The sequence below is a fragment of the Mustelus asterias genome, chromosome 17 (genome assembly GCF_964213995.1).
Source record: "Mustelus asterias chromosome 17, sMusAst1.hap1.1, whole genome shotgun sequence".
NCBI lineage: Eukaryota > Metazoa > Chordata > Chondrichthyes > Carcharhiniformes > Triakidae > Mustelus > Mustelus asterias.
The window spans coordinates 52,642,400-52,786,578 of record NC_135817.1 but is presented as its reverse complement, the minus strand read 5'-3'; the positions used below and the strand labels follow the sequence as shown (position 1 = coordinate 52,786,578).

Below are 144,179 nucleotides of genomic sequence, written 5' to 3'. Positions count from 1 at the left end.
TTGAAAAAGATTTCCAAGTTCTCTTCACTATACATACAAATTGTTTCTAGGTTCACTCACCAGACCGCCTTTCGGCAAATCCCTTAACTGGAATGAAATTTTCACAAGTGATTTGACTGCAAGTATGAATATTTTTATGAGTGATTCACAAAGATAGTGGCGAATGTTTTCATCTGTGGCTTTTTATCATGGAAACAATTAAGTAAATAAAGGTGCTGCTCACTCTGTACAGAATGGTAAGGCAGCTAGCCTTTATTTAGTTTTATTCATTTACGGGATATGGGTGTCGCTAGCTAGACCAGCATTTATTGCCTATTCCTACTTGCCCATCAGAAGGTGCCCACCTCTTGAACCGCTGCAGTTCCTGTGGTGTAGGTTCACCCACAGTACTTCTAGGGAGGGAATTCCAGGATTTTGACCCAGTGACAGGGAAGGAACAGTGATATATTTCCAGGTCAGGAAGCTGAATGACTTGGAGGGGAACCTACAGATGGTGGTGTTTCCACGTATCTGCTGCTCTTGTCCTTCTAGATGGTAACGGTTGTTTGTTTGGAATGTGCCACCTAAGGAACCTTGGTGAGTTCCTTAAGTGCAACTTATAGATGGTACACACAGCTGCCACGGTTTGATGGTGATAGAGTGATTGAATATTTGTGGAAGGGGTAACAATTAAGTGGGTTGCTTTGTTCTGGATGGTATTGAACTCCTTGAGTGTTGTTGGAGCTGCACTCATCCAGGCAAGAGGAGAGTCTCCATCACACATATTTGTAGATAGTGCACAAGCTTACTCGCAGCAGGATTCCAAAGATCTGACCTGTTCTGGTAGCCACAGTATTTATGTGGCTACTCCTGTTGAGTTTCTGGTCAATGGTAACTTCCAGGATATCGATAGTGGAGGATTCAGAGATGGTAATGCCATTGAGTGTCAAAGGTTAGATTCTCTCTTGGTGGAGATGGTCATTGCCTGGCACTTGTGTGGCATGAATGTTATTTGCCACTTGTCATCCCAAGTCTGGATATTGTCCAGATCTTGCTGTATTTGAATGTGAACTGCTTCATTATCACAGGAGTCATAAATGGTGCTGAACATTGTGCAGTCATGGGTGAACATCCCCACTTCTGACCTTGAGATGGAAGGAAGGTCATTGATGGAGCAGCTGAAGATGGTTGGGTCTAGGACACTATTCTAAAGAACTCCTGCAGAGATGTCCTAGATCTGGAATGATTGACCGGGTAGATGCCAATGTTGTCACTGTACTGGAACAACTTGACTCGGGGTGCGGCAAGTTCTGGAGCACAAATCTTCAGGACTGTTGCTGGAATATTGTCGGGGTCCATAGTCTTTGCAGTATCCAGTGCATTCATAATCGGTTAGGCACTATGGTGGAGAGTTTTAACATTCAATCATGTAAATCAGAAATTGTGGATGCATTGTCTAATTTTGTAGCTATTAAAGCTGATGGATAGAAAATCTTGTTCGTTGCATGCAAATTCCCAACATGCAGAGCCAGCATGTCAAGTTGCTATGGCAGCGTGCATTTGAAAAACCAACTGAATAAATGTAGAGGCATAAACTTTATCTCATATGTGTAAGAGGTACACATTGTCAATGAGTATTTTTTAAAATCTAAGTAATTTTAGTTGGTTTTCACATTTCTTCATTGAGATCGTGAAATTGGACAAATCTGACCAGCAAGTATCTTCTGCAGTGAGAACGATATATATAGAAACAATTTGTGATAATAAGGAGAAAATTGAAAGACTAAAGTCCAGGGAAAGTAATGAGACCTGGACTGTGCTGTCAGACAGTGTATGTATTGAATCCTGGACTGTGTTTTTGGACAGGGTAAATATTGAATCCTGGACTGTGTTGTCAGATGATTAAATATGGGAGCAGAATATTGATAGGTAGCATAAGCTAGCTGAGAGCACTTGAACCCTGTGCCGGATTCTTATGTTGGGTCCACTGTTATTTTCTTTTCTTCTGGTCTTCAGTAAGCTATAATTATGGACACGTAGCTGCTAAGAGTAATGTTAGAAGGCAGTTTGAATCATCCACGCTGCTGAGCTTTTGATGCAAGCCAGATTGCTGCAGGAATGTGGCAGGCTGTAGTTACGGGAAAACCCCCACAGGATGGAGGCAGGACTGCCCGCAGGTCATTGCCTTGGCCTTCTAATGCTGGTTCGGAGCATCATTAACAAAAGGCCTGTGCAAAATCATCAATCCGAACCAACACGCAGAGTAAACAGGGACATGCACTCTTTCAAAATCACGGTTGATCTCGTTACATATATATATTTTGGCAGATTACATTGTGGTGTGACAACTGATTCATTTGAGAATACCAGTTGTATAAACAATATTAAAAACAGGTGGCATTGTAATGTGGTATGCTGGAGTGCCAGATACAATGCTTTAACAGGTTACCCCCATACTGCTGAGCTCTAAGTCTCAGACAGTGAGCCGGCTGCATCGAGCAGAGACAGTCTCATGGCACTGAGAGAAACCAGGGATTTAGATGAAGAATCATTGCCGAGCTGTGCTGCACTCAGACACCTCCAAGCAGCTGGCTGAGAACGGGATTATTGTATGTCTGTGAGTCCTTTGGCACATTCTTTCAAAGAGCAACATTTCCCAGGGAAGAGAAGCAAATATGAAAGGATTAGCTGTACTCCTCACTTAAACTCCTCAATCTCAAATGAAGTGATTGCAGCATTACATTTTTGTAAGGGACTTGATATTAAAAAAAAAAAGAAAACACATGCAAATTATATCCTATCAAGACCCTGTGCAGCGATCACTGCTCTCACGGGTGCCACTGAAGTTAAAGGAATAGAGGAATAGCAGGAAACTCACAGCTTTGTGGTAATGAAACATAGGCCGGATTTTACCGCCTCGTCCGCACAGGAATCGGAGCGGCGAGGGGCGGACAATGGGAAAGTCCATTGACCTCGAGCAGGATTTTACAGTTTCGGGACGATCAAGGCCGTACAATCCCACCCATAAATTCTAATCAGTTGAACTGTTGGGATCTCCCAGGGCAAGATAGACTTCTTAATGGGCATCCAATCCACCCTTAACCATTCACTCCCTCCACCACCAGAGCACCGTAATGTCTTGTGCACCAACTAGAAGATGCTCTGCAGCAGTTTGTCAAGGCTCCTTCAACAACATCTTTCAAACTTGTGACTTCTATAACATGGAAGACCAAGCTGGTGCATAGAAATACCACCACCCGGAAAGCTCTGCGCCAAGTCATGGGGCGGCACGGTAGCACAGTGGTTAGCACTGCTGCTTCACAGCTCCAGGGTCCAGGGTTCGATTCCCGGCTCGGGTCACTGTCTGTGTGGAGTTTGCACATTCTCCTCGTGTCTGCGTGGGTTTCCTCCGGGTGCTCCGGTTTCCTCCCACAGTCCAAAGATGTGCGGGTTAGGTTGATTGGCTAGGTTAAAAAAATTGCCCCTTAGAGTCCTGGGATGTGTAGGTTAGAGGGATTAGCGGGTAAAATATGTGGGGGTAGGGCCTGGGTGGGATTGTGGTCGGTGCAGACTCGATGGGCCGAATGGCCTCCTTCTGCACTGTAGGGTTTCTATGATTCTATGATTCTATGATCACCCTGATATGGACATATATCATCACTAAGGATGGCACGGTGGCACAGTGATTAGCACTGCTGTCGCACAGCACCAGGGACCCAGGTTCAATTCCAGCCTTGTGTGGAGTTTGTGCATTCTCCCCGTGTCTGCATGGGTTTCCTCCGGGTGCTCCGGTTTCCTCCCACAGTCTAAAGATGCGTAGGTTAGGTGGATTAGCCATGCTAAATTGCCGCTTAGTGTCCTAAGATCTGTAGGTTAGGGGGATTAGCGGGGTGAATGTGTGGGCTTACAGGAATAGGGTGTGGGGGGGAGAGGCGGGTGGGCCTAGGTAAGATGCTCGATCAGAGACTTGGTGCAGACCCAATGGACCAAATGGTCTCCTCCTGCACTGTAGGGATTCTATGAGTCTTTCACGGTCACTCAGTAAAAATCGTGGAACGCACTTCCTAACTACACATTATCACAGAATTGTTACAGTGCAGAAGGAGGTCTGTTGTGCCTGTGTGAGCACCTGAACCACATGGGCTGCAGTGGTTCAACAAGGTCACTCACCGCCATCTTCAAGGGCAATTTGGATGGGCAATAAATACTGACCTTGCCAGAGATGCCCAGATCCCATTAATAAAAAATTCCTCTTGCAGTATGCTGTCCAATGGACGCTGAAGGGGGAAGTTCATGAAGGTACATGGTCTCCTTTATATGTGGTAAGATGTGGGGGGAGAGAGAAATGACATGATTGAGGAGCAATGATGGTGCTAATTCATCACTGAGTGCACTTTCATTGTATTACTTAGCCCTGCAATCCCGGGAGCACTGATCCAGTAAATAGTGCAGTTCTGGGGGGTCACTGCTGGTTAAGATCAGAACTCAAGATCAACCATTGTTCACTTGAATGTAAATAGAGCTGCTGTAATTAAAATACCTTCCCCAAACCAACTGCAGCGCTCTCGTTGGTATTTTCCTCAGATTTATCTGTATTTGGCACCCTCGCTGTATTTGCCGACTGTACTTGTGAGACATCAACCCAGTGAACATGTTTTTCCTTTCAAGGTCACCTCATAAAAAGCTGAAGAGTTTATGCTTTACATAAACAAATTGTGACGATTTCTAAAAAGGAGCCAGAATTCTCCAGCCGCTCGTGCCAGGAAAGGCAGAGAATTTGGCGCTCAGCTAAATCTCTGTCCACTGCAGAGTGACCGGATACTGCCAACTGCAGGCGAGGTCGGAGAATCCTGCCCAAGGTTTCTCATGCATTCCAAACTTTGTTAATATGTTCATGGATTCAATTGAGTAAATGCTTGAGATGGTGGGTTGGTGGGTGCAAAAATGATGAAGACACAGTATTTGAATGATTGAGTGTACTGAAGGTTAACAAGTCGCCACGACTGGGTGGGATGCATCAAGGATACCGAGAGTGGATATTGCAGAGGCACTGGCTATAATTTTGCAGTCTTCCTTAGACTAGATGGTGCCAGAGGACTGGAGAATTGCAAATGTAAAGATAAACCCAGCAATTACAATTTCAGAGGTAAGAAAACACCTAGAACCACTGAACAGAATCTTCCTGCAGCAGTGAGGGTGTTGCTGGGATTGGGGGGGAGGGGGGCAGGGGGGGGAGGGGGCGGGGGGGAGGGGGGGGCGGGGGGGAGGGGGGGGCGGGGGTGAACAGGAAGTGAGTGACGCTTTCACTGGGGGTGGGGGGGGGGATGGTTGTCCACATGCAGCCCACGAATGAGCTATGCATGGGCAAAGAGGACAGCGAATCATGTGAGTGGGCAGGAAGTCGGCACCTCCCCACGGGGCAGGATATTTAAAGGGTACCCGGGCAGGCATTCATTCCCGGCAAACCAGGAGCATCGTTCTTGCTCGCTGAGGAGCTTTTGGGAACTGTAATGCTACTACACGCTTTCCACCAGGCACCAAGCACCCTGCAAGCTGTAGTCGCAGCTCTCGTGCTTGTGGATCGTGACCACCTGCCATGTCGGAGTACAGGCAACAAGTGGCTCCACACTTCAGTTCAGGTTCTCCTCCTGGCCATCTGGGAAAAGCGGAAGGTCCTGTTTCCCAGGGAAGGCAGCAAGAGGCCCACCCATCAGACCAAAATGGTCTGGAAAGAAATTGCAATGCAGATCAGTGCCAGTGGGACCCACAGTAGATCCTGGGACCGGTGCAAGAAGAGGATGAACAATCTGCTGCACTCCACAAGGATATGTGGCACCAGGTAGCCACTGCAAACTGACACTCATAGGGACATTACAATCATTGAATCATAGGATTCCTACAGTGCAGAAAAGGCCATTCAGCCCATCGACTCCTTGACAGAGTATCTTACCTAGGCCCCGCCCTATCACATTTACCATGGCTAATTCATTTAACGTACATATTTTAGGACACTAAAGGGCAATTTAGCACAGCCAATCCACCTAACCTCCACATTTTGGACTGTGGGAGGAAACCAGAGCACCCGGAGGAAACCCGCGCAGACACAGGGAGAATGTGCAAACTCCACACAGACAGTGACCTGAGGCCAGAATTGAATACAGGTCCCTGGTGTTGTGAGGGAGTGTAAGTGTGCGAATGCAGTGGGATGTCAAACAGGAGATTGGGTTGCAGGGCTCAGCCACAGACAGAACACATGGGCTGAATGTGTGGGAACAACTTCATGCTGTGAATGTTGTGCCAGTTGCAGCACAGTGTGGGAGGCAAACACTTACTGAGGAGGGCTCAGGAGCTGTCATGGGCATGCATGCTCATGAAGTGGTTATGCAGCCATTGAGCCAACACTGAATCATTTTGTCTACCTTCAGGAAGAAACTGCTACAATCACTGGGAGCGCAATGTGACTGGGCGAGAATCATCCAACATAAGAATCCTGACCCCTTTTTGCAGAGGAGGCCAGGGGATTTGCTGGGGAGTACGGGGACTGTATGTGTGCTGATGGAGAGACTAGGGCCTCACAGTAATCTAGCAAGGATGTCTCAGTCTGTAGTTGAAAAATGGAGATACAGGACTGACACCTGAAGCATTGTTGAGAAAAGGGATTGTTTATAACCATCAGCTAATTATATGTATTCCCCGTTGCACGTTCTTACATCAGGTTGAAGATGAAGAAAAGGTAACAGCCTTTCCCCACCTCAGCCTGCAGTTTCACCTCAGGCACCAGTGATGAGGCTGATGACCCAGCACCTTCAGACAATGCACAGCATTCCCCTGCACTCTCCATCAGTGCAGAAACATACACCTCGGCGGGCGCACATTCTAGATTAGGCTCGGGGTCACAATCTGGCGAGCACATTATTGATACATGCCCACAGCTAACAAAGGGTCTGACACCCAAATTCTCTGACATGGAGAACTGCTGGAGACCTGGCCCATGCTGAACCCCATGCAGATGACGAGCTTCTGGACTTGGCCACACATAATGGAGATGCAGAGATAGGTTGGGGAACATCGGGTAGAGATACCAGAGGCTCTGTGCTGAGTGAGAGGAGCCTGTCCAAGTTCTGACTGCTGTCATCATCCTGGCATGTGTGTGCTTGGCTGCCTCAGTGGAAAGGGTGGTGACTGCCTGGGAGAGCCAGTTCCAGCAGAACATGCAGTGACTACAGGATATGTGATTGGACCTTCACTCGATTGCGCTGGCCGTGAGTGCAGGACAACAATGGCTGGGTGAGGGGTGGGGTGGTTGGTGGTGAGTGGGCGAGGCAAAGACATCCGATGTACTGTTCCTCAGTGAGGTTAAAGAACCTGAGTGGATAAGGCATCCTGCTGGGAGTTCTTCTCCTTCTACCTCTCCTCCTTCTGTGGGGAGCTTGTCCTCCTGTGAGCCGTTTCTGCTCATTCTCCCTGCTACAGGCCCAAGGGAATGGCGACTGCAGCACCCATGACAGGGAACGAGTGGCCTGACCAGAGCCCAGGTCACAACAAAAACCTTCACCATATGCAGGAACATTCCCTGTCGATTAGAAGATGGAAGATTTGTAGCAGCTTGACAAATTCAGATAGAGCTTGTCAAATCTGCTACTAACCCACAAGTTGTTGATGGTCCCTGTAAATAGCCCTGGTGCAATATCCTTCCACTGCCCAATGCATGTTCAGTTTGAGCAATGAGCTTGAAAATGACAGTGTTTTGTGACGAATCAGTGTCACACATTGGCTGATGTCCCAATCTGTTGACTGTGTACATTTCCAGTGCATGCTGCTAACTCATACTAACGCCCTCACTAAAATATCATCCAGCACAGTCATGCCAATGGTACATACACTACAGGTACAATTTTCACATTGGGAAATGGGAAACAAGAGTCAAGACTGTTTCTGGAAGAACAGTCACTGTCCTGGGATTTTCGCCAGATGCTTCCTTCATTGGCATGGAGACAGGTTGCCTGTCCAATTAAGGGTGGCAAGTGGGTTTTCAAAGGGCCAAGGAGGCCCTCTAACTTCAGAGGAGCCGTTGGCTACAGCAGAGGGTAAGGAACTGAAAGAGTGCTTCAACAAGAATGGTCCTATCTTTCACCAACTTTTTAATAAATTCAAGTAAAGAATAGAAGGAGCAGACAGGTCACCACGGTTGGGAAAATCACTTCACAGGACAGCCTTTGGCTGTATCCATTCCCATGCAGACAGGACGGGTCTATAGACACTGACACCCCAGCCTGCTGCTGGGAATAAACCCCCAAGCAGTTAAACTGGCCCCTGTTGCACTGAGAAACAGGTGGACGACTGAAAAATCACAGTTGGACTCCTGTAATTGCCTTTACCAAGGCTCTTAATGAGTCTCATGTCCTCACGGCAGACCTGCTGGGACCCAAACCTGCTTCTCCTAAAATGGCCGGCACAGGGATTGGGATTTGGAAACAAACATGCCGGCTAATGATGGGATTTTCTGGCCTGCTCATCCCTCTACCTGGCTTCAGCAAGGTGGGATAATTCAGCCCCACTCTGCAACCAAAATGGTACATGTAGCTCTGAAAATACAGGTATGGGAAAGAGCCAATGCTTGATTAGTAAAACCACGTATGCAGTATATTCCTTTTTTAAAAAGTCTTCATAACTTCTCCCAGCTCATTCAAAGATTTGTGTACATATATCCTTGAAATCTCCCTTGTTCCTGCACCCCATTTAAAATTGTACTATTTAGTTGATACTGCCTTTCAATCTTCCTACGAAAATATATCACTTCGCACTTCTCTGTGTTCTATTTCTTCAGCCACATGTCTGAATGTTTTAGCAGCTCTATTTGTTCAAAGAATGCATGATTTTCCCTTGTTCAGTATAGGAATGATTAGACATCTTAGGAAAAGAATGATCAGGAATTCGGAATGTTTTGTTGGGGTGAATGATGGGTCTTATGAAAAGGAGACATCCAAAGGTTAGGAAGTTGTGAAATGAGGGGAGGCAATGGCTTGGTGGTATTATCGCTAGACTATTAATCCAGAAACTCAGCTAATGTTGTAGAGATCTGGGTTCGAATCCCGTCACAGCAGATGGTGAAAATTGACTTCAATAAAAAAAATCTGCAATTAAGAATCTACTGATGACCATGAAACCATTGTCGGAAAAACCCATCTGGTTCACTAATGTTCTTTAGGGAAGGAAATCTGTCATCCTTACCTGGTCTGGCCTACATGTGGCTCCAGAGCCACAGCAATGTGGTTGACTCTAAACTAGGGATGGGCAATAAATGCTGGCCAGCCAGCGATGCTCATGTCCCACAAATGAGTAAAAAAAATGAGACTCTGGAGCAGATCAGTGGGAGATAATACAAGAGCAATGAAGATATTCTCAAGATGGTGGAGGAGCAAGGATGGTTGGCGAATATCATCAAGAAAAGGCAACAAGGTTTGACTGGTCATTTTCCAAAGGCATGGGAAGCTGCCAAAGCAGGTGATTGAAGGAAGATTACAGGGATGTAAACCAAGACGGAGAAAGAGATTGACAAAGTTTCAAATTGAAAATGGGAGATACCGAAAGCAATTGAAGAGGAACGTACAAGACCGTGCAGTATGGAGATAACCTGTCCTTAGGCAAACCATGACTACTACCATCATCAACCCTCTTCTTACCTCATCAAAGGATTCAATCAAGTTGGCAAACCACAATTTTTTTTTAACAAATCCGTACTGACTTTTAGCTGTTAACTCAAACTTGGTCGGCGTCAGTTCATTTTGTCCCAGATTAATACCATTCAGCTGACTGGCCTAATGTTACTGGGTTTATCCCTCTTCGCTTTTTGAACATGGGTGTGACATTGGCAGTCCTCCAGTCCTCTGGCTCCACCCAGATTCCAGGACTGGAGGATTGTGACCAGAGCCTCTGCAATTACCACCTTTGCTTCACTTACAAATTGAGGATGTATCCTGTTCAGACTGAGTGACTTCTCTACTGCCAGCCTTTTAAGTACATCCTGTAACAGGGTAGGGGGTGGGTGCTAAAATTGGTAGCCTGCACGCCATATTTAAGTCAATAATCAAGGATTAATTAGGCTTGTTACAAAGCCAGTTGACCCTAATAGTACACTGCCCATGCAATAAAATGTTTGGCATGGGCAGTCAGGTGGGAGTGGGGCGGCCTGATTTTTAAAAAACATTTCTTCAAAGGGCAGGAAGGTGGGGTTCTATCTTTGGGGGTTGCCCTTTGTCGATTGAGGGGGGCCAGTCACCCTAAGAAGGAATCCCCCTCCTTTGTTCCTACTGGCCCACAGCCTTAAACCCATCTGTCAGGCCCGAGGATCCATGAGCCACCTTCTTCCTACTCTTCGAGTTCTGACAGTGCCCACTAACATGCTTTTGGGCTGTCAGGGCTTATGGAGCTACCGACTAATTGAACCTCAATGAGGGGTGGAAGTCCCACTTAGCCCTTGTTTAGCCCCGCTGTGAATCCTTTACGTTATAAAACCCTCATTTCAACTTTAAATCATCCAAGAAACCATAGGCCTGTCACATGGAAGACTGGAAATCTTTAATCAGAGACTGAATTAATACAATCTTTAAAAGTGTACCATCTTTGGGCTGAATATTTGAATATTATGGGTGGGGCTGGACAACTGCTCCCACCCTCCCTCTAACATCCCAGAAACAAAGTGGCAGCCCACCCTGTAGCCATCTAGGAGGTTTGTTTACGGTTGAAACCAGTTTCAATCACATGACTAGTAGGTTAGCACTGCCGAGGTCCACCCAGTCTAGTTTGGATTGGGGAGACCATCATGATGCAATGGTAGGTTGATAGTGGCCACTGAGTTTCAATCTTCCCTTTATCCAGTATGAAACATGGAGACAGGTAGTCTGGAAAGTCCATAGTGCAGGCTTTTTCAAAGTTGGGGTCACGAGATGTTGAAAATGTGTTGCCAGGTAAATTCTCGCTGTCCTATAAACTGATCCTGTTCAAAACAATACAGGATGTTCTGTGATCCTGTTAAAAAAAACATGCAGGATGCTCGGTGATCCTGTTACAAAAACGCGGGATGTTCTGTTGATAGCGTACATATTGTAGAAGGCGGTATGACAATGAGGAGCTCTCAGACGATAACATAGCCACTATAAGGAACTGATGTGGAGGAAAAGCTTAGTGTTGCCTGATACAATTCAAGTTACGTGCACTTTATGAAAGGTAAGAATTGGGAGAGAGGTATATTTCTAAATGCACAGTAATTAGATTGCGACTTGTAGCAGCAGTACTGCAACTTTCCTGGGCGGTGGAAACAGCCTGAGTTTTGCATTTCTCACCATGAAGGTAGGCTAGAACTTCAGAGTTTGACAAGTATCTCACAATCCTACTCATTATTTTCCCCCTGTGTGCATAAAAATGTTTTGTTGTTGAATCAAATTCAAAATGAGATGACTTCTGAGAAACAGGAAAACCACTGAGGTGTTTTATTATTTTAAAAACATTACTGCTGTCTGTGCGAAAGGATAATAGACGCATTAACTGCAGACTTCAATGGATGCAGCAAAATTATTGATGTGACATATCCCACCTACCAGGGAGGTTTATTGATGGGATGGTAACAGATAGAGAAAATTGACGACTGCCCTATTACATTTCCACATAAAAGCAGCACATTAATCTGGTGAGCTCTGCATTCCAAAGGTGCACCTTAAATGAGAAATCTGTCACAAATAAATGGCAGTCAATTTTCTGTGGATGGCTGATGCACATAAATGAGTGCATTGTCTTGATTTCGGGCATTTATTCTGAATGTATATGTTGACGAGAGGAATTTGCAAAATACTGACATCGATTTCTTTTCAGAATATGGCCCAAATAAATTGGAAAATGGATCTGAAACGGACCCTCTGATGTTTAATATACTGTGCAATGTTAGTATAAAGTGGAAAGATCATATTTCATTACAGATCCCCATGTGACGCGAGTTCCTTCCAGATTTCCTTCCAGAATATGGCCCAAATAAATTGGAAAATGGATCTGAAACGGACCCTCTGATGTTTAATATACTGTGCAATGTTAGTATAAAGTGGAAAGATCATATTTCATTACAGATCCCCATGTGACGCGAATCGTGAGGGATGGTCATTTGGTGAAAGTGGGTTGCTGGAAAAAAGTTTGAAAAACACTGCCAGAGTCTTTTGGTATTGGCCCATCCTTAAACAATGAGATGTATGAGATGTATCCTCACTCATGTCCGTACTTAATTAAATATTCATTGGAGACTTGATGCTGTCTGAAGTCCAAATGTCAGAAGTCACATGATTTGCAGCATCCACCTTAACAGCTTGTTTAAGTAGTGACTGAAAGTTCATACATGACACACCTGCACTGGACATGACACCAAGTTCCAATAAATTATAATCCTTTAGAAATCAGTTTTATCTGCTATTCCTGAACTACTTTTTTGCGCCAATAATGTTCTTTCTCCCCCCACCAGCTGCTTTCCAGCACCACAACATTCTAAATCTTTAAAATCTAGTTCCAGGATTTAGGCCCATCTCCTATACATCATTCCCACAGTTCAGGAGTCACACAGCAAATAACCAAATTACAATGCATAAATCCCACATCTTTATGCTATGGCATTGCATAGATATAAATTAGCCCTCCTCTCCCAAAAATCAGTATGCAGTAGGTTTTCATGGGCTACAAGATTCCTCCAGTCCTTTTTTTCATTATATGGTATATTCTTCTTATAAAACAATATATCTTCTAACATATTCTCTAACAAGAGTTCTATGTATTGTAATTAAAATGGTATGAATGTCCCATTAATTTTTGCCCTTCAGTCCTGGGTTACACTTTTGACATTATAGTGAGAACTTGGCTATTGTTGTTCTTCCCATTTCATCAATGCTAGGATCAATTTCCGAGCCTCCTAGTGAAGATTAGTCTCTTGGGGTGACATTTTGCTAACTCATCACTAACCTTTGATTGCATTGTGGATTCTTCTGTTCTTCCAGCTCAGTACCATACCTCCTGGGGCATATTCTCACTGATCCACGGCAAGAGCTCTGACGTTTCAGCCTGGATTTTAACATAGCTTAGCTGGCATGAATAGAGCTAATGGGGCATTAATTCTCCTTCAAACACACCACTGGCAAATGCTCATACTTTACATTCAAAAGCACAGCTCAATAATGTCATCAGCTTTGCAATGCAATTTTAGCTCAGAAAATCTCGAGCCTCAGAAGGGGAGAAATCTAACAGCCAGACCTGGTGGGAGTCGATCAGCCGAGTTACCAAAAGATGCCCTGCAAGGAGAACTTGGGCCTTTCCAAACCCTTAGCCTTGCCTGATCCTCCCAGCAAAGCACCTCGCTAGCCAAGTTCTCACTGTTACGTCAAAAGTGTAAACCACAGAACTGAATGGCAAAAATTAATGGGACATTCATACCATTTTAATGACAATACATAGAACTCTTGTTCGAGAATACGTTAGAAGGTCTTGTTTTATTAGACCATATAATGAAAAAAAGGACTGCAGGAATCTTGTAGTCCATGAAAGCCTACTGCATACTGATTTTGAGAGAGGAGTCTTAGGAAAGAAGAGATTAAAATGGCGCACTAATCTTATGCGAGGAGCTCTTTGAAGGCATCCTCCGTAATCTGCCCTTCAAAATTTAGTTGTTGTGGACGGCCATGTTTTTCACAGTGCGCGGTTCATTTAAATGTTTTTATGCAGCTTCTCTGTGGCTGTGTACATACGGTGTTTACTCCAGAAGAAAGCAGTGTACTGTACCCCCATGGCCTCGCACTCACCCAACTTACTCCAACTGTTGATCCTCAGCAGAATCAGGCTCCTGCCCACTGGCCCTCAGATCATTCCTGTCGGATTTTCTGATGAGGCCCAGGAACTTCAATTGGCCTCGGCCTCGCATTCAGTTATCAGTGGGAGCTTGCCAGCCATCAGTTAAAATTAGGGCTGGATTCATTTTCCCTGCTATTCTATTTTATTTAAAAAAATAAAATTCCCCATTTATAGCAGACATCAGAAACCTCAGCACGTACAATATTTAAATAGTGAATGGATAGGACTAAAGGAAACAAATCACTAATTCATCCACTGGGGTAGATCAGCACTAAAATGCTATTTTATATTCTGGGCTTGCCCAACCCTAACAGGCGAACCTTGTTCAGAGGCCAGAAGATACCAAGGAGCATTGAAAAATATAACTTTTCCGTGGAATCCTTCTCTATCGGAGGTGGGAATACTTTTCCAGAAGGAGTCCTTTGGCCGACCCAATCCTGCCTGCTCCATACAGCAATGGCTGTCAATTCCCCTTTTCCATCTGCAGCCCCTCCCTTGATCAGGTAGGGACCCGATTCCTGATTCCCCCCTGCCAGTCATGAGGTGTGTTATACTCCTGTCATTTTGGAGAGGAGATGGTCATGCTTCACTCAGATAAGGCCTCGAGGTTTCCCTCCTGCCCTAGACCCTCTGGTTCTTGCAGACATACACCCGGTTAAAAGCTACTCCAATGTTTCAGTACTGAGTCACATCACAGAAAAAGCTCATAATATTTCCATGTTTTTCTTTGTTGATTTTTATATGAGGGCCTTACTGTCTCTACGTTTGATTTTAAAATAGCCATCAGGCATCACCGTCAAAATTGTGTACACCCATAATAATCTTCAATGAACTGAAAGTTCTGCTGAGAGGCTAATCGGTTACATTCAATGAATGTATCATTGTAAAATCAAAGAATTTAATCCTTGCCAAACTATATATGTACTTCAAAAAAATTAGTCAAAAGGAATGAGTGTTTTCATACATATCTTCCATGGCTTTTTATAGCATTGACCCTTTCTGCTTCAGAAACACAGAAGGCTTTGCTGTAGAGAATAATCTGAATTCCAGTTAAATTAGTTCCAGTGAGTTCCTCCTCCCTTTATAGAACATTTTTATGATGCACACAGTCCAAACAGACAAGAACTTCTGTGCCATAGTGGTGGTGATCCTCCAACATCTAAGGTCTTTGAAGGGTTTGATCTTTGAAATATTAACAGCAGAGTATAGATAGTTAGTGACATCAGCTATAAGGGAAGACCTTCAGATTACTGAATGAGTTTAGTAATTTACTAATGTTGGAATCACCAATGCTTTCATTGAATACAAAGCAGGTAGCCATTCTGATTTTGATCGGCACATTTAAATGTGTGTCTGTGTCTTTTAATAACTTGCTGGGAAAGAAAATTAAGTTGATCTTTTTCTACACCTGGCTGCAACAACACATTCTGCATCCGCTCCTTTCCTTCTCTATGAACGGTAAGCTTTGTCTCTATAAGCGCACAAGAAACAATACTTTTCACTGTGTGTTAATACATGTGACGATAATAAATAAAATAAAATAAAAAATAAACAATCCTAAAGCAGTTGATTCTAAAAGGAAGAGCACTTAGCACATTTCTGTATGAACATACGATGCATGATGGATAGGTCAGAGTTCCCCCCCCACCCCCAGAATTGGCTAAATGGTGCATTAAGCAGACTAAATTTAGCATGTCCGCTACAACTCTCATCAACTCTCACCAACTTCTACAGATATACCATTGAAGGCATTCTTTCTGGTTGTTTCCGAGCTTGGTATGGCTCCTGCTCTGCCCAAGACCACAGGAAACTACAAAGGGTCATGAATGAAGCCCAGTCCATCACTCAAACCAGCCTCCCACCCATTGACATTGTCTACACTTCCCATGGTCTTGGAAAAGCAGCCAGCATAATCAAGGGCCCCACACGCCCTGGACATACTCTCTTCCACCTTCTTCCGTCAGGAAACAGATACAAAAGTCTGAGATCACATACCAACTGACTCAAAAACAGCTTCTTCCCTGCTGCCATCAGACTTCTAAATGGACCGACCTCGCATTAAGTTGATCTTTCTTTACATCCTAGCTATGACTGTAACACTACATTCTGCATTCTCTCCTTTCCTTCCCTATGTACAGTATGCTTTGTCTGTATAGCGCGCATGAAACAATATTTTTCACTGTATACCAATACGTATGACAATAATAAATCAAATCAAATCAAGTAGGACCCCTAGCAAAGTAATAAAGAATTTTTAAAATGCAACTGCCGTTGATATTTATAAGTAAGATTTAGAAACTACTTCAGGTAGCAATAAATGGACATCTATTCTTTGCTAAAACCTGTCTGAGCTTGTTACTTCTATGGTTTGCATATACTGAAATTCAGCATTACCTGATGCACTAATTTGCATACTTAACACATTTCAACATTTCTTCAGAAACAACGTAATCCAGTTGTCAGGTCAATGCAGAGCCCAATTTTATAATCACCATTTGGTATCATCTAAAGCATGATAGCATCAACAGTAATTAATTGTACTGAATGGTGAAAGTTTCCACAATCATTCATGACGATCCTCCACGATCATCTTCAACATCGGTGCCCCACAAGGTTGTGCTCTCAGCCTTTTACTACACTCCTTATACACCTATGACTGTGCGGCCAAATTCCCCTCCAATTTGACTTTCAAGTTTGTTGATGACACCACTGTAGTGGGTCAGATCTCAAACAATGACGAGGCAGAGTACAGGATTGAGATATGACTCATATGGCAACAATAATCTCTCCCTCAATGTCAACAAAACGAAGGAGATTGTCATTGACTTCAGGAAACGTAAAGAAGAACATGCCCCTGTCGACATCAATGGGGATGAAGTAGAAAGGGTCGAGAGCTTCAAGTTTTTAGGTGTCCAGATCATCAACAACCTGTCCTGGTCCCCCCATGCCGGCACTGTAGTTAAGAAAGCTCACCAACGCTTCTACTTTCTCAGAAGACTAAGGAAATTTGGCATGTCAGCTATGACTCTCACCAACTTTAACAGATGCACCATAGAAAGCATTCTTTCTGGTTGTATCACAGCTTGGTATGGCTCCTGCTCTGCCCAAGACCGCAAGGATCTACAAAAGGTTGTGAATGTAGCCCAATCCATCACGCAAACCAGCCTCCCATCCATTGACTCTGTCTACACTTCCCGCTGCCTCGGCAAAGCAGCCAGCATAACTAAGGAGCCCACGCACCCCGGACATTCTCTCTTCCACCTTCTTCCTTCAGGAAAAAGATACAAAAGCCTGAGGTCACGTACCAACCGACTCAAGAACAGCTTCTTCCAACCAACTCAAGAACAGCTTCTTCCCTGCTGCTATCAGATTTTTGAATGGATTTATCTTGCATTAAGTTGATCTTTCTCTACACCCTAGCTATGACTGTAACACTACATTCTGCACTCTCTTGTTTCCTTCCCTACGTACAGTATGCTTTGTCTGTACAGCACGCAAAAAACAATACTTTTCACTGTATGATAATACATGTGACAATAATAAATCAAATCAAAATCAAGAAGGTTTAGGATACGTGTCACTGTCTATTGTGCAAAACAGCAATGAGCATTTGGTGAATGAAAGGAAACTATGACTATTCCTCCCTGTGTTACATATTTTAGGAAATTTAACACAGATGTTCTTTAAAGCTTATTGTCCAACTGAGGTTGGAGTTTCTTTTTACCTGGCTTTCTTCAAAAGAAATTGATTCGTCATTATCAAATGTGTTGTTTTCACAACAGCATCAAATGTGTGGTGTTTAAGTTTAAAGTTTATTTATTAGAGTCACAAGTAGGCTTACATTAACACTGCAATGAAGTTGCTGTGAAAATCCCCTAGTCGCCACACTCTGGCGCCTGTTCAGGTACACTGAGGGAGAATATAGCATGGCTAATGCAACTAACCAGCTCGAGTGTGGAAGGAAACCGGAGCACCAGAGAAAACCCACACAGACACTGGGAGAACATGCAGACTCCACACAGACAGTGACCCAAGCCAGGAATCGAACCTGGGTCCCTGGCGCTGTGAGGCAGCAGTGCTAACCACTGAGCCATCACGCCACTTTTGTGTGATCAGAGTTTCTGTTTTAGATTGCTTTAAAAGCACCCATACTTCACCCTAACTGAAATGTCTCCTCCTCTCTATTTAAGGGCCCTATTTTACCATTTTGATTCTAAGTGCTGGACAGACTTGAAACAGGGAGTGTTTCAGATCCGACTTTTAGACTTGTTCTGAGGCACCCCCACATGCACTATGCCTGCAAAAATACCAGTGATTCTGAATTGGGCTGCACAAGCCTGTGGGTGGGGCTTAATGTGCTAGAAATCCTGTAGCTCTGATCGGCGCGTCCAACTGCACATGCACAGAAAAAAAAAGATAGAATGTGGCTTCCCTGCCACATCCCTCCCGGGCCGGATAATGCCTCCCCCCGGCCCCCACAGACATTGCCCCACCCTCACAATATTACTGACCCCGTTATCCTCCCACCATCCAGACCGATCAGGGGCCCCTCCCCCCTTTCTCCCTCACTGATCTCAGGCAGAGTGGCAGTGGACCCCCCCTTCCCCCGACTGATCTCAGGCAGAGTGGCAGCGGACCCCCTCTCCTCCCCACCGAACCCAGGCAGAGTGGCAGCGGACCCCCTTCCCCTCCACTGATCCCAGGCAGAGTGGCAGCAGACCCCCCCTTCCCCTCCACTGATATCAGGCAGAGTAGCAGCGGATCCCCCTTTCCCTCCGTTGATCTCAGGCAGAGTGGAAGCGGACCCACCATCCCCCCACCGATCTCAAACCGAGAGCCATGGGATGCTAAGCACCTACCTCCTCACTAACTGGAGCGCCCGAATCGGACATCAATGGAGCATGTCTGTTTCGCGCTGATTCTGGATTGGCGAATGCCAAGTGGTAAAGTGGAAGTGCCAGTAAACTTGGGCGTGCAGCCCATTAAGTCAATTTAAATGCATGCAAATGCATTTAAATGGCCGTTGCGCCCATTTCAGGCACAGTCCCGATCGCGGCCATTTTCAGGCCTTGATAAAGGGGGAACCGGCGCAGAGATGGGCACAGATCGTGCTACTCGCCTCACGTCCGACTTTACCAAGCTTTCATGCCCAAAAACGGGCGCAATGCGAATGTAAAATCGGGCCCAAATGTTCAGGTCTCTATAACCAGCAACAAGACAAAATATCTGTGATTTTACATGTCACAATGGAACATTATTTATGTCTTGTATCATGCTGTAAAATCAGAAGATATAAAATCAGGTTGCATTACCATATCCGGGAATGAACATGTTAAAATATTATTGAGGTTTCTTTTCTCCTTAAAAACTCAAAAGGCATGCTAGATAATTTCAATTTGAATTAAAATATTTTATAATCACTTAAGCTGTGTTTCAACTGTGCTCTGACATGTCTGCTGACTGTGACAAAAGTTACTGTTGTTTAAATCTTACCATTGTGAAAAAATTAGTTTTAATGTGAAAGTTTTATTAAATGTGACCTTGAAAACCTATCTCACACTACAGACCTTAAGATTCACATTTAAGTAGATGCCAATGCTTAATACCCCAATTTTTTGTGATTGCATCGATGTTGTAGCGTGTCAGCAATGAGCAGCACTCCAGATGCAAGTCATGAGTTACTGAGTGCTGCAAATCATGGCTGGTTAAAAAAAAAGAGGTTGTGATGTTGGCAAACAACATTTTCCTTTCAAATGAGGTGTTATAGTATTGAAGATCCTCTCTAAAATTCACGTCGTTTTGCCGAGCACAACACCACAGCACTGGACCTTTCCATACAAAATGCAAAGTTGCTGACTTGAGCTGCTGGAGTGTATTGTTTAAAATTAGTCTACAATTCCAATGCAACAGCAAAGTACTAGAAACTCTGAATGTCTCAAATAAAATGTTGAAAATTCTCACCAGGTCAGGCAGCATCTGCGGAGAGAGAAACTGAGTTAATATTTCAGACCTTTTCATCTGAATTCACACCTCATGGGACTGCAGTTGTTCAAGAAGGTAGATCACCATCACATTCTCCAGGGCAATTGGGGATGGGCAATCAATGCTGGCCTATCCAGCGATACCCATATGAATAATTAAAAATAAAGTCTTCAGTGGATAAGAATTTTGGGGCACCTGATTCACAAAACAGTCAGCTTTGTGCAGTTGTGTCTGAGATTTGTGTTTTTCATGAGGGAGAAGGGCAAGAGAAGCGCAGTTTGCATGGAGGCTCAGGACTGGGAAGGGTAGGCGGTTGGGGGAGGGGGCGGAGGGATTGCCAATTGACATCTGGGGTGTGGAGTAATGGAGGAAAGATGGGCTTCGAGTTCAGCAACATAATTTCAATTGCCTCCACCGAGAGTGATCTCGGACAATGTCCATTACAATGTGTAGAAGAGAGGGCCAGCTGAGCCTGCAAGTTCAGCCATGTCCCACAGAGTGACAAATACAACACTGAACATTAACATGAGCATTCAATAAAGAGTGAACAAAAAAAACACATCATTGTTTCTTCCACAATAAAGAAATGTCGGGTTCACTTGTAGCTATCAATGCATCCAACAATGAGATGTGCCAATACATTTAGTTCTCTGACTGAGTTCTCAACAAGCAATGATGAAACACACATTAAGAAAGTGAAACCAATGTAGTGACATATTTACAAGTGAAATTTAAATTTGACCTGTCACCTTGTGCTCTCAATAAGTCTTATGTTAATGACAATAGAGTTGAGCAGGAAAGTTGTGGCCATTTTGATTTGATTTATTGTCATGTGTTGGTATACAGTGAAAAGTATTGTTTCTTGCACAGTATGCAGACTAAGTATACTGTTCATAGAAAAGGAGAGTGCAGAATGTTGCGTTACAGTCATAGCTAGGGTCTAGAGAAAGATCAACTTAATGTGAGGTTGGTCCATTCAAAAGTCTGTTGGCAGCAGGGAAGAAGCTGTTCTTGAGTCGGTTGGTACACATTCCCAGACTTTTGTATCCTTTTCCCGACATAAGAAGTTGGAAGAGAGCATGTCCGGGGTGTGTGGGCTCCTTGATTATGTTGGCTGCTTTTCCGAGGCAACGGGAAGTGTCAATGGATGTGAGACTGGTTTGCGTGATGGACTGGGCTGTGTTCACAACCATTTTTAGTTTCTTGTTGTCTTGGTCAGAACAGGAGCCATACCAAGCTGTGACCATGAAGCTGTGCCTCTCCGGTTGACCAGAAGGTTCTTTTATAGCCTGCCCATACCCGCTGCATTGCCAGCTGACAGCAGGTCTCACCACTGAAAAGCGTCCCCTGTTGTGTGGTGGCACATGCCTCCCATGCATAGCGCTGGCACTTCAAATTTTAATTGTAATTGTGTGGGAACCAGCAAAAAGCAAGTGAGCACATATGACACTTCCTATTCTGCTGTTGGAAAATGGTTAAAATTCCACCCCATATCTTTAATTGATATGATTGATACGCAATCTTTCCCTGACCTGCTATGGCAATCTGTTCATGGGGCTACTTGAAGAAAATGGAGAATTGTTCCAAATGGCTATTAGTTCTGTTTAGGGGACGTACGAGGTAGCAATCTGAATTGGTGAATTGTTATGAAAGAGCTGGATATGTTGAATTAGCAGCAAGTTAGGTAAATTACCTGTTTTGTCTTCGGCTGTAAGGTACTTGAGCCAAGGACAAATCTGTTCTAAAAACAGCTTTAATTACGTTTTAGTACTTAGCTTGACACAGTGTACTTTCTAACTAGGGCAACAACTTACCCAACTTCACACGAGCTGCTCATTCCTTATGATCTACTGCACTTGACTCCAGCCACTGCTGCTTCCCTTGTTGTATTGTGTTTTACAACAAACATCTAAATCACATGGGGTTACATACCAGTCAACATGTAAACATGGTTTGAAAGACCTCCATCAGGTTCATTTCTGGAGGAACTGATTTGAAAAACTAAAAGATTATGTTAAATTGGTCTCCTATTACAAAAAGGATATGCAGAACACTGGAGAAGGTGCAAAAAAAGGATTTATGAGGAGGTTATAATTTTTGGGAAAGGCTGATCAGCCGTGAACTCTTTTCTTGAGACTTAAGAGGCTCAGGACTCACCTGATGGAGGTCTTTCAAACCATAAAGATACAATGGGGTAGATGTGGAGAAGGTGTTTCCACCTATGGGAAAGTCATGATGTCCAAAAGCCATGAATAAAATATAATCAGTAATAAATCCAAAAAGGAATTCAGAAGAGATTACCTTACTCAAGAAGTGGTTATGTGGAATTGTGTACAACATGGAGTAACTGAGGTGAATATCATTGATTTATTTAAGGGGAAATTACTAAGTACATGAGGTAGAAAGAAATAGAAGGAGATTTTGATTTGTTTATGATGTGGAGATGCCGGTGTTGGACTGGGGTGGGCACAGGAAGAAGTCTCACAACACCAGATTAAAGTCCAACAGGTTTATTTGGAATCACGAGCTTTCGGAGCACTGCTCCTTCATACTTGATTGATTTAGATATTGCAGGGTGGAGGAGGGGGAAGCTCATTGGGAGCCTAAATGTCAGTGTCTATCCATTGGGCTGAATGGCCTGCTCTGTGTTGTACATTCTATGTAATTGAACCAACTACAGTTTTACTGAGTGCAGCTCCAAAAGGAGGTACTGGCCTGTAATCACTTACAGGAAGAAAGGTAACATAATTAATTCATGGCCTGAGTTTTTTTTAAATGGCTGGTTATCACTTCCCTTCATCCAAAGAGTTAGCAGGGAACACATCCCTGATGACCCCTAGTGCCCCTTCACACTCGAGCGAATGTTAAGTATCCACAGGCGGGACTTGCACCTCTCACTTGAGAGGAAGCCCCCACGTTGCATGAGCGCTGTAATGGACAAAAACAAGAAATGCAGGAGATCACCTGAGATGAAGTCTGGGGAGTGGAGGCCCAGGCAATTTTACTAGGCTCCAGGATGGAGATGACAGGGAAAGCTTGGGGTTGGTGGGGGAGAGGGGAGATGCACAAAGTGGGTGATCGGGGTCTGGGAGGTCAGGAAAGAGAGATCTAGAGACCACTGGACCTTAAGAGTTAAGGCCCAACTTCAGAAGGGGCTTCAGATGGAAGTGCCCCATCCCCCTTCCCGCCCAAGATGTAATGCTCTTGATTTTCAGCCTTCTCCCACACAAGTTCAATCCTCCCTGCAGCCTAGAAATTGAGACTGGGCAATGGCCAATAATTGGAGGAGGAAGTGAATCAGATGTTTAGTATCTGCCTTGGTGATGGGTGTTTCAATACCTTCCTTGGATCAGTTAATGATCCAATGTGGGTGACATGGCGGGGTGGGGATGGGGGTAGCATGTAGTATTGAGAACCATGGAATGGCCATGCACTCAGGTGTCTACAGTTCAGTCAGGTGATAATACAACACTGCAAAATATGGTTGGATGTTGAAGACAGTGGTCAAAATGTGAGTTTATAAACTGTCGGTCAAAATAACTAATCATAGATAAATTCTACTTGTGCCTCTAACAAGGGGCAATGCTGGCAAGACAATGGGTAGCTGGTGAGCTGCAGGAGCCTTGCCTGTTCAGGGCTGGCAGGAAATCAGCTGGTTTCCACACTGAACCAGATGGCAGATCAGGTTTTGGGGATGGTTCGAAGAGCAGTGGGCCAGAGGTCTTCTGGCTGGGTACAGCAAGAAGAGTGGATGCTTTAAGGATCGCTGGGCCTCACAACAGCTGGTACGATACACAAAGCACAAGATTCAGCCCCATTTAAATCTGAATTGTTCATTTGGCTGATATATTTTGGAGCCATCAGCTGTTTCAGGTGTGCCCTGAATGACTAAAAGTTACTTTTACCAACGTCCTGTCTAACACAACCGGTACAGTTCAGCCATCTTCGATCATGATGTGAAATTTAAAGGGCTACATTGACTATATATGGGAGGGGGGGAAACGGTAGCTGTGAGTTGAATTCTCCCCTTAATGTTCCTGAAAATGATCAAGAAAGTCAGTAATGAAAATTACACAGTACAAAATGATAATTAGTTTAATCTCAACTATGAATTCTAACCTATTATAACAATGTTGACAAATTAAAAACAAAATTATATCTCACTAAACTGAACCTGAGTCTCTCCTCATCTGATAATTTTAAACTGTATTTCATTCCTGAGTTCGATCATTTACATGAAGTCTGGAAGCAGTTTTGTTTAATCTTACCAACTTACTTTGCTTGTCCTGTAGTTCTGGCTTAATCGTCAAACTTTTGTGTGGGTTTATGGCATGTACAATTCTGTGTACATTTTTAAAATTCACAAGGGGATATTTTTCTGGGATGACAGAAAGGTCACCTCTTGGTTCAACACTTGCCACTCCACATCCCTACAGAACTGGTGTCTAAACGTTGTGCAGCCTTTAATCAACTGGTAAATTTTCTCAACAATGTTTACACTGGCAACTGAACTTGTATTCAGCATTGCATTCGTAACAGCATAAAGTGTTATGTGTAAATAAGGCTGCAGAGTTGCTCAATAAAGCATTTTAAAAGCTATGTAGTAGATTTCCTGTGATATTCCTCACAGATCATCAAAGTTACGGAGCTGAGAATGGAGCAAATGAGTGGGGAGAAAGGTACCGCTGGTGAGCACAGCACAGGGAGAACAGCGAGATAGTGAATTGCAGCCTATTCCCAGGCAGAAACTCAGTCGTTGCTGCTGATGCTGCCTACTACAGGGGAGAGCAGGAAGAGGTGGCAGCAAAACAAAAGGTCTTAACAGAGGCTGAGAGCCAAGGAGCAAGCAGGAAGCTGACTGGTGTTATGTTGCTATGGCAATTTGATTAGCTTGTACTATCACACCTAACATGGAAAAGTCGGCAACATTACAAGCTCATTGATATACTGGCATGTTACCACAATGTGCAGGCATGAGGTATTTATTATCATAAAATGATACAGCTTAACAGATGCCATTCACCGTATTGCACTTGTGCCACCTCTTTGGCAGACCTTTCCAATTAATTCAACTTACCTCCTCTTTTTCCAGTGCCCTGTAGTTTGTTTCCCTTTCAAACATGTGTAGAATTCCCTTTATCTATATCTGCTTCCACCATTCTTTTGCCAATTACCTATAATTTGTGCCTTCTTACTAATCCTCCAGCAATAATTTTTCCCTATTGCTAATCTTCTCCAGCTCCACAGCCCTCCAGGATATCTGCACTCCTCTAATTCTGATCTCTCAGACATCCCTGATAGGATTACCAAACCTCCCGAAATGGCCGGGGGTCCCTCAGAATCGGCTTCATTCTCCCAAAGGCCAAACAAAGCATTCTGTCAGCCATCTACCAGCCAATCACCAGCCAATCACAGTCTGGGCTTGGGTACCACCTGATCTTCCCTAAATCAGGAACCTACTCGTCCACCAATGGAAAAGCTGCATTGACAGAGGCCACTTGATGGAAATATCCAATATGGCCTCCACACCAGGTGATCAGTGCTCCAATCAGTTGAGGCGTTGCCCACTTGGGCTGCAGAGCTGGAGGCAAGGGCACTGATTATGAGCCAAGGTTAGGCTTGGCTGAGACTGGGTAGATGCTGCTATAGTGAGCAATTAGTGTTATTAATTAGTGTTGGATTAAATTGTTGGTAATCGGGTAGATTGGGGTGCGCTACGGATTTGCATACCCCCCCAGAGTAACTGGCAGGGAGAGGAATTGTTCCAACTAAGTTGTGGAATTCAGTGCAGGCAGGTTCATTTCCCTTCACTCAGCGTCACAGGCCTTTTCTCTAGCTTCACATGCTCGTACCACACCACTGGCATTCCATGACATCACTTCTGCTGGCTTCCCAGGACTTCACTTCCACAGACATGTCCCATAAGATGACCAGCCAGAGTTGGTAATGCTAATGTCTGATTTTAAGTGCTCCATCATTGGTGGCTATGGCCTTCAGCTGCCCTAAGCTCTGGAAGGGAAGGCGATGGCCTAGTGGTATTATCACTGGACTATTAATCCGGAAACCCAGATAATGTTCCGGGGACCCGGGTTCAAATCCTGCCATGCTAGATGGTGGACTTTGAATTCAATAAAAAATATCTGGAATTAAGAATCTATTGATGACCATGAAACCATTGTCGATTGTTGTAAAAACCCATCTGGTTCACTAATGTCCTTTAGTGTAGAAAATCTGCCATCTTTACCTGGTCTGGCCTACATGTGACTCCAGAGCCACAGCAATGTGGTTGATTCTCAACAGCCCTTGGACAACTAGGGATGGGCAATAAATGCTGGCCAGCCAGCAGTGCCCATGTCCCACGAATGAAAAAGAAATCCTCCTTAAACATGTCTCTCTACTCTTTCCTCAAAATGGTTTTTAAAGCTTACGTCTTTGACCAAGCTTTTGGCTATCTGCTTTATTTGACTTGATGCCAAATTTTGCTTCATAAAGTTCCTGTGAAGTGCCATTCATTACATTAAAGATACTACATAAACACAAGTTGTTGTTGTTGTACCTTGTAGCCAGGAATATGAAGTTCCCTTTTCCCCTTCTTTTAGCCTAGGTGTTCGCCATTACCACTATGTCTGAGCCCCAGGGAGCAACTTGCAGTTGAGCCTGCAGTTCACTAAGTTTATTTACCACACACCATGCACCTGTCTACAAGCACATCCAACCCATCTTTGATGGCTCTGCATTTGCTGTCATCACAAAACTGAATGGAAAACAGCCTCAGCTCCTATCTACACTAATGCGAGCGCACTGAATAAAACTGACGCAAAACAAATTAACCATCGTAACACTGATGCATTTGTGAATTAAGTATTACTTGTCTGATCCAGTCACTAAATTACAGGCTGCAGTAATCAACATCAGCTTGCAAAGAATAGAACAAACCTATCATGGTCTAATCCATATCTCTTTCCAGGTAATCGATTGTCTCTGTCAATTAAGTTATCATGATGTGGAGATGCCGGCGTTGGACTGGGGTAAACACAGTAAGAAGTTTAACAACACCAGGTTAAAGTCCAACAGGTTTATTTGGTAGCAAAAGCCACACAAGCTTTCGGAGCCCCAAGCCTCTTCTTCAGGTGAGTGGGAGTTCTGTTCACAAACAGGGCATATAAAGACACAAACTCAATTGAGTTTGTGTCTTTATATGGGCAGAGAATTCCGGCCATGGGGTTCAGAGTCATGTCAGCAACTTCTGTTGGCCTGTAATGGCTACAATCATTCCAATATAGCCACAATATTAACACCAGATGAACTGGATGGTAGCAGCCCTTTCGAAGGCAAATGTTCATTAGGATTGCAAGCTGGATAACTTTTTCAAAAACACAAAAAGTGAAACTTTGTTGAGAGCTATTATCAGTTAATTGTGGGCTTAAAAACACATTTCCATACAGTACAAATTCAATGGTTAAAAACTGTTTAACATTCTTATTACTCTGAAGTAGTGTTTAAATAATCTCTCCTTATCTAAGTTGCAACACCTAAAAAGTTTTTTTAGTTTATTTATTAGTGTCACAAGTAGGCTTACATTAACACTGCAATGAACTTATTGTGAAAATCCCCTGGTCATCACACTCTGACGCCCGTTTAGTTACACTGAGGGATAATTTAGCATGGCCAATGCACCAAGCACGTCTTTCAGACTGTAGGAGGAAACCGGAGCACCCAAAGGAAACCCACGCAGACACGGGGAGAAGGTGCAGACACTGCACAGACAGCGGCCCAAGCCGGGAATCGAACCCGGGTCCCTGGCACTGTGAGGCAGCAGTGCCTGCCATTGAAGAATTCAATTTACCTAGATTAAAAATGATGGCTCTCTAACTATTATAGCCATGGTGATAAAGAGTGCACTCACATTGTGAACTCTGTGCAAACTGTTACATTTTCGAATGAGATTTTAATTTAGTGTTGCTGTATGGCATCTAATCTTTATTGCCAGCTATTCAAACATAATCTGCACAAGCCCAATTTAAAAAAAATTGTTTTTAATTTCATTTTTTGGAGATAAATCAAAGACAGGAGGTCATTTAAATAAGTTGCAGCATTAAATCTGAATTATTTGGTTGACCATGTTCAAATCATTTTGAACACTAATCATTCTTAGAATCTTAGAAGTCTTAGAAACCCTACAGCACAGAAAGAGGCCATTCAGCCCATCGAGTCTGCACCGACCACAATCCCACCCAGGCCCTACCCCCATATCCCTAGATATTTACCCACTAATCCCTCTAACCTACGCATCTCAGGACACTAAGGGCAATTTTTTTTTTAGCATGGCCAATCAACCTAACCCGCACATCTTTGAACTAATTGAAATTATCAAGCAGATTGTTTGCAATGGACATTAGTTGCCAGCATTTCTGAGTTTATACCTGAACCAGATGCTGCCAAATTTGTCACTAATCAACTTGTGAGTACACCAAGACACTTCATACAGAACAAATTGGGTTACTGATCTCACTTTTGCCTCCTTCACAACGCCACCGCTAATGGAAATGCTGAGTTTGGGGACAGCACCTCAACCTACCACTTGAGACTGCAGCACATAACTGGTAAATGCACAAAAAAGCTAGGTGGAAACGTAAGCTGTAAGGAGGACACAAAGAGGCTGCAGAGAGATATAGATAGGATAAGTGAGTGGGGAAAAAAAGTGGCAGGGGAGCGTAATGTGGGGAAGGGTGCAGTTATACACTTTGGATGTAAGAATGGAAAAGCAGATTTTTTTATAAAAACGGTGTGAAACTTGTAAATGACAGTCAGAGGGATTTGGGTGTACTTGTACAAAGAACACAAAGTTAGCAGGCAGATACCGCAAGTGATTTGGAAGACAAATGAAATGTTAGTTTTTGTTGCCATGGGATTGGAATACAAGAGCAAGGAAGTCTTGCTTCAGTCATACCTATCTTTATTGAGACCATACCTGGAATACTGTGCGCAGTTTTGGTGCCCATATTTAAGGAAGGATATGCTTGCATTAAAAAGGTTCATTGGATCGGTTCCTGAGATGAGAGATTGAATAAATTGTGTCTATGTTCTCCGAAGTTTAAGAAAATGAGGTGATTTCATTGAAATAAGAGAGGTTGTTTCCAAAGGCTGGGGAATCTAGTCCACAGAGGCACAGTTTGAGGATAATGAGCCAATCACTTGGGACCAAGATGAGGAGAAATGTCTTCATTCAAAGGGTTGCACATTTGTGGAATTTTCTACCGCAAAGGGTTGTGGATTTTGCATTGTTTAAAGTTTAGTTTAAAGTTTATGTATTAGTGTCACAAGTAGGCTTACATTAACACTGCAATAAAGTTACTGTGAAAATCCCCTAGTTGCCACCTGTTCAGGTACGCTGAGGGAGAATTTAGCATGGCCAATGCACCTAACCAGCACATCTTTCAGACTGTGGGAGGAAACTGAAGCACCCAGAGGAAACCCACACAGACACGGGGAGAATGTGCAGACTCCGCACAGTGACCCAAGCCAGGAATCGAACTCTGGTCCCTGGCGCTGTGAGGCAGCAGTGTTAACCACTATGCCGCTTAATACTTGCAAGGTTGAGATAGGCAGATTTTTGGTCTTTCAGTGAATTAAGGGATGGGGGAAATGGGTGGGAAAATGGGAGTTGAGGCTGGAGATCAGCCATGATCGTATTGAATGGCGGAGCAGGCTCAGGGAGGCCATGTGGTCTTCTCCTCCTCCTTTTTCTTAGGTAAAATGGAATCCCCCAACTGGAGGAAGAGGCACTCTCCCAGTAATGCAGTTTTTTTTGTTGTGTGTTGAGCAGTACACACTATTCTCAGACATGAGGAATGGACCATGCGTCAGCAACAAAGTGAATAGCAACTTTCAGACATGCAGTGTTATTTGTTTGTTGGGCTGCTGCTGTGAAATCCGGCACGCAGCATAAAAGGAATGGATTTGACTGCAGTGGCAGCCTTGGGTCATAATTCCGATGAAGCTGTTTTACAATATAAAGAGGATACTCTTCAACTATATTTGGCATACACATCTGATGTCAGCAGCGGAGTAGTTGTAAATCAACAACAGTCACTTTATCATAGTGCAACATAACTGGCTATTTTAAATGTGTTAGTGTATGTTAATGATGGTAAGAATTAGGAGGAATTGGCCATAAAGCCCCTTAAATCTCCTTTGCCATTCCACAACACCATGGCTGATCTTTTGGCCTCAACTCCACTCTCCTGTTCGATTCCAGGCTCCAAAAAATATAAATTGCCCTTAAAAGGTACTCAATGACCTAGTGCCCTCTCTGGGATCGGGCATTTTAAAGATTCACAAACTTGAGTGAAAAAAATTCTTCTTTGTCTCTGTCTTAAATGATTTTATCTTATCCCAAGACTGATACCATTTCTGCAGGTTGGAATGTCTAGAATACAGTCTCTCAGCATTTACAAAGAACAAAGAAAAGTACAGCACAGGAACAGGCCCTTCGGCCTTCCAAGCTTGTGCCGATCATGATGCCCGAACAAAACTAAAAAAAAAACTTGCCCTTTACTTGATCCATATCCCTCTATTCCCTCCCTATTCATGTACCCATCCAGATGCCTCTTAAATGTTGCTAATGTGCCTGTGTTTACCACCTCCTCTAGCACTTATTACACTAAGTCCCTTCAGAATTTCCTGTGTTTTGGGAGGCTGATGGAGGCAGGAGGTATGCAATTTCCTGGCTGGTTTGCCAATTTGCAGGCACCATCCTGCCTCGGAGTTATTTTTAGCAAGGCAGTAAGCCAGTAGAGATAAGCCCCTTTCCTGCACGGACTGGAATTTTACAGTTGGCAGGAGAGCCCCAGGCAGCAGCTGAAGCACAGCCAGGTAAACAAGGTGGCCTTCTGGCGAGAAGTATAGTGGACCATGTTTCGCCCCAACTATTTAACTTTTAGGCTCTCGGTTCATGGGAACATTTCCGTAGCAACTGATCTGCTCAACCACACCCTCACCATCTTTGATGCCGTAGACCCCTTAAAATAATTACCATGCCAAATTGAACTGGTAAGGCAGACAAATGGTATAGCCATTCATTGCCAGGTCTGGCTGAAGCACATAGAACATTATCAGGTCCCGCTCGTGACCACTAAAACTGCTCACTATTCCAGGATCAACCTGGAATGTATAGCTTTAACCCCCATCTTATGTTCCCGACTGCAAATCTACTTCTTCAACACCTCTGTCCTGCCTCGGTATTGAAATAGCTATTATCAAAGTCACAGATGATATTCAGTATGACTGTGACAAAGTTAAATCTTTTTTTATATACATTTACAAGTTGTGGCCATCACTGATTGGGCCGCATTTATTGTCCGTCCCAAATTGTGAGAGAGAGACTGGTGGTGAGCTACCGCCTTAAACCATATAGAGTAGGTACAGCCATTTTGCTGTTAGGGAGGGAATTCTGGGATTTTGAGCCAGCAATAGCAAAGAAACAGCAATATATTTCCAAGTCAGGATGGTGCGGTGCTTCCAGGTGTTCCCACATAGCAACTGCCCTTGTCCTTCTAGATCGTAGTGGTCATGGAAGGTTCTGTCTAAGGAGGCTTGGTGGGTTCCTGCAGTGCACTTTGTTAATGGTATCACTGTTTGTCAGGGTGGAGGCAATGAATGTTTGTGAAAAAGGGTGCCAATCAGGCGGGCTGCTTTGTCCTACAGTAAGAAGTTTAACAACACCAGGTTAAAGTCCAACAGGTTTATTTGGTAGCAAAAGCCACACAAGCTTGAGGCTCTGAGCCCCTTCTTCAGGTGAGTGGGAATTCTGTTCACAAACAGAACTTATAAAGACACAGACTCAATTTACATGAATAATGGTTGGAATGCGAATACTTACAACTAATCCAGTCTTTAAGAAACAAAACAATGGGAGTGGAGAGAGCATCAAGACAGGCTAAAAAGATGTGTATTGTCTCCAGACAAGACAGCCAGTGAAACTCTGCAGGTCCACGCAACTGTGGGAGTTACAAATAGTGTGACATAAACCCAATATCCCGGTTGAGGCCGTCCTTGTGTGTGCGGAACTTGGCTATCAGTTTCTGCTCAGCGACTCTGCGCTGTCGTGTGTCGCGAAGGCCGCCTTGGAGAACGCTTACCCGAATATCAGAGGCCGAATGCCCGGCCTCTGATATTCGGGTAAGCGTTCTCCAAGGCGGCCTTCGCGACACACGACAGCGCAGAGTCGCTGAGCAGAAACTGATAGCCAAGTTCCGCACACACAAGGACGGCCTCAACCGGGATATTGGGTTTATGTCACACTATTTGTAACTCCCACAGTTGCGTGGACCTGCAGAGTTTCACTGGCTGTCTTGTCTGGAGACAATACACATCTTTTTAGCCTGTCTTGATGCTCTCTCCACTCCCATTGTTTTGTTTCTTAAAGACTGGATTAGTTGTAAGTATTCGCATTCCAACCATTATTCATGTAAATTGAGTCTGTATCTTTATAAGTTCTGTCTGTGAACAGAATTCCCACTCACCTGAAGAAGGGGCTCAGAGCCTCGAAAGCTTGTGTGGCTTTTGCTACCAAATAAACCTGTTGGACTTTAACCTGGTGTTGTTAAACTTCTTACTGTGTTTACCCCAGTCCAACGCCGGCATCTCCACATCATGAATACCATTGTCCTACAGTGTCAAGCTTTTGAGTATTGGTGGAACGGCACTCACCCAGGCAAGTAGAGGATATTCCATCATACTCCTGACTTTTCATAGAGTCATACAGCACAGAAACAGGCTTTTTGGACCCACCAGATCTATGCTGACCATCAAATACCAGTCGATACTAATCTCATTTACCAGCCCTTGGTCCATAACCTACTATGCCTTGGCAATTTAAGTGCTCATCCAGCTGCTTCTTAAATGTTACCTCCACCACCCTCTCAGGCAGCATGTTCCATATTTCCATCACCCTTTCGGGGAAAAGGTTTTTCTTCAGATCCCTTTAAACCATTTACTCCTCACTTTAAACCTATGCCCTCTGGACTTAGACATCTCTGCCATGGGGGAAAAAATCTTATGATCTACCATATCAATGCCTCCTCCCTCTCCCTCAGCCTCCTCTGCTCCAGGGAAAACAAACCCAGCCTATCCAGTCTCTCCTCTTGCTGGAACTTTCCATCCCAGGCAACATCCTGGTGAATCTCCTCTGCACCTCCTTCAGTGCAATCATACCCTTCCAATAGTGTGGTGACCAGAACAGCACACAATATTCCATCTGTGGCCTAACCAATGTTTTATAAAGTTGTACCAAGACCTCCCTGCTCCTAATTCTATGCACTGGCTGATGGAGGCATTCTGTATGCCTTCTTCACCACCCTATCTACCTCTGCTGTCACCTTCAGGGTTCTGTGGCTTGCACACCAAGTTCCCTTTGATCCTCAATATTCTCTAGGGACCTACTGTTCATTGTGTATATCCTATCTGTTTTAGACCTCCAAAAATGCATTACCTCATTCTTATCAGGATTAAATTCCATCTGCTATTTCTCTGCCCAACTTACCAGCTGATCAATATCAGTCTATAGCCTAAGACTATCTTCCTCACTATCAACACCACCAGCAATTTTCATGCCATCGGCATGAAATAATTTCACCTTCTACATTCACATCCAAGTCTTTAATGTATATAACAAACCACAAGGGTCCCAGCACCACTGGTCACAGGCTTCCAATCACAAAAACAACCTTCCACCATCACCCTTTGCCTCCTACTAACAAGCCAATTTTGGCCTTGTAGATAGTGGACAAGCTTTAGGGAGTCAGGAGGCGAGTTACCCACTGCAAGATTCCTAGCCTTTGATTTGTCCTTGTGGCCACAATATTTACATGGCTAGTCCAGTTCAGATTTTGGTCAACAGTAACCCCCAGGATGTTGATAGTGGGGGATTCAGTATTTGGTAATGCCATTGAACGTCATGAGGTGATGGTTTGATACTGTCTTGTTGGAGATGATAGTTGCCTGGCACTTATGGCATGAATGTTACTTGCCACTTTTCAGCCAAACTATTGTTCCTTATCCTCTTCGATCTGTCTTCAGCCCTTGGCATGGTTGATCATACCATCCTCCTCCAATGCCTCTCCACTGTGAATGGTTAGGTGGGTCTGTACTCACCTGGCTTCCTTTATTATGTATCTAATCATAGCCTGAGACTCCTCATCCATGTCATCTCTTCCCTCTCCCACTATTTTTTCTGGTGATGTAAATGGATAACATGTTAGTTTTCACATGCGCGCTAATGACACCCATCTTTACCTCATTGATAATGTAACAGCAGTGGAGGATTTGGCAGACTGTTTAACAGAGCAGAAGGTTCCTCCACATATTGGAAAGATTGAAGTCATTATTTTCATCCCCATTCCAAACTCCATTCCCTAGCTACTGACTCCATCCCTCTCCCTGACAACTGTCTGATGCTGAACCAGACTATTTACAAACTCCGCATAATATTTGACACAAAGATATTTGACCACATATTTGCAGCGTCACTATGACTGCCTATTTGCACATCCATAACATTGGTTGACTTTGTTCCTGCCTGACTTTGTTCCTGCCTCAGTTTATCTGCTGTTGCAACTATCATTCAGGCTTCAAAACCTGTCTTGATTAATCCAACACGCTCCTGGCTGGTCTCTCACATTTCTACCTGTAAAGTTCTGTAAACTTGAAGTCATCCAAAACTCTGTTGCCCATGTCCTAACAATTACCCCCGATCTCGTTGACTTACATTGGCTCCCTGCCAAACACCTCAATTTTTAAATTCTCATTTGCGTTTTCAAATAACTCCATAGCTGTGCCCCACTCGATGGATTTTCCAGTCCCGCCAAAGACATCTGGACTTTTGGCTACACTCCAAATTTTCCAATCTCACCTGTGAGGATTCCCACTGCTGGTGGGATTGGAAAATCCCAGCCCCCCCTTCCATTACAATCTCCTCCAATCCCATAACTCTTCAAGATAGATGTGCTCATTTAATTCTGGCCTCTTTAGCACCACGATTTTAAAGTCAAAACTGGGATGTACACTGATGATTGCACAACGTTCAGCACCATTTACAACTCCTCAGATACTGAAGCAGTCCATGTCCAAATGCAGAAAGGCTTGGGCTGACAAGTGGCAAGTAAAATTTGCACCACAAAAGTGCCAGGCAATGACCATCTCCAACAAGGGAGAATCGAATCATCACCCATTGATATTTAATATTGAATTCCCAATTATCAACATCCGGGGGGGGTGGGGGGGTGTTGGTGGTGGAACCACTGACCAGACACTGAACTGGACCAGGCATTAATGCAGGTCAAAGGCTAGGAATTCTGCAGTGACCCCCTCCAAAGCCTGTTCACCATCTACAAGGCACATATCAGGAGTGGGATGGAATAGTCCCCACTTGCCTGGATGAGTGCAGCTCCAACAACATCCAGGACAAAGCAGCCCGCTTGATTGCTACCCCTTCCACAAACAAACTCACGAACAGTGGCAACAATGTGTACCATCCTCAAGATTCACTATAGGAACACACCAAGGCTCCTTGGACAGCACCTTCCAAATCCACAACCACTACCATCTAGAAGGACAAGAGAAGCAGATGCCTGGGAATATCATCATCTGGAGGTTCCGCTACAAGTCACTCACCATCCTCACTTAGAAATATATCACCTTCACAGTTGCTCAACAGCACTGTGGTTGTACCTACACCTCAGGGACTACATCTGTTTTAAAAGGCAGCTCATCACTATCTTCTGAAGGGCAACTCAGGATAGGCAATAAATGCTGGCCTAGTCAGCACTGCCCACATCCTGTAAATGAATAAAAAAGGACCATGGAGTAGTCCACCTCCAGCGTAGGAGAGCTTGGAACACAACTACATAACAGCACTAGCCGATCCAAACATGGAGCACCCACGGCCACTATTTGGACTTCCTTAGCAGCAGAGGAAGAAGCCTTGCAGTGACACTGTGCAGTGAAGCTCAGACTGCGATCAGGAAATTTCGGCCTGTTGCCATGCAAGTCTACACATGGCAGAAGCTCCAATGCTCAGAGAGGCTTGCAGACTCCCACAGCACCACTATCCTCATAGGATTGCAGAGGAGTCGCTCATTGGATTAACAGCGAAAGTGGCACCAATGAAAAATGATTGCATTTGTGTTCTGACCACTGCTATTCTGCCAGTGCCTTTGCCCACTATTCAGCCAGTCCAGACTGTTGCCCTCCCATGCCAATGTGGTGCAGTCCAAAGCTGGGCCTCAGGGCCGCGGACTGCTTGAGGCTGTCCTGCATGGCCATCTGCAGTCTCCCCCATTGATCTTATAGGAACACAAGGGCAGACAAAATCAGGCACTAAAAATAAGTAGTCGTTGTTGTTGGCATAATTTGATTTGTTGTTGGAGGCTTGTTGCTGTTGGATGGTGGTCAAGGGACAGTTGTAATGGGGCAGTTTATGGGGAGTAGTTTCACTGAAGACAGCACCAATAATCTGCTCTGACAGGTCACCTGATTACAAGGGGCCAGGATCCCTTTGCCTTTTTCACTCTCTGCATTGTCTACATCTTTCCATGGTCATGTTACAGACAGAGACACTGCTATCACAGCTCCTCTATCTGGATCAGGTACCTCTCTGACTTAAGCTTGATATTTTGACATGGTTGCTCGTCAGTCCAGCGTCCTCAACAAGATCCTAGGGATTCGGGAGAAGTAGAATAAGAGATGAGAAGTACGGAAAAGTGCTTTAGATCCAAAGGGAGTATGCCAATTTCTCCTGGCTCTACATTTCTGTATTGTGGTGGGTTGGGAGGGGCTTTTAAAGATTAAGGGCGGAATTTTACCAGCACATCCGCCCGAGGTTCATACGATCCCGCCCAATGCCAACGAAGAATGCCGTTCTCCGAGCCTCGCCCGCTCCTGGAATTGGTGCAGGCATGCCGGTAAAATTCTGACCTATAGGTTAGACCAACGCAAGAACCAAAAAAATCCTGAGCAGAGCAGACCCTGTGCTAATGTATGTAGCATTGGATAAGTATCAGAGAGGCCTTGGAAGCAAGGCAAAATAAATCATTTTTGCAAAATAAATCATTTTTGCCTCCATTTTGCAGAGACAAAACAAAGAAAAGATGGTGGAAGGGGAGGGGGAGGGAGTAGAAAAGATGAGAGTGGAAGACAGGAGAGCCAGTTACTGAGCGATAGACTCTCAGAAATATTTTTACATTTTGTCTCCCAAGTGATGCCACAAGAGATGGACTAGTAAGGAATGAACACTTTCCCAAAACATTCAGCAATCAAATGAATACAAACCATGAGCAAACTTTAATTAACAGAAAACTTTAAGTGTTTTATGTACATACATTTGAGAACAATTGCAACTCACTGTGGTAATAAATGCTTCTGTAAATTTTGCGCAGAAGTTTAAACAATTAAAAAACTTAAACGCTCCTAAGAGTTTGGATGTGTTAAGAATTTTAGTTTAACTTTTTTTTGCCCTTTTGATTTTACACTGACATATTTGGTTAACCCACATGTGCAAGGCAATTGACAGAAGAGTATGTTTAGAAAATCTTCAAGTCCAAGATAATTTTTCAGATCAGTTCCCTGAAGGGAATATGTCAGGTTCTTTTAACAGTAGAAATAATGTTTCAAGAAATTATATAGGAAAAGGAGTGGTTTTTGCAACTGAGCACCAGAATGTGGTAAGAGTGTGTCATACCCAAAATTACCTTGACAGGAAATCACACAAAGTGTGGGGGGGGGATTTTAAGATTAAAAATCCCTGATTTCTAATGAGTGGGCACAGCACGGATACATCCTTTGGAAGCGTGGCCAATCTTAAACTACAGCCAGGTACACCCTGATAATTTAGTTCTTATCTGGTAATTTAGTTCTGACAATGAGGTTTCTATTAAATCTTTTTTACCACTATTACCTATCACTAGTGTGGAATCTAAACCACCACAAGAGTAAATTTCAATTGCTAAATGGCATATGGAGTTTTTTTTTAAACAAACCAGTGAAGGTGATTCCAACTGGATTAACACAATCCTCTCTACTCACCGCCCAAAAAAATGCAATCGCCATGCATATGCTTGGATCGTTTCTAAGGCTTTGTTATGCAAATCATAGAATCCCTATAGTGCAGAAGGATGCCATTTGGTCCACCAAGCCTGTGCCGACAACAATCCCACCTAGGCCCCATCCCCGTAGCCCCACATATTTATCCTGCTAAACCCCCCCTGACATTACGAGGCAATTTAGCATGGCCAATCAACCTAACCCGCACATCTTTGGTCTGTGGGAAGAAACGGGAGCACCCGGAGGAAACCCATGCAGACACGAGGAGAATGTGCAAACTCCACACAGACAGTCACTTGCGGCCGGAATTGAACCCGGGTCCCCGGCACTGTGAGGCAACAGTGCTAACCACTGTGCCGCCCATGCAAATTGACCATCTTAAGAATTCAATATGCTGCTTCCTTGTAAAAGAAAATTGCTAGAGGAAAAAAAAAACTTCTTTGTCACATTCTGCAAGTGTCAACAGCAAAGCCACACAAAAATAGTTCAATTTCACGACTAAAGAAGTGTGGGGATGGAAATTTGAATGTTTCAAACACATGCCTTGGATCTCAGCTCCAGTGCATACAAAATTCCAGCAAAATCCATCAGGAGATTAATTCTGATATGGTGTATTTCAAAATGGCTGACTGGTTCATTGTATCATCTAAAATCATTGATTATTTGACACTAAATAAAAGACAAATGCACAATTTGGAAATCCGAAGTAACAAAGTATCAGAACACACAGATTAGTTAACTGTATTGCCAGTGTATGTCTGATATACACTTTCAAGGATCTCAAGGAAGAGATTCCCTGAAAACAAATGAACAGAATTAGGTGAACTATTGGAGATCAGATAGTGGTTGTGATTAGTCATTAACATTGCAGGTTCAAGTGCCATTGTATAAACAGCCAGTCCTTTAAACAAAATTCAAAGCAAAATTAATTTAAAAATCCTAAATTTTACTGGAGTGTATTTCAGTCATTCAATGAAATAGTTGAAAAGACTTTTTGCAGTGTTACGGCAGTAATTCTCACTAAATGACTTTGGCACTTGGCTTGTTTGTTAACTTGTATAAAACAAAACTGCATACACACCCCAAGCACAAAACAATTATTTGCTTCTTAATAATGTACCGGAGATGATAGAAAATCTGTGTTGTACTTGATTGTTTTCTCCCATTGAGGCTGTTAATTAACATGCTTCACTTATCCTGCAAGTGAGAGGCCAGCCATGTATGGCCATTGCACGGTTGTACAAATATTGAGAGGCCTAAATTTCCCTCCAGGGTAGGTTCATTGCCTGAGGAATGTATGAGGCTGGCCTTGCATTTTAATGGGTTGAGCAATGCAGGCATGGTTTCTGGCAGCAAAAGTGAGCCTGCTACTACCAGGAGGGAATGATGATACTGCAGTGCACCAGTTGACAAAGTTATAGGCCCAAGGAGAAAGAGAGGCTTCCACTACTGGGCCCCATTCCCTCCAGGAACAGTTTCAACAGGCCTGGCAATGCTGCCCCAAGTTCTCTACTATTAGCCATCTCCTAGCAGGCATCAGCATCTGTAGCAATAGAATCCAGGAAAATTGGGCGGATTTCTTGGGCTTCTTCCTCTGCCATCATTAATGCGGTGAGGTGATGAAGGGGCAGCCGGCTGCCTTCCCAGCTAGGGCAAGAGGAAAATCCATATAGTGTTGTTCGGGGCGGAATGGGCCTCTTTCACTCAGTTTCACTTTTCCATGCAGAGCACCTAATTTAGGCCAGTTATCGAGAGAGAGAAAGCCATCGATCTTATTCCCCACCTGCCCCTCAGCGTGCCAAACAGGAGGAAGAGACAATCAATGAGGCTCCTCATTCTGTGCCTCCGGTATAAGTAATAACATTGTGAGATAAACCTGGAAGCATGTCTGTTTTTATAACTGCTTAACCAGGGGTAAAACTGTCTTCCACTGGAGTGCCAATAAAGGACTGGGCAATGAAAATTGCTTAAAAAACAGCCCACCTCTGAGCGTTGAAAAAATTTTTTAAAAAATTATAGTTCAAAAAAATGTGTTGTATGTAGCAAGTGTAAGAAGATCAGGATTTATTGGGCGATGCTACATCACACGGAATTACTTGCTTCAGCAGCAGTCAACAATTTAGTCTGACCGTTTCATTTTTCTTTGAAACTGCATTAATTGCAACCTCGCCTTAATTTACATAAACTATACTGATGCCAAAGTAAATGTTTTTGTACCAAGATCAGATAGAATTGTACTGCACTGGAGTGGGCTGCGTCAAGTTCAATCTCCCTTTTGGGTAAATTTCAACCCCTGCAAGTTCAAAGACAGCAGTTATTCCCTCTCAATAGGGTCTTGGGAATGCATTGTACATGATGGAACCTCTGCCCCTCCCTCTAAACGCTCCAGAAATAATATCTTCTGTTACAAGTCTGTATAGCAGAGAAACCATTGGTCTCCCTTTCGAGCCAGCCAGTCTTTTATCCATGCTTTCCAGAATGGTGTTAACATTGTTCATTTTACTGATTTCAGCCTTTGTAAGCAAGCTGGTCGAACTCAGCACTCTGCCCGAATTGATATTTCACTGCAATTTTGAACTTGAATATCACAGAACAAAATCCCCATCCACATTACTACTCAAGAGAACAATATCCAGTTTACAGCCTGAACCCAATGATAACCTGAAACCACAGTAATGGTGACTGACCAGCAGAGACCAAGAAAACGTCGCTGGTGTTTTATCTTCTCTACGCAGAGATGGTCAGATGTTGAGAAACACTGGCAGTATCTCTAAAATATCACTTGCTGCACATAAGAAATAATTAACAAAAATCACACTGACATTCCCACAAAGTGTTTTTACCCCACTCGAATACCGGAACATGGCTTTTTTAAAAAAAAAACAAAATTACAATCATTGCACATGTTAACATTCTAAAAAAGACAGGACACCTCCTCAACATCTGCTTTTTCTTCCTCCCCAAGTTGCAGAGAGTAGGTAGTTTCCGCAGTTCATCCAATGGTCACCCTGCAATACTGCAAGAGATCGTCTCAGTCCGTGCCCATCGGGATTAACCTGTGTTGCTCGTATCTTGGCGTAATTCTCTCCCCAGAGCAGTACCGAGAGGCACACTTTCCGATTGCACAGGCGAGAATTCCAATCAATAAGGCGACACTAATCCCATATATCAAAGGCATCTTAAAGGAATCTAGCACTGATGGGGAGGAAAGGGAAAGGATGAGGCAGAAGAGAGAGAGAGAGAATGTTAGTGAAAAAAAAGTTAATACTTTTTTTTTGGTCTGCCCTCCCGACCTCCACATTATGCAAATATTCTTTCTATTTTAGCATCATTTTTATGCAGTCTATCTGAATTGTATTTTTGAGCCCTATTTGTATCATCCCTTCTCAGCTGCCTGACCACCCTGTTGGTCTTTAATATTGCCGTTATATTTCATTTCCCATTAAACACCTATGTTTTAACTATTTCTCACTGTTTTACTTGACTTGTTTATCTTTCCCTTCTTTCTCAGCCATCTGTCTATTATCTGTGATTACGCAATCCTGGTTGGAGAAGGAGGAACTTGTTAACCAATGGCTTCACAGCCGCACGAAAAGGGCACTTCAGAACTAGGAATGTCTTGTACAACAATGTCTGATAATTGAATGATCACAAAATAATGATGGCTAAAAGGTGGCCAGTTGCCTCATCCCCCTCTATATCCACTTGGTGTGCGCACATCTCGGAATCGTATATACTGTCAGACAGGCTAGTTGGATCTAGAAGTTCACTGTTTTTATCTGTGGAAAAGCATCACAACAAAAATCAGAGTAACACAAAGGGAATCTTTTGTGGCCAAATGCTGTAAATGTGAGGATTATGTACTTTATCTTGTGCGTCTGAGCTCAATAATGTCACAGTTGTAAGAAATCCCAGCCATGTAATCAAACCCGCTTTTATTACATGTTTACTTTCACAAGATGAGCAATTACCGTGTTGTCATAGGAACGTTCTCCTCACAACACTGCTTAACTAACTGTCTCGAGGATGTCACGATCTTAAAATAGACTGGGACAAAAAAAAAAGGAGCTATTCTATCACAAGTATCCTGAAGCACTAGACTGCCAGGGACAGTGAATTCCAGAATTGGAGAGGTTGGATTGTAAGACATTATTAAAAAAAAACACCCAGCCTTCCGGCATTCACATTAATCGAGCAAAGAATGTGCAGGTTCTTCACAAGCATGCAGTCCAACCTGCTGGATTTTCTAGCTTTTGTTGCACGTGGCCAATTTATCATTTATGGATTCAGAACATCTCTTTCCTAAAGTGGCAAACGGTGGCTCACAAACATTGTATTCTGCCCAGAGTCAAATCTGCAGCCAGTATATGCACCAATCATAGAATCCCTATAGTGCAGAAGAGGACATTCGGCCCTTTGAGTCTGCACCAACTCTCAGACAGAGCATTCCATCCAGGCCCTCCACAACCCCACACATTTTCCGAGGCTAATCCATCTAACCTACACATCTTGGAACACGAAGGGATAATTTAGCATGGCCAATCCACCTAACCTGCACAGCTTTGGACTGAGAGAGCAAACCAGAGCACCTGGAGGAAACCCTGGGAGACATTGGGAGAATGTCCCACACAGTCATCCAAGGCTGGAATTGATCCCTGACCCTGATCCCTGGAATTGAACCTTGATCCCGGACCCTGTGAGGCAGCATTGCTAACCACTGTGCCACTCTAGCCAAAGAAATCTGTAAACATTTTGAGCTTAACCAATAATCCCTGCTTATTTATAAAAGACACTTTTGATTTATGTTCTGAACAGCTTTTATGAAAAAACTGCTGCCTGAAGATCAAAAGGGTCAAGAGATGTGACATCACTGGTAGAAGGGCCAACTGCAGTCTGCTAAACTAGCCTTTGGAGGTTGAACTTGGCGTTCTGAAGTGAATCATGGCCTTTCCTGAATCATTTGATGTTTAAAGGTACTGCCTGGTTTAACAACAAGCTCCGGCGGTTTGAACTTTGATCTTTATCAAGTTAGTCATTCTCAGTCAGGTGCTACCATGGGCTTTAGAGTCCTCAAGCTGGGAAGGGAGAAGAGGAACAATTATAAAGGCTTATTGCTTGCTTCCCATCCATAGGGGATTTTCACAGTAACTTCATTGCAGTGTTACTGTAAGCCTACTTGTGACACTAATAAATAAACATTAAACATTGACTCAACTGGCAAAGTAAGCACGTGCGTGATCATGTGTGTGAGCATCTATGAACACTGGGTAAAGAATTGGACTGTGGATGTGATGTTATTAACAGTCAGTAGCCTGTCCCCTAGGTTCACACAAAGAAATAGACTGGTTTCAGAAAAGGATATGAAACTTACACTAGAAATAAACCCACCACAATATGATGATGGCAAGAACAGAACATTTACCACAAAAATTTATTTCCTTGACAAATTTACAACTGTAAGACTTTTTTTCCCCCAATTTGCCAAATATACAATTCCCCAAATATGAATATCATATCGTTGCTGTGCATCTATCAGTATGAACTTGGATATATAATCTTATATAGAATGATGCATCTCATTTCCAGTTCCCAATGAAAGTCAGACAAGAAATTAGACTGCTCCGCTTGTTTCGAAAATATGGCATAACTTTTCAACAAACCAATATAACTAGCAAAATGTTCACCAGGTTAAATTTAGCATTTTAACTCCTTCCCTCACCTAAAGACCATAAGACCAGTAATAGGCCATTCAGCCCCTCAAGCCCACTCTGCCATTCAACAGGATCATGGCTAATCCGACATTTCTCATGTCCACTTTCCTGCCTTTTCTCTGTAATGCTCGATTCACTTACTGCTGATCAAAAATCTATCTATCTCAGCATTAAATGTACACAAGGACTCTGCTCCCACAGCTCTCTGTGGCAAGGAGTTCCAAAGACTCTCAACGCTCAAAAGAAATTCCTCCTCATCTCAGTCTTAAATTGGTACCCCTTTATTCTGAAATTATGCCCTCTGGTCCTAGACTGACCCATGAGGGGAAACATCCTCTCAGCATTTACCCTGTCAAACACCTTAAGAATCTTGTATGTTTGAATGAGATCACCTCTCATCCTTCTAAACTCCAATGAGTAGACCCCCAACCTGTTTAACCTTTCCTCATAAGACAATCCCTCCATACCGGTGATCATCCGAGTGAATCTTCTCTGAACTGTCTCCAATTAAATATCATTCCTTAAATAAGGGGACCAAAACTGCTCACAGTACTCCAGATGTGGTCTCACCAGTACCTTGTACAGTTGCAGCAAGACATCCTACTCTTATATTCCAACCCCCTTGAAATAAGGGCCAACATTCCATTAGCCTTCCTGATTAACTGCTATACCTGTATGCTGGATTTCTGTGTTTCATGCACAAGTACCCTCAAGTTCCTTTGTGTTGCAGCTTTCTGCAGTTTTTTTCCATCTAAATAATATCCTGTTTTGTTCTCCCTTCTGAAATGAACTTTACATTTTCCCACATTATACACCATTCGCCAACTTTTTGCCCATTTACTTAACCTATCAATATCTCTCTGTGAATTGTTTGTATCCCTCTTGCAACTTGCCTTTCTGCCTGTTTTTGTGTTGTCTGCAAATTTGGCTGCAGTACATTCGCTTCCTTTCTCCAAGTCATTAATATATACTGTAAACAGTTGCAGTCCCAGCACTGATCCCTGTGGAAACCCGCTGGTTACAGGTCGCCAATCCATGTCAATATACTACCTCCAACACTTTGGATTCTCCTGGTTTCATCTGGCGTGTTTTTAAAAGAAACACCCAGGAAACCGGGAAAGTAGCCCCAACCACACTAAAGAACAAAGCACTTTATGTTTACCCAACAGCATCGTCTTAATGAGCAAAGCAAACTCACCTGAAATATCAATGCGTATAGAAAGCGAATCAGATTGCTGCGGGGCCATTTTCTGCCACATTCCAGTCTCTGATTTTACCCAAGGTGTGACTGCGCAGAAATAATCCCCGGTAGCAGTCTTCTCAGAACAGTGTAGTCGCAGACGGAATTCATGTGTACTGACTCGTTCAACACTGATGTCGTTGGCGCTACCATCCTTCAGATATGTCACCACCGACCTCTGATCTACTGACACCAGAGGACTTTGAGTGTCATTGGAGAACCGTTGGGTCACAAACCATTCTACCTCATACAAGACATCTAGGAGGAAGATCAATTGATCCAAACAAGTTATTATTGGGTCACTATAATCATTGGCATACTCAAATTCAATTCAACACTAAGATTCAATTCCTTCCCTGCAACCTGTTTCTATGCTTCCATTAAAAACAGATTTTGACTGAAATATTGCACTGTGTCAAAGAAATGAGTAGATACTGAAATTTAAAGGCTGCGAGTACTCAAAAGATAATCCTTAATGATTACAATCAAAAGAGAGAGAGAGAGACAGAGAGAAAATGATTGGATAAAAGCAAATTATTGCAGATGTTGTCAAAGCTTTGACAAAGGGTCATCTGGACTCAAAATGTCGGCTCTTTTCTCCCCTTACAGATGCTGCCAGACCTGCTGAGATTTTCCAGTATTTTCTCTTTTGGAGAGAGAAAAATTAGTCTATTATGCAGGCAGAGTAAGAGAGTCAAAGCGAGGGTAGTAGTTCCCTGCAAGGAAACCAAGAAAATCGAGCCATGCTCATAAAATCCTTTTCAGCAATACTTCCATGATAAACCAAAATAATATAGATTGAGGGACACACACACACACTTCGCTGCAGGAGTGAATCCATGTTGTGAGACCTGCCCTTGCCTGTTTAATCTCAGCAACATTTTGTATGACGGGTTGCTCTAAGTGTGAGCTGGATGTTGCAGTGAGAAAAAACAGGCATTTTGGCCCTGTGTTAATGGAGCAAGCAACTGTATCTAGTCAGGGGACACAGAGAAAGTGAAAAGTAGAGTGTGTGAATTCAATCAGGTAGAGAGAGAAAACAAAAGATTGGAGTACAAGTGCTTTTTTAGTTTAAATTTCACATCTTTAAATATCTGACAATTAAAACCTGAAGGAACGAGACTGCAGAACTTTAATAGTTAATTTTTTGGTGCCAGGAAGATTTATTGGCAAGTAAATAACACATGGTTTTTAAAACAGTTGTTCGCTAATCCAGGTTTACTTGTGTACGTGCTGAATTTAAATGGCCCCAAAACAGGCCTTTTGCTTCACTTCAGACCAATTCTAACTTTGAGGCAACTTTAGCTTGCAAGTACCATGAGGGTAGATGAACTTTAAGCTGCTCAATGTATTGCAATTGGGAGCTCGATAGAATGATCGCATTCACATGATGGTATGCTGGAATGACACACCTCAAGACAGCTACTTTGGGATTTCTGTTTTCTATTGTGCACCTGCCTTCATCTGCAGTTGTTATAATGTTTGCACATAAATATACAGTGAAGTTTAAGCCATTTCTTTAAATATTGCACTGAATGAGCTCCAGCCTGCTAATATCACCAATTTCCTTAACTATCCGGCTGCTGAACAGAAACATGGTATAGTTTTATATGTTTTGCATTAGCAGGAAGTTATTTTTAACAAGTCTATTTGAAAGTTAGAAAAGGTCAGTAAGTTTTTAAAACATCCTGACTGCAGCAACATAACTCAAGATCTCAAAAAGGTTACGTGGTGCCAGAGTGATTAAAGATTAAACTTGCACAATATCAAGCCAAAGTCACATACTTCTACAAAAATCTCAAAGTCACTGGATTTACACTACAAACAGCCTGTTCATTGGTTGCAATGAAAGTGGAATAGGATTTGAGTAGAAGGATTTGGAATGCAATGTACCTCTCCAGAAAGAAGCCCTTATGTAGACAGCGTCTATGAGGGTGCTCGAGAAATACCACAAACAGGTGCAACTGCCCCTCTCTCTGAGGAAGTATTTTAAATGACCTTTTGAAGCAAAGTTTTACCAGGGAGGGGGAGGGATTAGGTTGAACAGGCAACTACTTCACATAGAGTCCCTACAGTACAGAAGACGACCATTTAGCCCATCAAGTCTGCACTGAACATAATCCCACCCAGACACTATTCCCATAACTTTACCCTGCTAACCCCCTTGACACTAGGGTGAATTTTAGCATGGCCAATCAACCTAACCCACACACCTTTGGACTGTGGGAGGAAATCAGAGCACCCGGAGGAAACCCACACAGACATGGGGAGAAAACGCAAACTCCACACAGTGACCAAGACTGGAATCGAACCTGGGTCCCTGGCTCTGTGAGGCAGCAGTGCCAGCCACTGTGCCGCCCTGTGCATGAATAAAGTATCCAACGTTATCCTGGATAAGGGTGTGATTAACCAATAGCTGACATGTGTCTGCAGTCAAATACAAAAAAATTATACTTGCATGGTACCTTTTAACGTAATAGAAAATCCCGAGGCACTTCACTGGAATATTATAAAACATTCAGCCACATAAGGAGATTAGGTCAGATTATCAAATTCTTGGCCAGAGGTAGCTTTTTAGGGAGGAATGCGAGGCAGAAAGAAGCACAGAGGGTATTCTAGAGGTGGGGGCCTAAACAACTGAAGACACGGCCAAGATTAGTGAAGAAATTAAAATCGGGGAATCGCAGGAGGCCAGAGTTAGAGGAGTACAGATATCCTGGAGGGTTGTGGGGTTGAAGGGGATAATGGAAATAGTGAGGGGCCAGGCCAGGAAGAATTTGAAAATAAGGATGAGAATGCCAACAATGTTTATCTAAAAAAGACTGATTATGTTCACAGAAAAGGGCAGCTTCATCAATGGTGTAACATTCTCCAAGCAGCACAGACATTGAACTCAAGGGAACAACTCAGCCAGGGAGAAAATACATTTTCTGTTCCCCATCTTTAAGAATATCTCACAGGATCTTCCTGCACCTATTACCTCAACCATTACTATCACCCAATTTATATTTTTCCAAGACCCACCAATCATTTGCCAAGAGATCAAATTGGAAAACAAACCATGTCTTTGTTTTTAAAAAACTACATTTTTATTCAAGATTTAAATTTCCATTTTCCCTTCAATAGAGCGACAATTTGCTTCCATCACCTCTGCCATGGCTAGAACTTTGTCCCGACTACACTGTTTCCATCAGTTTTCTGTAAAATTTCAACAATATTTAATTTGAGATGCAAGACTGGAACAGAATAACTGAAAGAATCTGATGTACTATTAGCAGGGGCCAAGCAATAAGATGGGAGACTTCATTGGAAGAATACTATTTTTTCAGTGAGGTGTTCCTATTCAATGTAGCACATAGGTACTGTACACAGAGGACAGGAGTCAGGCTGTACGAATAACAAACCATAGCAGATTCCTAAGCAGAGGCAGCTGTTCAGTGGAAGCAGTCACCATGGCTGCCTAAAGATTTCAAATGTAATCTGCTTGAAACCTTGAGCCCTTCAGTCGAACCTATTCTTGGGAAAACAGTCTGCACCCACGATGCTAAAATTACCTGAGTTGTTAGGTATGTCAGACAGATCGACAGCGCAGTTCATTTCCACAGTCTCGCCTTGGTACACGTGAGGCCTCTCAGAGAGCAAAGTCACATTAAACCGGGGAGCTGCAGAGAGTGACAAGAACATTTATTATACTATTATCAATTTAAGTACAGCTTTAAACTTTGAAATGGCACTTATTAGAAGGGGGATAGAAACTAGAGTCAAGAATTCCTACAGTGCAGAGGGAGAGCATTCAGCCCATCGAGTCTGCACCGACTCTTCAAAAGAGTATCTTATCCAGGACCTTCACTCCATCCTATTCCCATAACCCTGTGCATTTACTATGGTTCATCTACATAACCTACACATCTTTGGAACTACTTACTGTGTGGAGTTTGCGCATTCTCCTCGTGTCTGCGTGGGTTTCCTCCGGGTGCTCCTGTTTCTTCCCACAGTCCAAAGATGTGCGGGTTAGGTTGATTGGCCATGCTAAATTGCCCCTTAGTGTCAGGGGGACTAGCAGGGTAAAAACGTGGGGTTACAGGAATAGGGGCTGGGTGGGATTGTGGTTGGTGCAGACTCAATGGGCTGAATGGCCTACTTCTGCACTATAGGGATTCTATGATACTTCATATGCATGACTCTTGCACTGAACAATTAAAAAGAGGGAAGGTTCACTCTCTGTGGCTGTGCAGCAGTGAGCCCAGGTCACAAAAAGTCAAATGCTGATTTTAAAAATCTATTTCCTCCTATCCTGCCCTGAAGGCACTGTTTAGAAGTGCAATACACCTGGCTATACTAAAAGTTGAAATTAAATTTACTTAAGAGTTTGAACATCAAAAGTCAATGGGTATCTCGTTGTGACGTGATGTGAAACCCATAACAAGCCATTTTGCATCAAATCTGCAACATTGGTGGCTTAAGAAGGATAATGATGCATTAAAGCCCGTACCTCTTCACTGAGCTTTTTAAAACCCAGGCAGGGGGATATGGATACTCCAAAATACAACATCTCCACGAGATGTGGAAATCTTTGACTCTGTAAAAAGAGAGGTAACAGCTGTCTAAATGGCAGTACTGGGATCCTTGGTCGAATTTGGATAAATGTCTAATTTCAGGCCCCCTAGTTTACGTTACCATTTGGATGGCACAACTGCCCATGGACCACACACAGCACAGGTCAGACAATCTAATTCTACCTGTGCTTCTATTTTGTACTTGTGTGTTGACTGATGTTTTGAAACCTGGAAGGAGAATCTCTCGTTATCCGACACGTTCCGGGAATGGGAGGCACTGGTGCCGACTAAATCAGATGCAAGGCATGATCCGCATTTTCATCCAATCAGAAAGCTCCAGGGGGGACCGTGCAGGTGTTAACCCCCACAAGGTTTCCAGATTCTAAACTGCCAAACCATCCATGCAGAAAAAGTATTTTATTACACAGTCAGCAACCTTTTGTCGAACCAGATCTGAAAGATACGTACATCAATATTTCATCTGCTGATGACCCTTTCAATTGTTTGATTAAATTCAAAACCTACCTGTTGTTCTAAAAGCAACAGCTACAGTGTTGGACAAATTTCCAACTACTTCAGACCACTGCCCATTTGTATCTGAAGCCCAAGCTTGGACAATACAGTAATACGATCCTTCATCAGAAAATTGGGTCCTATACAGGCGGAAACGGAACTCATCACCACCAACTTTTTCAAGAACAACATCCTCCGATCGGTCCCGGTCATCCCATCTCTCCAGTTTGACCACCGAGTCCCTGGTCAACGAGATGAGTGTTTTGCTGTCCTTTGGATCAGTAAAAGCTGGTTCATTCATCGCTATAGCTACAGAGTAATGAGGAACTTCTACATGCTCCGCAAAAACACTGCAGATCATCTCAAAGGTGTTGCCTCGCGTGGATACTGGTTTCTCTTCTGTTGCTACAATATTCAGAACTGGGTCTAAAACAGTGAAGAGAATATTATTAAATGCAATTAAAAATGCAGGTTCATTGCAATCCTAAACCAGTTACTGCTATGACCCAAAGGCAACACGATGTATTATGCACACTAATCATAGTCATGAATTATTCTACTTGTGATAGCAGAACTTAGTGCACAATGAAAAGGTTTGAGAATTATTGCCGATGTCTTGTTCTCCCAATCACAGCCACACAATTATGGAAAATAAGCAAGAGGTCAGGCAAATACCAAAGAGTTGATGGCATGGAAAAGGAGGATTGGTTAACAAAATCTGGCCCACATCAACCCCTGTTGGAAAATAATTGTCAGATAAGAATAAACAATCTCCAACAGCATGATCATGTCTGCAAAATGCCAGATTTTTAAAAATTTGAACAAGAGAAGAACTGTGGAAGCATCTTACCTTCTGTTTTCCAGAACATATCAATGGCGAGGGAAGAGTTCTCCTGTTTTTTCAGCCATACATCGCCTCGTTGTTTAGCCCAGGCAGTAATATTGCAAAAATATTCTCCTCTGTCTGCGGGAAGAGCATGTTGCATCTGAAACTTGAAAGCATGTAGCTCAGGCTTCATAAAAACAACCTCTCCCTTTTCCGCTCGTTCACTATACTTATTGTCCAATTTTAGTGTCCAATCCTGATCCATCGTTGCTATAGGCACAGTTGCTTCAGTAGCACCATTCTGTCCTTGTGGGTTGAAATACCAAGTCACAGTCAGCTTTGTATCGTCCGCGTTTTGTAAATTCAACACCCGGCACTCGAGCACAGCTGACTCTCCTGAGGAACTAGGTACCTTGATGGAAGTTAGCTGAACAGTGTACGTAGGATCTGTAGATTGGAATGGAGCAAAGATTACCTCTAAGACAGACTGCAAAATTAACAGAAGCTGATAAAGTTCGACCACTAAATCAGTGATGCCATAGATAATTATTTTTAAAAAGAGGAACATTAAAAAGTTGCAATTTGATTTTCATCAATAAACAAGTTGACTACATTCCTAAAGAACATTCCTCTTTGAATTGCCAGACTCGAGCCGTATATAATGACACTCGTGCAAAGGAATGTCATGAGAATCTCAAAGCATTTCACCAACGTGCAGAAGCATGGCTAGCTGCGTAGAACATTTCCTCTTGGTTAACTCAGAGCAACAAGGGAAAAATGGGGCGATATGTACAATTTGGCTGAACGAACTACTCCAGGTTAACAGTAAACTATTCCCCCTCCAGGACAAGTCAGAGTACATTCACACTGCAGCTGCATTCGCAGTTGCACCGAACCCACGTTAGTCCAAATGTAGCCTGAATCTGGAAATCAATGGCTCATCATGCAACAGTGTAAAAAGGAGGGCTAATGTAACACTACTTTTCAGGAAGGGAGAGAGAGGAAGAAAACAGAGGACTACAGGCCAGTCAGTATCACATCAGCTGTTAGGAATGTACTGCAATCTATTATTAATGGAGTCTTTGGGATGCACTGAGGAAATCACAGTGCAATCTGACAAAGTCAACACGCTTTAATAAAAGGCAAATCATGTTTAACAAATGTATTATTGTTTTTGAAGATTACCTAGCAGGGTAAATGAATGAGAACTTGGAGTACAGGAGTAAACTTGGATTTCCAAAGGCACTTAATAAGATGCCACATAAAAAAAAGGTTAATAGACAAGATAAGGGCTCATGGAGTTAGGGTAATCTACCAGCACAAATAGAGGATTGATTAATCGACAGGCAGCAAAGAATCAGGATACGTGGAGAATTAAGTTGGCAGGTTATGATTAGTGGAGTTCCATAAGGATCAGTGTTGAGGCCTCATTTACAATCTATATTAGACTTAGCCAAAGAGAGAGAGTGAGAATTTACTGAAAATACTAAGCTAGGTGAAAACATAAGCTGTGGGGGACACAGTGGCTGGAAAGAGATATATAGACAGGTTAAGTGAGTGAGCAACAAGGTAGTAGATAAAGTGTAACGTGGGGAAGTGAGAGGCTATTCACTTTGGTCGCAAGAACAGAAAATCAGAAATGTTTTATAAGGTGTGGAACTTGTAAAAGATCTTCAGAGGGGTAGACGATGTTCAGAGGATTTGAGGGTACTCACACAAAGAACACAACGTTAATATACAGATACAGCAAGCAATTAGGAAGGGATAGGCATGTTGGACTTTGTTCTTGCGCTCCAATAAGTCTTGCGATAACTGCACAGCAGTTTGGAGAGACTACTTGGGAAAATGGCCAGAATTTTACAGCTTCCCCCCCCTCCCCCCAGAGAGCATTCGGAGAAGCAGTAGGGGGGAAAGAGGGTAGACAGGGTGGTCAAGTGTAAAATTGCATGGATGGAACTCCTTCTAAGTTTCCGTTGCCTTGACCTGGTTGCGATTTCTTTCTGGGACAGGAAGGGTCTCCAGCAGGAAGCCTGCCCTTTTCCCCAGTTAAGGCCCTTAAGTGAAGGCCAGATAAATACAACGTTCAATCTGAGGAAGGAGGGCCCTTCTGACTAGGGGCACCCTCTGGAAATCCCTCCATATCATCCCCTCTCCCCCCACCATCCCCCGAGACTCCAATATTAACCTTACAATTCCCCTAGGCATTTCCTACCGTTCCTGCTTTCTAGGGCCTAAGACTTACCTCCATGCAGTGCCTCTTCCGGCCACTGCAGCACTGTGCCTAGAGGGACTGCAGAGCCACTGGCCAATTGTAAGATTTTGACAACTCTGAATTTGGAAGTCTCTAATATTCATAAATTTTATTCTTTAACCATAGTTTCAAATTATGTTGGTTCAGTTTCGACTTTTTTGTTTGACAATTAACCGTGGGTGGCACGGTGGCTAGCACTGCTGCCTCACAGCGCCAGGGACCCGAATTCGATCCCCCACTTGGTCACTGTCTGTGTGGAGTTTGCACATTCTCCCCGTGCCTGCGTGAGTTTCCTCCGGGTGCTCCGGTTTCCTCCCACAGTCTGAAAGACATGTGGTTAGGTGCATTGACCCGAACAGGCACCGGAGTGTGGCGACCAAGGGAATTTCACAGTAACTGCATTGCAGTGTGTAATGTAAGCCTTACTTGCGACCAATAAATAAACTTTAACTTTACTGTAACGGTCAAAGTAGCTGGCGAACAGGAAAGCAGTTGTTGATGAAGAAACAAAACATTTGGGCAGCATGGTGGCACAGTGGTTACCACTGCTGCCTCACAGCACCAGGGACCAGGGTTCAATTCTGGCCACTGTCTGTGTGGAGTTTGCACGTTCTCCCCGTGTTTGCGTGGGTTTCCTCCGGGTGCTCCAGTTTCCTCCCACACTCCAAAGATGTGTGGGTTAGGTTGATTGGCCATGCTCAATTGTCCTTTAGTATCAGGGAGGACAAGCAGGGTAAATACGTGGGGGACGGAGGATAGGGCCTGGGTGGGATTGTTGGCGGTGCAGACTCGATGGGCCAAATGCCCTCCTTCTGCACTGTAGGGAGTCTATGGTTTGTTTTAAGAGGGAGCTCCCTTGAGTCGTGAGCTAAAGCCATCTTAATGGCCACAATACAATTAGATGCTTGTTTTAATCAGCTTGAAGGCACAACTAGAAATCAGCCTGAACTTAAAATTACACCATGTTTAAACAAACCATGCATTACTTCAAGTGATCGGTATCAGAGAGGGAAACCAACAGCTTTAGTTTGGGGGGGGCTTGAGTTAAGATATGTTGACAAGAGAATGTGACTAGGAGTTTTTGTTTTAAATTACAAAAGGTTTGATACCTCAAAACTTGAAAACTTACACAATCCAATTGGCCAGCAGCTGTTCCAGGTAGGATTTCCTCCCAAGTACAGGCAGCAGTCCCGTCTTATGCTAATCAATGCTCATTAGAGAGTAATACGGCATCAGGGTCGATGGAATCAGCAGGAATATGTTCCCCTGACTGAGGGTGAGGACCAAGACCCCGTCATCCTAAAAGTTCAGGCCAAAGTGTGCTTTGGATCTCCATAGTTGGAGAAGGATATAATTACATTGGAAGCAGTATGTATAAGGGTGTTGTCCTCTGCTTAAAGGCTCGTAAAATTATGTGTGTATTCTCTGGAGTTCAGAGGAATGAGAGGTAATCTCATTGAAACATTCAAGATTACAAAGGGGCTTGACAAGAGAGAATTCTAGAACATGGGGGCAGTATCTCTGGAAAATGGGATGATCATGTCAGACTGAGATGAGGAGATTGATGAGGAGATTGAGAGCTGGGGATCTTCAGAATTTTCTCTCGAAGATTATGGATGCTAGGTCATTAAATATACTTAAGGCTGAGATATACAAATTGAGACTCAGGGTATCAACGGAAAAGAGGAGCGGGCAGAAAAGTAGAGATACAGCCATTATCATACTTAAAGACAGAAGTCTCAATGGGTCAGAAAGTCTGCATCTGTTCCTATTTTATCTTCTGGAGTGAGAAATGTCCTGGAATCTTTGAAATCAGTTCCGGCCTTTATTCCTACAATGCAAAAGGTTGTTGCCATTCGGCCCATTGAGTCTGCACCGACAATAATCCCACCCCAGCCCTATCCCTGTAGCCCCACGTGTTTACCCTGCTAGTCCCCCTGACACAGTGTCAATGCAGCACGTCCAATCAACTTAACCCACACGTTTGAACAGTGGGAGGAAACTGGAGCACCCAGTGGAAGCCCATGCAGACATGGGGAGAACGTGCAAACTCCACACAGACAGTCACCCGAGGCCGGAATTGAACCTGGGTCCCTAGCACAGAGGCAGCAGTGCTATCCACTGGGCCACCATGCAGCATTGACAGCTGATTTACATGATGAAGCCCTGATTTGGAGGTGAATGGCAAGGACCATTTTAACTCATTGGGCATATTTAAGGCCAAACTCTCACCCAAACACAGCATCAACACCGCCAGGCAGAAGTTGGGCAAGCACATAAGTGAACCCTTACTTCGGAGGAATTGAGGCCAGGATAGGCAGAAGTAAGAGATTCAGTGGCAATCAGAGACAGGAGCACAGAGCGATCAAATTCGTGGAAGACCCTGGAAGAATGGGTGGCACAGTGGCAGGGTGGTTAGCACTGCTGCCTCACATTGCCAGGGACCCAGGTTCAATTTCGGCCTTGGGTTACTGTGTGCAGTTTGCACATTCTTCCCGTGTCTGCGTAGGTTTCCTCCGGTTGCTCCGGTTTCCTCCCACAGTCCAAAGATGTGTGGGTTAGGTTGATTGGCCATGCTAAATTAGGAATTAGAAGGGCAAAAAGGGGTCACGAAATGTCCTTGGCAGACAGGATTAAGGAGAATCCCAAGGCATTTTATTCATATGTTAGGAACAAATGGGTTGTCTGGGAAAAAAAAAATCGGACCTCAGGGACAAAAGTGGAGGTTTACCAGGATGTTAGCGAAAATCTCCATTACAAGGGAGGAAATGTTAGGTTTTTTAGGGAATATAAAGACTGACAAATCCCCAGGGCCTGATGGAATCTATCCAAGGCTGCTCAGGGAGACGAGAGATGAAATCGCTGGGCCTCTGACGCAAATCTTTGTCTCGTCACTGGACACAGGTGAGGTCCCAGAGGATTGGAGGATAGCTAATGTGGTCCCGTTATTTAAGAAGGGTAGGAAGGATAACCTGGGAAATTATAGGCCGGTGAGCTTGACGTCCGTGGTAGGGAAGTTGTTGGAGAGGATTCTTAGAGATAGGATGTATGTGCATTTAGAAAGAATAAACTCATTAACGATAGTCAGCATGGTTTTGTGAGAAGGAGGTCATGCCTCACTAACCTGGTGGAGTTTTTTGAAGAAGTGACTAGAATGGTCGACAAGGGAAGGGTCGTGGATGTCGTCTATATGGACTTTAGTAAAGCGTTTGACAAAGTCCCTCATGGTAGGTTGGTGCAAAAGGTTGGATCTCATGGGATAAAAGGGGAGGTGGCTAGATGGGTGGAGAACTGGCTTGGTCACAGAAGACAGAGGGTGGTAGTGGAAGGGTCTTTTTCCGGCTGGATGCCTGTGACTAGTGGTGTTCCGCAGGGCTCTGTATTGGGACCTCTGCTGTTTGTGATTTATCTAAACGATCTGGAAGAAGGTGCAACTGGGGTGATCAGTAAGTTTGCGGACAACATGAAAATGGCTGGACTTGCAGATAGTGAGGAACATTGTCAGAGACTACAGAAGGATATAGATAGGCTGGAAATTTGGGCAAAGAAATGGCAGATGGGAGTTCAATCCAGATACGCCGCTGTTTAAAAAAGGAAGTAGACAAAAGGCGGGTAACTACAGGCCGGTTAGCTTAACGTCCGTAGTTGGGAAGATGCTAGAGTCCATTATTAAAGAGGAAATAACAGAGCACCTGAATAAGAATGGTTCGATCAAGCAGATGCAGCATGGATTCATGAAGGGAAAGTCGTGTTTGACGAATCTACTGGACTTTTATGAAGATGTCACTAGTGCGGTTGACAGAGGCGAACCGGTGGATGTGGTGTTTTTAGATTTCCAGAAGGCGTTCGATAAGGTGCCTCACAAAAGGTTGCTGCAGAAGATTGGGGTACACGGAGTTGGGGTAAGGTGTTGCCGTGGATTGGGGATTGGCTATCTAACAGGAAGCAGAGAGTTGGGATAAATGGGTGCTTTTCTGGTTGGCAGTTGGTGACCAGTGGCGTGCCGCAGGGATCGGTGCTGGGGCCTCAATTGTTTACCATTTACATAGACGATCTGGAGGAGGGGACTGAATCTAGGGTATTCAAGTTTGCTGATGACACGAAGGTGAGTGGGAAAGCGAATTGCGTGGAGGACGCGGAAAGTCTGCAGAGAGATTTGGATAGGCTGAGCGAGTGGGCGAGGATCTGGCAGATAGAATATAACGTTAGCAAATGTGAGGTTATCCACTTTGGAAGAAATAATAGTAAATTGGAATATTATTTAAATGGAGAAAAATTACATCGTGCGACTGTGCAGAGGGACCTGGGGGTCCTTGTGCACGAATCGCAAAAACTCAGTCTGCAGGTGCAGCAGGTGATCAAGAAGGCAAATGGAATGTTGGCCTTTATCGCGAGGGGGATAGAATATAAAAGCAGAGAGGTCTTGCTGCAACTGTACAAGGCACTGGTGAGGCCGCAACTGGAGTACTGTGTGCAGTTTTGGTCCCCTTATTTGCGAAAGGATATATTGGCCTTGGAGGGAGTGCAGAGAAGGTTCACCAGGTTGATACCGGAGATGAGGGGTGTAGCTTATGAGGAGAGATTAAACAGATTGGGTCTGTACTCATTGGCGTTTAGAAGGATGAGGGGTGATCTTATAGAGACATATAAGATAATGAAGGGGCTGGATAGGGTAGAGGTGGAGAGATTCTTTCCACTTAGAAGGGAAACCAGAACTAGAGGGCACAGCCTCAAAATAAGGGGGGGCCGGTTCAGAACAGAGTTGAGGGGGAACTTCTTCTCTCAGAGGGTAGTGAATCTCTGGAATTCTCTGCCCATTGAAGTGGTGGAGGCTTCCTCGTTGAATGTTTAAATCACGGGTAGATAGTTTTCTGATCGATAAGGGAATTAGGGGATATGGGGAGCAGGCGGGTAAGTGGAACTGATTCGCTTCAGATCAGCCATGATCTTGTTGAATGGCAGGGCAGGCTCGAAGGGCCAGATGGCCTACTCCTGCTCCTATTTCTTATGTTCTTATGTTCTTAAATGCGAAGTGATGCATTTTGGTAGAACTAACGTAGTGGGGAGCTATACGATAAATGGCAGAACCATAAAGGGTGTAGATACGCAGAGGGACCTGGGTGTGCAAGTCCACAGATCCTTGAAGGTGACGTCACAGGTGGAGAAGATAGTGAATAAGGCATATGGCATGCTTGCCTTTATAGGACGGGGCATAGAGTATAAAAGTTGGGGTCTGATGTTGCAGTTGTATAGAACGTTGGTTCGGCCGCATTTGGAATACTGCGTCCAGTTCTGGTCGCCACACTACCAGAAGGACGTGGAGGCTTTAGAGAGAGTGCAGAGGAAGTTTACCAGGATGTTGCCTGGTATGGAGGGGCTTAGTTATGAGGAGAGATTGGGTAAACTGGGGTTGTTCTCACTGGAAAGACGGAGGATGAGGGGTGACCTAATAGAGGTGTATAAAATTATGAAAGGCATAGATAGGGTGAACGGTGGGAAGCTTTTTCCCAGGTCGGTGGTGATGTTCACGAGGGGTCATAGGTTCAAGGTGAGGGTGGGGGAGGAAGGAGGTTTAACACGGATATCAGAAGGACGTATTTTACACAGAGGGTGGTGGGGGCCTGGAATGCGCTGCCAGGCAAGGTGGTGGAGGCGGACACACTGGGAACGTTTAAGACTGATCTAGATAGCCACATGAACGGAGCGGGAATGGAGGGATACAAAAGAATGGTCTAGTTTGGACCAGGGAGCGGCACGGGTTTGGAGGGCCGAAGGGCCTGTTCCTGTGCTGTATTGTTCTTTTTTCTAAATTGACCCTAGTATCAGAGGATTCACAGGGTATATATGTAGGGTTGTGGGAATAGGGCTTGGGTGGGATTGTGGTTGGTAACAGACTCGATGGGCCGAATGGCCTCCTTCTGCACTGTTGGGATTCTATGAACACTAACTGCCTGGCCCATAGGTTACCAAGTTTTAAAAAGTAACTCCCATACAGGTCACCATCTGGACTTGCTGTTATTTTGCACTGTGTTCCTGGCGACACTGACACCAAACATGATGGTTCAAACGATGTCAGGATCTCAATGATATTATCAGAGCCCAATGTTCTATGTTAATTAGGCTCTCACCTCTCATCTGAGCTTGTGTCCCCTAGTTTGTAGGATGCCAGTTTTTAGTAGGTGTTCAGTGGATACTTTTGTAAATGCCTTTTTCTCTGTGCCAGGTTAGATTTGTGTGAATAAAGCAAACCAACTTGCAACCACCATCCTTTTTAACAAAAATACAGTAATTTTGAGTTAGCTTTACATAAATAGGTTAATTAAACACCATTCTATTTCAATATTGTACAATACAGGTGCCTAAACAGGCAGGTGTAATGAGACAGAAAAGACATTCTTGATAAATGCTCAAACTTCATATTTACCACTGGATTTAATTAATTTCTCTAGCATTGAAGAATTGAATTACCTAAAAGAGCGACAGTGATAGCGACAGGGCTGGATGTTCTCTCCGCGACTTTGTGCCACGTCTCGCTGGCATACTGGATCCAAGCAGAAGCTGTACAGTAATAATATCCATTGTCTGTTTCCTCAATCTGTTGCACCCTCAGCTGGTAATCAGTACCACTAATCCTGCTCAACGTGACAAAACCTGTATTGCTCACCACTGCCGTATGGTTCAAGTGCACCAGGACTTTATCACTCTGAGGATGAATTGCCGCAGATGCGCTAAAATACCAGCTCACGTCAACTGCCGCGTCTTCAACCCCTATTACATTGCAGATGAGGCCAATCTCATCACCTCTGTTCAAAGTGTGGGTCCCTCCAACTGTAGAGACCTGTAGCAGCTGGGCTGTAACAAACACGTTATGTTATTTAGTATGGTTTCTCCAAGGAGCATTCCAAACATCCAACTGGCCCATTCGGACCAAAGAACATTGTAGCAGATGAGGTAGGTGACTCATTGAATCCCTACAGTACAGAAGGAAGCCATTCGGCCCATCGAGTCAGTATCGACCACAATCCCACCCCAGTCCTATTCCCATAACCCTCATTTACCCTGCTAATCCCCGAGTCGAGGGTCAATTTAGCATGGCCAACCTAACCCGCACATCTTTGGAATGTGGGAGGAGACCCACGCAGACATGGGGAGAAAGTGCAAACCAACGCAGAAAGTGACCAGAGATCGGAATTGAACCTGGGTCCCTGGCGCTGTGAGGCAGCAGTACTAACCACTCTGCCACAGTGCCGCCTAATTGTGTCCCTAAGCTCAGTCTCAAAGGAATATCAAATATTCAAGCCAGAAACTGTTAGTTTACATATAGTAAACTCCATAAGTAGTCCATAATACCTCCTCCATTCCTATAAAGATGAAATGTTAACATAGTGATAATGACAGTGGACTCGTGATCCAGAGGCCCGCGCACGTGCTCTGGGGACAGGGTTCAAATCCCACCATGGCAGCTGGTGGAACTTGCATTCACTAGGTCTGGAAATTAATGTTAGTCTCAGTATTGGTAACCATAACAACGATCATTGATTGCTGTAAAACCCATCTGGTTCACTAATGTTCTTTAGGGATAGGACTCTGCGTCCTTACTTGGTCAGGCCTACATGTGACTTCAGATCCACAGCAATGGGACAGCGTCAGAGAACTGGGCTCAATTCTGGCCTCAGGTGACTGTGTAGTTTGTACGTTCTCCCAAGGTCTGCGTGAGTTTCCTCCGGGTGCTCGGGTTTCCTCCCACAGTGCAAAGATGTGCAGGTTATGTGGATCGGCCATATTAAATTGCCCCTTAATGTCAGGGGGATTACTGGGGTTACAGGGATAGTGGGATTGTTGTCGGTGCGGGCTCGATGGGCTGAATGGCCTTCTGCACTGTAGGGATCCTATGAATGTGATTAATTCTTAATTGCCCTCTGAAATGGCCGAACAAACTACTTGTTAGAAACAGTATGTTTCTACCTATACTCTTCACTACCTTAATTTCAAAAGGGTTTGAGGATGCACTGTTTCTTCAACATCCTTCTTATGGAGTAGAACACAAAACCTTAGTAAATGTTTTATATCCACGCATTACATCTCAGCTTCCACATTCGAAAGCTCTTGCTGCACAATCCTGTATTCCCTTGGGGGACAGCACGGTGGCACAGTGGTTAGCACTGCTGCCTCAGAGTGCCAGGGATCGGGGTTTGATTCCTGGCTTGGGTCACTGTCTGTGAAGAGTCTGTACGTACTCCCACCGTAAAATCAGGAACTTGGATCACTCTCAATAACACCTTCTGTTTCACACCCCCGATACAAGTTTCAATTCTAATTTCATTGTGTAGTTCTAATTTCATGTGTATAGGATGATTTTTAATACTATAAAAGATTGTGGTGGTTGAATTTAAAATAATCCTGGTGTGAATGTCAGAGAAAGAACAATGAAATTGTTTTACTATTTGATAGAATACATGTGATAGCTATAATAGAGATAACAATGTGCACTTTGAAGCAATAATATTCCCTTTCTGTTGATTCAATTACACTCGAGTTTTCGGCAAGATATTTATGCTCATCAAACTAAATGCATTAAAAAAAAAAAATTCTAGCCACTGGTTTCTATTTTGGCAAAAAAAATGTGTCTTTACCAATGTACTGGCCAATGGAAATTGAATTTCCCCATTTATCTCATCACCTTTATTTTCTCTGAAAAGGTTCCTTCTTGATCTAAAATGCCTCAATTTCTAGTCTGTCTTTTGTGGGGTTTCCTCCGGGTGCTCTGGTTTCCTCCCACAGTCAGAAAGACATGCTGGTTAGATGCATTGGCCATGCTAAATTCTCCCTCAGTGTACCCGAACAGGCACCGGAGTGTGGCAACTAGGGGATTTTCACAATAGCTTAATTGTAGTGGTAATGCAAGCCTACTTGTGACACTAATAAGTAAACTTTAAATAAACTCCATTCATTTCATTTTTTAGCCCGATTTACGTGAGATGCTGTTTAGGTCATAAACAAAGCAAGAATGAACAAAAAACAACAAAAATAATCCCAAGTTGCATTACCCATTGTTGAACAGCCTGCTGGAATTAAATAATGGATTTAAACCCTGTTTTTAGCACCTACGCTAACAATTCCATCTAAACCACCCTCGACCCGAGAAAGAGTCATTCAGTAGTACTGGTGTGAAGATGTGTAATGGAGTTATTTGCTGAGAATAACATACCCAATGGTTGTACTTTGATTGTTGCAATGTCCGTTGTTTTCTGTTGGATTTTTCTCCAGTTGGAGCCATCTTCTTTGATCCATTCGGCTGCAATACAGGAGTAAATGCCCTCGTCCTCAGGTCGCAAGCGGGTGATAATCAACTTGAAGATGCCATTTTCTTCCAATGCCATTCTAACATCACCACTTTGGTATCTACTTCTGTACGAACCACCGGGATAAAACCAGTCACGTTCAGTGAATGACAGGACGTCCCGAATCTCAGTGCCATTTACCTTCAACTCCCATGTTATGGCCAGATGTGTGGGAACAGATGAATTCGTCACTGCGACACATTGAAGTTCCAGAGGCTTCCCTTCGGTGTAGCTTGTGCGCTTTACACTTCTGGATTTGCCCAATGGTAAAGTCAGTCCATCTGGGATCACTGTTTGATGAAGAAATGCATCAGGATATCAAACAAAACCAAAATGCAAAGGATACTTAAAGTCATAAAAAGTAAAATCAGGAACTTTTAATAACATTTTCTGTTCACACCCCCGATACAAGTTTCAATTCTAATTTCATTATGTATAGTTCTAATTTCATGTGTATAGGACGATTTTTAATACTATAAAAGATTGTGGTGGTTGAATTTAAAATAATCCCGGTGTGAGTGTCAGAGAAAGAACAATGAAATTGTTTTACTATTTGATAGAATACATGTGATAGCTATAATAGAGATAACGATGTGCACTTTGAAGCAATAATATTCCCTTTCTGTTGATTCAATTACACTCTAGTTTTCATCTAGTTTCTGGCAAGATATTTATGTTCATCAAACTAAATGCATTCCAAAAAACAATTCTAGCCACTGGTTTCTATTTCGGAAAAAAGAAATTGTCGTTACCAATGTACTGACCAATGGAAATTGAATTTCCCCATTTATCTCATCACCTGTAATTTTCTCTGAAAAGATTCCTTCTTGATCTAAAATGCCTCGGTTCCTAGTCTGTCTTTTGTAGTTAAAAGTGGTACCTGGTATCATAGTGAAACTCGCTCTACTCCCTGGGAGATTCGTGGAGTAAAGTACAGAATATTCTAACTTGAGGCTGAAGCAATGATCTCTGCAAGTTGAACTCCACCTCTATTTTTGTACATTGTACCCTGGAATGTCGAGACTGAAACAGAAAGCTTCTATGAACAGTTTACAGACTTCATTGATTACATGTTTCTGAACTCACTTACAAAGAGCCATTCTGCACGACTAAACTGATTATGGGAACTGGCAGCTTCCCAGGACCTGGACAGCATTTGCAAGGATATCAGATAGATTGTTTGGAACGCCAAAACTGACAAGTGACAACAAAGCCTAGTGTCAGTAACTGTGAGGCATTACAGGGCAGAAATACTTCACAATTCATTCAGTTATTAACATGAAACCTCCAAGAACCAATGCTCAGCCATGTACATGCTGAAGGAGGCCCTTTTTCCTACCATCCTTTAAAGGCACAATATCAATGGAAGTGATTATGGTTTTACATCGCTACCCTGTTCAGAGTACATACAATTAAAGAGCAACAGTTCATTACCCTGGAAAATGCAGACAAAGTCTCTAATGCTGTTCAATCACTAATTCTGCCATTTTGAACCATTATGCTTTTAGATTCTTTGCAATTTCACCCACTGTCATTCTCTTCAAATTACAGCACCCCAGAATCAAATCTTATTACGTAATTGATATCCTATTAAAATCAAGCCAACACGGTGCATTGCACCAAATATTTTTGTACGGAGTGGAAAAAAACCCAAACTACAGCAACTCCAAATAGTTTCAAAATTGAAAATGCAATCAGATAAAAGAAAGCAAAGATCAGTGAAGCATAACAATTATTATTATAAACATCAAGATTAAGATAAGTATTTTGTAGTTATCTCAGGATGATTATCTTTCATTCTAGAGTCCTAGAGCCAAAGGGTCAGCACTGGCTCAGTGGTCGTGCATTGATCCGAGTTAAAATGTTGTGGATTCAAACCCAATTCCAAGTCTATAATCTGCACTGACTCTTCAGTGCAATACTGAGGGAGTTGTGCATTGTCAAAGGTGCCAGCTTTCACCGTCTTAGATAGATGCAAGAGATTGAAATGGAGCTGGGGCGTTCTGCTGATGCTTAATCCCTCGAAAGCCACCGCCAGATTAAATTGCCATTCAACATTTTTCACGACTGCTGGCACCTTGCTCTGTGCAAATATGTTGCAGCATCATTTCAACAATTCCCACACCAGCCTCAGCCAAATCATCTTGGCACCTAACTGCTCCGATACTCCGCTCGGGGATAGAGGAGAAAATGAAGGAGGTGTAAAGAGCATCAGTGAGTAGAAGACACAAGGTAAAGCAACAACAGTGTCTGACCCGAGACAGAAATGACTGCCCCCTGCAGAAGAGCCACGGTGTCCGAAACTCAGATATTCATCTGAAAATGTATGCAAGGCCATAGAACTGCTGCGAGCCATACACATTTTTCTGAAGATGACAACTTGCGAAGTTTACAAGCTACATTGTCAGCAACACAATGAAAGAAATTTGTTAAGTAATGCAGATCCCCAAAAGCAAGGACGATCTGCAGCTAAGCGACAGTCGAAGGAGGACCACAGACATTGTCTCTGCAATGGAAGCTACAAATTGCGTCCATTAACTCCTGGAAAGACAGCCACAATAGCACCAGAGCTTAGGTCTTCCAAGACGACTGGGACTGTGCGATCCGTTTCTGTGACTGACAATCCCCCACAATAGTGAGATATTGGGAGTGAAGACTGAAAATGCTGTTGTCTCCAAGATTGTGACGAAGGAGCCCCTCAAGAAGAAGCTGTGTCTCAAGCAGGTAAAGATTTAGGCACAAGGGGGTAAATATAGAATTAGGAAATAGAAAATTGATGGGGTGGGTGACATGGGCAAGAGAACCTGTTCTGGCTGCCCTATCTAGGATTGTACTGCTGGCCTTCTCCAATCCTTGTGGTAATGGTGCACCCACAATGGAGGCTTGAGAAAGGATTTTGAAGGTTCTGACCCATCATGGAAGGAGGAATGACAATATATATCCAAATGAGGATTTGGGAGAATCTGGTCTCTGCACATAATTAAATAAATATTTTAAAAGATTCATTTATTTTAGAGGAATAAATTGCATGTTCAACTATCTCAGTTGGAATCTAATCTTAATTCACAGCTGGCACAGTGAGATGGATGACTTCTTCTAATGGTTTTTGGTCACAACCTTTGAACCCAGAGACAGGATGTGGCACTGGCCAAATTAATAGTCATATTTCTTAATCCTACAAACACACCAGAAAAACTAAGACAAGAGCCCAGGACATGGAAAAACTCAACAGGCCTGCCAACATCTCTAACTAACTAAAATTAGTAACCTTCCTTTTAGGAAATAAATTCTATACTATGTAATGAGCAAATACAGGCCAGGACGGCATCCAGCTCCATTTCTGTTGGGGTCAGGGATGATAGAAATAAGACCCCAGTGTTCCTCTTTCTGATTAATTGCCAGGAACAGCCACTGGAGACCTGTTTGTGTGTATGCCTGCGTACAAGACAAGTAAAGATAGGAATAAGCTCAGTCCAGTTGCTTCCACAGTTGAAGAACCCATCATTTAAGGTCAACATTTTCACATGAAAGGCCGCTACTTGGGTGAGATACGAGTAAGTTGCCAGCACATGCAGAAGCTTATCCCGGTATCAGGTAGCAACTAAAGTGGAGGAGGGAAAATATTGGAAAAGGTGAACTTATTTTGTGTTAAATTAGTAAATAGCAAGAAAGTAGATACAAATAGGATCAGTAATGTCATCATGTGACATACACATCCACTTAAAATGAACTAAAGGCAATAGAAGTTAATGTACCATTTGCAAAGCTTACCTTTCAAAGTCACACGCTCTTTATAATTTCCAGAACTATTTTCATCTGTGCTCGGTGTTTGGCATTCATATTCCCCGGCATCCTCAAATTTCACGCTCTTGAAATGTAGCTCAACAGAGCTGTCACTGAGTCTCTTCACCCAAATCTCCTTCTTCTGGATTTTATCCTTGTATTCAGCATCTGAAAATTCAGGTTCCAGTGTGCTGACAAGATTCCTCTGTCTATCATTAAGCACAATCCAATCAAAGTTTTGTTCAGATGGCCCTTCATAATTGCTGACGTTGCAGGGAATGTTGACTGGAGTTCCAACGACACGGTACAGAACACCCGCTGGGACTTTCACAACACGTCCTGAACTCAGTCCTGCGAGGAAAAGGGGAAAAAAAATACCCAAACATGAATACCTCAAAAAGCAGAATATTGAGCAAGATGGGAAATACCCGCATTCTTGCCAACATTATGTCAATCAATATGTTCAAAGAAGCATAAGCATACTTTGCAGACAGTCTTCAGACTTGCAACATATTGATTCCTGAAAACAGAACCTCAAAGTCGAAACGTCGACAAGTCAGAACCAATTATCCCATAAGAACAATGTTATAAATCACTTCAAGTTATGGTCAAGAGCTTCAGGTTTCTTGGTGTCCATATCACCAACCTCTCCTGGTCCCCCCATGCCGACACTATAGTTAAGAAAGCCCACCAGCGCCTCTACTTTCTCAGGTGGCTAAGGAAATTTGGCATGTCCTCCAAGGCACTCATCAACTTTTACAGAAAACATTTTTTCTGGTTGCATCACAGCTTGGTATGGTTCCTGCTCTGTCCAAGACAGCCAGAAACTACAATGGTTTATGAATGAAGCCCAGTCTATCATACAAACTAGCCTCCCATCCATTGACTTTCTACACTTCCCGCTGCCTCAGAAAAGCAGCCAGTATAATCAAGGACCCCATGCACCCAGGACATAATCTCATCCACCACCTTCTGTCAGGAAAAAGATAAAGTCTGAGGTCACGTACCAACCGACTCAAGAACACCTTCTTCCCTGCTGCCGTCAGACTTTTGAATGGACCTACCTCGTATTAAGTTGATCTTTCTCTACACCTTAGCTGACTGTAACACTACATTCTGCACTCTCTCCTTTCCTTCTCTACGCACGGTATGCTTTGTTTGTATGGCGTGCAAGAAACAATACTTTTCACTGTATGCTAATACATGTGACAATAATAAATCAAATAAATCGGGGATTGGTTCCTGTACCACGGCTTCATACCCTACTTTCACCAAAGTAACCGAGACTGTTTTACTTAAATCAATTATTTGGAAAGACAAAGATTCACCAATGAAAATGTCTTGGATCAGCAACCAAGTGTCTTGAGTCAGGGAAGTGGGTGGTGCAGATGTTAATGCGCACAAATGAATTTGAGCTTGTTCGCTGGCATGTGCCGCAAGTCGATACAGACATTGTAAATACGAAACAGGTCGTCAATTTACAAATGTTACAAGTCATGACTTGAATGTCGTAAAGTTGAGGGCTGCCTGTATGGGATATGGTTTCAATTGACTGAAATCCAGCTGCTTTAATCTCTGGCTCATCTGGTGAATGGCAGCGTAGCTCTTGAGAAGCGGATGAGAAGTGCATGTTAAAAGGGCACTTACTGACACTAATGATTCCAGTAATGTGATACGCTTAATTGCAAAGAATCACTTCCCATCATGGCCAATGTTTTAAATTTTGAGCTTCCATTTCTCCATACAAACACCAGGAAGGAAATGGATGCATAATGCCACTATTGTCTAATACATCAAATATCAGCCAAGTGGTTATCTGAAAATCCAGATGTGACTAGTTGTATTACGGATTAATAATGATGGAGTAATAGACACTGTTCTTGTGTTTGGACTTAATACTCGCATGGTATGTACAAAGGACATGTGTAAATCAATGCTTGTATATGAATAGTTGCATCTTTGCGATGGTACGATTCCCAGGGCCATACTTTATGAGTGCATCTTACAACGTCTGCAGTTAGTTAGACCTTCCTTTTTAATCACAATAACATGTTGCACAAGTTGATAAAAGTGCAATCTCAATGTCACTGCAAGAGAAACTGGGCACTTGGGACCTGACTGAACAGGACAATCTCCTTAAATCAGACAGAAGGGGGCGATCTTATGAAAATAATTCCAAGTCCGGAACGAGCGTGAAAGCGGGAGTTTTGAATCCATTTCCTCAGTGAGTTCAAATGTCGAATCTTATACACTTATTGCATGAATAAAATCCTGAAATCTGTTTCTCGCCTGTAGGGGGAGGGGGCAGGGCTTAAATTGCCAGAGAGCCTACTGATAGCGCAGAGGGCGCCATTGCACACGTGTAAGTCTCTGCTCTGAGAGCAACAGAGACCTATCACAGCCTCAGCTAGATATTACCGGCCTCTGTGGCCTAAAGCGCCCCCACCCCCTCCCCACGGGCCATTCGCAACCCCTCTCCCGGCCAGACCAATCGCCCCCACCCCCCCCCCCCGATCCCTGACCCTCTGCCCCTCCCAAATACCAGGACAAATTGCCACCCTCTCCCCACCGAACGCTGTTGCAGAGTGGCTGGGTTCCACCACCCCCCCACCCCCAGTCTGGCCCTACCCCCTCCCCTCAGTCCCCATCCAGTGCCCAGTGAGCAGTGCAAAAGTGCCAGGCTGGCACCGTCCAAGGGGCACTTACCCTTGCCCTCAACTTCCCCTTAGGGGGCGGGGAGAGGGGGCCTCAATGGCTTCCAGTTCTACCAGCGAGGCCATCAGGTCTGGTCCCCATTGATAGGGGACCATATATATGAACTTCGCCGGACAGAACCTGCTCCGGAAAGGCCACACAGGCAAGTGAGCCCGGACAATACCATCCCGGGCTCGCTAATTCCATTTAAATTAACATTATAACAAATTTAAATAATATTTTCAGCCTCACACCAGAAATGGGTGTGAGGCTGATCGCACTGGATATCCAGTACCAGTAAGACCATGAGGGGCCAGAAATCGGGCACAAACTTGATTTCCTGGCTCTCGCGCGATCTTACCAGCTCGCCCTGCCCATCATGAAGTTACAGCGCAAAAACTAAGAGGCTTGTAAATTAGAATGGCTGAATTTAATGTTAAATTGGACCAAAGATCATCTTTTCCCCCCTATATCTTAATCCAAAAAGAGAAAGAATAATGTAACACTACATTTTTCATATAACGATTCATTGTTTGTACATAGACGCCACAGAGAGAAAGTGATGGTCGTATTAGGGGGTCACTGTTCCAATTTCTTAAATATTAATCTTGGGGATTAAGCTTTGCCTTGCTCAAACAGAATTTGGAGCCAGTCCTAGAATCATAGAATCGCTACAGTACAGGAGGAGCCCATTCAGCCTATCAAATCTGTATCGACCACAATCCCACCTCGGCCCTATTCCCGAAACATTTACTCTGCTAATCCTCCTGACACTAAGGGTCAGTCAATTTAGCATGACCATTCAACCTAACCTGCTCATCTTTGGACTGCGGGAGGAAACCAGAGCACGCGGAGGAAACCCACGCAGACACGGGGGGTGGGGGTACAGACTCCACACAGACAGTGTCCAGAGGCTGGAATTGAACCTGGGACCCTGGCGCTGTGAGGCAGCAGTGCTAACCATAGTGCAAGTTATTTTTTATGCTGCTAACATACAGTTGCTTGGTGATTTGTCCTCAGGACTCGTCTCTCTCATGGATGGATTTAAAACATACCACAAGAGTGAGCAGACCCATTAGTTCGAAGTGTGACTAACTAAAGTGTCCGGTCAAATACAAACCAGCCAGTAGCAGCGAACAAAAGGAAAACTCAGTTAGCCTTCAAGAGATCACACATGGCACATTTCTATAATAGCTGACAAGGCCCATCGAATAGAGCAATTCAATTATCCACCATTTCCAAACTTTTCTTTAAAACTACATGGCCATAAAGCGAGAACATTATCTGCAAAGGTTAACAGCTGTGTTTCCAAGAAATGCCGATAGCCTTCCGAAAAAAAAAGATTTGCTGGTGTTCCTTAAATGAAAGCTCGTATTTTGAAACTCATGGCATTAAACCAGGAGAATCTGACTAAGCACATGCCCTATCCTTCCCATGATAAAGTGACTTCTTCGTGACCTTCAGTTTATCAAAAACAAAAGTGAGGGAACTAAAAGCTTGTAAATCAATCTGGAACTTGCAAGCATTCTGCAAAACTTCTGAGTGATTTAAGATGATTGGAACTATCCCAGGTCGTAACGCACCCTTTTGGGCGATCTTACCATCACTTCCCACTGGCCGATGGGCGGGATGAGCCAGTAAGATTGCAGGAGAGCCAAGAAATCAGGTTCGCGCCCAATTTCTCACCTCTCGCGGTGTTATCAGCACCGGATATCCGGCACGATCAGCCTCACTCCAATTCCGGCGTGAGGCTGAATAAATTATTTAAATTTATTGTAAAGCTGATTTGAATTAAATTAGCAAGCCTGGGACTAAATCGCCCGGGCTCATTTACCTGTGTGGCCTCACCACGGGAGGTTCCCTCCAGCAAAAATCGCAGCTAGTCCCCAACAAAGGGGTCCAGACATGGTGGCCTTGCCGGTAGAACCAGAGGCCATTGAAGCCCCACTGGTAGATTGGGGGCAAGGGGGTGCCCCTTGGGCAGTGCCAGCCTGGCACACTGGCAGTGTCAGCCTGACTGTCCACTGGACACCAAAGGGCAGTGCCAAGGGGGCAGGGTCTGACAAACCACTGCGCACTCTGCAGATGCAATCAGGAGGGGTGGGGGTGGGGGAGGAATCGCTGCCACTCTGCACTGCAATCAGTGGGGAGGGGGAGTGTGCCGGGTTTAGGCCATGGAGGCCAGCAGAAAACAGCAGAGGCTTTGTGATAGGTCTCTGCTGCTCTCAGAGTAGAGACCTGCACAAACACAATTGCACTCTTTTGCTGCTCTCAGATGGCCTCCTAGCGATTTAAGCCCCGCCCAATCCCTCTAAAGGCAGAAAATTCCGAGATTTGCCGAAAAAACGGATCCAAAACTCTCCCGTTTTCACACTCGTCCTGGACTTAGAATTTTTGTCATAGGATCGCCCCCTTTGTTTCTTTCTGCTTTGTACATGACCCCGTGGTGTATTAATAATAGGGCAACCATCACTTTTTCCAATGCAAGTAAATGGACAACGACAACAGCACCAAAAATGCAAACATACAAGTCATGCGCATACAAAGTCGCTGTGATGCACCAATTTATCAACATTGGAGTCACTATGGGGCCTTTAAGCCCCACCAGAAATTGGTAGATTCCTTATATAATGCAGAGGGAAAATTTGTACAAGAAAGTAAAACCAGAAATGTGCTGTAATTGGATATGAAATTTATTTCTTAACAGGCTAAATATGTTTGCAACACAACAGTCACAGCAATGTTGCATGCGCAAAGTTCAGAATTATGCAAATAGTCTAATGCGTGCATGCTTTAGGCCAGGAGAACCATAACAACACACAGAAAGACTACACCTATTGAACAGACATTAATTTTGAGGATTTTCAGCATCATGTTATCTACCAACAATTCTACATGAAGTAATGTACGATGTAGCCATTAGCTTGTAGTCAGTCAGGTCAAACCCAGCCGTCCGTACAACCCCCACCTTCCTTCTACTTGCTGGCTTCAGGAACCCGAATTCCACAGCTGAAAACCAGCAGCGCTTGAATAGTGTAAAATATTTGTCATTGCCATAGTGACCCATTTATCAAAGCAAATTTCTCCAGATCGCTCGGAGCTGAAACAGGGACAACAAAAAAAACAGCTGTTTGAAAAGAGAGAAATATCTCTCAGAAAAATTGGGGGGGAAACAAGCAGAAAAATAGAATTAGATTAAATTGGTTCTTGAGAGAAAAACTTGGTAGGCTGAATAGTCTATTTCTGTGCAGTGGCATTCAGCAATTCTATAGCACTGCACAGAACACAAGTGGGAATGGATGTATGAATGGATTCATGTATCACAAGGTTGGAGTTAGTGTGGAAAAACATTTGGTGCAATTGATCATCTGGATACCTAATTTTTCTATTGTATACCCTCCCTTAATGCAGGTGGGGCCATTCTGCTGCCTGAATCATGATAATATTCTTCAATGAGTATGTGACTATCATGCCCTGCTGTTTTCTCTGAAGATCACAGAAGGGATCATTGAACCCCTACAGTGCAGGAGGCGGCCGTTTGGCCCAGCAAGTCTGCACCGACAACAATCCACCCCAGGCCCTATCCCCATAACCCCAAGTATTTACCCCCCGACACTAAGGACCAATTTAGCAGGGCCAATCAACCTAACCCACACGCACATCTTCGGACTGTGGGGGGAAACCAGAGCACCCGGAGGAAACCCACGCAGACACAGGGAGAACATGCAAACTCCACACAGTGACCCGAGGTCGGAATTGACCCCATGTCCCTGGCGCTGTGAGGCAGCCCAGTGGACACAATGCTACTTACTTTTCCAGGTCTACTTCGAGCTCACCACAATAACTTTAAAATCTGAACTAGCGCTCTCAGAATTAAAATGAGTTTCTTTTTGACAAATAGTTGTTTTGAACCAGTTCCTTTCTTCGCGGTCAGGGTGGTATTTGGTATCCAACTCTCTCACACTCGGGTATGTTCATTATAACATTCACCTTCCAGAACGTTCCATGTAAAGGGGCAGCACGGTGGCACAGTGGATAGCACTGCTGCCTCTCAGCGCCAGGGACCCGGGTTCAATTCCCGGCTTGGATCACTGTCTGTGTGGAGTTTGCACGTTCTCCCCATGTCTGCGTAGGTTTCCTCTGGTTGCTCCGGTTTCCTCCCACAGTTCAAAGATGGTTAGGTGGATTGGCCATGCTAAATTGCCTCCTAGTGTCTTGCTAGGGTAGACTAGCTAGGGACGAGCTCGGGTAAATGCATGGGATTGTGGGGATAAGGTCTGGGTGGGGTTGTGGTTGGTGCAGACTTGATGGGCTGAATGGCCTCCTTCCGCACTGTAGGATTCTACGATCCTATGATTCTAAAGCGATTTCTTCTGAATTGGTGGTCACCTTCCAAGACGCCACAGATTCTGGAACAGTTCCTACACATTGGAGGTAGCTAATGTAACCCCATAAACAGGGAATTATAGACCAGTCAGCCCGACATTGGTAGCGGTGAAAATTCTAGAACCCATTATTAAAGATTTTATAGCAAAACACTGACAGGATTGGACAGAGTCAGCATGGATTTATGAAAGGGAAAATCATGCTTGACAAATCTACTGGAATTCTTCGAGGATGTAACTAGAAGTGTTGATGAGGGGGAGCTAGTGGATGTGGTTTATTTGGACTTTCAGAAGACTTCCGACAAGTCCTGAGATTAGCACGTAAAATTAAAGTGCCTAAGATTGGGGGTCGTGTATTGAGATGGAGAGAAAACTGGTTTGCAGACAAAAAAAAGTGTAGGAATAAATGGTCTTTTCCCAAATGGCAGGCAGTGACTAGTGGGGTACTGCAGGGATATATATATATATATATATATATATATATATATATATATATTAATGATTAGATGAGGGAGCTAAATGTAATATCTCCAAATTTGCAAATGACAAAGCTGGGTGGGAGGGTGAGGATGCAGAGACCCTTCAGTGTGATTTGGACAAGTTGAGCGAGTGGGCAAATGAATGGCAGATGCAGTATAATTTGGATATATGTGAGGTTATCCATTTAGGTAGCGAAAACAGGAAGGCAGATTACCATCTGAATGGCCATAAATTAGGAGGGGGTAATGTGCAACGAGACCTGAGTGTCCATGTACACCAATCACTGAATGTAGGCATGCAGGTGCAGCAGGCAGTAAGAAGAACAATGTAAAAAATGTATGTTGGCCTTCATAGCAAGAGGATTAGAGTACAGGAGCAGGGATGTATTGATGCAATTATACTGGGCCTTGATGAGGCCACACCTGGAATAGTGTGTGCAGTTTTGGTCTCCTTATTTGGGGAAGAATGTTCTTGCTCGAGAGGGAATGCAGAGAAGCTTTACCAGAATGATTCTAGGGATGGCAGGACTGAAGTATGAGGAGAGATTGAGTGGGTTAGATTGTATTCACTTAGAAATCATAGAAATCATAGAAACCCTACAGTGCAGAAGGAGGCCATTCGGCCCATCGAGTCTGCACCGACCACAATCCCACCCAGGCCCTACGCCCATATTTACCCACTAATCCCTCTAACCTACACATCTCAGGACACTAAGGGGCAATTTTAGCATGGCCAATCAACCTAACCCGCACATCTTTGGACTGTGGGAGGAAACCGGAGAACCCGGAGGAAACCCATGCAGACACGAGGAGAATGTGCAAACTCCACACAGACAGTGACCCAAGCCGGGAATCGAACCCAGATCCCTGGAGCTGTGAAGCAGCAGTGCTAACCACTGTGCTACCGTGCCGCCCAAAAGATGGCAGCATCAGGCTATTGAGTTGGATTATCAGCCATGATCATAATGAATGGCCTCCTCCTGCTCCTATGTTTCTATGAATTTGACAAGCAAACAAAACGTTAATGGTCCTTGTATCTTTTGCAAACTAAAAGGCAATGGTTAAGTGTTTGATTCCATGTCCTTTATATTTAAACAAAACTAGAAATTACAAAGTGTGCATCAACATTCTAGGCATCATAACAGCAGATAGTTCAGCCTGTAAAACCCCAATGTGATGTCCTAGGAGGTGAAGCTAAGGATGTAAAGTAGTTCTTTAGATCTTTAAGACCAACTTTGGTTAAAAGGCAGACTTAGCGTCTTGGGGCATTTTTCGATGTCAAGATGCCATACAAATGGAAGTGGTTATTATTGAATATTGGGCCTGTCAAAAAGAGGATTGTTCTTAAATAATCTACTTCAACATGGCCTGGAAAAGTGTTCCTGCCAAAAACTGGGTTGAATTTTGGTTAGGTTGCCATCCCTCAGCTTCAATGTCAGGTCAGGACCAGGAAGTGGACATGGCATGACCTTCCTAGAGATGGCCAATTAAGTCACTGCCTCCGGTAGCACCATCCAATTAAGAACCAGACAAGGGAAGCAGGTCGTCTAATAGGAGGGCCCACAGCAATGTCGAAGCTGGTTGCCTCAGAGGGACAGGCAGGCATGGCTGAGGTTCTGTCCAGTGCAATGAGTCAAAACATCAGGCAGAATGTTCCCGGTCCTGGGGAGGTGGTTTAGTTGGCAGAACTGGAAGCAAAACCGCGGTGAGTGAAGAAAGGCATTGATGCTCCTTTGGCCTGGTGCCAGGAACTGCCTCCAGTTAAATGCCTGGCTCAGTCTGCCCACCATCAGGAAAATCCCAGCGACACCATCACCTTTCAGGTATTTTACTCCCTTAATTGGCCAAATTGGCTGCCCTCCACTGCCAGTTTTTGCCGTGTTCATCCCACCTCTGGTAAGATCACTGAGGTTGGAACATTTCAAGTGGTTGGCCTGACGAGCTATTTTACAACTTCCTGCCTCCTAAACAGCCTCCCTGGGACTGGGAAAATTCTATCTGGTGTTTTGACTCATTAGACTGAACAGAAGTGCATAAAATATGGAGCAATGGTTTCTGTCAACCAATAGCATGTGTGGCCCAACCATTTTAATGTTATCACTGCCTGTAGTTAAGGGGTTAAATTGGCAATGGACTGGAGGGGTTTGCATTATACCCCTATTTTAATCAACTCCCAAAATTCAAAGGGGATTATAAATCAAGATGTGGTGATCAGAGTTTGACATTAAATCTTTCAGGTAATTATAGTCCATCAAACCGATATGTCAATAACCATGTTAGAAACGACACAAGTAGTGACTGGGGGTGGAGAGAAAGAGAGAGAGAGGGTTGCATGATGAATTTTCAGGCCTCCCCACCTGGGGGGATCTGGACAATGACACCTGGAATACAAAGTGGTCAATGACCTATTGTCCCATTGCTGCTGTTGCCATGACTATAACTTTTCCCACAAACCCACTAGCCAGAGCAGCTGAGTCTAGTGGTGGCCTGCTAAATTTTTTAATAAGTTATTAGTCACAAGCTTACATTAACACTGCAATGAAATTGGCACCTGTTCGGCTCCACTGAAGGAGAATTTCGCATCATCAGCACGTCTTTCAGACTGTGGGAGGAAACTGCAGCAGCCAGAGGAAGCCCGCGCAGACGCAGAGAGAACTTGCAGACCCCGCACAGACAGTGACTGAAGCTGGGAACGGAACCCTGGGACGGACACGGGTGCGCGCACACACGCACACTCCAGTATCGGGTAGTGTTCTGGCAGAAGAGGAATCTGTAGTCAGGTTCATCATGTTTGAGCCCAGATGGAGAAGTGCTTCTCCTGACTTCATAACCCCAGCCTCAGCAACTCCAATTCCCTGGCCCCATTCAGTGGGACAAAAAGGAGTCATGAACGAAAGAAGGTACGCCATGAATAAGGCCCAGTAACTCCAATGATGAAAGACATTTTAAAAGATACGACTTGTGAATTGGCGATATGCTATTACTTTCAATCCGATGAGGGCAATAAATCTATTGGATTTCTTTCAGTGATACAGATGAATTTTCAGCCATTGTATTGAAAGGATAACAGCGACACTTATTCAAACCTGTGCTGAACTCTATTAAGCCCAGAGACACTGGACTGGGTCAATGAAACTATTATACCACAGGCGGCAAGCCAATTATTATGTTTTTCTGCCACAATATCATGTCAACAAATTGAGGAAAATTTTAATTTGGAGTAGGCTTCAATTTGGAGTAGGCTTCCAGTGGAAAGCTATACCAGTGAGTAGATTTCCAGTCATGACATTCCTGTTGAGGGCTTGGGCTCCTTTTTAGGCTAACCAAAGAACGTCTCCTATCTTCAGACCAACTAAAAATGCTTCTGCCGAGGTGGAAAAGCACAATAGTCTTCTCCTCAAGCCTCAGTGTTTAGCTTAGAATCATAGAATCCCTACAGTGCAGAAAATGGCCATTTGGCCCATTGAGCCTGCACTGACAACAATCCCACCCAGGCCCTATTCCCATGACCCCTCGTACTTACTATGCTAATTCCCCTGACACTAAAGGGCAATTGTGCATGGCTAGTCAACCTAACCCGCACATCTGGATTGTGACATTCCTCATTTTCTTTTGGCGGGTGTTTCATCTGCCCGACTAATCTTGCAGGTCAATATTGACTCAGACCCTGATCGATTAAGTATTTTGCTGTTTTGAAACTCACCATTTTGATGGACAAATAGAGTCAAAATTCACTGTGGTCCCTGACCATGCATATCTTCATTACTTGAACGAAATGTAATTCTACCAAGTTGCATGACAAAACCATCTGGTGTAAATATGAAGTGGTGGAATACTTAAAAAAAAAAGTAACCCAATATGGACTTGAGTCACATTGCAAATAATACATGCTTTGTTCCCATGTTCCTAACTCCCCAGTGTTCCCATCAGATTCCCATATTCAAGAGGACGTTTTTCCACATACTGCATGTGGGGTGACTAGTAACTATTGAAGCTATTCAGCAACTGCAAAGAGTCAGTAGCTTACCAAAGGAGTTAGACTAGATTTTCTGGTGGCCAGCAACAAAGGTGGAATCTTCTCCCCATTCCTTTTGTGCTTTGTGCTTCCTGCTTTTCTACAACATTTCCTACAGAAACTGGACTGTTAAAAATGCAAATTTAAAAGGAGTAAAATTTACTTAAACTGATCCTAAAGCCGAGTGATGTGGTGTGCCACATGTAACTATTAGTCAAAAACTCATTGCTATCTGAATTTTATATTTAATGAACCAAACATTCAATGAACCAATATTCACAAAGGAGAGGGATGTGTTGACTGGGAGTGTCTCGGAGGGGAGTGTTGAACCGTTGGAGAAAATCTCCATTATAAGGGAGGAAGTGTTAGGTTTGTTAGAGAATATAAAGACTGACAAATCCCCAGGGCCTGATGGAATCTATCCAAGGCTGCTCAGGGAGGCGAGAGATTAAATCGCTGGGCCTCTGACACAAATCTTTGTCTCGTCACTGGACGCAGGTGAAGTCCCAGAGGATTGGAAGATAGCTAATGTGGTCCCGCTATTTAAGAAGGGTAGGAAGGATAACCCGGGTAATTATAGGCTGGTGAGCTTGACGTCCGTGGTGGGGAAGTTGTTGGAGAAGATTCTTAGAGATAGGATGTATGCGCATTTAGAAAGGAATAAACTCATTAACAATAGTCAGCATGGTTTTGTGAGAGGGAGGTCATGCCTCACTAACCTGGAGGAGTTTTTTGAAGAAGTGACTAGAATGGTTGATGAGGGAAGGGCCGCAGATGTCGTCTATATGGACTTTAGTAAAGCGTTTGACAAAGTCCCTCATGGTAGGCTGGTGAAAAAGGTTGGATCTCATGGAATAAAGGGGGAGGTGGCTAGATGGGTGGAGAACTGGCTTGGTCACAGAAGAGAGGGTGGTCGTGGAAGGGTCTTTTTCCGGCTGGAGGCCTGTGGTGTTCCGCAGGGCTCTGTATTGGGACCTCTGCTGTTTGTGATTTATATAAACAATCTGGAAGAAGGTGTAACTGGGGTGATCAGTAAGTTTGTGGACGACACAAAATTGGCAGGACTTGCAGATAGTGAGGAGCATTGTCAGAAGCTACAGAAGAATATAGATAGGCTGGAAATTTGGGCAAAGAAATGGCAGATGGAGTTCAATCCTGATAAATGCGAAGTGATGCATTTTGGCAGAAACAATGTAGGGAGGAGCTATACGATAAATGGCAGAACCATAAAGGGTGTAGATACGCAGAGGGACCTGGGTGTGCAAGTCCACAGATCCTTGAAGGTGACGTCACAGGTGGAGAAGGTGGTGAAGAAGGCATATGGCATGCTTGCCTTTATAGGACGGGGCATTGAGTATAAAAGTTGGGGTCTGATGTTGCAGATGTATAGAACGTTGGTTCGGCCGCATTTGGAATACTGCGTCCAGTTCTGGTCGCCACACTACCAGAAGGACGTGGAGGCTTTGGAGAGAGTACAGAGGAGGTTTACCAGGATGTTGCCTGGTATGGAGGGGCTTAGTTATGAGGAGAGATTGGGTAAACTGGGGTTGTTCTCACTGGAAAGATGGAGGATGAGGGGTGACCTAATAGAGGTGTATAAAATTATGAAAGGCATAGATAGGGTGAATGGTGGGAAGCTTTTCCCCAGGTCGGTGGTGACGTTCACGAGGGGTCATAGGTTCAAGGTGAAGGGGGGTGGGGTTTAACACAGATATCAGAAGGACATATTTTATACAGAGGGTGGTGGGGGCCTGGAATGCGCTGCCAGGCAAGGTGGTGGAGGCGGACACACTGGGGGCGTTTAAGACTTATCTAGATAGCCACATGAACGGAGTGGGAATGGAGGGATACAAAAGAATGGTCTAGTTTGGACCAGGGAGTGGCACGGGCTTGGAGGGCCGAAGAGCCTGTTCCTGTGCTGTATTGTTCTTTGTTCAAAAAGGAGGCACATTAATGACCAAATAATAACTAGGCCGCAAAAAGCATCCACAACAGGTTTTCATTTTATGCAAGTCAAGAGCTTCATAATACTTGTACCAAGTCCCCATTTCACAGCATTGAAATCATGTATTAAAAACAGGAGCTACAGAATGGTTCAACAATACTAAAAAAAAAATGCCTCTGGCAATTAACACTTAATAGTTCTTTATTCTCTCTAAATAAGTATAGTGATGTTATTGAAACTGAAATTATTTTGCCGTTTCCATATCTTGTATAGATCAGATTACATTACTCACACCACTTGCATGTCACTACATGTAAACAGATGACTCCAAACATCTGCCCAAAGAGGGTGAAAGCTATTAATCATATCTTCATTTAACTGTATTTCCTGAAGCACCAGTGTAATTTTGCACAAGCAAGCAGCTGGAACAGAAGACTCAGGAACAATTGCTGGCACTGAATCATCCAGATAAAGAATATAATCACCCCTTTCTTCCAAATCAAGAAATTCATCAAGCAGCCTCCACACAGTCCTATTTTCTCTCTAAGAGCTGTTAAATGGCTAAGTGTTTCCTCAGTTGTATTTGGTCTGGGTCTCGTTGCCCAGTTCTCCCCCCACCCACCCCAAATCTCCCTTGAAGGTGCTTTCATTTACCCACCCTAGCTGTTCAATGTGGCTCTGCTACTCCTTTTAGGGTCCTCCTGTCTGCGCAACAGGGGAGTTGAGTTTCAGTGCTATTCCCTCTTTTTATTGCCCTTCTCCAAAGTAACATTGAGGAAAGCCATTAGATATATTTTATTTCATCTCACCCAGCAAGATCCACAAATCATCCTGGTGTCGCAGTTTTTACTTCCTTTCGTCTCTGTGCATGTCTATTATTCATGCAGAATTACATGCCATAAAAGCCCCCGTTTCTAGTTTGAACCCATGGTGTTCGATTTTTGCAATTTAGTATGAAGTAACGTTCCAAGTTACGTACCCGTTAGAACCTCCTACATCTCTACGGTTACCTTTCAACCCTTCTCTCCAGACTGAAAAGCATACCCGATATTGGCAACTAAACATGAGGGCCCTTTCTGAAGTGCCTCCAGCAACTGAAAGTCTAACTCATTTGTCCGTGACCAGAACTGGGTGCAGTCCTGATTCAAGGTGCAGTCTAACATAAATCAGCCCCACCTAGCTGCATCACTCTTACTCAGTGTGATATACAACAGAAAGATGACAACGAGATGGAATTTTCTTTTACATTTCAGTTAAGAAATTTATGAGTGATGAAAATTGTGACACATTCTTGGGATTCTTACAAGACGATTTTGAGGAAGTTTGAGTAATTTGAAGGATTGCTCCATCTGCACATCATGTTCAGGCACTGGGTCCGCACGGCGTGCAAAAAAGAAAATGGCACTTGAGGCATATTTGGAGCAAATGGGGGAAATATAACCCAAATGAAGAGGCCTGGTGTCAGTATGATCAAAGGTTAGCAATATGGCTGGAAGAGAATAAAACAGGAGACAAGGACAATAGTAAATGTTTTGTTCGCCAGATGCTTTTGAGGTACATCTGAAAACTGAACACAGCCAAGAACAGAGTGTGTTTTTTTTTAAAGTTATGCAGTTCATTTGTATGTTAATAAATACATAAGAACCAGGAGTGGGACCCTCGAGCCTGCTCCGCCATTCAATAAGATCATGGCTGCTCTTTTCGTGGACTCGGCTCCACTTACCCGCCCGCTCACCATAACCCTTAATTCCTTAATTGTTCAAAAATGTATCTATCCTTGCCTAAAAAGCATTCAATGAGGTAGCCTCAACTGCTTCACTGGGCAGGGAATTCAGCAGATTCACAACCCTGTGTGTGAAGAAGTTCCTCCTCAACTCAGTCCTAAATCCGTTTCCCCTTATTTTGAGGCCATGCCCCCTAGTTCTAGTTTCACCTGCCAGTGGAAACAACTTCCTTGCTTCTATCTTATCTATTCCCTACATAATCTTATATGTTTCTATAAGTTCTCCCCTCATTCTTCTGAATTCCAATGAGGATAGCCCCAGTCTACTCAGTCTCTCCTCATAAGCCAACCCTCTCAACTCCGGAATCAACCTAGTGAATCTCCTCTGCACCCCCTCCAGTGCCAGTATATCCTTTCTCAAGTAAGGAGACCAAAAACTGTACACAGGACTCCAGGTGTGGCCTCACCAGCACGTTATACAGCTGCAACATAACCTCGCTGTTTTTAAACTCCACCCCTCTAGCAACGAAGGACAAAATTCCATTTGCCTTCTTAATTACCTGCTGCACCTGCAAACCAACTCCTCGTGATTCTTGCACAAGGACACCCAGGTCCCTCTGCACAGCAGCATGCTGCAAGTTTTTACCATTTAAATAATAGTCCATTTTGCTGTTATTCCTACCAAAATGGATGGCCTCACATTTACCAACATTGTACTCCATCTGGCAGACCCTCGCCCACTCACTTAGACTATCTACATTCAGCGTCCTCTGCACACCCATCTTAGTATCATCTGCGAATTTTGACACACTACACTTGGTCCCCAACTCCAAATCATCTATGTAAATCGTAGTCCCAACACTGATCCCTGAGGCACATCACTAGTCCTGTTCGCCAACCAGCAAAATACCCATTTATCCCCACTCTTTGCTTTCTGTTGATTAACCAATCCTCTATCCATGCTAAATACATTACCCGTAACACCGTGTACCTTTATCTTATGTAGCAGTCTTTGGTGCGGCACCTTGTCAAATGCCTTCTGAAAATCCAGATACACCACATCCACAGGTTCCCCATTGTCTACTGCGCATGTAATGTTCTCAAAGAATTCCACCAAATTAGTCAAACATGACCTGCCCTTCATGAATCAATGCTACGTCTTACCAATGGGACAATTTATATCCAGATGTCTCGCTATTTCTTTCTTGATGATAGATTCAAGCATTTTCCCTACTACAGAAGTTAAGCTAACCGGCCTATAGTTACCCGCCTTTTGTCTACCTCTTTTTAAAACAGTGGCGTCACATTTGCTGTTTTCCAATCTGCGGGAACAACCCCAGAGTCCAGCGAATTTTGGTAAATTACCACTAGTGCATTTGCTATTTCTCCCACTATCTCTTTTAGTACCCTGGGATGCATTCCATCAGGACCAGGAGACTTGCCCAACACGACCTCTTTCGTGATAATGACAGTTTCTAGGTCCTCACCTGCCATAGTCTTCCTGTCATCAATTTTTGGCATGTTATTTGTGTCTTCCATTGTGAAGACCGACACAAAATACCTGTTCAATGCCTCAGCCATTTTCTCATTTCCAGTTATTACATCCCCCTTCTCGTCCTCTAAAGGACCAATGTTTACTTTAGCCACTCTTTTTCGTTTTATATATTTGTAGACACTTTTGCTATCTGTTCTTATATTCTGTGCTAGTTTATTCTCATAATCTATCTTACTTTTCTTTATAACTGTTTACATGGCTTTCTGTTGACCTTTAAAGATTTCCCAATCCTCTAGGTTCCCACTAATCTTTGCCACTTTGTATGCATTTTCTTTCAATTTGATACCCTCCTTTATTTCCTTAGATATCCTACATGCAGTATTATATTACAGATGTAAGAAGCGTTAAAAGGTAAGAAACAGGCATGGAAAGATTCGGCAAATGGAGAAACTACCTAGTGTTTGTAGAGTATAGCTAGCCTAGGCTTAGATTGTTGTAATGCAAGTTGGCCTATTGTGTATATATTAGATCTGAAACCAAAATGTAATCAGCCCGAAGGGTTTCAGATAAAGGATACTCGGCCTGTAGTGTTTAACCGATGTTGCCTGTAAAACCCCAGTATTATAAAATACACATAAATCAATCAAATTCTGGACTCACATGGCATGACCGAGAATAAAATTGCAGTGAGATTTATGTTCAAAGTGCTAAGTCTGTGGAAAAGTGGGTGCTATCAAGATGGTATGCAGCAGAGGAAACTGTAATGCTCAGGGTTACAATGCAGCACCAAGTCACAGTCATGCACCAAGGATAACGTTGTGGTAGATCTAAAGCTAGTTCAGGGGTCCTTGAACATGCACAGGAGAGATATGGAAATAGAAACAGAAGGTGATGTTATCAAGCAGGAAGATCAAGAGTTCTACAAGAGCAAGAGAAACAGCACACGGACGATGAGAATAATAGGGCTGAAGATACAATTCCAGTGTCTCCAGTAAAAGCAAATATCGGAGATTCACAACTTACATTCACCAGTGATACAGCTGCAAGGTCTGTTATCTCAGAAGAGCATAGAAGAAATCCCTAAATTACATTCTCTTATGCAAAACTGGTATGAAGCTGATTATTATTGCAACAATAATATTGCTGTGTTATATGAGGGTGGAATTTGAAGAAGCATCCCATTACTTGCCATCTGAAGTAGGAGGAGGGAATGAAGCCTCCCTGAAATGGAAATGTTTTGACTTATGATATGGTTAAACTGGGCCAAGTTCTTTTACAGTAGGGATCAGGAAGTCTTATCACTGAGGAAGTGTTAAGAGAGCACAACATGAACTTTGAGCCGGGAGGACCAAATGATAAGCCTAGCCACCAGTATAATATTAAGCACAAGTCAGCAGATCATGCTAATGTGAATGCAGCTCAAGATTTCCTGTGACCATTGATTCACTGGTCACTTAGTTAACTGGGAATTACTTCACATACACAAATGACATGTCAGAGTAAGATGGTGATGAAACCCACAAGGATGTGCTGCTCAGTAAAGTGCTCAGGCACAATGGTTAACACTGCTGCCTCACAGTGCTAGGGACTCGGGTTCGATTCCTGGCTTGGGTCACTGTCTGTGCGGAGTCTGCGTGGGTTTCCTCCGGGTGCTCCGGTTTCCTCCCACAGTCCAAAAGACATGCTGGTTAGGTGCATTGTTCATGCTGAATTCTTCCTCAGTGTACCCGAACAGGCGCCGGAGTGTGGTGGTAGGGGATTTTCACAGTAATTTCATTGCAGTGTTAATGTAAGCCTACTTACGACACTAGTAAATAAACTTAAAATTTAAACTGAAGACCATGGTGATGAGAAATTGCAGGAGTGGTTCAGACGTAGAAATCAAACGAGTGCACATCAAGACTGTCTCCTATAAGTCATTATTCCACCAAGTTTTAGAATGAGATTGTTTGCGAGCACACAGAGGTAAACAGTAGCAAGAAGCTACTTTAGGTATTCAACAGTAGGTGAAGATATTAAGAAATTGGTGAATAGTGTGTCTTGGAATAAGAAATTATTCAACTAAGTCTCTTTTTCTTTCATGGGCAAACACAAGGAAACTGTGGGAATGAGTACATATCAATGAATTTGAAATCAAAAGGGGATTGTGCCTTGCTTTTGTTGACAGCTATAGCATGTGGGTCTATGACCAATATAAGTGCCAAAATGATTGCGGTTTTGGGAGATTGGTTTGCAACTTATGGGTTGCCAGAGGTGTTGGTGTCAGATAACAGTCCATTGTTTATGTCACACCCAGCATTGAATGATGCTGCAGAATGAATTTCACTGATCACGAAGAGGTCTTTGCTAGGTGATGAGCTAGACTGTAATTTCCCTCTCTTCAATACATGAGACTATTTTCTGTTCCCTTATGGGTTAACCTCAGTCTACAACAGGTTGCTCACCTTATGAGTAAGCATTTAAACATGCTCCAAGGACAAGTTTCAGTTTGCTTAAGTCTAACACCAGTAGCAAACCAAGGGAAAAGCAAGACAAAGTGAAGATGAGTCATGAAACCTGAAGAGTTCAGAGCTGGTTAATAGGTCATGGTGATAACGGTGGTGATTGGAGTTGTTGTAAAGAGACTAGATGCTTTTACAGATTTAGTGAAGTTTAGAGGAAGACTACATCAGGGTCATGTAGATTATTTGCTTGAAACAGGAAATCCGACTAAGGGAGAGCAGGAGAAACTTCCTCCAGTCCAAATTGCACCTACAATGCAAACTGAAGTCAGAAAGAAACTGAAAGTATTACAGAAACCACTGATGGGGCAAAGCAAGTCAGAGTCTTTAGTTGGGACAGTGGCATTGATCAGTGGAGTAGGTAGTCAAAGTTCAGGTCTGATGCAGTCAGAGAAACACAAGGAGATACTCAAGCAGAAAAGATGCCAGACTGATTATTGAAAGTATGTAGGAAGGAAGAAGAAAAAGTTATTCTTTTCATTATTTCTTCAAAATGAAGAGATTTTTGTTAAACACATACTGGTGTTAAGGAAAAACATTTTAACATGTAAATTACTATGATAGTATCCGTCAGTAGAGTTAAATTTCCTATGTCTAGTGAGTCGGCAGTGATTGATGGTGATACATCCCTGAGTTCAGGAAATTTTAATCCAGCAATTTTAACATGCATGTGTGCTCCTGATAGTGTATCAATTTATGTGTATTGTTGCTTTCCCCTAGGTGTTGAAGATAATGGTGTTTCTCTTCAGTGTTCTGCCATTGTTGCTGCACTCCCTTGGGTATTGCTGTTAATGGTGTGTGTGTGTCTCTCTCTCTTCCCCCCACCCCCCTTCTCCTATGAACGTTTACAAGGGAAGATAAACGCAGCATAGCTGCTCCCAACCAGGAGAAACTTCCTCCAGTCCAAATTGCACCTACAATGCAAACTGAAGCCAGAAAGAAACTGAAAGTATTACAGAAACCACTGATGGGGCAAAGCTTTGGTTGAGTACCGTAAAAACAAGTATACAAACAAATCCATGACATTTCAGGTATTGATATCGATTTATTCGTATTGTATTCTGTGATAATATGTGCCTGCACCATTTTACATTAGTAATGTTCAAGTTATTTTTAAGTGGGGAGCATAATATTTTCCAAGATATCAGCATTTTGTTATATTGCCTGTTGGGGAGGTGTAAATAAAAGTTGGTTCAATAATGGCTGCCTGCAGCTGAGTATGTGTTCATCTGCAATAAACAACGCCAAGTTATTTATATAAATTAAAAGCAGTACTATTCTCAACATAAAGCCCTGGGGTACTTCACTCAGAACAATTCCCTCAAACCCCCATTCTGGCAGTCATTTCCTACCCCTCAAACAAGCCATACCCAGATGTATCCTAAATTCCCATTGCTTTAAAAGTAAACACTTGCAGAACAGTTATGGGAAGCCTTTTCAAGGTTGAGAGATGCCACAACATGGGACAGGTCATAAATGGGTTGACAGTTGTTGTAAAGAAGTTAGATAGGAACATGCCCTACTACATCCACATTGACTGCTGTTTACTAGATTGTGGTTGTACAGATGATGCTCATGTTTACTCCTGATAATTCTATTTTGTTACGTGAAATGGAAACAAGACTCATGGGTCTTTAATTGCTTCTGCCGGCTGCCACCTTTTCAAATATGGGCACCACTCTGATACCTTTTTAATGTCCAATGGCTCCTTCATAGCCTAGTCAATGACAGCAGATGTGTTCACTGATTGCTCCAAATTCTCCAGGATAAATATCACCCATCCCTGAGGAATTATTTGTTTTGAGGCCAAATAACCTGTCTAGAACTTTTAAGCTTATTTATTGCAGATATTGATTTTACTTTTGTTATCGTTGGTTGGGAGCAGCTATGCTGCGTTTATCTTCCCTTGTAAACATTCATAGGAGAAGGGGGGCGGGAAGGGGGGGGAGAAAGAGAGAGACACACACACTATTAACAGCAATACCCAAGGGAGTGCAGCAACAATGGCAGAACACTGAAGAGAAACACCATTATCTTCAACACCTAGGGGAAAGCAACAATACACATAAATTGATGCACTATCAGAAGCACACATACATGTTAAAATTGCTGGATTAAAATTTCCTGAACTCAGGGATGTATCACCATCAACCACTGCCGACTCACTAGACATAGGAAATTTAACTCTCCCGATATTAAATGCAAACAGTGTACTATTGTTAAGAATTGAACTATCCCAGTGCTGCCAGAGAGAACCGTACTGTTCCCCCATACTAAACACAACGTGCCAGAGCTCGATCAATAATGATAAATCATTCACGCTAATGACATTCTGCACCCTGAACATGGCAGGAAATGGTTAGGTTTTAAAATTGTCAGGGGATTTCTAAAATCCTGGGTGTGCTGCGCCCGGGTGGGAACTGAAGCAGCTGTGTAGAGAAAATTAAAATACTGGCCCTTAAAACATTAAAAATGCTGTTTCTCTCAACATTTAGTTTGCGTACAAGGAAGAGAAAGTGTATACCGATGACTGGTTTCAAAGTGAAACAGTCAACATGCAAATTCAGGAGCTTAACCCATGATGAAAACTCAAAGGGAATCCCATGAGTTATAGACAACACAGATTAGTTTAAATGTTGCAGTTCATATCTCCTAATTGGGGGCTCAGATCTCTGCTTGAATAAGGGCTAGTGTCTCAATGCTGAAAATTCTAATTCACAGGACAGACCAGAGCAGAATTAGATCCACTGAGTCTGCTCCACCATTCAATCATGGCTGATATGATTCGCATCCCCATTCTCCTGCCTTCTCCCCGTAACCCTCGATCCCCTTATTGATCAAGAACCTGTCTTAAAGACACTCAATGACCTGGCCTCCACAGTCCTCTGGAGATAATGAGTTCTACAGATTCACCCCCTCTGGCTGAAGAAATTCCCTCTCACCTCAGTTTTCAAGGCTCTTCAGCTTAATTGATAGAATCCTTATCTAGAGTATGAATTCTTTATAATACCAGCTTTATTACTCTGCAGACAGTCTTCCTAGAAACTCCACGGCAGTTCACCAATATACAAGGTCAAAAATTTCAAAACAGTTTGGTATGAATTGAAAAGTCCCTAGATTTCAAATGAAATGTAGGAATCTCCACCAGTGAACAGTTCCTATATTCTTGCAAAATAAAAAAACATTTCTTAAACTAAATAAAATATTTTCTCAAATATATAACACCTATTCTGACCCTAAGGAAAGGACGTGTTAAAACCTGCACTTGAGATTTCTAAGATGAAGTGTCACAAGTCCATGAGTAGAATAATCACCAGGAATATCTCTCTTGCCAATCAGAAATTGGTGCGTGTTACTGAGGGCTGACTAACATCCTTTGCTTCTATATTTTTTAAACTGCTAACACTCAGTCCCAAGAAACACCATTGCCTTTGTTACAGAGTGTCATTGAGTACAGAGTGTTCTTAGAAGCCTTTTCTCCTATGTAATTATTTCACTGGTGTCTGTTGAGAGTTCTGAACGTGGGGGCTTTGGTGGCTTTTTCAGACCGCAAGAGGGTGACCCGTAAGCAAGACCTGTTTAACTAGTGCTCTCATTTTCAGTTATTGTTATTACCATTCTGCCGCATTACTGTTAAACCTGGGTTTTTTGCCAGCTTTCAGAACACACTGATTTTGGAGCGGTTTTAGAAGATATGCTCAGAGATAGGCTGGTCTGTGGCATTAATGAGGACAGCATTCAGTGCTGGTTGCTAGCGGAAGCCACACTGACTTTTAATTGGCTCTAGAAATTACACCAGGCATGGAACTGGCTGCCAGTATTGCTAAAGACATCCAGAAGGCTAACATTTGGTGCACGCCTCCGCCTGGGCACCAAAGAAGAGGTGGTAAGCAAAAATGTGAAAGCAATGGAGTGATTTAGGTGTGGTGGGCCACACTGTGTAAACCATTGCAAAATTATGGATGCTGTTTGTCACTGGCACAACAAGAAAGGGCATTTAGCGAAGAAACATAGGGGTGTGAAGAGCAAGGTCAAGGCTGAGCAAGGAAATTTAAATTGGAAGAAGCCTCAACTACGTATCATCTAAACAGCTCAAAGTAGGCAGAGGGGCAAGCTTATGACATGCTTAATGTGAATGAGGCAGAAACACAGCCTATTTTTACCACAGTCATAGTCCACGGTAAGCAACATGAACACAGGAGTCTCCGCGTCTATAAGTAGTGAAGAGACATACAAGTTAACTGGGACTCTGATGAAGCACTAGCCCTTAGACAATCTTCAGACAAGCACCAGAGAATCCATACCTTTGCTCAGGGGTTTGGAAGTCCATATCGTGTATAATAGTCAAGAAGCAAGGGCATTCCTCCTTGCAGCCAAAAGGAAGGGGCCAAGTTCGCTAGGACATGACTAGCTCAGTAAAATTCCATTAAAGTGGAGTGAAATCAAGTGTATGTGGGTGACCAAAGTAGTATCCGGATGTGATCAAGAATAAACTGGGTACATTGTGTGGTACTACTGTGAAATTGTACCTAGATCCTGAGGCTACTCCTCACTTTTTCCAAGCTCAGAACAGTGCCCTACATCATGAGATGGAAAGTGGAAGAGTTGGAATGGCTGCAAAGGCTTGGAATCATTGAACCTGTTTAGTTTTCTCATTGGGCAGCTTCAATCATTCCTGTCCTTAAAAGTGATGGTACGGTGAGCATATGTTATGACGACAAGCTCACCATTAACCAGGTTTCCAAGTTAGCTGAGTATCCATTATCTAGTTTGGAAGATTCATTTTCAACTCTTGCAGGAGGCAAGATGTTTTAAAAACTGGACATGAGCCAGGTATTTCAACATTTCTTGCTAATGGAAGATTCAAAGCAGTTTTTGACCATCAGCATGCGTAAAAGATTGTTCAAGTTCAATCATTTAGTTTTTGGTGTACCCTCCAGTCCAGTGGTCTTTCAATGGATGACGGACAACCTGTTGCAAGGCATTCCTCAGGTTGCATTCTACTTGGATGACAACTTAATTACAGGCAAGACTGAGGAGGAGCATCTCAGCAATCTGGACCAAGTTTTAAAATGGTTTTCGAAGGTGGCACTGCATCTGAAGAGGCACAAAGTGTGGACTAGAATCACTGCATAAGGCTCATCTCCTGCGGAAAAGGAAAATCTGAGCCATTCCGGAGCCCGGGAATGTGTCAGAGCTCGGGTAATTTTTGAGCTTGGTAAACTATTATGGAAAGATTTTGTCAGACGCATCTCCAGTGTTGACTGCACTGTACCTTCTTCTGCACAAAGAAACCAAATAGAAGTGGGAGCCCACACAGAAGAACGCTTTCAAAGATGTGAAAGCGCTGCTGCAATCAGCTAATCTGCAAGTCCGTTTTGATCCAGACAGGGAACTTATCCTGTCACGTGATGCCTCGTCCTACATTGTGGGGGTGGGATCGGCACTCTCGTATTTAGTGAAGGATGGATTTGAAAAACTTATCCATTTTGCATTTAGGACGCTGAAAAGAGATATTCACAATTGGACAAAAAGGGTCTCGCTATCATTTTTGCAATGAAAAGATTCCATCAGTACGCCTATGGTCATTCGTTTAGTATATGAACTGACCACAAGCCGTTGATGAGTCTTTTCAGTAAGTCAAAATGTATTCCTTCCATGGCCTCAGCAAGAATAGCTTACATTGTTAGCTTATCAGTACAATATCATCTACAGAGCAGTTTAAAGTTTATTTATTAGTCACAAGTAGGCTTACATTAACGCTGCAATGAAGTCACTGTGAAAATCTCCTAGTTTCCACACTCCGGCACCTGTTCGGGTACACTGAGGGAGAATTTAGCATGACCAGTGCACCTAACCAGCACGTCTTTCGGAGAGTGGGAGGAAACCGGAGCACCCAGAGGAAACTCATGCAGATACAAGAAGAACATGCAGACTCCGCAGACAGTGGCCCAAACTGGGAATCGAACCCTGGTCTCTAGCGCTGTGAGGCAGCAGTGCTAACCATTGTGCCACCGTAACGTAAATATAGATGAATTGTCTCCCTTTAATAGATTTGCCATCCAAGGTATTGTATGCTCCTGAGACAATTTTCTTACTGGAGAATATGCAAGTCTCTCGAGTAAGTGTAAAGAAGATCGAGCAGCGGATGGACAAAGACCCTATCCTGTCACAAGTTAAAAGATTTCTGATGCAAGGATGGCCAACTACCATGGAAGATGATGAGTTGAAACCCATTGTGAAGCTTAGAGGTGAGTAAAAAGTGTGCAGGATGGATGCATACTGTGTGGGGGTCAAGAGTGGTCAATCCTGGTCGCTTCTAAGGCACGGATGAAATTCAAGAGACTCATCCAGGTGCGTTTACAAGTGAATTGTTTCAAGAATTCATGCAAAAGAATGGTATACGTCATGTGCATACTGTGCAATTTCATCCAGCTTCAAATGGTTTGGCGGAGAAAGCTGTTCAAACTCTGAAGGAGCAATTGAAGAGAATGGCAGGTGATACTCAAGTAATAAAGCACTCGATTTTTATTCCAGTATCGTATCATGCCACAACTGGGCTATCCCCAGTGGAATTGTTGTTTTGGGTAGAAGGTTGAAGTCTCATCTGGATCTGCTTCATCCAGATCCTCAGAGTGAAAGTGAGCGGGAGAGAAGAAAGCAGAAGGAGGGACACGACTAACGCACCAAAGAGAAGCAATTCAAACCAGATGATCAGGTCTACATCAAGGCCTTCGGTTGCAACCCGAGATGGTTACCGGGAATAATTTTAACCAAAGTGGTCCAGTAGCTTGGATTGCGAGACTGCAAAACAGAAAGAGTTGTTCACAGATACCAAGACCATACTCATTTAGGTTATGACTCAAAGTCAGGAAAAGTTTCAGAGTCAGCAACCCTTACAGATAACATGGCCAAAGGTAGTGCTGCTGTGGGTGTTCACCCGGAAATGGTTCCGGTGTTACCAGGTTTGCCAGTTGGGGAAGTGAAAGAGGAACGTTCATGTACAGATTCTCTAACTACCTCTTCACCTACGATTCCAAATCAAGATTCACCAGTGGTGGTGCACAGGTCGCAACACAACTACAAAGCTCTGACAGACTTTCATATACTTAAGACATTTGTTACATTTCAGTCCTGATTTAGGGGGGCAGAAGTGTTACACAGTGTCATTTTGAGTAGAGTGTTCTTAACCCTTTCTCCTATGAAATGGCTTTACTGGTGTCTGTTGACGGTTCGGAGCACGTGTGGGCTTTTTCAATCTGAAAGAGGGTAAACTTAAACAAGACCTGTTTTACTAGTGCTCCTGTTTTCCTAGTTATTACTGTTCTGCTGAGTTATTGTTAAACTTCATTATTTGTTTACTACTTTGAAACAATGCATTCAACTACCTTATTTATGCTCTCAATTCACCACAATCTTCAACACCTCGGGGAAAGTAGCACTATTATCAGCACTACACAGAAGTTGAAGTACTATCAGGAGCTCACATACTTGTTAAAATTGCTGGATTAACATTTTCTGAGCTCAGGGATGTATCATCATCAACCACTGTTGACTCACTAGACATAGGAAATCTAACTCTCCTGATATTAAATGCAAACAGTGTACTTTTGCTAAGAATTGAACTATCCCAGTGCTGGCAGAGAGAACATATTGTTCCCCCACATTAAATGTCTGACGGAGCTTGGTCAATAATGACAAATCATTTACACAATGACATTCAGCATCCTGAATATGGCAGGAAATGGCTAGATTTGAAAACTATCAGGGGCTAAAATCCTGGGTGTGCTGCTCACTCGATAAGTCACTCGTGAAGGTTTCAATTCAGTTTTGTACCAATTCCCTTAGCATTATTACCTGGCATTCTCGATCCAGGACACAATACCAACATATGCAGGGACTAGAAGGAAGTTTGTTGCCTGAAGACCTCAAAACGTGGACTGCAGCTCTGCCAACTCACCATTAACATCCTGGGGCTTACCATAGAACAGAAACTGAACTGAACTAGTCATTTAAGCACTGTGGCTCCAAGAGCAGCTCAGAGGCTGGGAATTCTGTGCTAACTAACTCACCTCTTGACTCCCTATTCACCATCCACAAAGACAAGTCAGGAATATGATTGAATATTCTCCACTTGTCTGGATGAGCATGGCTCCAACAATACTCAATGGTGGTTAGCACTGCTGCCTCACTGTGCCAGGGATCCAGGTTCAATTCTGGCCTTGGGTGACTGTATGGAGTTTGCACATTCTCTCCGCAGTACCCCACCTGGCTCATACCGAGGTCACGGCAATTTTCAATGGTGTCACAGTGAGAAAAGGTTTTGGAAGCACTGATCTACAAGATGCACTGCAGCAACTCCAAGGCTCCTTCAATAGCATCTCCAAATCACCTACCACATTCACAGAATGTGCACATTGCTGACAAAGCCAGCATTTATTGCTCAACACTTCTTCATATAATACCATAGAATATTTAATGTCCACTTGAGGGGCATTTGACATCTCCATTTAATATCTCAACTGAAAAATAGCCCCTCCAACAGCATAACGCTCCTTAAGTGTTTGTGACTTAGCAGTAGATAAGGTCAAGGCTTGCTGGGAAGTGGGTACAAATGGCTATTTCCACTGTAACCATGAAGTTCAATCATTCAATGAAGGAGGAGATTTATTCGCGCTATTTTCATCCATATAGCACATAGTGGAATCTATTCCATTCCTTGTTTTGATGGAGGCTGAACACTTGTAATGGAAACAGTCACATGATGGTGGTGGCAGAAGGTAGTGAAGTAGCTCCTTAGAGCTTTGTGCTTGTTATCTCAATCCTGGGCTTAGTGCATTAGCTAACATGGGTTCATGATACTGTGAGTAAGGACATGGGCCTCACCTCAAATGATTTCACTGTAGTTTGTTCTGCCAGCGCTTACAACCGAGTCAGAATAATGAATAAGAGTCCAGACATTTATTGGGATCCAGTATTTCCAATTAACCATTCAACAAAGTGCTTATATAGGAACATGTTTCCCATTTCAAACAGAAATGTGCAGACGCTGCACCAATTTCAATCAAGGTGACCATAACTAATATGCATTCCTAATCAAAGTTTTTAATCTATCTGGTCCAACAGGAGTTAGGCAAAGAAATTTAATATTCAAAAATGAGACTCAGTCAGTGTTCCCAGTGAGTTCACAGATGGTTTTGTTTCATAACAAAGAATATAGATTTCAAAAGAGAAGTAATTGTGGCCAAGTATAAATTACGGTATTAATTTAAACATTGGGAGGAGTCCATTTTGCCAGCTCTTCACTCTAATTCTATTTCCATGTCCTTTGTCCATGTATTACATTCTGTTTTTCAAATACTTACCCAATTCCCTTTTCAAATGACATTACAATCTCTGCGTCAAAAGCAGATAAAACATTACAGAATCTCATAACCTTTACTTCCCCCAACTTTACTCATCTATGGTATAGCCATAATCCTGAACATAAGCCCCTCCCCCCCCCATAAACAGTCTTTCAACTAGCAGAAACACTACTTTTACCAATTATTGCTCAAAATCTTCCATAATTCTGAAAACTGCTACATCCACCGGTAAAGCCTCCTGCTCCCATTAAAAAAAAATCAATATTCAAGGTTTTCATAACCTCTTGTTTTAGTGCAATATTTCTATGATTTTGTAGTTGCATGATCCCAAAATGCCAAAAAGGGTGCCCAGAATTGCACGAAATATTCCATGTGGTCTAACCAATGTTCTACATAGATTCAAAGTAATCCTTGCTTTTGAATTCAATACCCGTGAACAAAACAGAATTTCTTTGGCTTTTCAGGACCTTTTCCAACTATGTTCAAACTTCAAAGGCCTGTGCACCAGCACTGCTAGACATTCCTGATCTGACCATTTCAGATATAATCCCTTGTATTAGCCCATCTTTGTCTGAACAGTCAAAGCTTTGTAAAGAGATGAATTAAAAAAGTAAACTCATCCTGTGCTTTGAGTCAATCCTGTCTTGGTATGGTGTACTTGTTCATGACATGGAACCAACATTAACACAGTCATGGGCTCAGAGTCTGGAGATTGTGGGCGCTGTCACATACCATGCAGGGTGAATAAATAACATATTAACTGTACAAAGGTTGTACGCTTCAGCAGAAGGTTGCACAACAAGGACAGCCAACTAGACATACCCCACAACATTTGGGAGAGAAAGTCACATTCCTCCCCTCCCAGGTTACTAGGAGAGACAAGCCAGCAAGGGAGACTGGGAGGTCATGGGCACTAAGCAATGGGTGAGGATAGAAAAGGGAATCAACTTTGGAACTGGATTGGCCCAATAGGCACACACCTGTTTAGGAGTAGCAACATGGACAAAAATGGACAACACCATGGAAAGTGACCACGGGCAACACCACGGAGAGTGACCAAGCACAATTCCTTACAGAGCTCTAAACAGTGAGGAGATGGATTAGCAGATTTGACAGCACGTAACAAAAAATAAGAATATTAGGAGACGGTAATTACCCTGATACAGACGGAGAAAAACATGTTGCTAAGGGTAGGGATGGAGAAGAATTCTTGATAGGGGTCCATTGCACTCTCTTGCGCAATGTACTTGCAGTCCACTGGTTCTCGGAAATGAAGTAGAACAAGTGAAGACTGTTACAGTCAGAGGGCATCTAGCTATCAGTGACCATAACATCATTTGGTTTAAAGTAATTATGGAAAGAAACCAGAACATAGCACTGGTAAAAGGAGGTAAATTTCAGTGATTTAGGTAGAAATATAGCACACAGTTTTGGAAGAGGTGATTATAGGATAAAGCATTCATGGAGCAATGGAGGACACAGAGGGAAGGGATCTTCAGGTAGAAATTAGGTAACATTTGAAGGTGAAAAATAGATCATCCAAAGATAATGTGTTCTAGATTAAAGCAAAGAGGCTTATGATAAATCTTGGGCAAGGTTCAACAACTTATTTTTATTGTGCTTTTAACAGAACAACATTTACTAAGTTGTTTCACAGGAGCATTATAAAGTAAAATTAGACACACATTGCTATACAGAAGATAACCATGGGTTGGTCAAAGAGGTCTTTTTTAGCTAGGGCTTTAAAGGAAGGAGCACTTAAAGGGGAGCACTTCAGCAGTCACGGGCATTCAGCCTTGGATCTTCAGGTAAGCGTTCTCCAAGGCGGCCTTCACAACACACGACAGCGCAGAGTCGCTGAGCAGAAACTGATAGCCAAGTTCCGCACACATGAGGACGGCCTAAACCGGGATGTTGGATTTATGTCACACTATCAGTAACCCCCACAGCTTGCCTCCTGGGCTTGCAGAATCTCACTAGCTGTTCTGTCTGGAGACAATACACATCTCTTTAACCTGTGTTTAATGCTCCCTTCACCACATTGTCTGTACCTTTAAGACCTGGCTGGCTTTAGGGATTCGCATTCTAATCAGTATTCTGTAACTTGATTTCTGTGTCTGTGCACTGTTTGAGAGCACATTTCCACTCCATCTGACGAAGGGGCAGCGCTCCGAAAGCTTATGGTATTTGCTACCAAATAAACCTGTTGGACTTTAACCTGGTGTTGTGAGACTTCTTACTTTAAAGGAAGGAACAGGAGAGGTTTAGGGAGGGAATTCCTAACTGAATGGCAGAATTGACAACCTGAATGGCCTACTCCTACATGCCCACTACCCCAAGACCCAGATAATCACTGAGAGAGACCATCTACTGATTCACAGAGGGGCTTTACTTAAAAAGAAAAATGAAAAAAAGACTTTGAACCGAATGCGTTGGATCAAATGGTGGAACAATTTTGTCGATGGGAGAATGGAGAATGGACAATGGAAAAAAAAAATCAGCATAAAAGGCCCAGAAGGAAAAGCCAAACCAAAGCCAAAAACAAGACCAGGAATAGCATTGCCAAGGTACACAGAGGCTATGGGAATTTAACAGTAACTTCATTGCAGTGTTAATGTAAGCCTTACTTGTGACTAATAAATAAACTTTAACTTTACTTTAAGACAGCAAGAGAGCAAACATCAAATGGTAAAATGGCGTAGGACAGTTTTCTTGTGGGCTTTTGAACTCCATCGGCAAATAGTGGGTCAGAAACACACACTGTGGGAAGCAGGAATTAAGTGGTATTTTCCTCAGGGCAGCCATTTAATGGCCAGAAGGTAGTAGGCTCGCCATCCTGGCAGACTGCAGTGGAAATGAGGGGGAGAGGGTGCTCCAAAATGAAAGCACTTTCTTTCCAACTTAGACAGGCCACTGAGGGTAGGGGATTGGGAGGGATGGGGACCTCGACAGGGCAGCTACCACGTAGCTGGTACAGAAGAAGGCAGGCAGGGAGGGCCTGTAGGGCCTGCCTGGAGTGTTAACTGCATCCCCCAGCTTGCCACAGATAGGCAGCCTCTAGGCGCCCAAACCAACCTCCAGTCCACTGTAGGAACCTGATGGTCGACTAGAAAATCCTCATTGGACTCCTCAGTCTCGTGGCTCTTAACAAACTTTGTCCGTCATTGTCAGTAGAGTGAGAACTGGCACACCAGTAAGTGAAGCTACTTTTAACTCCCACCAATTTTGGATCCCAGGTCCCAGGGTCCTCAAAAATCAGCCTTTAGTCTGTGCACTTAGGAGGAAGGACTGGTAGAATTAATGAATGTAGAACAATTGTTATCACGTTGGATTTTATTTTATTCAGCAGTTATTTATAGTTCTATTTGGTATTTGACATTGGATATGCTTTAATAAACAGACCCATTTCACAGAAACAGCACATGAGATGGATTGATGTTGGGGATGGTTTCTGTTCTTCCATGTCAGGTGAAGTAGACAAACAAATTAAGAAGTTGCACTGAAATATTTTAGCTAGTGGCTTTGGCCAATGCTGCTGTCAGAATATATATTACTAACTAATAAAGAACTTGTTCTTCTAAACACCTAATCACAAGGCCAAGATACCACAAAACGTTTCAAATCTAATTAAATTCTTTGAAGCACGATCATTGTTTACACAACCAAGTCCCCATCAACAGAAAATGGGACAAACAAGTTAATCTGTCCTTTGTTCAAGAACATTTGTAAAGATACTGAGAGAATTTTCAACTCTTCCTGGATTGTGCCATTGAATACCTCACATCTACATGAACAAACAGGGCCTCAGTTTAACATTTAATCCATAGAACAACAACTCAAACCATTGCATCAAAGTATCAGCTGAGCTGATGTGCTCAATTCCTGGAACAGAACTTGAAACCACAACCCCTTGAGTCAGACAAAAGTGCTACTAAAGGGCCCAAAATAATCCCCAGGGAAGTCAGAGATCACATTGTGTCCCTTTACAATCCATTCTAATTTCTGTAAGTGACATTGTAAAGTTTCAAATGCCAGTAGATGATGGGCGGGATTTTCCAGTCTTGCCTGCCAGCCTTGGTGAAAGTCAATGGTCCTGCCATGGTGAAAATCCCAGCCTACATGCCTTGCTTAGATCAACAATCAAAATGCCCATTTTCTGCAACTACACAGTTTTGCTGTGCAGCACATGTTTTACTTTATCTAATGCACATTTTACCAGATTGAAGAATCAAGTCTATTCTTGCAATTGATAATCATTACATGAACGTGATCAGAGTGTGAGAGCATTCTACAATGTGGAGTTCCAGTGAGGGATTCAGGTTAATATCACAAACGGGAAAAGACTTGGCATGGTGTTTGCATGTTTTAGAATTTTGATCAGGTGCCTTAATCTGATGTTTATGCCATTTATATACTTTTATAAGCTGTACAGTCCTACATGTGACACTATCAACTACTAGCCTGCAACTGACTTATACTTTGTCACGGCTGTGCATGTACATGTCAATAACGCTTTTTAAATGTCAAATCAGAATTGCCAAGTTGAGGGTAGAAGCAGCCTTCTCTTTATCATTATTCTTCAAACTTAGACCATCTGTAACCTTTCCAGTTATTGTGTGCTTCATTCCAGATTCATCAAAACAGACCACCAACTAACATTAATATTGGACAGTAATAATGTCCACTCACTCACTCTACAGAAACTCAACAATTCAACATATGGTTGTCAAATAGGCCTAATAAAAAACATTTTTCTTTAAAAACAACTTCCTTTTATATAGAACATTTAACATAATCAAACATCCCCAGGTCTTTCACAGGAGCGCTTTCAAACAAAATGTGATACTGGGGTTCATTATGTGATATTAGGGCAGATGACAAAAAGCCTGTAGGTTGCAAGTGTCTCAAATCTTTTTACCATTTCTCTTTTTAAGGATCAAGGGCCAAGGTACCAGAAGGCATACTCAGCAATGCTGGAGTGATGAAAATGGGAATATGCAACAGGCCAGAACTGGAAGAGCACAGAGATAGTAGAGGGTTGTACACAAGGGCATAAGAAATAGGCCATTTGGCCTGGAGTCCGCTCTGTGATTCAACACAATCAAGACTGATCTTCCATTTCCAATTCCTTCTCACACCATCCCCAAATCCCTCGATATCCAAAATAATTATTCGTCTCTGTCTGAATTTGAGCAACAACTGAGCATGCACAGACCTCTGGGGTAGATTTCAAAGGTTCATCATCCTCTGAATGAAGAAATTTCTCACCACAATCTTAAATGACCAATTCTTATTCTGAGACACCAACCTCGAGATGGGGGTTGGGGGGGGGGGGGGGGGGGCATGCGCACAATATGGTGGTGTAGGTCAGATTTGATGAGGATTTGAGGGACCCAGACCAATGTTCTGGGGACAGAGATTCAAATCCCCACCACAGCAGATGGTGTAATTTAATTTCAATTCTAATTCATCATAAAATCTGGAATTGAAAGTAGTAGGGACCACGAAACCCATCTGGTTCAAGGAAAGGAATCTGCCATCCTTACCTGGTCTGGCCGAGATGTGATTCCAGACCCACAGCAATATGGTTGACTCAACTGACCTCAAAAGGCAATCTGGGATGGTCAACAAATGCTGGCATTGTCAGTGATGCCACATCTCATGAAAGAATTTTTTTTTTAATTAAAAATTTTTTAGACTCCCCATCCAGAGAAATATCCTCCCAGCACAAACCCATGAAACCCTTAAGAATTTTAAGATTCAACAAGATTACCTCTCCTTATTTCTAGGGAATTTGGTGCCAATTTACTTAATCTCTCTTCACTGAGACAATTCCATTATTCTAGATGTACGAGATATATTGTATAAGTAAGTAAAACAGTAAACTGCATGAAAAAGGAAAATATAGAAAGTAACCAGTTGGATTCTGCAATTGGGGCTGGGACTTCACTGTTCTTCTCCAAGAATGAACCAAGATGAACCATTTGACCTCCCTCATTCATTGTCTTTATGAGAAACAGAGCAGAAAGAAGCCCAGTACTGTATTGGCTATGTTTCTGCCACACTCTCCTTTAAAAATCAGTAGTTTTTCTGATTTCACAATTGGAGGGTTAATTTCTCTTGAATGCAATTCTGAGCTACTAGATTGAAGTCTGGTATGTTAGGAATCCAGATAGAAAGCAAAACCATCTATTTTTTTTAAAAAAAGGAAAAATGGGTTCATTCAATTTGTTCATCATCTGAAAGGTGTCCAATTTTTGGCACAGGTCATCGAAACACAGAAATGCAACAAGGAGTGATGGAGGAACTATTCCATCGCTTTCTTGAACCCAGCTACATCACTGAGGTAATGTGTCATTCAGAAACTGGGTATTTCCTAACAAACAGGGACAGCAGAAGAAAGAGCAAGAAAAACTCTTGAGTGCACACCTTAGCAACTGGCTCAGGGACAACGACAGAGCTATAAGGATAATTCTGGATGGGGATTTTTCTTAAACATAAAAGGAAAAAACATTTTAAAAATTATTACTGATCAATTCTCTTTGTTTGTTTATACGCTAAAACTTACGGAGAAGCAGTTAAGGGAACAGGTAGTTTGTCTAACATTCTCCTGCCAGCATCCTAAGTGAAAGCTTTGCTAAGCTTCCAAAAAGAACAGGAGAACCTCTTACAGCTCACTGACAATTGATTTATTTTTAAACTTTTACTTTCCTACTCTTCAACGTTCCAACAGATTTTATTCATTATTTTGCCACTGACACTAGTCCGCAAGTTCCACGCTCAATGGAACCAACGCAGCATGACAGAGTAAATCAAAAACAGAAAGTAGAAGCCCACTAAAGTACATCCTTATGAGAGAAGGGTAGCTGCATGTAGCCAATAAAATATTAACTGTAACAAATGATACTGTGACATAGTCAAACTGGTGGACCATTATTTCTTCACACTCTCTGCACTACTTGTCCATTGCCAAATTAATTGTTCATGTAAAAACTCCAAATGCCAGCTCACTCCTGGCATAACCACAGTAATATCTTCCAATTCCAAATCAACTTCAGGCTTTCACAACATTCCAGTTTTTCTTCGACAAATACCATCAATTTCTTGGTCAAATTCCCCTGACCGCCTTCATTGTTTTTCCATTATTGGACTGCGAATCCAATATCCAGTCCTAGACAAGTTGCAATGTCCTTCATTTAAACAGTGGGGGGAAACAAATTCATTGCATTTGCTCCCTGGTCACAGCCCCTAAACCTTCAGCACCATTTCTCCAGCCACCTCATCAGGCTGTACCAGATTGCATAGCGACATCACTGTCCTATTTGAATCAGCGCTGTACTTATAAACCTTAATCTTCTCCATCACAAGGACTATCTAAGTCCACCCGTGAAACATCACCCATCTTCACCACTGCTTCAATGGATCTGCTACCAGAATCCTCATCCATGCCTCTGTCACCTCCAGAGTTGGCTCTCGCAACGTTCTCCTAGGCATCCTCCCGTCTTTCACCCTTCATAATCTTCAGTGCATCTAAACCTCTGCTGTCCATATACGACTGAACTAAATCCCACTTGTCCAACACCCCTTCATTCAATTATATTGGCTCCCAGTCTTTCAACACCACAAAATTAAACATTTTCACCTGCTTAAATCCCTTCACTGACTCGTTCTCCCTCATTGTCACCGCACCCAACCCTACAATCCTCCGAGAACTCTGCATTCCTCCAACTGTGGCATCCTGTATATGCTCCGCTCTCTTCACCCTACCATTGACAGCTGTGTCTTTAGCCCCAAGCTCTCAAATTCCCTCCACCACACTCGCCTCCAAACCCACCTGACTGTTCAGTCACCCTCTCCAAACTTTTATTTTTGCTTAACGTCAATCTTGGTTTACTTGGGCCTCTGTGAAGGGCCTTGGATGTCTCTTTGCAAAGTTAAACTATAAAAATATAAGTTGTTACTGTTGTATAGGGTTACAAATTAACAATGAGTACACGGACAAAGTAATGGGGTGTGACTGATACAAGTGAAATCATACTTCAATAAAGAGGGGAGAAAACTAGCAAAAAAAGCCAGACAAGTACAATTGGTAACACAATACCGCCCGTGATCACCAGGCAAGTTGCTTACAGTAAAAGGTGTGGCTGCAAACGTTTGGAAAACTTTTTAGGCCATCACCATGACAACAATGTAGTCTAAAAATGTGGTCAAAAAAATAATTGGCAAAAGTTTTTCCATTTTGGTCAATTTATTTTCTACTATAACAATTGAGTGGATAATAACTTGTCAGTTACCAGACTTCATGTTTATTATGAGTCAGTTTAGCTGATTGCAAGTATTAAAAATGCCAAAGTGAAACAGAATGATCTCAGAGTTTACAAAAGATTAATCACCAAGACTGCGTTTAGTCTTCTTCTAAATACAGGGCTCAAAGTCCAGGATGACATTACCCTGTAAAAGGGAATCTTTTAAACGCACAGTACTTACAAAAACAGAAACAAGACTACAATAGCCAATGTGGAGTGACAATTAGCACTTTCTCTCCGCCCCCCCCCCCCCCCCAAAGGAACATGACTTATTACAGTCAGACCAGACCCAAGCATCAGACTGCTGACACTGAACTTTATATATTTATCAATGATGTATTTCTGAAATACAGTTTATAATGACAGAGCCCTGACAGCAATCTGCACAGGTAAAGAACACTTGTGAGCAAGTCAGAGAAGAGGAAAGAGGAATAAAATGTAAAAGTTTTAAAGTTTGTTTATTTATTCGTCACAAGTAGGCTTACATTAACACTGCCATGAAGTTATTGTGAAAATCCCCCAGTCGCCACACTCCAGCGCCTATTCGGCGAGGGAAGAAGTAATGTTGTCATTTATCTCAAGAGGCTTGGAATACAAAAGCAGGGATGTACTTCTGAGGCTTTATAAAGCACTGGTTAGGCCCCATTTGGAGTACTGTGAGCAATTTTGGGCCCCACACCTCAGGAAGGACATACTGGCACTGGAGCGGGTCCAGCGGAGATTCACACGGATGATCCCAGGAATGGTAGGCCTGACATACGATGAACGTCTGAGGATCGTGGGATTATATTCATTGGAGTTTAGGAGGTTGAGGGGAGATCTAATAGAAACTTACAAGATAATGAACGGCTTAGATGGACGTAGGGAAGTTGTTTCCATTAGCAGGGGAGACTAGGACGCGGGGGCACAGCCTTAGAATAAAAGGGAGTCACTTTAGAACAGAGATGAGGAGAAATTTCTTCAGCCAGAGAGTGGTAGGTCTGTGGAATTCATTGCCACAGAAGGCTGTGGAGGCCGAGACGTTGAGCGTCTTCAAGACAGAAATTGATAAATTCTTGATTTCTCGAGGAATTAAGGGCTATGGGGAGAGAGCGGGTAAATGGAGTTGAAATCAACCATGATTGAATGGTGGAGTGGACTCGATGGGCCGAATGGCCTTACTTCCGCTCCTATGTCTTATGGTCTAATTTAGCATGGCCAATGCACCTAACCAGCCTGTCTTTGGGAGGAAACCGGAGCACACAGAGGAAACCCATGCAGAGACGGGGAGAACATGCAGACTCCGCACAGACAAGTGACCCAAGCCGGGAATCGAACCGGGGTCTCTGACGCTGTGAGGCAGCACTGCTAGAGGTGAAGGTCAAGAGAGGCCATTATGCCCTGGGATCTTCCCTGCCTTCCCGCCTTAATGAGATTCAGAACTAAATACATTTGAGCAGTCCCATTGTATCTTAGAGCCAACCAATACTCAAGCAAAGCGTGTGAATGCGCTGGGAATCTGCACAGTTTCTACACAGTAATTAAGTGCCATATTCAATCGCTGCCAGGCTCGTTTTCTATGTAAATGTTGGCATGGAAGGTTTCAAAAACTCTGAACATTTAATGTGAGAAACACAGAGGGCAGAAGAGGGCGATTAACGACATGGCGCTTTGTGGACTGACACCCTGCTTCGGGTTAAATTAATCACACATTAGCTCTAACCAACACTGCTGAATTTAAATGCCCCCTCCCCTGCCCCCAGCTTAAAAAAGATAAATTATAAAATCATCTCCAAAGCAAGGTTATTGGGCCTGGAGACTCAAACCCACAGTATCAGTTCCAAGAAATGCGAGTCTGAAAAACTCACAGGATATTAATTCCCGTCCTCGAAGATCACTCCGAGTCTCAGCAAACACTCACCCTGACTGATTGGAAATTTACTGTGAAATAAAGTCCAATTCTTCCACTTTTTCAAAGTCAAGTGGGACTAAAGCAGCATTTAAACAGGACAAACTGCTGCTGAGAGTTTCAGCGGGGTTTGTATTCAGTGAAATGTTCCCAGTCTGTCCCAGTTAGCACTGGCCTGGGGATCAGAAGCAGCTTCCCTTCCCTTCCTGCTCGCTGCCCCGCTACCGAGGCCAGTCTCCCCGGGAGGGTGAGGGCAGAGTCTCCCCGGGTTAGTCCCTCTGTCCCCGGGAGGGTGAGGGCAGAGCCTCCCCCCCTCCCAGTCCCGGGAAGGGGGCACCGTCCCCCCGGCCAGTCCCGCGGGAGGGGGCACCGTTCCCCCCGGCCAGTCCCGGGGAGGGGGCACCGTCCCCCCGGCCAGTCCCGGGGAGGGGGGCACCGTCCCCCCCGGCCAGTCCCGGGGAGGGGGCACCGTCCCCCCGGCCAGTCCCGGGGAGGGGGGCACCGTCCCCCCCGGCCAGTCCCGGGGAGGGGGCACCGTCCCCCGGGCCAGGCCCGGGGAGGGGGGCAACGTCCCCCCCCCCCCGGCCAGTCCCGGGTAAGGGGGCACCGTCCCCCGGGCCAGTCCCGGGTAAGGGGGCACCGTCCCCCGGGCCAGTCCCGGGTAAGGGGGCACCGTCCCCCGGGCCAGTCCCGGGTAAGGGGGCACCGTCCCCCGGGCCAGTCCCGGGGAGGGGGGTACCGTCCCCCCGGCCAGTCCCGGGGGAGGGGGGTACCGTCCCCCGGGCCAGTCCCGGGGAGGGGGCACCGTCCCCCCGGCCAGTCCCGGGGAAGGGGCAGAGTCTCCTGGGTCAGCCGAGCCTCGGTGCATTTCCATGAGGGATCCTCCATAGATCCAGCGCCTCGCAACTTACCGCAAGTCAGCAGCAGTAACAGCAGCAGCGAGCGCTCCATCCTCTCCAAGGATCTGCCTTCCTGGCAAACACTCCTCAAACTGGGAACAAGTACCTCCTTCCCCCTCCTCTCTCTCTCTGTACTGGAGCCTTTCCAGCAGCTCACTCTCTGTCTCCAGGTGCCACTTTCTGCAGCATGAGCACACTCAAACTCCAAACTTTCGAATCAAACCAAAACTTTGCCAACTCGGGGGGCACAAAGCTGGCTTCAGCAGTCAGACACTTTGCAACTTTCTGTTCCCTTGCTACAAAAAGCAGGCGGAAACACCCAGGAAGACTTTCCCCTCTCCCAGGTAATTGGCTCTGTTAAAGGGGAGGGCGCAGCTCAGCAGGCGGAGACATCTGACGACAAAAAAAAATCAAGTGATCGCAATCCTGCCTCATGGGGGTTTTTATTTTCCTTTCTGCAGTTGTGAGGCAGCTTCTTTCTTAATCAAGATGCACCTATTTGGAAAGCATTGGCACCCTGGCACTATGCACATTCCGTGTTGTCACAAACGTTGCTGTGGGCTAGTATCACTACCTCTGGGTACCATTCCCCGCTTTCAGCAAATAGTGTTTAAAAACATCTGAATCAAAATCGTCAACTGGCATGAATTCATGCAGCATAAAACCAATTCATAGGAATAAAAAAACACTTGGGACGGCACGGTGGCACAGTGGTTAGCACTGCTGCCTCACAGCACCAGGGATCCGGGTTTGGTTCCCGGCCTGGGTCACTGTCTTTGTGGAATTTGCACGTTCTCCCCGTGTCTGCCTGGGTTTCCTCTGGGTGCTCCGGTTTCCTCCCACAGTCTAAACAATGTGCTGGTTAGGTGCATTGGCCATGCTAAATTCTCCCTCAGTGTACCCAAACAGGCGCTGGAGTGTGGCAACTAGGGGATTTTCACAGTAACTTCATTGCAGTGTTAACGTAAGCCTACTTGTGACACTAATAAATAAACTTTCTTCCTTTTCTTTAAAAAAACGCCGTTCTGCCTTTGTGATCAATTCACACTACTCAGGCAACCCTCTCCTTTGAATCAGATTTTAGCACACATTTTAGATTGATACTTCACTGGAGCACTGAAGGAGTGCTGTATTGGCGGAGGCGTGGTGTTTCAGATGGAGACTCTTATCTGCACCCTCAGATGAACATAAAAGATACCATGGCACTATTTGGAGAACAGCAGGAGGGTCACTCCCTATGTCCCACAGAAACATTTATCCCTCAAACAACACCAAAATAGATAAACAAAGCTCATTTCATTGACTGCCACATTTCAAATTACTTCCTTGGCTGTAAAGCACTTTGGGACACAGGAAATGGCGTTGCATAAATGCGCACTTTCTTAAATTGCGGTACTGGCGTAAAATGTATGTTCCGTCATTGAGCAGGTCAGTGAGCAACGTTGAGTACTGGGAAATTGTTGAGAAGATCATTTTGCTGAGCAAGTTATGGAAGCCTGTACAGATAACATTGTTGAAATTTGACCGAGCTATTTGCCTGATATCAGTTCTGAATTTTTTCATATCATGATAACGTATCAGGGCAGCACAGTGTTTAGCACTAGGGGATTTTCACAGTAACTTCATTGATGTAAGCCTACTTGTGACACTAATAAATAAACTTAAGAACTACTGCCCCACACTGCCAGGGACCCGGGTTCAATTCCGGCCTCAGATCATTGTCTGTGTGGTGTTTGCACGTTCTCCCCGTGTTTGTGTTGGTTTCCTCTAGGTGCTCCGGTTTCCTCCCACAGTCCAAAGGTGTGTGGGTTAGGTGAATTGGCCATGCTAAATTGCCCCTTAGTGTCAGGGGGACTAGCAGGGTAAATATGTGAGTTTACAGGGATAGGGCCTGGGTAGGATTGTTGTCGGTGCAGGCTCAATAGGCTGAATGGCCTCCTTTTGCACATCATGGATTCTATACCTTAGACATATTTGAGGACTACCATTCAATCCATCTTAAGTTCAGCCTTCCCAGACAAATGTGACAGCTTCTCTATCACAGTATCACTGTTCCTAAACAGTTGCAGATTTTCTGTGTTCATGACTCTATCCAAAAATCCACACATAGTATTGTTCAATTCTCGGCTAAACACAAAGCACTTGGCATGAGTACTGAATTCGACTTTAACGAACATGAACCTAGTTCCCTCAATGCCACAGTTTAGGTTATATTTTCTATTTACCTCTCATATCTTTTACAAAATTATAAACCTCCGGAAGGTAATTTTTCATCTACGTCTTTCAAAGCTGAAAAGTGGACATTTCACCAGTCTTTCCCCAAAGTTCAGACATCTGACATGATGAGGGGGAGGGGGGGGGATAATTTTAATTTTAACGTAACCAGTCCAATAGAAAATAACCAGCGATTTTGCACCATTGGCTTCATAGGAGTATAAAGTCAGGCATGTTGTAAAACAGGCTGTCAACCCAATCCCAGTTTTCTGCTGGATGGATTACCTTGAAATTGCCTCTAAGGAATCAGTTTTACATCTCTATTCTAAACTATCACCAGTGTTGTATTGTCTCCTTTATGTTTTAATGGTGATGCTTGGACACATTCCACAAAGCATGGCCTGACCAGAGTATTGAACAGTTAGGCATAGCTTCTTCTAACTTGTATTCTACTGCTTTGCATGCACAATGCAACATTCTACTTGTTTTCTTGATTGCTATCACACAGTGATTGAACAAGCATAATCAAGTTTACTAAAAGTCCTGGACCTCTTACCTTCTCCTTAGGTATTTCAACTAATCCCACCCCAATCGAGTACTTATATTTTTCAGTTTGTTTTCTTCCAATGCACAGTGCTTTACATTTGTCCTCATAGAACTTCATTTCTATTATGTTGCAAATATCTAGTTCATGGTTCATGTGTTTTGGACTATAACTTTCAGTTTTAGGAATTAAAGTTTTAACTGTAGAAAATGGGGTAAGTGCAATTTAAACAAACTTGGAGTCCATTTCATTTAAAAGTTTGACTTAAGAGCTTCAAGTTACTTGCTGTCCAGATCACCAACAACCTGTCCTGGTCCCTCCATGCTGATGCTGTAGTTAAGAAAGCCCACCAATGCCTCTACTTTCTCAGCAGGCTAAGGAAATTCGGCATGTAAGGTAAAGTTTATTTATTAGTCACAAGTAAGGCTTACAGTAACACTGCAATGAAGTTAACTGTGAAATTCCCCAACCGCCATGATTCTCACCAATTTTCACAGATGCACCATAGGAAGCATGTATCACAGATGTATCACAGCTTGGTGTGGCTCCTGCTCTGACTAAGACCACAAGAAACTACAAAGAGTTGTGAATGTAGCCCAATCCATCATGCAAACCAGCCTACCATCCATTGACTGTCTACATTTCCTGCTGCCTCGGAAAAGCAGCCAGCATAATCAAGGACCCCATGCACACCAGACATACTCTTTTCCACCTCCTTGCATCAGGAAGAAGATACAGAAGTCTGAGATCACGTACCAACCAACTTAAGAACAGTTTCTTCCCTGCAGCCATCAGACTTTTGAACGGACCCACCATATATTAAGCTGATCTTTCGCTACACCCTAGATATGACTGTAACACTAAATTCTGCACCCTCTCCTTTCCTTTTCCCCTATGTACTCTATGAACAGTATGCTTTGTCTGAATAGTGTGCAAAAAACAATACTTTTCAATGTATACATATGACAATAATAAATCAAATCAAACCAAAAACAGTTAGAAAGGTAAGATCATAAAACAGCATGCGGAGAAACTGCACGGTGAGTGCTGCCTGACTGTGAGGAGTGCTTTTGGAGTTGGATGAAAACAGGGAGTTCAAGTGGTAAGTTATAAGGAGGTAAATAGTCATTAAACTTGCTTTCAAGGTAAGCTAAATTAGTTCTTATTTGGGAAGTTAAAAGCTGCACTTTAGTGCATTCCTGCAACAGGAATCAGCTGAGTCAGCTCTCAACTGAACTTGGCTAGTTGTTTGTACAACTAGTTAAAACCAGTTCCAGGGCTTTGTAAGTTGTGCCTATAAAAACAGAGGCCTCAGAGTGCTGCTCTGACTGCACAGTGAGTGCTGCCTGACTGTGAGGAGGATGTTTGGAGTTGGGCGAAAACAGGGAGTTAGGTGAAATAGGCAGTAGAGGCTACTAAGGTGAGTGCTGATTGGTAAGTAAATGTTACTCTTGATTCTCTGAAACTGACAGTGAGTTCGGACTGAAAGAAAACCTAAAAATAACATCACAGGAGGGCTGTGATTTGATTGGCTAACAGGGAGCTGTACTCAATTTGAAACCCCATTTAAATTACTGGTCAGACATTGCGTTGAGACTGAGGTAATAAGGAGATATATAATTTTTTTTAAATTTAAATACAAAAAAATTTTAAGCCCAAATTAAAAACTAATTAAATAAAATAGAGATGGAGGGTAGGGTGATGTGTTGTTCATGCATGATGTGGGAGCTGGTGGACCCCATTGTGGTTCACAGTGAGCATGTCTATATTAAGTGTTGGTTGCCTGAGGAACTCCGGCTCAGAGTGGATGAGCTGGATTCTGAGCTTCGGACGCTGCGGCATATCGGGGGGGGGGGGGGGGGGGACACTGTTACCTGTTACCTGGACACTGTGTTCCAGGAGGTAGTCACACCCCTTAGATTAAATACCTTGAATTTGAACAGGGACAGGAGGGTATGGCTGTGAGTGAGGCAGGTAGAGGGATTCAGGAAGTAGGGTTGCAGGAGCCTCAGCCCCTGAGCTTGTCCAAGGTTCGAGATTCTTGCTCCCTGTGTGGACGGAACAGGTACTGCAGGGAGGATGAGCAAACTGACCACGGCACCGTGGTACAGGGAGCCATTCAAGTGGGCAGAGTAAAAAAAAATGTAGCTGTTATTGGGGATAGTATAGCGAGGGGCATTGGCACTGTTCTCTTTGACCAGGATCGAGACTCCCAAAGGTTGTGTTGCCTACCTGGTGCTCGGGTTCGGGATATCTCATCTGGGTGCAGAGGAACTTGGAGTGGGAGGGTAAAGACCTGGTTGTCATGGTCCATGTTGGTACCAATGACATAGGTAGAACAGGAACAAAGGTTCTACTAAGTGAGTATGAACAGCTAGGAGCTAAATTAAAAAGCAGAACCAAAAAGGTCATTGTCTCTGGATTACTACCTGAGTCACGAGCTAATTGGCACAGGGTCAATAAGATTAAGGAGGTAATTGCGTGGCTAAAAGATTGGTGTGGGAGGAATGGGTTTGAATTCATGGGACATTGGCACCAGTATTGGGGAAGAGGGGACCTGTTCCGATGGGACGGTCTTCATCTGAATCGTGCTGGCATCCGAGTCCAGGCAAATCGTATAACTGGGGCTGTAGATATAACTTTAAACTAAATAGTTGGGGAGAGGGTTCAGTTGTATGGAGAATTAGAGAATCAAAGTTAAAGGAGAGGGTAAAAGTGCAGGTTATTGGAGCTGGGGGCTCAGGAGAAGTTAGTACAGTTTCCAGACCATGTAATAGAAGATGGCAGGAATCTAACTTCAGGCAGAGCAAAAAAGGCGACAAGTATGAAAAGGGAGGTGGTCAATGCAGGACTGAGGGTGTTGTACCTAAATGCGCGCAGTACACGGAACAAGGTAAATGAGCTTGTTGCGCACATTGAAATTGGCCGGTACAATGTTGTGGGCATCACAAAGACGTGGCTGCAAGGGGATCAGGGCTGGGATCTAAATATCCAAGGATAGGTATCCTATTGGAAGGACAGACAGATAGGCAAAGGGGGCGGGATTGCATTGTTAGTCAGGAATGAAGTTAAATCGATAGCAAGAAGCGATATAGGATCAGAAGGCATAGAATCTCTGTGGGTAGAGTTGAGGAATCGCAAAGGTAAAAAGACCCTGATGGGAGTTATGTACAGGCCCCCTAGCAGTAGTCAGGATGTGGGGCAGAAAATAAATCAGGAGATAGAAAAGGCTTGCTAAAAAGGCAATATTACAATAATCATGGGGGACTTCAATATGCAGGTGGACTGGGAAAATCAGGTAGGTAGTAGATCCCAAGAAAAGGAATTTGTGGATTGTCTAAGAAATGGTTTTTTGGAGCAGCTTGTGACAGAGCCTACTAGGGAACAGGCAATTCTGGATTTGGTGATGTGTAATGATGTGTGATTAGGGAACTTAAGATAAAAGAACCCTTAGTGAGCAGTGACCATAATATGATAGAATTTACCCTGCAGTTTGAGAGGGAGAAGCTGGAATCAGATGTAACGGTATTACAATTAAATAAAGGTACCTACAAAGACATGAGGGAGGAGCTGGCCAGAGTTGATTGGAAAGGGAGCCTAGCAGGGAAGACAGTGGAACAGCAATGGCAGGAGTTTTTGGGGGTTATTCGGGAGGCACAACAGAAATTCAGCCCAAGGAGGAGGAAACATGCTAATGGGAGGACGAGGCATCTTCCTGACATAACTCCATGTAAAAAAATACTTGCTCTTCCCAACTTTTCACCACGTTCTAAATCACCCTCAGCTTTTAATTTGAGTTCCTCATTGTTTAAGCCTGCAGTCTTTCATCTAGACCTTGATCAAATTGTTTTTGAAAATCAAGTGCATCAAGTTGGAGGGTTAAGTTCACTTCTATTATCACTTCGTCAAACAGTCAGGAGATGCGCAAACTGAGAAGGCCTGTAAGAAGATAACAACTTGTAAAAGAAAATGAAAGCAAGGCTCTTACTGTCTTAATGTGAAACGTGTCCATTGTGGAATGTGTCTAGCTTCTACAACATATGCATGGGTGATTGAGAGTTGTTAAAATATCTATGAAATAAAGCAACCATAGGCTGTAGTTTTACTAAAACACTTTACAAAGGACTTTACTATTCACAAAACAACACTCGCAAAGCTGCATTCAGGCAGGCTGTGAGGACAGAAAGAGAGGAAAAAAATGAGCAGAATGAGTGAATGTATCTCTTTTCTTTTATTAAGGAAAAATACATGCATGAGGAGACAACACCTATATTAATATTACTTGGTCAACCCTGCAGCATGTGAGATACATACAGCTTTTCGTTTTTAACAATGCCTATACTTTGGTGCAAATTGAGGTCTGATACTAACATTGCCAACAATCGGTCCAATGTTGATAACTCTGTTTAATATTCAAACAGAAGGAAAGCTGTGCAGTAAATGGCAACAACTGGTATCTTCAGTGTCAAGAAGTGTATGCCTTCAAATAAAACAATTGCTCCATTGAGTTTTACAATATGTTAAAGATTGATCTGTTCACTAATTTTCAGCTGTAATCACAATGTAATATTCAAGTCTGCTACAGGATTAATAAAGAAAAAAACACTGCATTTCAACACACGCATTGTTAATTCATGGACCTTCCAAGTTATTATTCAAGGCTTTTACCATGCCATCTTATTTCTCACAGAATAGGTTTCTACAAATCTTCAGCTTCTTGTAGATAATTAGTGTCAGAAAATTTCAGAATTAGATCCTCAAACATAATTCCTTTACACTTAGCAATACACTTATCAATGGAAATTTCATTCAAAACGTGTAACTATAGGTGTTAGATCTACTTTTATCAGCTGGTTCATCGTCGTCAAGAAATTGGATGTCATAAGCACCTACATACAGAAAGTTCTGTTCAAAGTCACATTCAATTCCCAAAGGACTGAAGGAAGTGAATGGAGCAATTGTTTCCCACTCGTATATATTATTGGTCACTGAAGATCTATTTACAACGCATTTTGTCTGAAGTTTGCTCAAAGCCAAGTCACACCAGACAAAGACACAATCACCCTTCCTTTTTATTCTGCTCATTTCCATCAATACAGAATGATGTTGTGTAAGCAATGATATAAAGATCAGTATACTCCTCTCATCTTCTAGCCAGCATAGTGATTGAATAATTATGAAGTTATGTAAGTTTGGTAAATAAATAACTTCAATGTAATAACATGTTGCACAATACTATAATATGAGAGAAACTAAAAATGGGGTGATAGATAATGTGGATGGGTGAGCGATGGTGAGTTTTTGCATAGAGGGTTGATGCTAACATTTTCAAGAGGATAAAGATAGTGCCAGTTGGAAGAAGTAAAGAATGCCAAGTCCCATGAGAACCAGAAAGGACAGTTTAATTACCAAAAATGGCATGGTGAGAAGATCGAGGCTATGTGAAGTGGGTCTCACAGAAGTATTGAGTTTGAAAAGCATAAGTCAGGAGCAATTGCAAAATGGTGAAGGTTCAAGGTTGGCTGCTAGAAAACTGAGGGGATGTTGGCAGCAGAGGACAAAAGGAAGGGAAAAGTATAATAGAGACATAGATTTGATGGGAACAAAGGTGTCAAAGATTGATGTGTGACAGTTGTTTAATATGTCTACAGTAGCAGAGCTGCCATGATGCACAGAGAGGCAGAAAAAATGGAAATTGGCAATTGGAGATGTAATGCATGGGAGAAGTAGACTTTTTTCAATGCTGGCTGTTGAGGGAAGTGCCACTGTAGATTATAAGTGAGATGAGGAAGTGGTCAGACCAGGTATTATTCTTGCTGGACAAGTTATCTAATTTGGGCACTGGTGATATAACCACTTTGGGTAAAATAGCTTGATTTCAGCTCTGTAATTATAGAATAATTTGTGTATTGTGCATTAGTCTATGACAATTTGCTCGCAAGCCTTGCTTTGACAACACAGAGATCAGAAGAGCAGGGGGAAAAAATATATACGACTGCAGATGCTACAATTTTGAAATAAATAACAGGAAATGCTGGAAACACTTAACAGACCAAACAGCAGCTGTGGAGAGAGAAACAGAATTAATGTTTCAGGTCAATGACCTTTTGTAACAATTCCGAGGGTAATTGGATCATTAACAGTTGCTCAAAAGTCCAGAACCTAAGCCAATTAAATCTGCCAGCATAATTAAGACTAGTTAGGTCAGTTCTTCACAGACCATCAGTATAACATGTAGAATTTATTATAAAAGTCAGCAGTAAAAGGGAAATTGGCATAGTGACTTATACAGCACAAGCCAGCAGTAAACTAAAATGGGGAAAATGCTGGAAAATCTCAGCAGGCCTGGCAGCATCTGTAAGGAGAGAAAAGGGCTGACGTTTCAAGTCCAGATGAAACCACTTTCTCTTTTGGTTTCAGATTCCAGCATCCGCAGTAATTTGCTTTTATCCAGTGAACTAAAATAACCCACCTATACTAGAAAGTGAGGAAAATCAGGCACGAACAATTTATTTTTATGTAGTATCTTTCATGTAAAATATCGCAAAGTGCTTTGCAAGTCTTGAACACCTAGTAACAAAAGAAATCAGAGAAATTGGCTGAAGGCACAGGCCGGAATTTTCTGACCGTTCTCGTCAGCGGAATCTTCCCATCCCGCTGCAGTGAATGGAGATTTGGCTTGTCGCCAAATTCTCCACCTTTGCTTTAGCAAGAGAGTGGCATGAACGGGCGATAAGATCACTCTCAAGTCTCAATGCAATATTTCCAGGAGAAATTTTATGAAAGCAAAAGAGATGTCAAGAAAAAGAGGGCTCCAGTTCTGGATTATTTGAAGTTTTCTGTATGGTGGAATTGGGAAATCAATGAAAGACATTGCGTCCCAAATTAGTTTGGAGGTAATTTCTAAATGGGGATGGACGTTTGGGAGGGGCAGTGGAGTTCAATGGGCAAAAAAAAAACTCAGCAGGTCACAATCTGCGGACACAACTCAATTGGGAGAAGACTGTGCAGCAGTGGTAATGTCACTGGACTAGTAATCCAGAGGCCCAGGCAAATTCTCTGGAGACATGGATCAGAACCCACATGGCAGCTGGTGGAATTCAAATTCAATGATTAAATCTGGAATTGAAGAACAAGTCTCAGCAATAGTAACCATAATACCATCATCGATTGTCATAAAGAAATCTGGTTCATTAATGTCCTGGAAAGAAGACAATCTCCTGCCCTTACCTGGTGTGGACTATATGTGACTCCAGATCCACAGCAATGTAGTTGACTCTTAAATGCCCTCTGAAATGGCCTGGAAAGACATTCAGTTCAAGGGCAATTGGAGATGGACAACACATGCTGACCTTGCTGGTAACACCCACATCCCATGAAAGAATAAAGATGGTTTTAAGTTCTGGGTTTTCCATCTCTGATCTGCGCAGAAGGCATGGTGCACACTCATGATCTCAGCTGGATTTAAAGGGACTATGATGGAGAAATCCAGCACGAGGGGGCATGGCTTTAAATTGAGGGGGGGTAGTTATAGAACCGATGTCAGGGGTAGGTTCTTTACCCAGAGGGTGGTGAGGGATTGGAATGCCCTGCCAGCATCAGTAGTAAATGCGCCTAGTTTGGGGGCGTTTAAGAGATCCGTAGATAGGTTCATGGACGAAAAGAAATTGGTTTAGGTTGGAGGGTCACAGTTTTTTTTTTTATAACTGGTCGGTGCAACATCGTGGGCCGAAGGGCCTGTTCTGCGCTGTAATGTTCTATGTTCTATGTTCTATGTACAAATGGAAATTGGAGGTTTTCATGACAGATTGAACACCAAAGACCAAGAGCAATACTCAGACACAAGGAGATATCACTGGGATTACTACTAGGTGCAGTCAGGAAGAGGAGGGACAGACTTTTTCCCAGCCATGGTTGGCAGTAATTGAGGAGAGGAGCAGCAGGAACTTTGTGCTGTGACTTCAAGAGATTTTTTTTAAAATCGTGCTTTCTCAGCTCACAGCCTTAGCTGATGTCATTGTTGCTGAGCTGTCCATTTATTGCTCCTTAAGCGGCTTAAATTGGGGCCTCAGGTACCTCCTGGGATTAGTTTTATGACCCTGCATTGTTAGGAAGAAAACTGGTTGGCAGGTCAGGTGACAGGAGCTCTTTATTTTTAGTTTTGAGCTGCTGTTTAGTTTAGTTTTAGAAGGAAGCTGGAAAGAAGTGTCTCTCTCTCCCTGGTTTTGGAAGTTCTGCTGGTTAGCTGGAAGCAATGCATCTTGCCTTCCTGAAGTAAAGAATCTGCTGTTGGTGGCTTCCCTAGAGTCTCCCTGGTTTTCTGGGAAGCTGTTCCGATTTCATATGGTTCTGGTGTACCACGAGGACTGCTAGAACTCACAAGATTGAGAGTTTTCAATCCTCCAACCAAAGGGTTCGGTTTCAGTATCACATGAGCTTTAGTCTTTGCTGTGTTGAATCTGTTTAAAAGGCTTTGTCTATGGAAGGTTTTTTTGTTTTATTGGAACATCTTAGATATATTTGTTAAGGGTTATACATTATTGTGGTTGTTTAGTTTTCATTTGTAATTGATAAAAGTTATTGCCAGTTTTCTTTCCACACATGTTAACAATATTCTTAAATAAACTTTGTTTGATAAAAGCTCCCTACTGGGTCATTTGAATCATACCCAAGGTGAAACATCTCACGCTTATCCTAGCCAAATACAAGGTGCAAAACGCATGATCCAGGCGGGCTCCATCAAACACTTTGGAGTTTCTGACCTGAACCAAAACAGTGCCCAGATCTTGAATAGGATGTAGGAAGTAGTTTAATAACCTAACCAGGTCAGGAGTGAGAACATTCTCCACCATATCATTCCCATACCCAGTAGAACTCAGCCTTCGCTTAACCATTTGCACCGCATTCATCTAGCAAACGGTCGACTGTGAATCAATCTCAAGTCTGTTTTTTCACAACTTATAGGAAAAGACAGTGCAAAATGCAAGGTAGAGGGAAGGACTGGATGTGGCTGGAAGAAATAGTCCAACTGAAAGGTACAATGGAGAAGGCTCCTGAGATAAATCTGTGTCCCTCTCAGTTAGAGATGGAGAGATAGGGAACTCTTAGATAGCCAGTGACAGAATTACAAATATCTCTGGCACACACGCGGGCGCGATCTCATCGGCCGTTCATGCCACGCTCCCGCTGCAGCAAGGCTGGGGAATTTGGTGCCCAGCCAAATCTCCGTTCACTACATGGAAAATCCCGCCAGTGTGAATGGCTGTTAACACTTTATTTCATCAATGGCCGCACTAGAAGAAGGATGATTGTCAACTGTCAAGATTGTGTCTTTGCCACAACTAAATCATAACCATTTCTATTGTTTTCTAGAGCTGTAACATGAGCGGCAAATATCGCAGGTTATCCATGAGGACAATTTCTTAGAGGACCTCATTCCCCCTGAGGTTACACCATAACAGGATGTACAGCCATGTTCCAGCACAAATACCCATGGCTTCACTTAAAGTAAGAAGTCTCACAACACCAGGTTAAAGTCCAACAGGTTTATTTGGTAGCAAATACCAGAAGCTTTCGGAGCGCTGCCCCTTCGTCAGATGGAGTGGATATCTGTTCTCCAACAGTGCACAGAGACACAGAAATCAAGTTACAGAATACTAATTAGAATGCAAATCTCTACAGCCAGCCAGGTCTTAAAGGTACAGATAATGTGGGTGGAGGGAACATTAAGCACAGGTTAAAGAGATGTGTATTGTCTCCAGACAGAACAGCTAGTGAGATTCTGCAAGATTGGGGGAAAGCTGTGGGGGTTACTGATAATGTGACATAAATCCAACATCCCGGTTTAGGCCGTCCTCATGTGTGCGGAACTTGGCTATCAGTTTCTGCTCAGCGACTCTGCACTGTCGTGTGTCGTGAAGGCCATCTTGGAGAACACTTACCTGAAGATCCAAGGCTGAATGCCCGTGACTGCTGAAGTGCTCCCCCACAGGAAGAGAACAGTCTTGCCTGGTGATTGTCGAGCGGTGTTCATTCATCCGTTGTCGTAGCGTCTGCATGGTTTCCAGTGACCATGACACCACACAACCCTGCCACAGCAACCTCTGCAAGACGTGCCGGATCATCGACACGGATGCCATCATCTCACGTGAGAACACCATCTACCAGGTACACGGTACATACTCTTGCAACTCGGCCAACGTTGTCTACCTGATACGCTGCAGGAAAGGATGTCCCGAGGCATGGTACATTGGGGAAACCATGCAGACACTACGACAACGGATGAATGAACACCGCTCGACAATCACCAGGCAAGACTGTTCTCTTCCTGTGGGGGAGCACTTCAGCAGTCACGGGCATTCAGCCTTGGATCTTCAGGTAAGCGTTCTCCAAGACGGCCTTCACGACACACGACAGTGCAGAGTCGCTGAGCAGAAACTGATAGCCAAGTTCCGCACACATGAGGACGGCCTAAACCGGGATGTTGGATTTATGTCACATTATCAGTAACCCCCACAGCTTTCCCCCTGATCTTGCAGAATCTCACTAGCTGTTCTGTCTGGAGACAATACACATCTCTTTAACCTGTGTTTAATGTTCCCTCCACCCACATTATCTGTACCTTTAAGACCTGGCTGGCTGTAGAGATTTGCATTCTAATTAGTATTCTGTAACTTGATTTCTGTGTCTCTGTGCACTGTTGGAGAACAGATATCCACTCCATCTGACGAAGGGGCAGCGCTCCGAAAGCTTATGGTATTTGCTACCAAATAAACCTGTTGGACTTTAACCTGGTGTTGTGAGACTTCTTACTGTGTTTACCCCAGTCCAACGCCGGCATCTCCACATCTTCACTTAGAGTCTCAGTTAATTGAATAGCTAATTCATATTTCACAAATGAGCACGAACAAACACTGGTGACAGGGAAAGCTGTAGCAAGCTGGAGAGACACAATCCTTTCCACATTCTGCTCAGCTGGACACAGATGTGGAACTCCAATTTTAATTATTAGAATGGATAACTTGATGAGGTGTTGCCGTTCACACTCTCAACGACAGCAGAGAGGGTGGACAAGCACAGCTGTGTTGCCCGTGAATTGACGAGGATGGAAGGGATTTTCCAATCACGTTCATCCCGAAACCGGAAAATCCCGCCCGAGGTCAACAGACCTTTCCATGATCTGTCCCCTTGCCCATTATGATTCCCGTGGTGGGCGAATGGGAAAATTCGCCCCAACGTCTCCATTCTCCTGCCAGCCGGGCAGGATCGCGTGAGATCAGAGAATCCCGCCCTTATTCTCCCCAGCCCTCCACCCTATTACAGAGCTCCCCATTGTTCTCCCTGTCCCTCCCCCCTCCCACTGCCTTAAAAACTTTTACACATCCACCTCTCTTCAGTTCAGATGGAATATCATTGCCTCAAACATTTCTCTCTTCTTGTCTTGAACTTCTTGTCTTTCCAGCTGTTTTTTTGTTCTAATTTTAGTTTTCTAGCATCCGCAGCATTTTCCCTTCAAATTCTGGGAGTTATTGGGTTGATGTGCAATGGGTGTGCGAGTTGAAAGGCTGTTCAGTGTGAGGAGATGGGTTTGGTCCTGATTGCAGCATTTCATTTCTTATGTTCTCCTATGGGGAACCTTTGCGAAATTCGGGCTTCCGAAGAGCAATGTCGATGGTTAGTCTGGTGATGAGTTTCCTATCTTCATCCCCTGTCCCTCCTCCTCCTTTACGCTCTCCTCATTTGAAGATGAGTGATGACCTTAATCCTCCTCCATCTACAATCTTCCCCGCCATGCAATGTTGTTCAGGATGCAGAAAACAACTGTGGCCTAAATTTTCCCATCCCCTGCTCCGTGGGAATTGTCACAGGCAGGATACAAAATATGGATGGGAATTTATGGTCCTGCGGCAGGTGGGACCAGAAAATCCCATTCTAGAATTCCGAACATCCTTACTGGAGAATACTGAATGGTGTCTGAACCACACTTTCAACATTCTGCTGGAACATTACTGGATGGCACAGCGGATAGTCATAGGGCTCTTGCTGTAGTTCTTCTCTGCAGTGAGGCTTATCACAGGCACAGTAAGCCAAGTTTGTAATGAGTATACCTCATGTCCTTTGAGCCAGCCCTCATAGTCTTCTTCATGGGACAGTAAATCGGGAATGTTGGCCAGTCGCAGTGTCAATGCAAAATAACAAGTCCCAGCTGCACGCCTGCATGAACCTCTGCTTGTGGCTGCACAACAGCTGCTGATGGACAGGTATTTCTTGCAGTTTATAGAAAGTCCTGGTTTGTAGAGTGGTGCTCAGGTTGCTACACATGAGCAGACAACGATAATGTGAACCTGTGGAAATTTATCCAGAGAACTGAATCAAGTCTACTTTTTCTGTCAATAGTTATCACAGAGGAAGCTCTCAGCTCAGGCAAAGTAACTAGCTGTGACCGTCTTCTCTACCACAGAAGTTGGGGCCAGTTCGTTAGATACGTTCAAGAGGGAGCTGGATGTGGCCCTCGTGACTAAAGGGATCAAGGGGTATGGAGAGAAAGTGGGAGTGGGACACTGAAAGTGCATGATCAGCCCTGATCATATTGAATGGTGGTGCAGACTCGAAGGGCCGAATGGCCTCCTCCAGCACCTATTTTCTATGTTTTATACATTTATGAGCAGTAGCCCGATACTCTCGAGATGACACAGTGACATCCTGGAAGGAGCCAGAAGTAAATCTGGGGCAATGGTAATCTTCACAGTCTCTGGTGATGCGTGCCTGCTAAGTCCAGAAAGAAACAGGTTTGTTTCTAGGAAGCTGCAGATGTCTGGTATCACCTGAGGTAACAACCTCAGTCTGTGGGAGTAACGATCTTTGAAGAGATGAAGGAAGTTGCACTTCTGCATATTGTAACACTCGATGTAGTGAAGACTTGGATCGCATGCAGCTTCCTTCAGGCTCAGATGATGCCAGATGATTTGATTTGATTTATTGTTGTCATATGTATTGGGATACAGTGAAGAGCATTGTTTCTTGCGTGCTATACAGACAAAGCATACTGTTCATAGAGCACATAGGGGAGAAGGAAAGGAGAGGGTGCAGAATATAATCTTGCAGTTACAGACAGGGTATAGCGAAAGATCCATTCAAAAGTCTGATGGCAGCAGGGAAGAAGCTGTTTATGAGTCCATTGGTACGTGTTCTCAGACTTTTGTATCTTTTTCCCAACAGAAGAAGGCGAAAGAGAGTATGTTTGGGGTGCGTGGGGTCCTTGATTATGCTGGCTGCTTTTCCAAGGCAGTGGGAAATGTAGACAGAGTCAATGGATGGGAGGCTGGTTTGCGTGATGGACTAGGCTCTGGGTCGATCCAGGAAGTTGGGCTGGGCTAGATCTATAATCCATGTGACGTGGGTGGTGTCTACTTAACCTCAATCCCTGCCCAGTGCATTTTTTTCCTTTACTTGTGCTGCTCCCACCACAGCACCAAATTGCCACAGACAGTGATGGCCCTGCTCTTCTGATATGTTGCCAAACACACTTAACATGTAATTCTATTGGTTTGAAAGTCTCTTCTTACAGTTTCCTGTGTTGTGAAATGATGGTTTGCACATTGATGGTTAACTCTGTGTTAGGCATTGCCTTGTGTGGCGCTGAAACCCCAATCTGGCATTGCACCCAATGGCCAAAACAGAAGATCTTGGGTATATGAGCATCATCTGTGTGAGTAAGCCACTGCAGAAATTGTTGGCTTAATAATGAGTGAATGCTGATGGAAGTATAGCATGTTCCAGGATCTCTGAATTGGTGAAGTTGTCCTGCAAAGAAATGAAAGCTGGATCCACATTAGCACTCTGCAAAACATTTGCCAGAAGGAGACAACAGTTATAATCAATGGAAATACACTCAGATGGGACAGTGATCAGTTTAAATGCCCACTTGAACTGTGGCTCAATCTTGCTCTATTGCTTTGGTCAATTTCCTGAACACTACAGATATTACATTTTGAGCTAATTGAGATGACTTTACAAACATCTCACTCACATCTTCTAAAGACATTAATTGAGCCTGTAACTATCTGCCTGCCTGCGATAATTCAACCCCTGACTCTGGTGACTTGGCTTCTCGCTAGCACCCATAAAAACCTCCGCTAAACCTAAAAGTGTTAAATTTGGAACCAGGTTGCAGGGATGATCAGAAAATCAGTCATCTTAACTGGCACCTGCCACTAACTCACCCATTCTTGGGGTGAAAACTCCCCTCACCCCCACCTCCCAATTGAGATTATGAAATTGAATGGTTCAGCAGTGTCAAAGGTGGAGGTTGCTTCAGAGGTGAAGTTAGCTGCTGTGGCAATGGCAAAGGTTCAACCTCATCTCGGGTCAAGCAGAACTTCATGTACAGTTTGCTTTTTATTATTTCAGTGCAGTGCTAAGCAAATTACAGTGACCTCCCCATACCAGGGACTGCAAACACTATCCTGTGAGAGATTGCTTTTGTAAGAAACAATAAATAACAAGTATTGTAAAAATGATGATTATTCCAATTTTTTTGCAAGCCAATTTGTCGCTAAGGTGGCAATTTTAGATGTTTTGTGTTGTCCCCTTGTTAGAATTTGCCTGAGCCCTATAGTCGATGTGCTTATCAGAATTTGAATTTGCTTTAGAATCAGTTATTGGCCAGAACGATGGAAGTAGAAGCTATAGCAGACATGTCGGCTACAGCCCACATCAGGCAATAACGTTGGGTATTGTCTAGAACAATGGAAGCACCCAGGCAGTATCACTTAACTATTTGAGATTGGCAAGATCATCTGTTCCTTTTGTAATATTAATTGTTTCACAAATAAACCATCTAGACTGTCAAGTCTGGAGATTGGGCGAGAAGGAACTCGCTTCAACATCCAATCTGGGTGTCATGTGGTATAACTCACAAAGAAAGAGGTACACAGAATATCAGGGGCCAGTCGCTCTAGGCTCAGAATTCAAAAGACGGCCAGAGGAACAACATCTACCGTGGCCAAGTCTTCTCACCTTGGGTATGTAGGAAATCAGGTCATATGAATCTATTGTATAACCTTAATAGTTATTATACTATTGGAGTCTGAGCAATAAACTTACATTTGGAAACATGCCTAAGCCTGAATCACAATGGATTGTTTAACTGTGTTTTAAAGATTTCCTTACAATCCCTGAACTTCTGACTGGAAGCCACTGGGCTACATATACGGGAGCACCTAGGAGAAAGTTACTTTGCCACCTGCTCTGGAATTATGGGGGTGATTCTCCCACCCCGCCGCGCTAATTTTCTAGCGCAGCGTGGTGGGGGAATCTCACATCCAGACATTCGCAGGATTCATGCATGCATTCCTGCCACGTGCGCAATCTCCCAGCGCCGGATATCCGGCACTGTCTGATTCGCCCTGGAAACCAGAGGGATCACCAGGTAAGTATTTTGCATCCTATTTTAATGTTATTAACAGGTCTGAATACTCCAGGCCCGCTAGCATCTTCCACCGCCAGGAGTATTTCACTCCAGCGGGGTTCAGACTAGCTCCCCACTTTCGGGGAACTAGCAGGACGACCCCGCTGGAGTGAAGGGGAGGCAATCAGGGCCCCCCAGGGGGTTGGGTGGTGGGCGGTGGTGCCCCCAGGGCATGGGCACGCTGGCAATGCCAGCCTGTGCCCCCTGGCACTACCCAAGGGGCAAGATGCCCATGCCCAGGGGCACCTTGGCACAAATGGGGGGCAGGGCCTACGGGGCGATTGGTGGTGGTGGGGTGTCCCGCTGCCACTCTGCCATTATGATCAATGGGGGCTGGAGGGAGGCCAGCGATCGGGACAGGCTGGGGGGAGGGGCTGGTGGTCAGCCAGGGGGTCTATGGGGGGGAGGTTTGACGGGGGTGTCTGCCTCCTCGGGGATCTGCCGGGGGGAGGTGGGAGGGATCATCACTGCTGGGGAGGGGGGAGCTGAAGATCGGGCAGTCCAGGACGGGAGCGTGTTCGAGGCTGGCCCGCGAGTGGACAGAGAGGCAGCACTGCGAGGATCGCTGGCCAGCAAAGAGAGAGGCTGACAGTTCAGGGCCACTGCGCATGTGCAGAGGCCCTGAACTGTCAGCCTCCCAGATGGGAATAGGTCCCTGAAATCTAATAACATTCATGCTGGTGGCCTCTGCATTGCACAGAGTGTGGGAGATTCTAGTGTGAACTCCCATTGAAAAACCAGCGTGATTTACTCCATTTTTCCTGCAAATTCGACACTTAGAACTTTTTTGGGAGAATCCCGGCCTATGTTCTAAAACTGCATTTTGTGCATTATCAAAACAAGTTGTCAAAACAGACAGGACGTGGAACCAAGGTGGTTTCCATCAGAACAGCATCTTTAAAACATCATCTCCAGTTTGTTCAAGAAAAGTATAACAGCTGAATCCACCTGTTATGCATACGAACGACAAGCAGTTAATCCTCAGTGATCAAAATCCAAGATGCTCACAGCCATCCCTTAATTAAAGGCAGCCATAGCAGAGTGCCCGGCTCTCTTCCTTTGGCTGCTGGCCAGAAACATGCAGTTCCTATGAGTGGAAACCAGTCTTTTCACACACCACTGCCAATTTCCACAGCAACACTTATGCTGATTCCTTGGCTGAAGGCAATTACTTGTGTAGAGCCTTTTGATGGTGCAAGTCAGAGACGCCAGTTGAAAAGTGGACACTTAATTACTGGACCAGACAAATGTTCAAAAATGTTTGCATGGGCTCAGAAAGTTTGTGAAATTTTAAACCTCGAGGGAAAAGCAGAGCAATAGATTGTTGCTTAAGTGTTTATGGAAGAGTGTATCGTAGTACTTTGTTCGCATAAACCTGAACTGCAGAGTGCCTCTGAAATGAGAAATGTGAATAGCTGAATGAAGGAAACAAATCTGCTCAATCTGTCAATGTATCTCCAAAGATCTCTTTAAGACGTTTATATAAATATCTCTTTAAGAAGCTGTAAAACCTATTGCATGAAGTTAACATGAATGAAGAATCAATGGTTACCCATGTGGTTAACACTACCAAACTGCATGAGCTCCCTCTGCTATTGCAGTGACGTGAAGTGACTTTAACAGCAGAGCTGTCCATCACATTTTACAAAAGATCTCAATGGCAGAGTTTTGGTACTCAACTGAATGATTTTAATAGGAGTACTGCTGCAAACATTCTCCAAAGCTGAAAAGAATGCCGCCCGAAACCAGACTGAAATATTTACCCTCTGATCTCGAAGAACAAAGAAAATTACAGCACAGGAACAGGCCCTTCGGCCCTCCAATCCTGCATCGACCATGCAGCCGACTTAACTAAAACCCCCTACGCTTCTGGGGACCATATCCCTCTATTCCCATCTCATTCATGTACTTGTCAAGACGCCCCTTAAATGTCACTACCATATCCGCTTCCACTACCTGCCCCGGCAACGAGTTCCAGGCACCCACCACTCTCTGTGTAAAAAGTCTGCCTCGTACGTCTCTTTTAAAACTTGCCCCTCGCACCTTAAACCTATGCCCGCTAGTAATTGACTCCTTCACCCTGGGAAAAAGCTTCTGACTATCCACTCTGTCCATGCCTCTCATAATCTTGTAGACGTCTATCAGGTTTCCCCTCAACCTCTTGTCGCTCCAGTGAGAACAAACAAAGTTTCTGCAACCTCTCCTCATAGCTAATGCCCTCCATACCAGGCAACATCCTGGTAAATCTTTTCTGTACCCTCTCCAAAGCCTCCACATCCTTCTGGTAGTGTGGCGACCAGAATTGAACACTATATTCCAAGTGCGGCCTCACTAAGGTTCAATAAAGTGTCGACATGACTTGCCAATTTTTAAACTCAATACCCCGGCCGATGAAGGCAAGCATGCCGTATGCCTTCTTGACAACCTTCTCCACCTGCATTGCCACTTTCAGTGTACCTGTACACCCAGATCCCTTTGCCTATCTATACTCTTAAGGATTCTGCCATTTACTGTATATTTCCTATCTGTATTAGACCTTCAAAGGTGCATTACCTCACATTTGTCCGGATTAAACTCCATCTGCCATCTCTCTGCCCAAGTCTCCAACTGATCTATATCCTGCTGTACCCTCTGATGGTCCTCATCGCTATCCGCAAATCCACCAACTTTTCTCCTTGGTGAGATCTACATGTCTTTCACACCAAATGAGGTGACGAGCGTGTTTTATATCTCTTTGGGGAAGACAGGGAAATGACAAAAAACAAGTTACGGTGACTATTCATGCGATACTCCCAGATGCCAGTTCAAAAGCATCAGCCAATCTTTAGGAGGAAGGGCATACAGCCTGGAGTGAAGATAACAAATAGTCTAAATGGGAGAAGAGAAGAGCAAAATCCTGTGACCAATTTCTCACAGAATGAAGATATGCAGCTCATTTCCTTGCATTTGTTTTTATGAAAATTTTGTGTCACTTATTTGACGTCAGTTAAAACAGGATTTGATTATTAACACTTATCCTTCTGTAGTAGTCTCTTTAGTGGATGGAAAAACAACTGGAATAACTCAATAACATAGTTTAATTAAATCTAGCCCATGACCTTGTTTTGGTGCCTTCATTCCTTTCAGTGCCCCACGTTTGCAAAGGCAATGCCGGTTCTATTAACCTTGATCATGTCTATCTCCTGTGGATAGACCTAAAAATATTTGGACCTCCATCCTTTATTGCATTACTGAAGGGCCGACATGGCACAAAGGGCTTAAAAGGAAACAAGCTGGAGAAAATAGCACAGCAATGGAAATAATGTCAATGCACAGAAACAGCATCCATTCAGCTTTTCACAACATCACACAGCAAGACATTGTACTGCAGAGCACTGCCGTAGACTAATACTATTGTAAAGAGTCAACATACAAAGAAAGAGTTGCATTTATACAGCAGCTTTTTCAACCTCATGGCATCCCAAACACTTCATGGCTAATGAAATATCTTTGAAGCGTAGTTACTGTTATAATATAGGAAACATAGCGGCCAAATTGCACACAGTAAGATCCCACAATCAACAATTAGATGATGGCCAGCCAGGTAATCTGTTTCCTTGTTGTGGTGATTTTCCTTTTAAGGGCAACACAGCAGTAGAGGGTCAGCTGGCTTGAGAGGACCAATTGGGACTGAGATTGGGTAATCGCCCCAGGCGGTAGAGCCCTCTCTCAGGCAGAAGACTGTCTGGAGACATGTAGAAGACACGTAGACACTGGGACAGCTGGCGGGCTGCTCTCGAGCAGCCGAAAGGGGCTGCTAGCCTCTATTCAAGCTTTTCTTTATTAAAAAATACCCTTTGTGTCCCTGACAAAGTCTGTAAATGTGTATCATCACATTGGCAATGAGGATAAGCTGTATTATGAGGGCACTGCCTGTGGCTCGAGACATTTGAGCTAGTGAGATGTTGAGGTATTACCAGACCATGAGGGACAGAGGCAGAGCAAACCTGAATTGGCCGGTACAGTCAGAAGTTTAGAAACATATAGAAAAAAAAGAGAAAATAATCTTCAGAAGAAAGAGGTGAGATTTTGTGTTTAATAAAAAGTGAAACATAAGTTTAGAAAAAAGGACAAAGAGTTGCTGCAATTTATTTTTCTTAAAAAGAAAGCAAAGAGAACACAGAGCAGTGTTCTGAATGAAAACTAAAAAAAAATACCCCAAGGAGTTATACCTCAGTCTCCAGAGTGCAGGAAAGTGAAGAGGCTGAGATTGCGGAGCTCCTGATCCAGGTAGAGCCTGTGGGGGTGGGGGTGGGGGGGGGGGGGGGGGGGGGGTCCAGGTAGCGGTCCCTGCACTGAGAGACTGCAAGCAGCAAGGTTCTAAAGTTTTAAAAAGGCCTCAACCTGTTTCGGAAGATAAGTTAAAAAGGTTTTAAAATGGCCCCTTGGACCTCGAAAGAGCTGGATTTCGTACAGTCATACAGTGCAGAAAGAAGCCATTCGGCGCATCAAATCAGCACTGACCACAATCCCACTCCTGCCCTATCCCCACAACCCTATGCATTTACCCTAGCTAGTCCCCTGACACTAAGGGGCAATTTAGCATGGCCAATCCGCCTAACCCGCACATCTTTGGATGGAAACCGGAGCATCCGGAGGAAACCCACGCAGACACGGGGAGAATGTGCAGACTCCGCACAGACAGTGACTCAAGCTGGGAATTGAACTCGGGTCCCTGGTGCTGTGAGGCAGCAGTGCTAACCACTGTGCCACCGTGCCAATTTGCCAACAAAATTGACAAAGGAAAGAGCAGCACATCAAAAGGAAGGGAAGAATGGACTCTCCAAATGGCCAGAGAAAAAAAAAGCTGCAAAGGTTGCTGGGAGAGCTTTCTATCAGCAAAAAGGCAAGGTTCTAAAAGTTTAAAAAAAGGTTGAAAGGAGAACCTGGATAAAAGCAAATTACTGCAGATGCTGGAATCTGAAACCAAAAGAGAAAATACTGGAAAATTTCAACAGGTCAGACAGCATCTGTAAGGAGAGAAAAGAGCTGACGTTTCGAATCCAGATGACCCTTTGTCAAAGCTAAAAGGCATAGAAAGTGGGAGATATTTATACCGCAGGATGAGGGAATGAAAGATGAGTCATAATCATAGAAACCAGGAGGAAAGGCTGCTAATGGCTGTCCATAGAGAGAATAAAAGATGTGAATGGCCAAATGGCAGAGAAGATGAAATCAGAGGATAAGCTGTAACAGATGAAGGTGTGGGAGGAGGGAGGAAATGGGTGGGAGAGAGGTATATCGGAGAGACCAAATGTAGACTGGGTGATCACTTTGCTGAGCACCTTCGGTCTGTGCGCACTCAGGACTCTGACCTTCCGGTTGCTTGCCATTTTAACACCATCCTGCTCCCATGCCCACATGTCTGTCCTTGGCCTACTGCAATGTTATGATGTGGAGATGCCGGCATTGGACTGGGGTAAATACAGTAAGAGTTTTAACAACACCAGGTTAAAGTCCAACAGGTTTATTTGGTAGCAAATGCCATTAGCTTTCGGAGCACTGCTCCTTCATCAGATGGAATGGAAATCTGCTCTCATAGCCCTTAAAAAGTATCTGGATGAGCACTTGGCACATCATAACATTCAGGTCTATGGACCAAGTGCTGGCAGATGGGATTAGGTGGGAGTTCAGGTGTTTCTAATGTGTCGGTGCGGACTATGATGAAGGAGCAGCGCTCCGAAAGTTAATGGCATTTGCTACCAAATAAACCTGTTGGACTTTAACCTGGTGCTGTTAAACTCCTTCTGCAATGTTCCAGTGAAGCTCAACACAAACTAGAGGAACGGCATCTTGTCTTCTGGCTCGGCACATTACAGCCTTCTGGTCTCAACATCGAATTCAATAACTTCAGGTGATTAGCTCTACCCCACTTCGACCCCTTTGTTTTCATTTTATTTATTTTTAATGTCTCTTTAATGTCTTTCTTAATTTTTCTACCACCCCCCACTCTTTCCCCTAATTTTATCCCCCTTTCCTTACCTCTTCTCCCCCTTTGCTTCCCCTTTCCCCCTTTTTCTCAAATTTACGTCTCTCCCACCCTTCTGCCCCGCTTCCCCATATCTTCGTCTGTCACAGCTTACCCTCTGATTTCAGCTTCTCTGCCGTTTGGCCATTCACACCTTCTATTCTCACTATGGACTGCCATTAGCAGCCTTTCCCCTTGCTTTTTGTGGCTATGACTCATCTTTCATTCCCTCACCCTACAGTATAAACATCTCCCACTTTCTATGCCTTTTAGTTCTGACAAAGCATCAGCTCTTTTCTCTCCTTACAGGTGCTGCCAGACCTGCTGAGATTTTCCAGCATTTTCTCTTTTGGAAAGGAGAACCTTTCAGATTCATACTAAAACTTCAAAAGTCAGAAAAAACACATAGAACTGGCATCTGCTGATAGTTAAAAAAAGGTTGACAGTCATAAAGCAGGAATGGATTTAGAGAGATATTGCATTTAAAGTGGTAATGCATTTAGAGTAGCAACTACAAGAAGAAACAGAGAGAAAAGGACAAGAAAATTGGAGAAGACACTAAATAGAGGGCAAGTCTCAAAAAAAAGGTCCATAAACAATGCAAGACCTCAGAGCAGGCAATATGACCTCTGAAAAGAGGCAGTGGTAGACCCCAGAGCAGGAAATGTAGACATCAGGGAAGAGGCAATGGAAGACCCCAGAAGGGAGTACTGAAAGATCCCAGAAGAAGGGCACTGAAAGACCCCAGGAGGGCAATGAAAGACCCCAAAAGGAGGGCAACAAAAGACAATAAATGACCAAATGAAGGTCAATGAGAGAATTCATAGTATCATAGAATCATACAGCGCAGAAGAGGCTCTTCAGCCCATCGAGTCTGCACCGACACATTAGAAACACCTGAACCCCCACCTAATCCCATCTGCCAGCACTTGGTCCATAGACCTGAATGTTATGATGTGCCAAGTGCTTATCCAGATAGTTTTTAAAGGCTATGAGGCCTTTACCACCCTCCCAGGCAGCGCATTCCAGAGTGTCACCACCCTCTGGGTAAAACATATTTTCCTCACATCCCCCCTAAACCTCCTGCCCCTCACCTTGAACCTATGTCCCCTTGTGACTGACCCTTCAACTAAGGGAATAGCTGCTTCTTATCCACTCTGTCCATGTCTCTCATAATCATAGAAATCATAGAAACCCTACAGTGCAGAAGGAGGCCATTCGGCCCATCGAGTCTGCACCGACCACAATCCCACCCAGGCCCTATCCCCACATATTTACCCGCTAATCCCTCTAACCTACACATCCCAGGACTCTAAGGGGCAATTTTTAACCTGGCCAATCAACCTAACCCGCACATCTTTGGACTGTGGGAGGAAACCGGAGCACCCGGAGGAAACCCACGCAGACACGAGGAGAATGTGCAAACTCTTGTACATCGTGTACATAATCTTGTACATCGTGATTAGGTCACTGCTCACTCTTCTCTGTTCCAACGAAAACAGCCCAAGCCTATCCGACCTCTCTTCAAAACTTAAATGTTGCATCCCAGGCAACATCCTGGTGAATCTCCTCTGCACCCTCTCCAATGCAATCACATCCTTCCTATAATGTGGTGACCAGAACTGCACACAGTGCTCTAGCTGTGGCCTCACCAAAGTTCTATACAACTCCAACATGATTTCCTTGCTTTTGAAATCTATGCTTTGATTGATAAAGGCAAGTGTCCCATATGCCTTTTTCACCACCCAACTAACATGTCCTTCAACTTTCAGAGATCTGTGGACAATCATGCCAAGGTCCCTTAGTTGCACAGAACTTCCTTGAATACATTCTTGTCAAATTACTCCTTCCAAAGTGTACCACCTCACACTTTTCAGGGTTAAACTCTATCTGCCACTTATCTGCCCATTTGACCATTCCATCTATATCTTCTTGTAGCCCAAGACCCATCCAATCTTTGTGTCATCCACAAACTTACTAATCCTACCCCACATAGTCATCAATGTCATTTATATAAATGACGAATTGCAGAATAGAAAAAAGTGAACAGTTTTTCAGAGACAGACCTGACCAATGGTGAAGCCAAAAAGTTTAGCTGAAGTTAAGACATTTAGAAATGAAGATTCCATTTGTGAAATGTATATGTCCAGTAAGAACCAAACAGATTTCCCTCAGGGGAAACACAGAAATTAAAGACTTCAAACAAAAACTAGAAACTATTGAACATAAAGAGGAATCAGCAAAAAGAATTAAAGCTCTAGAGGAGTCATTAAAACTACAAGATTGACAGCAAACTTGAACAAAAAGTTGCAAGAATTTCCAAAATGAAATTAAGAAAAAGGAGAAGAAGGCATTCAGCATGCTTGGTTTCAGTGGTCAGAACATTGAATACAGGAGTTGGGACGTCTTGTTGAATTTGCACAAGACATTGGTAAGGACACACTTGGAATACTGCATACAGTTCTGGCCACCCTATTATAGAAAGGATATTATTAAACTAGAAAGAGTGCAGAAAAGATTTACTAGGATGGTTTGAGTTATAAGGAGAGGCTGGATAGGCTGGGAATTTTTTTCCCTGGAGCGTAGGAGGCTTAGGGGTGATCTTATAGAGGTCTATAAAATAATGATCAGTTAGTCATCTTTTCCCAAACACTAGAGGGCATAGGGTCCAGAGGGGCAATTTTTTCATACAGAGGGTGGTGAGTGTCCGGAACAAGCTGCCAGAGGTAGTAGTAGAGGTGGGTACAATTTTGTCTTTTAAAAAGCATTTAGACAATTACATGGGCAAGAGGGATATGAGCCAAACACAGGCAACTGGGACTAGCTTAGTGGTTAAAACAAAAGGACGGCTTAGACAAGTTGGGCCGAAGGGCCTATTTTCATGCTGTAAACCTCTACGACACTATGAGAATTTAATGAGACAATGGAGAATAAGCTGAATTTCTTGAATAAGTAACTCAAAAATAAGAATAAGTCAGCTGAAGAATTGAATCAGGAGAATAAGACGGAAGCTTGACAATGAGAAATTAACTGAAGAAGTAAAAACATTGAAATTGACAGCAGAATTAACAATTCAAACAAAGAAAGAAACAAATTATGCTGGCAGAACAAATTGCTGAAATAGTCACGCAAAGGGAAAAGCAGCAAGCCTGCCTGGAAGAACTCCTTGCAAGGCCATGCTTGAAACTGTACATAGTTAAAGCATTAAAAGTGTTTATGTTTGGACACACAGCCTCAAGATCTCATCAATGAGTCACCACCACTGCAACAATAAAAAAAACCCATATTCAGGATATAATATGACATATGATAGGGGTGGGCGAGGCTCGCAAAATGGAATTCTCTGTTGGCCTCGAGCGAAGTTGAAAATTCCTGATGATGGTGTCAAGATATGAAATTTTGATAGCGGATCAAGTTAGATCTCTGGAATTACTGTCTCTGTGACCGGACTGCTGTTGTACCGAGTAGATGTGGAGGGATGGATCATTGTAAGCATGTGGATCACCAGAGGAATAGAGAGACACTCCAGCAGTCAGTTATTGTCATCAAGAAATGTTTTCGAGCATGAAGGCATTAAAGTACCTGATCAACCTGTTATAGACATAACTGATGTCTGTGTGGAAGGAAATAGTAATGAACTAACTGTACCTCAAGAGGTACCCGTTATTTGCAGTTCTTGTTCATGTCAACCTGGTGGAAGTATTTCAGACTATAGAATTACACTATTCTTCAAGAAAGAGAAAAATCCCTCAAAGACTCAATTTATAATTGTCCAACTGGTTTAGTGAGAATTTGGGCTTGAGTAACTTGGTTATTGAAGATTGTATAAAATAGTTAAAGGAGGAGGGATATGGTGATTGTGGTGATTGTTCCTTTAACGGGAACACAGCAGAAGAGGGTCACCTGGCTTGAGAGGCCAATTGGGACCGAGAGCGGGTATTCACTCCAGGGCAGAAGGCATCTAAAAGCCATGTAGAGGCACTGGGACAGCTGGTGGTCTCCTCTAGAGCAGTCAATGGGAGCTGCTAGCCTCTGTTATTTTCTTATTAATAAATGTCCTTTATGTTCTTGACAAAGTCTGTAAGTGTGCATTACTACATTTCTCATGTTGGTTGCAGACTAAATGTCAGCTTGAGTGCTGCAGTGAACTGCCCTGTTCTTCTCGGAAATAGTTGTGCAATGTTTTATATCTACCTGAGAGGATAGACAGGGCTTCAGTTTAAACATATTTGTCAAAAAGACAGGACATCTAACAGTGAAGCAGCCCTTTTCAAAATACACAGGAGAGTCAAGCTACATATTGTGCTCCAGTATCTGGAGTGGGCCTTGAACCCACAACCTCTGACTCAGAGACAAGAGTGTTACCACATGAACCACAGCTGGCACCATGAACATGATGACTGGAAGTCATTTCAAAATACTGTCCATACTGAGTTGCAGCAAGCATTAATATCACTGGAGCTTCAGATTGAGATATGCTCAAATATGGAACAGACACAAATACTCTGCATGAATTGAATAGTTGAAATGAGTTTTTCTGAGAAGAATTTAGCGGGCATTGAGCCAATCCAAACACTTGACCTAATCGGAACAATAGGAGACCATTCAGCTTTTTGAGGCTTGTAGTTTTCTATGGTTCGTTATAATATTGACTGCAACAAGAACCGCAGTAACAATAACTTTGGGCCCGATTTTACCATTATGGGTGCGAAAACGTAGTAAAGTCGGGTGTGAGGCCATTAACCCGATCCGCGCCCGCGTCTGCGCAGATGGCCACTTTACTGAAACCCGGGAATGGAGGCGATTCAATTCGCTCCCAAAACGGGCGCAATGGCGATTTAAATGCATTTGCATGCATTTAAGGGGAGGGAGGAGGAGGCGGGGCAGATGTTCCTCTGCGGGGGGGGGGGGGGGGGGGGGGGGGGTGGTGAGTGAGGCCAGACCATACTCTGGGGGAGGGGGAGTGAGGCCAGATCATTGTCTGGGGGGGGGGAGGGAGGCCCGATCGCTCACTGGTGGGGGGGGGGGGGTGGCAGATGGATCTCCGGGGGGGGGGGGGGGGGGGGGGGGTAGTGGCAGATGGATCTCCGGTGTGGGGGGGGGGGTCAGATGGATCTCTGGTGGGGGGGGGGCAGGAGGGTCTTCTGCTACTCTGCGGGTGATCGGTGGGGGGGGGTTGGGGCAGGGGTAGCGATCAGTCCGGGTAGTGGGGCGGGTGGGTAAGGGGGACAAATTTTTTTCCAACTGCGCATGCGCAGTTCAGAGCTCCGATCGTTTCGGCCGTGCTAAGCCCCGCCCACAGCACAAATGGGACCCGCGATGTTTTTTTTTAGGCTGAGTGTGTATGGGGGCGCCTGAAAGCAGATTTCTAATTCGGATCTGCATTACGTCCAGATTCAGCACTTAGAATGAAAATGGTAAAATCGGGCCCTTCATGTAATTAACTCTGCTGCTGAATGAAAATACTTGGGCTCTGCACCAAGTTCTGGGCAAATCTGCTGCGCTCCTGCCACATGATGCTAGACGTGATTGCATCATCATCACAATCACATGACGACCTGAGCTACTAGCCTATTCTATCATCTAGTTAAATTCTGTCTGATCAGTACCTCAACTAAATTTATCCGCCTCTCCTCCAAATCCATTGATATCCTTACCTATCAAAAATTGATTAATCTCAGCCACAAAAATTTCAATCAATGAAGCATTTACAGCCTTTGGGCAAACAAGTTTCAGATTGCCATGACCCTTTGTGTGAACAATACTTCCTGACTTCACTCCTACACACTTCTAACGTTAAGACTGTGTCCACTTGCTCTGGATTCCTCCACCAGAAGATATAATTTCTTTGTATCTATTCTATCAAATCCCATAATCATTCAAAATGCTTCAATCAGATCACCTTCAAACCTCTAAGCTCAAGGAAATACAAGCCAGCTTTATTTCATCTGTCCACAGAATTTGATCCCTTTTGACATGGGGCCAAACTTTCATGGTCCCTAACTGGAGGCAGATTGTAAACAAAATGGCTGCCAAGCAGGGCAGACAGAGGTTGCCTTCTGTTCCCACGTACAACCATTTTTATGAGCGTGCAGGAGGAAGCAGACTGCAGAACAGACTTGCACCTATGAAGAAGGCAAGTGGCAGCATTTTAGGCTCATTGACAGCTTGCCCCTAGGTAAGATTTTTAATTTTTATGGAGAGGAGCAGTTTTGGGTTTTACACCAACTGTGTAGAGGCGTGAACCATGGATTGGATGTGCAACAAGTTTTAATGGTAAGCAAAATGGCTTTGCCTCCTTTACAGTTCTTCATCCAGTGCCGTAACATGAGTTGTATCTGTGTTCAGTAAAACGTGTTGGGATAGTGCTGTGATTGGAAGATGTAGCTACCCCCTAAACTATGTCTTTGCTAGATTGTTACTCCTACCAATTTGCGAGCTGTCAAGTAACATTGTAAATGTGGAGAAGTCTTGAGATTGGTTAAAGATATTCATCCAATGGGTAAGAAGGTAGAGTACATCTTACACTATAAAGGGTAGCCTACTATGAGAACCAAGTATATATATTTCATCTTCTCCCATTGCCTTTATGTTTTCAGTCTCTGCATCTGTTGAGATAGCAGATCTGAAGTCTCTTTTGTTTCCCTGGGGAGTTTTATTGTTCTTGGGTGCAATCCAATTGTCTAATCATTTTCCAGTTGATTGGCATTGTTTACACAGTTGGTTTGAAGAGTCTGTTTGTTTACCCAGGGACTTTTATGGGCTATTTAATGGCTTCCAGCTGCTCTAATAGGGCTTGTCAGTTCTGTTCATGAAGTGGTTAATGCATGAAAGATAAGTGGTTGAGGGTGAGGAGCTGTTGGGGAGGATTGTGAGGAGAGGGTCGGGAGTGATGGTGAGGGGTTGAGGATTGGGATGGTCAAGAGAGTTTAAAGTGTTCAGAAAGTTCAATTATATACAGGTAAGCTGTTGATTGCCTCAGAGGTACTGGGCTGAAGGATTTTTGGGAATGGTAGTAAGTCTTTTAACCAACTTTGGACTCAGTTCATGACAGGCCCACTGGTAGGGCCTGAAGTGCAAGTAGCTCTCACCTACAGACAATCCTGAGACACTGAGGGAATTGCAATGGCAGCATTAGTCCCATCTCTTGATTGCTGCCTCTGACATTAGAGTCTGACCCTTGGTATCAATCCAGTGAATCTTTGCCATGAACCTTCCAAGGCCAAAGCAGCTTTAAAAAAATTGAGATCATGAAAATTAAATGAGGTTAAGGCAGGGATTAGAATCAGGCACTTTCAGATTTTCCAAATTCCAGCTTGCCTTTGATAAAATGTGTCTTCAGTTTGATTGGGTCACCTTTAAATTTTTTAAGACATTAAAAAATCAAACCAGGGCAGGATTTACACAGTTAACGGTAGGGCCCTGGGAAGTGTTGTCGGACAAAGAGCCCTAAGGGCGCAGGCACATAGTTCCTTGAATGTGGCGTCACAGGTAGACAGGGTGGTGAAGAAGGCGTTTGGCACGCTTGCCTTCATCGGTCAGAGCATTGAGTACAGGAGTTGGGACGTTATATTACAAATGTACAAGACATTGATAAGGCCACATTTGGAGTGCTGTGCACAATTCTATTCGCCCTGCGATAGGAAGGGTGTTATTAACTAGAAAAGGATGCAAAAATGATTTACAAAGGATGTTACCGGGACTGGAGGGTTTGAATTATGAGGAGAGGCTGGATAGGCTAGGACATTTTTCCTTAGGATGAGGGGTGACATTATAGAGGTTTATAAAATCTTGAGGGACATAGATAAGGTGAATAGCCAAGGTCTTTTCCCCAGGGTAGAGTCCAAAGCTACAGGGCATAGGTTTAAGGTGAGAGAGGAAAGAGTTAAAAGGGACCTGAGGGGTAACTTTTGCACACAGATGGTGGTGCACATATGGAATGAGCTGCTAGAGAAGGTGGGAGAGGCGGGTGCAATGACAACATTTAAAAAACATTTGGACAGGTACATGGATTGGAAAGGTTTGGAGGGATATGGGGCAAATGCCAGCAAAAGAGACTAGTTCAGTTTAGGAAACCACTATAGGACATCATGGACGAGTTGGGCTGAAGGGCCTTTTTCCGTGCTGTATATCTCTATAACTCTAAACATATATTTTGAGAAGTTATATTGTTAATGAAGTGGAAAAATCTATGCTGGAGTTGAACTAAGGGTACAGAATTGCATTTCTAATTCTGGTTTTGTCCCACATTTTCCAATTTATGAACAGTGGTATTGTATACATTTCGGTATGTGTGTGATAATGGGCAATGGATGAATTTATTCTGTACCAGCAACTCCAGAGTAAAAGGCAAGTTTCATATATTGAATTTCTCATTCTGTCTTTCATGTGGGAAGAACTGATCGAAGCAGCATTGTGTAGTGAGACACTGCGAGGTATTAGCTATTAGCTGTCGCTGGTGTACTTTAAAATCAGCTGATTCAAATTTCCAGTGCATCAGAGAGCTGATTCACCAATGGGACAACTCTCCAATTTTGCAATTTGAGTGCAGTCACTCCCAATGCATGTGTGTGTGTGTGTGCGCCCACACGCACGCTGTCCTAAATAACTGCTTCCCTGAGGAGTCCCAATCTGCCCGATAGTTTTTTGACAGTCGGACCGATAGCCAACCCTTAAATTATATAACAAACAGCAAGACCTCAAAGTTGGGCTACATGACCATAGTTTTTCTTCAGAAAAGACATTGTTGGACATGAATATTGAGATTTTGAGGTTCGTTTGAATGTAAAATCCAGAACCTCACACCACTGCACTCGTGTTTAGCATGGACGAACACAGCACTGTACAGCATAATGCTTCATCGCATAGCACTGAATTGTACTACACTGTGTCATTTACCCATGTTTCGTCTGTTTGTCCAGTTGCTGAGGTAACCACTAGATTGATAGCAGTCCTGGGCTATACAATACTGCACCAGTCCCAGACTGTAATCTGAGCTGTTCTCTGTCTGCCATGCTTGCCACAGCATGTGCAATGAGTGATTCATTGTGCAGCTTTCTTACTGTAACTCATATCCTGTGTACACTTCTACTTCAATGTGATTAATCCATGGGAACTTAGGAATTCTAGTTAGAACTGTGTCTCAGTCAAGGTCCTAAAAGCATTTGTTTTAATACACATGCTTCTGATTACTTCTGAGTGTGCAAGGTGACTGGACAAATTTGACCTTCCCCCAAACTTTTGATGGCTTCTCAGGAGCAGCCATGGCATTATTAAGGAGCAGAAGTAGGAGCAGCAGAGGCTGGAGTAAAGGAAAGCTAGGCATTTAAAGAGAATGGACCCTGTCAGATAATGCCAAGCAGATAATAGGAGGATGTTCATCTGTTGTGAGAGCAGTGGGACTGAGTATTGGGGTCTGGGAATATTAGGCAGGTCACTGGCTGTGAGACTATCAAATGTGGGTGTTCATGTAATATTGTTCAAGAAGAGAAGTGCATACCCATACTTTGGTATCCCCTCCCCTCTTAAATTTCCCCAAACCCCCTCCTTCTATTACAGATCCCAATACCTGCTTTCAACCACTAGCAAAGGACACAAAATCCCATCACCCACTTCACTGCTGTCACATGACATTCAGGTTGTAAACCCACCATCTTGTTATATATCTATAGCCTTTAAAAAGAGTCACTTTGGGCATGGTGCTCTGAGGTGTGGGGAAAGCTAGAGGCCTGGTGTGTGCTTTAGACCTGAGGGAAGGCAGTCGGCCCATAGGTCAACTTTAGCTGTCACCATTCCACTGGGTCTAGGATCTAGCACCCTCCTCTGTCTGTCTAATCTAAAGGCGCGATACTCAACCATTCTTAGCTTCAACTTGTGATTCCTGTAGATTAATCACAGCGCAGGGAACTGCAGGGGCAAGAGTCAGGAGGAGGAAGATGATTGATAATAAAAGGCGAGGAAAAGGAGCAGAGATAAAATGATTTCCTGCTGCTGCTACTGTTGCTGCTCATAGCTACTCCTACCAGAAGATGTGTTGATTAATTCCTTGTGAACTATGACAAAGAAAGGGAATGATGTGAAAAAGAAGATGAAGTTGGACTCAAGTTCACACATGGCGTTCCTACCTTTCATTTTTAAAATAGTTCACTCTTAGAACATGGGCAATGCTGGAACAGTTTGCATCCGTCATCCATACTGACCAGTTCTCATTTTATATTGCAGGTCTCTTGGGTGATATTGTTCAAGATGAATTAGTTTATAAGATGTAACATAAGGATATTTACTGATCTTTTTTAAAAGCTAAGATATATAGTGAGATGGTGGGATAACAATAAATACATTTAAATAAGGGAATTATAAAGGAACAAGAGCAGAGTTGGCTGGAGTAGACCAAGAAAGGAGTTTAGCAGGAACGACTTTTGATCAACAATGGCAGACGTTTATGAAAATAGTTCATAACTCACAACACAGATATATCTCAACAAGGAAGAAGGATTCTAGGAAGGGGACAAATCAACCATGGTTAACCAAGGAAGTTAAGGGTAGTATTAAATTGAAAGAAAAAACATATAATGTGTCAAAGATTAGTGGTAATCCAGAGAATTGGGAGGGATTTAAAAACCAACAAAAGATGACCAAAAAAAAGCAAGTATATTAAAAAATAAGCCATGTGGATAAACTAGCAAGTAAGGGGAGGCAATGGCCTAGTGGTATTATCGCTAGACTATTAATCCAGAAACTCAGTTAATGTTCTGGGGACCCAAGTTCAAATCCCGCCATGGCAGATGATAGAATTTGAATTCAATAAAAAATATCTGGAATTAAGAATCCACTAATGACCATGAAATCATTATTGATAGTCGGAAAAAAACCCATCCGGTCCACTAATGTGCTTTAGGGAAGGAAATCTGCCTTCCTTCCCCGGTCTGGCCTGTGATTCCAGAACCATAGCAATGTGGTTGGCTCTCAACTGCCCTCAGGAAACTAGGGGTAGGCAATAAATGCTGGCCAGCCAGCGACAGCCACCTCCCACAAATGAATAAAAAAAAGTAATATAAAAAATGGACAGTGAGAGCTTATTTAAATATATAAAAAGGAAGAGAGAGGCTAAATTGAACATAGGTCCATTAGAGGATGAGATTGGTGAAATAATAATGGGGAAACAGAAAATGGCAGAGGAGTTAAACAAATACTTTATATCAGTCGTCATGGTAGAAAACACTAATAACATTCCAAAAACACTGACAGGGATAAAAGTTGATAAGTCCCCTGGACTTGCTAAATTGCATCCCAGTATATTAAAGGAAGCAGCTATATAGAGAGTGGATGCACTGGTAGTAATCTTCCAAAAATCATTAAGTTCTGGAAAAGTCCCAGAGGATTGGAAAAATGTCAGTACAATACTCGTATTCAAAAGTAGAGAGACAAATACAGGTAAATATAGGCCAGTGAGCTTAACTTCTATCATTGGGAAAATGTTAGAGTCCATTATAAAGAATGCAACAGCAAAGCATTTAGAAATATATAATGTAATCAAGCAGAGTCAGTATGGCTTCATGAAGGGGAAATCATGCCTGACAAGTTTATTGGGCGGCACGGTGGCACAGTGGTTAGCACTGCTGCCTCACAGCACCAGGGTTTGATTCACGGCTTGGGTCACTTCTGTGTGCAGTTTGCACGTTCTCCTCGTGTCTGCATGGGTTTCCTCCAACATTCTGAAAGACGAGCTGGTTAGGTGCATTGATCCGAACAGGTGCCAGACTGTGGCGACCAGAGGAATTTCACAGTAACTTCATGGCAGTGTTAATGTAAGCCTTACTTGTGACTAATAAATAAACTTACTTATTTATTAAAATTCTGTGAGGTGGTAATGAACAGGATAAAGGGGAACCAGTAGATGTAGTATACTTGGATTTCCAAAAAACATTCAATAAGGTACCACATAGAAGGCTACTTGATACTATAAGAGCCCATGGTGTTGGGGGCAGTATATTAGCATGCATAGAGGATTGGCTAACTGATAGAAGACAGAGAGTTGGGATAAGAAGGGCATTTTCAGATAGCCACCTGTAACGTGGATCAGTGCTTGGGCCACAATTATTTACAATATATATTAATGACTTGGATAAGAGAAGTGAATGTACTATTACCAAGTTTGTGGATGACACAAAAATAGGTGGGAAGACAAGTGATGGGGATGGCACAAAGAGTCTACAGAACGATATAGACAGATTAGGTGAGTAGGCAAAAACTTGCCAGATGAAATATAATGTAGAATATTGTGAAGTTATGTACTTTGGTAGGAAGAATAAAGGAGCTGAATATATTTCAATAGAGAAAGACTGCAGAAAACTGCAAACAGAGTGGTTTGGGAGTCTTTGTGCATAAATCATGAAAAGGTAGCGTGCAAATTCAGCAGGAAATTGGGAAGGCAAATGGAATGGTAGCCTTTATCTCAAAGGAAATGGAGTATAAAAATAGGGAAGGCTTGCTAAAACTATACAAGACACTATAGTTCGGCCACACATGGAATACTGTGAACAGTTTTTGTCCTCTTATCTAAGGAAAGATATACTGGCATTTGAGGCAGTCCAGAGAAGTTCACTAGGTTGATCCCGGTATGGAAGGATTTTCTGATGAGGAGAGGTTAAATAGATTGGACCTGTACACATTGGAGTTTAGAAGAATGAGAAATGACCTTATTGAAACATTCTCAGGTGGCTTGACAGGGTAGATACTGAGAGGTTATTTCCCCTTGTGGGAGAGTCTCGGACCAGAGTAAGGGGTCACCTATTTAAGACAGAGATAATGAGGAATTTCTTCTTGCAGAGTGTAGCGAATCTGTGGAATTCTTTACCACAGAGAGCTAGAGAGGCTGGGTTGTTAAGTATGTTCAAGGCTGAGATAAAGCCCCCCCTCCTCATGACCATCCCTGCATAGCCCCCCTGCATAACCTCCCTGTCACGATCACTGTCCATAGCCCCTCTCATGGAGTCCCTGTCATAGCCCCCCCCCCCCATTATAGCCCCCATTATAACCCACACTTAGGCCCCATAGACACTCAGGCCCCACCCCCATGGCACTGCCCCTGGCACACAAGCAATGCCCAACTGACAGTGCCAAGATGTCCAGTGGACACTGCCATGGTGCCAGGTGGGCAGGGCCCACACCTAGGAGTTTTAATGACCTCTGAGCCCCCGAGCATGGCCATCGCGCCTGGTCTCTGTTAGTGGAGACTAGCAATTTGCACCGATGTGACATCCTGCTGGCGAGGTGGGAACATTCCAGAAGTGGGGGACAATCACATGACGAGCTTGCTAATGAGATTGACATCCAGTCAATCTTATGTTAATCAGCCTCGCATCCTTTCTGGGCGCGGTCCGGTTTGTGCCAGTAGAAAGGGGTCGCAACAATTGTAAACCATTTGGCCCCGGGAGTGGAACCAATTTTTAGGCCCACACGCTATTTTCTGGGATCAGCGTGCTCTGCGCCAGGCACAGTGAGGTCACAAAATCACCCCCAATGTTTCAAAGATTCAATTTCTTGGCTCACATGAAGGAAGGTAACATTGGCAAGGTACCAGAGCAAGAAGGGGGAACATCGGAAATTAAGTAATGCGGATATCAGTAAAACAGATGTTGGCAAGTGAGCTGTCTGTGTGTGTGAATGGATTCAGCTGTTCAAAGGAGTTTTGGATCTATGCTGCCCCCTCATGGTCAAATTAGAAGTGTAATTGAAATTGCAGCCATTAAGATCTGGGTGAACCCACAATGCAGCTAGATACTTTTTAAAGTAACTCTGAATTTCCATATTTATCCAAACGAGTTTTAATAAACTAGGTAACTGCATTGAGAAGGTTAACAAAGCTATCCCTGATCTGCTATATGCTCAATCTTGCCTAATGCCTATGAAAGATTCAATACCTTCATAATCATGATGTGGAGATGCCGGCGTTGGACTGGGGTAGGCACAGTGAGAAGTCTCACAACACCAGGTTAAAGTCCAACAGGTTTATTTGGTAGCACGAGCTTTTGGTGTGCTGCTCCTTCATCAGGTGAGTGGAGAGTTGGGTTCACAAACCGGGCATATATAGAC

The 144,179-nt window shown here is 43.6% G+C and overlaps 1 protein-coding gene across 1 annotated transcript; it reads right to left on the bottom strand.

Moving 5' to 3' along the window:
• Window positions 1–37,154: 37,154 nt before the first annotated feature.
• Window positions 37,155–106,151, bottom strand: LOC144506480 (prostaglandin F2 receptor negative regulator-like). The gene is made up of 9 exons (XM_078232659.1): window positions 105,864–106,151; window positions 66,145–66,507; window positions 62,241–62,663; window positions 59,501–59,884; window positions 50,806–51,228; window positions 49,968–50,381; window positions 48,441–48,548; window positions 44,845–45,144; window positions 37,155–41,130 (listed from the first exon to the last, which is right to left on the bottom strand). Exons 1-9 carry the CDS (start codon window positions 105,901–105,903, stop codon window positions 40,967–40,969), a joined length of 2,619 nt encoding a protein of 872 aa, XP_078088785.1. The 5' UTR covers window positions 105,904–106,151; the 3' UTR covers window positions 37,155–40,966.
• Window positions 106,152–144,179: the final 38,028 nt, after the last annotated feature.

Bases quoted from the DNA above. Each gene is read 5' to 3' on its own strand.
- LOC144506480 (XM_078232659.1), bottom strand. From the start codon at position 105,903: ATGGAGCGCTCGCTGCTGCTGTTACTGCTGCTGACTTGCG. The intron at 62,664-66,144 runs GTAAGCTTTGCA...TTCATCAAACAG, and splicing joins AGAGCGTGTGACTTTGAAAG to TGATCCCAGATGGACTGACT. The intron at 41,131-44,844 runs GTGAGTTTGCTT...CCTCCCCATCAG, and splicing joins TATACGCATTGATATTTCAG to TGCTAGATTCCTTTAAGATG.